The 144,179-nt window shown below is 39.2% G+C and overlaps 2 long non-coding RNA genes across 9 annotated transcripts in view; one reads left to right on the forward strand and one right to left on the reverse strand.

The window, feature by feature from the left end:
• The first annotated feature begins 51,416 nt into the window (after positions 1–51,416).
• LOC146439294 (uncharacterized) lies at positions 51,417–82,458 on the forward strand. Of its 2 annotated transcripts, XR_014850738.1 has the most exons (6): positions 51,417–51,538; positions 51,644–51,720; positions 56,261–56,388; positions 69,504–69,669; positions 70,647–70,806; positions 72,099–82,458. It is a non-coding gene; the product is annotated as an uncharacterized LOC146439294 (long non-coding RNA). The 2 variants fall into 2 exon arrangements; XR_014850737.1 differs by lacking the exons at positions 51,417–51,538; positions 51,644–51,720 and adding an exon at positions 53,281–53,406.
• A 13,768-nt stretch (positions 82,459–96,226) lies between these two features.
• LOC146439295 (uncharacterized) overlaps positions 96,227–144,179 on the reverse strand; it is a 55,375-nt gene continuing 7,422 nt past the window's right edge. For 2 of the 7 annotated variants that reach the window (XR_014850739.1, XR_014850745.1), the window contains exons 2-3: positions 132,345–132,444; positions 96,227–110,243 (exon numbers count right to left, since the gene is read on the reverse strand). This is a non-coding gene — a long non-coding RNA (uncharacterized LOC146439295). Of the gene's footprint in view, positions 110,244–122,839; positions 122,960–126,284; positions 126,580–132,344; positions 132,445–144,179 lie in introns of those variants that run through there. The other 5 variants (XR_014850743.1, XR_014850740.1, XR_014850742.1 and 2 more) reach the window with 5 other exon arrangements.

The raw sequence follows: 144,179 nt of genomic DNA on the forward strand, positions 1-144,179 counted from the left end.
CAGCAGTGGATGCTGAAAATCGGGGGTTGCATTAGTAGAGTCAGTGAGAATGCTAAGGGTTGGTTGGGAAGGAGGGCAATCAAGTTTATCTCTTAATTCCAAGAAGGTCCAAAGGCAGCCAGGAAGTGAGGGGACACTTCTGTGGGCCCACAGGAGCAGCTGACAACCATCAGAGGATAGCAGAGCCTCTTGGTACTATGGGCAAAGCCTCCATCTCCTTGAAAACAGAGTTGTTGCGTTTTGGGGGAAAGCAAGAATTACCCTGATTGCTTGCTGCAGGCAAGAAACAGAGAAAAGAAATAAGGTGAGCCCTGGGCAGGGTGGGAGCTGGTGAAATGCAGCCTTGCCCCAGGGGTTCAGGGAAGAGGTGTCACTGAGTGCTGCTGGGTACAGCTGGGAGAGCCACCAGTGCCAGGGAGGGATGGGCTGTCAGCAGGGTCATTAACTCCTGGATTCGCCATCTGATTAGGAAAATCCAGGGCTTAAATTGAAGGGAAATTGCATCCTTACAAACCTTAAAGGAGTGGATTGAATGGCTGGAAGACAAAAGGGATGGGGAGCTCTTTCTGCTATTCCCCAGAGGCCACTCTCCCTGTCTCATCTCACTCTTGTGAAGTGCCCACTTGTGAGGGTTCCACTCCTGTGGAAGGCAGAGAGTTGCCCAGGCCCTAAAAACTGCAGATATTTGAGCAGATCTCTCTTGTCTCCAGCCAGTAAATTATCCTGAGAAAGGGAAGTTTGTCTCCTGCCCTTTTGTAACTGTGGCTGAGACCCCTTGTGCTTCAGACACTTGAGTCTCTTCAAAAAGGAGAGGAATGCCCACGAACTGGCTACCTTGATTTAAATTCACCTCTGTCTAAAAGAACCACAGCACTTATAAGCATGATTGGTACTTAAATCTGCTGTCCCTTAGCCAGCAAAAAATGCATGAAAAAGCCATTTAATTCTTGGCAAAAATAAAGGTCGGTGTTGCTGGTTTGTTTGGATTTTCTTTTTAAGTTTAACCTTATTTAAAAGAAGAGTAGCATGTATGGTGGTGTACCGGAATTGTCTTGAAAATTTTGAGAATAAATTCCAGCTCTATTAAATTGTCTGTTTTAGAGAATGAGAGAAGCAAAAGAGAATGTAGATGAAGAACTTTCTGAGGGACAGAAAGACTGTATCTCTAAATTTAAAAATAAAATGGGAGCCACTAAACAGCAAATGTGCTGTAGTGATAAAGAGCCTTTTTTTTTCCCCATTTGTGTGAAATCACAAGAAGTCTGGTATTACTTTATATCTTTTGCCATTGCAAGCTTTTGCCAAAATGCTGGAGGTGTAATATAATCCCCCATAATTACATGTTTTGAGATAGAGCATTCCTTAGCTGTTTATATGGATTAAAACTGACTTAGAATGCTAGAAGGCATTCCAGTCATAATGGTAAACTAATTAGTAATTAATACTGCGCTATGGTTTAAGAGTCAATTTCTGTTATACTTTGCCACTAAAATACAAATATTTAAGTAAGCCATGAATGATTTAATGGAGTTTTATCTCATTAATGTGATAAATTCTTTGTTCCTTTACAAACAGAAGAAAGGTGTCAAGGACTAGCAATTAAAGGAAAGTAGAGTTGGGAGCAGCACTAATTTCACAAAAAGTCATTACTTATTTGTAGACTTGCATTTATCTGTGGCAATAATTGACAAAAGGGTGGGATCAGATCTTTAAGCTTTGCATTTATAAATAGACTAAAAGTTTGTTTTACCTCTCTGCTGAGGTGTTGGAATCCTGGAATGGCTAGACAGACCATAAAGCAATACTTCACAGATTTTTCCTTATATAGATCTATTCTGGCACTTTTTTTTCCTAATGATAGGTTAATGTGTTTAATTTACATCAGCTGCCAATTATGAGTACTTCTCTAAACTGTATCCAAATTGAATAGGTCTAAACTAAGATATAAGTCTATTCTTTTCCATTTACTTCAGTAGGCTTTGGATCAGATCCCTGTTGAATATTCAGAATTGAATTAGAAATCTCGTGTAATCATACACAAGGTTCTTGTATCCCTTGAGCTGATTCCAACCCTACAGCTGGTCTATGTAGAGATTTCTGACAGTGGAAAACGCTAAGTGTGCCTGGCCAGGTTTCTTTGAATTTGGTAATGTGTCTAGGCTGTTGATTTCTGAGAACCAGGAGAATGGAATCTAATGCTGTGTTTTCACGGGGTGATTTCTTTAGAGTTTCAGTTCTTTTCCTTAATGGAGTTACCATTCTTTGTTGTTATATTCAAATGACGGAAATATTCAGGTTTATGGGCACATGTGGTGACTCTGATTCTGACTGATAGTCACTGAGCATCCAGTCTGATTTAACAGTAAGGGTGATCAAGCAGGCAGGAGAAAGGCAAGAGCTTCAAAATAAAACTTCTAGAAATATGTTTTCTCCATGTTCTGTTTGCAGATATGACTTGGAAGTCTGGCAGAAACAGATGAAAGAGGAATTTCTTTTCAAACCCTGGCTGTCAGCTTTAGTTACAAGTGCCTTTTTGTAAAATATTTTGGTTAAAGTGCTCAGGTGTTTAAATAGAAAATTTGCATAGAAAGTATATTTTTCATAAGTGCTCTTCTGCTTAACAAAATGAGTTCTTATCAGAGAACAAGTCTGTCCTTGCAAGATTGGCTTGATGTTTTTTTAACACCTTGGCTGGAATTCCTGCATGCCAACCAACCCTCCATAGATCCTCAAAAGGGGGGTTCCCTCTTAAGGAGGTCACAGAAACCCTGCTGAAAACACCCAAAAGAAGAATTTGGAGTCTGAATACTTTTGGAGGATACTGAAGGAAAGGAGTGAGACGGGAGAATGCACAGGTGTTGTTTTCAAAGGTCTGTAGCAAACTAATTTTGGCTTTACAAGAAAAACGTACAGACCTGTGTTATTCCCAACTAAAGTAATTTATGATATTCTTAATGAAGGGCAAAATTCCTCACACTTCAATATTTTCCATATTTCATTATAAATTTGAAAATGGTCCAAGTTTTATGAGGAAGGGGAAGGAGAACTACTGATGCACATATATTCTTTTAGCTGGAAATTTTTAAGTTTGGGGTATCCCCTCAAATACACACTTCTGAAGTAAAAGTAATTTTTCTCCCCCCATCCCCACTTAGCAGAAAGAAAAATATGGAGAACTGGAAACCACATCATTGAACAGTAAAGGATTAGCCCATAAATGTGCAACTTTCTTACTGTGCAGCATCCAGCCCCTGAGCACTGAGGTTTTTGTGGGGTTTGCATCAATCCACGTTGCTGTACTTCAATCTGCCCCTCTCTCCTCCCTTGCTGAGGAACTGGCATCAGCCTCTGCCTCTGCAGGGCTTCAGCCACCTCCCTGCCTGCCCCTACCACACAGCAAATCCCAGAGCCATGGGAACTGCAGGACCTCCTATGGCTTGTGGGGGCAAACTGCTGGGGAAACCAGTGGTCCAGCTGCTGTGTTAATGCACTGCTGGCTGTGATGGCATTGCTGTGGTTCCAGAAGCGCTGTGAGTGGCTGCAGAGGGCCCCCAGTGTTGCCCCACAGGCTGAGGAGTTCTTGCTTATGGCTTCTCCCTGCTTCCAGCCTAGTGAGCATCTTTTGGGGTAGGGGCTGGATGGAATTGAGAGGAAATACCAGCAGAGCTTGATGGCCCCAGTGGACCATGCACTGGCTTGGAAGTCATGGAAATGTGGCTCCTTTGTTCTTCAGCCTCTTGGCTCCTGTGTGTGTGCTTGAATGTATTTTCACCCGGGGCTTTATCTGTCTTATTTGCTCACATTTGAAAAGCTGAGATCTCAGAGGTATTTTGGCATTGTGAGACAATTGCAAGTGCTTAAGGATGCTGGAATTCCCTGAGGCAAGGATCTCGCTTGTCTCTCACTGAAGGCTGTCTCCATGGCACAGTGCAGAGCTGTGTGGATAACCTGAGCCTGTTCCTGGGGAGCTGCTTCCTGCCAGGAGCTGCTTGTGTGTGTCAGGGGATCCAGCCGGCTCAGGCTTTTGCTCATCATGGCTGGCTAGGCTAAACTGTGTGCCAGAACCATGCCTGAGCCTCTCCCAGGCTGCTTGGGTGCCTCTTGCAGGTCTATCCCATGCCATACACCCCTCCAAGGAGAACACCTCATCCTGCAAGTCCCTCATCTGCTGTGAGGGGTGGTTCTGTTATACAAGTAATCAAAATGTTTTGGTGTGACACACTTGTGGTGACACATTAGAAAGTCTATTGTGGGACTGTAACAAGTAATAGCATACTTTCCATCCAAGATCTTAAACTTAATTAAGAACCACCGAAATTTAAATTGAATCAAACATGTATTCACCCTGCTTGTCAGTCTGAGGCAGTGTAGCATGGCTCCAATTTCTAACCTGGATTTAAAGTTTTGTCCTCAATTAGGTTATCTAATTTGCTTCATTTAAACACTGCAGGAAAATGAAAAGCAGGTGTTTCCTTCATTGAGCACCTATTGTTACGCTTTCTTTTCTATTTTAAGTTATAGTAACAGCATTTTTGAATAGTGAACCAGGACCTTGTCTTTGTTCTCAGGAAAATCAAACATACAATATAGGACTGGAGGAACGGAATGAAGCTGATTCTCCTGGCGGTTACTGTCACAGTAGATAAAGCTCTCCCATAAATGGGAATGGGAAAGGGAAAGGAAAGGCAGCTCCCAACCTTTATTTATCATCAGTGTGTCTTGGTGGTACTTGTAATTTCCTGTGGCTACTATGACTAATAAAACAAAAAATTCCTGGAATAAAGGAGCAGAAGCAGAGCTCTGGCCTGGGAGCACAGCAAGAGCATCCCAAATAAACATGAACTCTGTTCACAAAGTTATGGAGCTCTCCTAGCACAGAACTGTGCAAAATGAAAGAGCCATAGCATCACTTGGCTGAGTAGTGATTTGTTTACCAGTTCAGCCAGGGTGGCAGGACCTACTTTGTATTCTATTTAATTACTGTGCTGGTTTTTTAAGAAGGTCAGTGGTTGATCACAAGCTGCAAGAACAAAAACTTATTAATCTGAGACAATAAAAACCAGCCAACATAAATTGTTCCAAAACTATTCATAGTTTGAAATGACTGTGTTTGTATAGTAATATAGTTATCGTAATCAAAACTGTAGGTGCTTTATGATTAAAGAAAGAAGTGGACAAGTTCAGTGCATTCATTTGAAACACAACTCAGAGCTTGTGTTGGAGAGCCTTAACAAAGTGCTGAAGAGTCCCAAAACTGGGATCAGCATGAAGCATACTGTTACTGAGTGAAGACGGAGTTTTTGGAATAGTCTTTCTTGATTGCTCCAGAGGAAGAGTGAGAATTCATGCTATAGGAAGTGTTTTCTGAGAATTCCTGCAGGCTGAGGAGTTTTTAGTCATGCCAAATATTTAATTATTATGACTTTTTATGTTGATTTTCCACTAGCAATGGGTAAATTTAATAGAGGCCAGTGGTTTCATGCATTTTAGTAAAGGATTTTTATTAAAACCTTACCCAAAGTACTGTGAGATAGAAATCTTCTGAGATTAGATATTTGGAAAACTGTTGCTTAAGCTGCAGGAAATTGGGTGTGATCATTTCATTATGAACTGGGTTGATTGCTGGCTATCTCTTTGCAATTCAAGCTAAAACCTGCCAGAAGATTTACCAAATGCTGCTCTAGATGTTGATCTCAGTCCCATGATATAGTTCACTCCCCTGGTTGCAGCTGGGACCATCTCTTCTTTGTGGGAGGACTTACTGGGCTGTACAGCTCACACCATTGCAGAGGTCTTTAGGGAGAGGGAGCAGCACTTGTAGCTGATGAAATTCTACTTGCCTTACTAGCACGCAGTTGCGGTTATTGAAATGGTGGTTTTCTCAGCCTGCTGTGGTTTGAAACACTAGCTTTAATTTCACAGCAGTTGACCTTGATCGTGCAAGACAATAAGCAGCAACACCGTGGAAAAGTCCCAGAATACATTTCTCTTTAAAAGAAGCAAAACAAATCTGATCCACTGGTAATCTTAGAAGGTATTTAATCTAGCAGGAGAGATGACGGCTTTAACAGGAGTGTTTAAAAACTTCTACTCATATGCCAGTCCTAATGATTTTCAAGTACAAATAAGCCGTCAAATCATTAAATTCCCAACTAACTTCCCCCCACCTCCTTCTTGAAAAGCCTTAACTTTTAAGAAATGGCCTTTACCTGTAGATAAATACTGCGTGTGGTTGGGCTATGAGGCTTGCATTCTTCCAGGCTGGATTCATATATGCACACACTTTTTAGCACATGCATGAATAAGCAGCAGGAAGGTTATGTAAATACCACATTCCTATTCCACTTCTTTTTAAAGCACATTCCATGCTCGTGAAAGCTGATGGGCTGGGGAGCAAGAAAGGCAGCACAGTTCTGTGGCCTTATATTCTGCTTTATAATGGCAATGCAAACATTTTTCCCCCACCTGGACTCATTAGTACGGGTGAATGAAAGGGGGAACCTCTGTGGCTGATAGTCTCATTCTTACGCTGTGCCATTATTAGTATATAGTGCAGCATGTGGGCAATATTACTGGGGGGAAGGGGAAATGGGCTGGCTGGCTTGTTCCCTGTGTTTGTGTGTGCACAAACCACTGACAGGCAAGCACTCTGAGGGGCTCATTTAGCAAACCTTCCTCTGTGTATGCTCCAGCCTGCCCATGCTGGTGGGGCTGTTCAGAACGTGCTTAACTGTATTCAGATGTTTAAATTCAAAAGGATTTGAACATCTGCTTCTCATTAAGTACATGCTTAAGAGCTTTGCTGAATCAGGGCCTTAGCCATTAGGAAATAAACAGAGACCACCAACTTATTTTACATATACTCTTGAAGAGTGTTCGGATAGATAGTAATGACTTTCAGTCAGTACTGCCCAAAGTTGGCTTTGAACTGCTGACCTAGAGGTGAAAGGCTTGTATCCTATTACCAATCCCTGGGGCAAACCAGACTTACTTGTTTTCAAATATTAATGAATTAAGCCAAGTCAAAAATGTAGCCCCATTGATTGCCTTTTCCCCCGTATTTTTCCTGTGTCAGCATCAGTAACTGATGCTGCTGTAGAAAATCTTCAGGAATCTGCGCTGCCCACACTTCTCTGCTTTAAATCAGTTACTTTGTAAGCAGAGTCTTAATAACTGAAACACTTGGTTAGTTTTTAAAAATATTTAGAAATGGACCTTTCCACGAATGTTGATAGTAACTGTTCATCAAGGAAAAGATACTTTGGTGTAGGGTCTAATGAATTATTTAGCTATCTATTCTTCTTACAATATGCAGACATAACTCTCACTGACACTAATAGGAGATTCATATGCATGCCAGGAGCAGGGAAAACCCTTGGAGAGTATTTAGACAATATTTCTTGAGGGACTGGGGGAGAGGGGGCACAGTGGGAAGGAAAACCATCAATGCAAATATGAATTTGTCATTTTTCTGCAGAGGATATGTGTATTTATATTTTAAAAAGACAGTGGGGGCCTTTAACTAACAAATATTTAAAATTCTCTTTTTCATCCTTAAAGGCAGAATTTAGATGAAGGCCACACACAGACCTCCAGTTGAAAGTAGAGGCACAGTAATAAAGAAGAAAAGCAAATGTTCCTGGTAAGTGCTGTTTTGAAAGCTCTGGGTTTAGTCTTGGGTGTTGGACTTTTGGGACCCTTTTTTTCCTACAAAAGGAGGTTTATTGAACCACAAGTACTATATGAAATCAAGAGGGGGAAGGGTTTCTTTATCACAGGATATAGGATGTACATTTGATCCAATGATTCAGGTGTTGAGTGGCTCTAGTCAGATATTGCAAAGGCCCATTCCAAGCAGGATTTTCTCAGCTCCTGAGTGGTGTGTGCACAGTGCTGTCCCATGCACATGGGACCTGTGTGACCTAGAACAAGCCAACAGACCAGGGACATTGTAGCCTAGATCATGGCATGCCTACAAATGTAAAAAAGATTCTGGAGCTATGGCAAGAGATGCAGATAATTTCATTTTTGTTTTCAGTCCTTTTAAGCTGTACCAACTTATCAGAGAGCCATCACTCCAGTGGTGCTGTATCAGAGGAACTTCATTCCAGTTTACTACAAGTAGGTGTAAAAAATCACCTTAATATCAAAATGACATAGTTCATTCCCTGCCTCTGCTGCTTCTCCTCCCTGGAGCAATCCTGGCCTTTGTGGCTCCTTCAGTAGTTTCAAATTTGGGTCCAAAAATCCTCAATTTGGTGTCACCCCTATGCCTCATTCCTAAAACTGTTTATTTGGCAGCAGGGAAGAAAAGATCTCTGAATAAGGTTTTCTGGGGCATTTAGTATTTTGGTTTTACTTGTTTTCCCCCAAGTATGTGTTCTGCCACCAGCTGAGCCAGGGCTGAGAAGGGAGGAGGATGAAAGATCTTACTGTGGCTGAGATTTTTGGGGTCCATGTTTGTTGTGGTTTCTGCATTTTGAAACTGAAGTCCTCTGCTCCACTGTATATTTCTGGTGTTTGGTGTCTCCAAGCCCTTCCTGTATGCTGTGTTGTAGGTAGGTTAATTCAGTTTATGGGAGAAACTGTGATGCCATTAGTAAATGCTTCTGGCAAACAGCAGCAAGTAATCTGCAACCCTGAGAAAGTTATTATGGCCTTTTTCCCTGCTGCACACCTGGCAGGAGGACAATGTGCCAGAAATCATCACCCTGAGCTGCTCCTGGGTTTCCTGGCTCTTGCAAGGAGTCTGGCCCTTGCTAACCTTCGGGGTTGTGTGTGCAGTGCACAACATCCAGACAGAAAGAGCTACTTTAAGTGGGTAGTATTTCTTTACTGTAAACACTTCCCATCAGTTCTGGAAAACCGCAAAATAGTGATAATGTAAAGTTACTGGAAAGAAAAGATCGTTAGAAATTACGTCCTGATACAATAAAGATAAGTCACAGAAAACCAGTGACATATCTTAGGAGAAACAAAATGTAAAAAGAGCAAGCTGCATTTCCAGTGAAATATAAATTAAAGTGCTAAAGCACTTTAATTAATCAAAGATTGAATCAGCAATTCATAAAAGCTATACTGAAAATTTATTATCTTATCTTGACAGCATATCATTTGTGGTGGGAAAAATTACCAAACCCAGAGCAGAGGGTAAGGGCTTACCTCTAGGCAGGCAAATATTTCTAGGAATTCAAGTATTTTAGCCTGTAGAGACTGCAGTTTACTTTAGCCTAGCTCATTTTCCAAAAGAGGATAAATTCCTCTTCCATCTATTTTATCATATTTTATATAGTGCTTGTTTTATTTACTGCTTTCTACATGGTTTTGGTATTTTTGAGGCTGACATAAAAGGACTAAAAAAGAATTGTTATTGCTTAAAAATGATGATTATTAAAAAAACTTGAAAGCCCTTTTATGAAACGTTAGTTTGGTTGTGCTGGATCACTAGATCCAATTCTGGGTTGTGACTTATACTTACTTTAATTGATTACTTTAATCTTTCCGCTATAGTTCAAAGGAAAGTGAACAAGCCCACGTAGGAGGGAAAAAATCACAAATCCATGATAGTAAAACTGGGTTTGGATCATTTTATGGAAAACAAATATTTCTATGAGAAAAGTGATATTTCTGTTGAAATGTTTTAGGGTTTGGTTAAAAATAGCCAGAAATTCTCCACTTCTTCATTCACCCTAAACCTATTTGTTTTAATTTTTGTCAAACAGAGAAAACACTCCTCTTTTCCCAAGGCTAAACATAAGTTTATGTGGTCCCTTGTATGAGAAGGTGTCTATTTACATGCATTGTCCACTATTATTTTCAGTCTTTATGGTACTTAATTAAAAAAGAAACATTGCTGCCCTGCTCTTCCCTGGGGCTGATGGTTCCAAAAAAGAGGCAAATACAGAAGGAGCACATACTTTCCAAAGGTCTTAGGGAGCATTTTAACTACACCAGACTGTGTGGTGTCTCTAAAAATCCTTCTTCAGGCAGAGACACAACAGTGCCAGCCCATTAGCCCAGTATTTTCACTTCATGAATAGAAGACATACATTTAGCTGTCAGTGGAGGTAAGGGAGATCATTTGTAACCAAAATGGGGTTTTTTTCCAGGGCTTAGGGTCAACATCCACCTAGGGTGGCACCTACTTACATGCATAAATATTGGTGCCCTTTAAGCAAGTGAAAAGACATTATATTGCAAAGAAATAGGGAAGAGTGACAGGCTAATTAATTTCAGTCAGTCCTGATCAAAGATACCTGTTCATCTTTGCAAGTTTTCCTGTCAGAGAGCTGCCTGAGGGATGTGGGATGCTCTGCTGTCACACTCTGTGCTGCTCCCAAGATCCCATGGCCTCCACTGCAAGGCAGCATGCTGGCAGACTTTTGGGTGGCAGAGGGAAGATGGGGGGTCACCCAAGGCACCCACAAAGCTCTGCAAACCTGGGAGGGCACAGCATCCTCTTCTGTTATGCCAAGCTGCTGCCTGGGCACAAGAGCCACAGCCCCAGCTGGCAGGGACACTGTCCCTTTGGCCACCACCGAGGGTTTTGCAGAAGGAATCTGAATGTACATGGCTGAATTTTGTCTGAGATGGTGTTTTTTTTCTTTTTTCTAGGGTGAGGGATTTACTCAAACCTGTTTTCTGGCTGGGATTTTCAATGGTTTTGTCTATGTTTCCTTAACAAAGATATATGCTGGGATTAAAGGATCTTCAGTTAACCTCCCTGGCTTATTTAAAATGCACTCTTTGTAAAATACACATCAAAAGTGTCATGAACTCTCTTTCACTCTGGGTGGCATGGAGGGTGGAGAAATGTTGTAAACAAAGTAATACAGGGTAAATTGTAATCTAAGAGACAATCTTTTTTTCCTATAGAAGGCAGCTGAACCAAAAATGCACTCTCTAGCTGCAGAACTGTGTTAAGGAGGATAATATCCTATTATTATCACTGCTGTACCGTTAAGCTGCTTCAAATCAGTATTTTGTACCCTTCTGGGAAAACAGGTTGGGCATAAATACACTTTCTATGCAGCTTAGGTCTGCTGAGCACTGCTGTTTGCTTCAGGGAGAGGAAGTTGCAGGTGGCCTGCAGGTTGGCAAGTACCCTGTGTTTAACACTGCTCGGCTTCTGCAGTGTGGCCTTTGGGGCCAGGGACTCTCTAACATCTACTTACCTTATGGCAGTTCCCAAGACACTCCCTTGCATTCCAGCTGCTGGTTGCACTTTCCTACGCTTGTCAGATAGCAGATTTGGAAAAAATTGTGTAGAATTACAAGTGGCACAAGTGCAATGCATAATTTTCTACCTAGCTACCAGAAGACAATGATAATTATGTTTTTATTTTAAATCATATAGTTGAGGCGGCTACATTTCTTATAGTTCTAGTGTTGCTATGGCTGTGACCATAATAACACTTTAGATTTCTAGTTCAGAAATGTGGTTTAATCTTTTTCTTTCCCCCAGAGGAAATTATAGCCCAAGTAGCAGAAGGCAAGTAAACACCTTACTTTACACATTGGCACTTTCATTACAACAGGCCAGAGAGCAACGCTGCACATCCTGAAAATACATTTGTATAGTAGAATCAAAGTCTATGTAACATGGAGAAGGTTTCAATCCAACGGGTGGGGAATTAGTCCCATAACGATAAGAGAGTTTGCATTTAAATATCCTTTGGTAGTCCATGCACTAGAAAGTACTTCTTGCCATGAATCCAAATGGCAGTGTTTGCATATTGACTACTCAGCAACATTTTAGGGGAAGAATGAGTACAATATGGTAGCTGCAGCTGTGAGAGGCCAGGATATGAGCTGTCACTTGGCCCAGCTAGCCCTTATGGCAAAGATGTCAAACTGCGCTGCCTCTCGCCCTTTACACATGTCACTCTACCCACTGTTGCTGCTTATTTGCTGCACTTTTGGTCAGAGCTTTGGGACCTTCATCCCACCTGCTCCTTTTCTCAGCGCATCAGATGTGCTGCTGCATCTGTGTCCATATAATTTGTTCCTGTCTGTTAAGTGTCACTCTCCAGTCACAGGCACCGATCACTGGCCAAAAAGTTGCCAAGGAGAGCAGAAGCTGTATGGAATTGAACTCTTCTGGTTTCCTGCTTCTTAATAATATTTGCTTCATAACACTTTCTGCAGCCTGGTGTTAACAAGGGCCTGGCACTGGGACGTGCCTGGATTGTCAGAATAGAGTATGTTTTTGTTCCCCACCAAATGGCTGACAAAACCATTCCAACTGTGGCAAAAGAAATAAAATGAGGAATGGAAGTGACCTTCTATTTGAAGGACTGAAGGAGAATGATCATCTGGGCAGGGGGAGCCCCAACCCAAAGTATTGTAAATCCCTCCCATATAAGCACACACATTGTGCTCTGAAGCTAATATTGAGCAAGGAAGGGTGTGAAGTGCTGCTAATAATGATGCTGTTTGAGGGCTTAAGCAGCAAACTTACACATGGGGGTTATCGAGACTTATTTTCTCCCATAAGGTCACCACCCCTCTTGTGAAATGATGTTTTAAATTTAGAGACTGATGATTCCCAGCAGCTTTCTGAGTGACCATGTTGTCATTCGGAGCTATATATTTTTTTTTAATATTTTTTTACTTCCATCTCACCTTTTTGAGACATGAATCTTTCTTCTGTCTTGGAGATGGTTTCTGGTCTATATCTCCATCTTGGCAGGGATGTTACACAACCCCGTGTAACTCTTTGTAACTCTATAAGGTCACAATGTATTAAGTAAATGCACTGACTGCTTTGCCATCTGTGGGTGATGAACACCTGCATTAGGAGGGCACAGAATTCTTTCAAGATATTCTTGAATAGACTTGTGAATAGAAGTATCTCCTGCATCTCAAGGCATGTGAAAACAATAGTCCCACAGAGTCGAAGGCACCGTATTATGAAATTTAAACTTATTTTGCTTACATGGGTCTTAGGATAAATCCTTTCTTTCTTTCAGCTGTGAAATCCCTCTTTCAATCCTTCAAATAACCCATCTGAAAGAAATCATTCCAGCAGAGCCATTACAATTAATTCTATTATGCAAACCTGTAGTTTCAGATTTTCATTAAACTGACAAATGGTTCCTCAGAGTAATTTTCTAAATTACAAAATATATCTTGGCTGTTTTAAAAGGCCTGTTATCACACACTATCCTGTAACATAGGACTGCATTAATGGTGTGAAATTTAGTCCTCGGCCAGGATTTTTTAAGGAGCTATGTTAGTTGTTAATATCCAATATTAGTTTTAAGTTACTTAGGATCCAAGGGAGTTGATTGGTAGACAAGATTTTGGGGAAAAAACTTTCCATCCTTATCAAGGCACTGTGAAAACATCAGTGTTTGGAACAAAGAAAATGTGGCACAAATTGCTAGGTATGACATTAAAAAATAGGTTTTGTGCCAGTATTTTCTGGCAGTCCTAGGCACACCTTTCCCATCCAGTGAAGTTCCTGATTTGCCTGGACTGGCACTAAGCTAAACTGACCACTGTGAGCCTTAGAGGAGCCTCCCAAAAGCAGCAGAGATGCTGTTATGTGGGCAGGCATGGGAATTTAGCTGAATGGTCTCCTAAAGGAATCAATAATCAGATCATTTCAAAAGAACCATTCAACAAAAACTTGGATAAAATGACAGATTACTTACAACATTAGTTTAAAGCATTTACACTGATAATTAAGAATAACAGACAAAGAGTATTAAGTAAAGGAGAGCAAACATCTAGCCAGTCATTAAAAGAATGGAATTTTTCTAATCCTCTTACAAAGATGCTGTTTTGGGTTAAAGTCCCTTTCTGCATAAGCAGCCACACCACATTTTTTAAGTCAATGAAGAGCTGAGTGCTGTAGCCCAGACCCTCAAAACTACTTTAAACAGACAACTCCCACTGAGAGACAAGCATTTAAATTAATCTGCGGACTGGGTCCATGAGATGAATAAAGACAGTTTCTTTTACTTTGTATTGCATGGCAAATAATTATGTAGCCAAATGAATTTGATATAACAGAAATTTATTAATGTTTATTGGTTGGAAGTTTCCACATTCTGGATCACACATGTTTTATCTCAGGGTTAAGAAATTCCAAGAAATCCTTTTATTAGGTCAAACTGAGAGATTTTAACTCATAGAGAGCCATATTTATGGACAACATCTGGTCTTTACATTTACTCCCTTTTTTATTCAGTGATGATTGTTCCTGGGAAAAGAGGATATGTGATTGTTCCTATCTGCCTCAAAAGCAGCTTTGAATCTGCAAAATAGAGTCAAATTTACATTTTTATTTCTTAGGTACCTGAGAATCCCACTCAAGCATCATGATCTACTTGTGCTATTCCAATCATTAGTAAGTGCCCTTGATTGCAGTTGTCTTCCTTTGAGTCCTTTTGACCCCTTGTAGGACCTGTGAGGCAGTGAGGTCCAGCAGAAGATTCTTCAATACTAATCTCAAATCTTATTCAATTAGGCCTTCTTGGGAAGACATTGTTTAATGAGTTGGAAGGACCTCAAATTCTGCTTCTGGTCTATCAAACCCAATAACAGCTCCCTAAGATGCATAATTAACCTTCCCCTTGGCAATTTCTTCTACGCTTGCCTTCATGTCACCTCAGTTGAAGTCTCTGTCCAAAATGTCTTTATCACCCCATTTATTGCTCAAGCTGAAAGCAGTCCCTTCTTCTATCAGGCCCCTAAGCCTGACCATACCAGCTGGTGTAGTGAAATAACTGAGAAGATGGCACTTGGCACTCAGAAATTTGGAGAACAAGACTAATGCTCTCACAACTGTTATCTCATTATAGCAGTGTTTGGGTACAGCCTTAGCCCTTGGTCATCAGAGGTGGTGTGGACTGCTCAAAACCATCACTTATTCTCAGCCAAATTAGTAGACAGAGTAGAGGGTATAAGAAAGTTACATTTAAGTCATAAGGGATTTTTCTCTTTTTAGTAACATATAGTGCCCACAAACAAACTGATGGTGAACTTTGCTGGATTCCCTTATCAAGAGAAATGGAATTGAGTAAGTCCATGGAAAATCAGGCAAGGCTTAATTTACTGCATCTAGTACAAGTAGAATTGTAAAATACTCCCATCTGCCCATTTAATTCAATATCTTTGTAATAAAAAGATGATGGTTCAATTTATTTTGTTTTTCTCAGGAATTTTTTTCCTCCTTAAAGGTAATACCCAGTGGAGTAAACAAGGCTGACCTTTTAGTGTAAGGAATGGAGAGAAAGGAGCAAGTGATTCTTTCTGATTTTACTCACCTCATTTACTCATTATACCCTTATAAATTAAATCCTGTCCTGTAGCATATTACATCTCTAGGAAAAGAAAGGCATACAGAGTACTTGGTCTGAATAAAGCTAGTTTGTGCCACATAACAGCACTGTAGTGGGCTATGGCTTTAAATGCAAAACTTCCCTGACAAATGGACTATATTATACCCTATAGGTACATCATTCTTTTTCTGTAACTTGCTGCCTTTTGACCCTGAGTTCAGTACAATAACATTAATGTCCCTGCAACCTTGGCCTATTTCCTGAATTAGGTTTTGTATTAAAATAGGAGTTATTTCTAGTGATTTTATTTTTACCTTTTTCTCCTCTCTTTTATTCAGATACTAGCTGATGTTGGTAATGACTCAGGAGGTAATTTAGGACTGGTTTAGTGGTGCTAAGTTTCTCACTTCACCTCCATCTTTGGCCTCTGTAGGCAGAACATCATCAATTGCAAAACATAGCAGGATTGCAGATTTCAGGCTGTGAATAATAGTATGATTCAAAGTCTCTTGAACCCTCTGTAATTACTTCTATTAACAGATGACTTGGTGCTTAATTAGCAAGTCATTTGGAATCAGCTCATACAGTAAGTTATATTTCATATAACTCTTCTCAGAGAGCCCCTTTGAAAGATATTTTTCTGCCTTTAAAAAAAAAACCAATTTGTGCCGTCTGAAATAAGGTATTGATTGGCAATTAGCTCTAAGGAGGCTGTGGGGATAATTGTAACACACAAAATGCCACAGCCTTTGAAAAAGCAAAGTGTACTTTCTCATGGAGTGATAACTTTGATGTCATAATTATGATCATCTAGCTAGCAGCGGACAGCAGGGAGAGGCCAGGCTCCAGCTGTGCCTGCAAGCTGGTGCTGGTGCATACCTGCCAGCTGCACAGGAATGAAGTTTTACAAACACTCCATCACTGTTTAAAGACCTTTCTCTGAGGTCTTTCAGGTTCCTAAGTGACACGGCTCCTGCCACTGTCCAGAAAAGGTGCACGCATTAACAAAGCTGATGACCAAACTGATTGCCTAGGGCCCTTAAAAATGCTGCTGACTCCTGCAGCGTTTAGCAAAACTCAACATCTTAGGCATCTTCATTTTCTCGTCTCATGATTTTAACTCTCAGAGGTGTCAAGTTCAGTTTTAATTTTTTTCACTTTTGAGATGTATAACGAATAAGGTACAATTGGAGAGAGATTTATCTTAAAATGCTTGTAATTCTCACATTAAAATGGTTCTGTTTACAGTGGAGGGAAAAAAAATGCAGTCACTCTCTGAACTGCTTGCACTAAGCCTCAGAGCATTTGGTAGTCCTCTGGAAATGCTGCTCTGTGAAAGCGTCTGGAGTCTCTGGGGATTACTGCAGTGGTTTGAGTCTCATCAGTAGTGTCCCCCTGGTTCAAACAGTGTTTATGCTGCACTGGCCTTTAAACACAGTGCTGTCCAGTTACACATACAGTCGGCTGTTCTGGAAACCCCAGAGCAGACCCACTCCTGTCACCTGGTCCTGGCAGGAGGTAGGGAAAAGTCTTCACTTTTGTAAATTGGACCTCTGAACTCAGCCTGTGATTAGAAATATAAATTTTGCCAAATGCTGGAATTAAAATCACAAAGGGATAGAAGCCAAGTTTCTCTAAAATAAGCAGACTTGCCAGAAAGATATGACTTGGAAAACTAGACTGGAAGCACATGCTGTTCTTTGGTTCTAGCCCAGGGTTTTGGGGTTCATTTTTTTAAAAATTCTTTCTTTTTCAAGTGCAAACAATGCAGATTGTTTATATCATGCATATATAATGCAACTTAAGTTTAAAGACTCCTTTATAAAAGTTTAATGTGGTATCAAGGAAATATTCTTTTACAATTTTTATCTTTGCCAGTACACATCAAAAAATCGTTTTCCTTTTGGAGTAATATGTGCAATGTGTGTGCGACACCGGTCCTCAACCTAAACTCAACAAGTGTTAGGGATGCTGCTTTGTGACTAGACCCTCACGTAGGGCTGTGTCTTAAGCATCTCAGAGGACTGCACAGTACAGTCCAGCAAGTCTTTACTTGTTTGTGCAAATTCAAGTTAGACTTTTAAAATGGTTTTGTTCAGCTCCCGATGCTTTTAGATACTCTTGCATATCAGTAGATGTGGTTTAAGTTTAGAAAAGGCTCAAGTAACCTTACCTGTTTTGTCAGTTTCTATGACTGTGTCTTGATTTGGGCCCTGATTTCAGAGAGACATTTTTAGGCCGGCACTCAGAGTACTAATGTCATTCAAGCAGTCAAGGCTATGGTTAAAAAACCTAAAGAATTACATCAGTAGAGCTGCCATTATTCCAAGGCCAACAACTTCTTTCCTAATGTACAGGTGTTTGTACTTCGGGAGAAAAAGAAGGAATTCAGACTTGGGAGATCTTTGTACTCAGTCAGGAGTGAAAAAGAATTGAAAGTAAAACGAATTATATCTGTCGAAACCCTTGTCCCCACAGAAACTCACACACACATTGCCTGGTGTGTGTCAGGTGGGTCTCTGCTCAGCACCACCACTCTGCTCACCCAGGGCTTGTTTGTCTCCTTTTTCAGTTTGCTTCACTTTGTATTGTTCTTGCTGAGAGGCCACCATTATGGGCCTGATCTGAATACTGGAGTTATGAAGAAGAAAAAAGTCGCTCTGATGGAGAATAGATAGTGACAAAGACTTTATTCTCCTGTCCACACCGTCAGCTGAGAGGGCCCTGCTCTCAGCAGTAACTGAGCCCTGAATCGCACGTTTTCAGTGCTGCAGGCAGGAGATGGGCTTGGGTTACAAAGCTGAGGCTCACATCAATTAAAGTCTGTGTGCACAGCAGCTGCATTCAGAAAGGTGGAAGAGATTTAATCTTCACCTTTCACCTTGGGTCAAAATACAAGGTTACCAAGACAGACTTATTAAAAATGGATTGTTTCTGCAAACTTAATGGTAAAAGTTTGCAGTTATTACAAAAGCACTCTAATATCTGCTCCCTTTGTTAGAGAAACTTGCAGTTAAATAGCAAGGAAGTAATAAAACTGCTGAAAAAAAACAAATAAATGTTTACGCCAGACTTCGAAAGTCTGCAATAGTTTTAATCTTTCTTCCTTATAAAAATCAAAGAAATGTTCTCTATTATATCTTATTTGTGAGTAGGTGGATCATTCTGATCAAGATTAAATAGTCTCTCAGGACTGAGCACTGAAGGTGTTCTTAGCTTAAATATAGTGCAAGTGAGATTTTATTTTAGTACAAATAATTATTTAGGAAACAAACCCTATTTGAAGCCCTGACTTAGGTACATCTCAGAAACCATATGTCCAATTTCAACTCACCACTGAAGTCTTTGGCATCTTTCCTTGTTTTTCAAAGGAGGCTGAATGAAGCCCAAAGGAGAATATGTTGCTGATCTGTGTTCTCAGGATGCACTAAAGATAAACAAGATATGATTAATCACATTGCTATCTCACTGCCTTTTAGATTTGTGATTTGTTAGTGAATTGAATTTGAGGACAAACATCTCCATAAGCAAATAAGCAAATCTCCGCAGTCTTTGTGTTTCTCTGTGCATCTAAGGGATTTCCCCAGAGACATAAATGCAGATGTTTTTCTATGGTTTGATACAGCCTGATTTCTAAAGTTTTATGGAGAAACATGTAACTCTAAGAATATATATGCATTCTGAAGATGGGGTCAAAACCTGTGCTTCATATGGGTAGGGATTTGTCACTGCTAAAATCAATGGAATCTTTGTCATTGACTTGGAAAGGTATGAATGGAGGGCCTGTGAACAAGGGAAACTTACTGTCATTATTTTACAGAAATTTTGTCGTTCCAGTTTTGCGTCATTAACCTCAGGTTGAGTAAAGCTGTCATAACAGAATAAAAAAAGCAAGCTGTTCTGGTAGCAAACTTTACTTTTCAAGGAGAATATTTGGAGTGAGAACTCAGCCAAGAAAGTTGAATTTTGGAGAGGAATTCTCACCTAATGTAAGAGTCAAACATGCAATTTGGTGTGTCTGTGCTGGGTTCTGTGTCACTCACAGAGCAATCGTGTCCCTTTGAAAAAGTGATACTGAGTACACTCTAGTCCTCTGCACAAAGAGTGTGTATTTCATGCCATGTGTGCATTGCTTGAGTTACAGCTGAATATGACTCTTAATATATTCCAGATATGTTAAGCAACAACTGAAGAAATATGTGAAGCATGCTCTAGTCTTTGTTGAAAAACACATGTATTTTATTTATAATGTGGAAACTGTACAGTCATCACAATAGTTGTACTCTGACATTTAGCTTTTTTATTAAAAAACAATACCTTTATTAAAATTGTAGCAGTACTTTTAATGAATTTTGTATTTAAATTATTATGAATCCTATTTAGGGTTTGAATGATATAGAAGATATTTTGTTGGGGCTGCATGGATGGAGGGCAGAGGTGCTACTCCAGTCCTGACCTTCTGGGAAGTTAAGGTCAGAAAAACATAATTTTTGTTTGTTTGTACATAAAATATATTAAGTACCAAGCTTCGAAAGCCTTTAGCTAAGTTGGTAATGCTCTGAAATATTCCTGCCCAAAACCTGAAATTCTTTATACATAACATTTGAAAATGTAACCATTGCTACCTGTGAATTTATTAATCTAGGAATTCAAGGATATTGCAGATCAGAATGCCAGAAGTAGAGATAGAAATGGGTGTAGCTGCTGCCTTTCTGGGTTTGAGGGGGATTTCCTTTGTGGGTTGTTTTGTTTTTTGCTTTCAAGTGTCTCATCATCTGTGGTGAATTTTGCTTCTGGTGAGGGGAATGATGAAAACTGAAGCCATCTGATAGAATTTTTCCTTCATTTCAATTTTTATACAAATGTGACGATTTTGATTTTGATTCAATCAAAGTCTAGGACTGCCAAGACTTTTCTGTTTCAGGAGAGAATTTCTGCTGATAGAGATTTCAGGAGTCCTTTATTCACCAATGTTCCCTCAGCTGTGGAAATTTAGTCAAGTCTTTAGTTCAAATCAGACAAAGGAGAGCGCTGACCACCAGGTTTTTAACTGGGACTGCATCAGTCTCCCCTGAGTCTTTAGGTTTTTGCATAAAACTTTTAAAGGCCTTGTTTTTCATTTCAGCAGAGAACAGGAAATGGTTTTGATTGAAAGCTGAAAAAGTTTCATGCTACAGAAACACCATTTCATACCCATATGTAATTCAGAATTGAGTTTGTCAGTGCAGTCTGAATTCTGTCTTTGATCTCTAAAAGAGAAAGGCAGCCCATGAAAATACTCTTGAACTAAAAGAACATAAACAGGCTTAAAATACCACTTTCTGATGGAGTGTATCCCACAAAATCTAGGGCCCAGTGAGTTTAGCAGGGAGATTTATGGTGCAGTAAAGGGACAGTTTCAAAGCTCTGAAATTTGATTTTGTTTTTAATCTAACCCTTATCTGAATTTCTTTGCTGGATTTCCAGTCTCATTATCCAGTGTTTGGCATTTTGTTTCCCCAGAAGTATGGCAGAACAAATAATTTTGTTGGCAAAGAATGTACACATTCAGTGGGTTTCTCTGCAGAGATCTTTTACTTTGATGAACACCTTAGATTATTTCAGTTGATTCTTTCTTAGCAATAAGTGGGCAGAGAGATAAATAACTCTCTGCCTGTCTCCGACTCCTGGAGAGGTGTGTGCCAACCATACTCCTTGCCTCACCTGTGAGGCAGCTTTGAGGACTCCCATCTTTTGTAAAATTGATGAGAGCTCAATTGCCTGGCTGTGCTCGGCATGCAGGGCCCTGGAGCAGAAGATTGCAGTGCCACTGTGAATTGTGGTGTCACTGGGACATTTTCAGAGCAGGCTGAAACATTCTGAAAAGCCCAAATGCTTCTCTCTGCTGATTCTTGATGAACCCTATGGGAGAGGATCTACCAGTATGGAAAATAAGTTCTATGCTTCTTAGCATGGATATTTTGCCACCAGAATGTAAGAAAAATATGGCATAATTATTAAAAAAACCCCAACCATGAGAGCACACACTAATGTCCTACTAGCTCAGTAAGGAGCAATGGGGATTTGAATGACCTGAGATGGCTTAGTTGTTATCTGCCTTTTGCTCTGATTTTATTCATGGAAAACTTGTTTTCCCCTCAGTGCACTGCAAATAACCAGTCACCTAAAACATTAAATAATGAAATTCAAATGTACTGAGTTAATCACTGGAAAAGTGCTTCATCTGAAAACTCCACGGGGGATCACATTTCAGAACACAAGTGTCCTTGTACAGTGTGCATTTCCTCTTTGGTTCACAGGTTTGCTCATGCAGAGGTTTAGAGTTGTATTGAATTACTGCCTGAAGCCATGCCTGACTGTCTTTTTCATTAATTACCTTCCATGGCTTTGGGACAGATTAACAGATAAATGTATGAATCCCTAGTGCAGTAACCTTTACTGTGTACTTAGAATAACTGATAGGCATGTAGTCTCAGAATCTGTGAAAAACTTTTTTTCTTTCTTCCTATAGGTTACTACTGAGCTTTTGCTATCTGAGTTGCCCCTCCATGCTGCTGTATTGTCTTTGCCAAAAGATGCTGTTAACCAGCAACCAGGACCTCTACAACAGAAGGAAGACTGGTATGGTTTTTCAGAAAATATATTTGCTTCTCTTTTTTCCATATGTTAGCATGAAAGATGGGTAGAACCCCATAATGCCCTGTGTTATCTTTTCTGGGCAACAGATGCTTCAGAGTAGTCTAAGAAGTGCAAATGTAACCTCTGTTTTTCTGGGGGTTTTTTTGGGGGATTTTTTTTGTTTTGGTTTGGTTTTTTGGTTTGTTTTTTTTTTTCATTTTTATCTTTCCTTAGCAAAGTGTCTCAGGATCTGGTCATTCTGGAAAGCTAATCACGCTTTTTACAGAAAAAAATAAAAAAGCCTAGCCTCAGTTGCAGCTGAGTTTTATGTTTCTCTAAGTTGCCCTTCAGTAGACTATCTGCTGCAAGTTGTTTGACCAGTGTATCACCTCCACTGTGCAAAAATTACTCAGGCTGTTTAAACTTTTAAATTCACTGCAAAGCACTTCAGATACTCATTCTGGGCATGGAGAGCTGTTGTATTCTTTTCCTTTAATTATGTTTTGTGGGTATTCTTACTGTGTAATCTAGCCAGTGATCTTGTTAGACAATATTGCTGAACAGCAGCCTTGCTGGGATGGCTTGAAATTTCCCACATGTAATCCCAAAAGCTTTGCTTTAGGTGACTATTGCAAGTCAAAAGAATCACTTGATGACTGCCTGAAGAAATCAAATAAAACCAGTATTATAAAGCATATATACAAATTTAACTGAACTAATGTACTTGCATACTTGTTTCTAAGGCCTTTGCATTGGTACATATTACAAATTGTTAATTATATGTGGCAAGAACATTTATTTATAGGAAGTTATTGCAAGTGAACAAAATTTTCACTGATGTCATTATAGCAGGCCAGTTTAGATCTATTCACATTCATGGGATTGGATCTGTGCTAGGACTACACTTTTAAAGTTTGAAACATTAAGTAGAACTATACAGGGGGGTGTAGAGCAACCAGAGCCTTTTTGATTTGTTAATCTTTTTTGACATTAATATAGAATTCCCTTCAGCAAGAGATATTTAAAAAAATACCAATAAGGCCATGTATGCCCCAAAAATATGGGAGTTGCATTGTTAGTCTATAGTTCCTTAGGGTGGAGAAAGCCTTGGTTTGCATGCCCAAGTAAGCAAGTCAGTTTTACAGCAACCTCTATCCTCTTGAGCCTGAGCACTCTTATTGCTAAGCATCCATAAAATTTATGCCTAGAGTAATTTTTCTTCCATCTGTTCAGCTTGAATGGAGAACATTTGTTAAACTGTGTTTGCAGGGATGTTCCCAGTGAAATGCATGCCCACCCTGATGTTAGGCTGGTTAACTGGTCTTTTCAAACACAAAGCTGATATTGTTAGGTGACACAGAGCTTGAACAAGTATAAATATGAGAGACCACAGTTTTTTTCTTTTCTTATAAACTTGAGTATTCTTTCCCATTGTTGTTCTAAAAAGAGCTAAGAAGACTAACTAACTACCCACTTAGAATAATTAGTATTTGAAATCCAGCTGTCAATTGCTTAAAGTTAGATTAAGTCCAGTCTTTGCAGTCTGATGCTTTTTCAGATTGAAGAAGCCAGAGCCATGTAAACATTGAAAGTAATTATGTCTCTTTCTCCTCCTTTTCTTCCTTTTCCCCCCGTTTTCTTTCTGATGTTAGTTATTATAGAAAAGAGTTGACTTGAGTTTCAGAGAGTCTGCCAAAAAGCCTCTGGCATTCCCTGGGGGATTGAATTTTACATTCTTCAGCAAATAATGTCTGTCTCCAGAAATGCAGGGGAAAACACTGTTTTTCTTTTTAATCTAATATCAGTGTCTAAGCCTAACGGAGCTCTGATTTTTTTATTTTCAAGCCTGAGAAACATCATGTGTTGATATTAGTATGTGCCTTTTTAAGCTTCATTTGTTATCTTTAAGCAGCTGCTAAAGTGTAAACAAGTTGTTTTTCTCTTCTGTGTTAAAAAAAGGCTCTTTACTAATCCAAAAACTCCACTGCTATTGTGCTTATTGGTCTATGCTAGCAGCAGTGAAAAAACATTATTGAATGCAGCAAATGTTTGGTTTATTTCAAAGCCTTTCTAAAGCACAAATCATCTGTTTCTTTGCAGCCTTTTCCTTGCCAGTAGAAAACTAAAGAAAATCAGTTAGCCAGGAGATAGTAACATAAGGGGTTGTCTGTGATTTTTTTCAAGTATAATAAAGAAGGGATTTCATATTTCTGACAGTGATTTTACATATAAAACTCATGTACAATCTTGAATTTCAAAAGTGATCTTGGTTGAGCATGTTAAAGGAGATCTGATTTCTCAAAAGAGCAGAAAATACAAAACATCATTCCTTGCAAGGTAAGGCAAGCTGAAATCTGACCTTTTGGGATTATTTATATACAGCATATAGACAAATTTCCCTCTTTCTCTGCATTACCCCAGCTGAATGTTTCCCTGCCAGACCACAAAGACTTTCCAAAGATAAAATAAAAAAAGAAAAAGGGCTAGGGGAGAAGAGTGATTTTAAACATTTTGCATACAGACTGCAGCAGAAATGTCTGCTGCATGTGTGTTAGGGAGGGAGTGCAACAGGTGACTTTCAGGACTGAGGCTGTTTACCATCTCCATTGACCCCATCTCCAGCAAAATCACTGCCACCAGATAGGATTAGGTTGCTAAGACCACTCCTTGAAATTTACAGGATATATACATCTTGAAATCCTCTTCAGACTCTCATAGGAAAACTTCACAACTAGGAAAACAATCATGTTTCTAAATTATTCCTTATGACTATCCAGATTTTTTTTCATTTGCTTTGATTCCTTTTACCATTTTAGCTTGAGTTTCACGTGATATGCAACTATAAAGTAATGATATTTGCTCAGAAACCCATGATGCACACCCAAGGATATGTACAAAGGTATATTTTAGGACTGAACTGCAACTTCTGCATCTCCTTTAGTTAGATGCATATAAAATGTGCCTCAGGAGTCTTCTGGCAGTTGAAGCCCAACAAGTGGCTTGCTCAGCCTGGGACTATTTAAAACCACAAAAGGACTGTGCAGAGCTCTGTGCAAGCAATTTGTCCCCCATCTGGTGGGCAGAGGGTCCTGGAGCAGAAGGCACTTCTGGGTGTCTCCTCTCTTCCACAAGATTTGTTCAGAAAATTATTTTTGCTCTGTAAAGACTTTTATTCCACACTCTCCAATGTCCAGTTTGAACACTTTCAGTGGGATATTCAGCACTGGTGTTCTTCACCACTTCAAAGCTTCACCAAGCTTTGTCCTGTCCATGCTCATGTGGATGTCTGTTCTGGAATGAATGGATGTTCACATACATGTTTTATGATTATTTCGGAGAATAAAAGGCTTAAAGAGCTGTGCCTTATAATGAAGTTAAAGGCAGCTTTTTGATGAAGCAAACTCCCTGAAAAAGCTTCTTTTCCTTGCAGGTTGCTAGAAGGTGGTAGGGAAAAACATTACACCAGCTGCAGACGTCCTGGGATCTCCCAGCTCTTGAGGCAGAGAGTGTGTGTGTGTGTGTGTGTGTGTGTGTGTGTGTGTGTGTGTGTGTGTGTGTGTGTGTTTGGGGTGTAGGGGAAATAAAACCTCCTGGCAGGGTTTACCACAGCAGTGAGAGGAAAGAAACCACTGTAGGGCTCAAATGAGCCTCCTGAACAGAGGTGTGATTTGTCACAGGATCTGCCCTTTGCTACTGAACTAACTTTTCTTTCTTTCGGTCACCTGAGATGTTTCCCGTGCTTAAACCTTCCTGGGACTCTTCATGTGCCCTGATGGAAATCCTATGAGTTTAGCTTGCTATATATTCTACTCAGTAGAAGATATTTTTGATTCTTTAGAAGAGCAAAATAACATGTCCTAGTGCAGTACAAGCTATTTTAAATATCAGAAATACAGGTTAACTTCTAAAATTTTAGCATGAACGTGTTGCAGCATCAGGTATAAAATGTATTGAGTCATTTTTATTTTCTTTTTAAGTTTTTTTCCTAAAGTGATGTTTGTTTTTTCCCTCACGCAGCAAGATCTACCCAGCTGGGCATTGTTTGCCACTCAAAGGTGTAACAAAAAATACAGTTCTGTAATTTTGCTTGTATTACAAATTGTTTCTGAGATGGATAACACTAACTCAATATCAAAACTACTAGAGCTGCAGATGTTTAAAAGGTACTTAATCCTATAATTTCTTGTAGTCATCCCATTTGCCATTTTGGAAAGGGTTATTGAGAGCTGACTTAGCAGATGCCAAGCTATCCTGCACAGAGCTGACTGCTCCAGCTTGACACTGCATGCCCAGTTCAGTTCTTCTGAGATTATATAACCTCATATTAGTGCTGCAGAAACCAAGCAGGCCAATTGATTTAATACACAATTTTCTCCCCTCTGAGCCTCTATGGATTTCATTTCACAGTAGAGGGCACTGTGCAGTTGGAGTTCATCCTCTCAAGGAACTGTATAAACTCATGGTTTCCTGTAGGCATAGAGATTCCAGGGTGCTCTTCAAATTTATAATTTTAGCTCTGCATGCTGCTCATGCTTAATTGATATAGTTCTATTTTACTCCAGCTCTTGTTTTGGTTCCTAAAGGATTATTTTTTCTACTCCTTGTCTCCTCTGCTGCTGCCACACATTGCTGTTTAGCTGCACTGTTTCAACCCAGATACGGCTATATTTTAGTGGTCAGCCAGTGGATTGCTATATCAAGTATTTAGCTAAATGCTTTGTGGATGTTTCTGTATGAAAAGAGCTCCATTGAGACTAAGAGGATATTATTATTCACAATGTGGTGACTAGTTTCACACATGGCTGAAGCAAAATAAATCATCACTGTTTTTAACAAAACAGTGAGTAGACCTCTTGTTGACCACAGCATATTTGTGGTCAGCAAAGAAAGAGTCTTTTATAGCTATTAATATGCTGCCAAGGTGCTTTAGCTGAGATTTTTGCCCTAAGGGAGGTGGGCTTCCCACACCACATATTCATGTTTCTCTGCTAAGCCCCTTTCCAGAGCCCTACCCTTACAGATTGATTCGTTATAATCCAATCGTGAAGAGGGAAACAGATTACAGAAAGACCTGATGCAGATTAATATTGCTCAGATGCTGAATCTGATAGGAAAATAAGCAATGCCCTTGACTGTTCAAGTAGTAATTTTTAGTTCTGAGCAGTTGCACACAAAAAAACTCGTGATATTTCAGCATTTCTATTATGCACAGAATATTAAAACCTGAAGGTTTGAAGAATGCCCAAGTGGTAGATATCCAGCATCACACTGATGCTCCAGGTGTTTGTGCTTCCATTTCTCAGCAGTTAAACTGGTGTTCAAATGATTTTTAATGGGTCTGTTTATTACACCGTGAAGGGCATGGCATTGGTTGGGTGTGGGATCATCTGATTTAAAACCTCTACATTGGTACCTGACTTCTTGTAACAGCTTGGGGCAAAACATAGTGATTTCTTATGCTGAGAGTCCTGCTGATCAGACACTGATGGAGCCAGTGCTGCTTCTTCAGCGCTTCCTCACATCATTCTGCAGAAGTTAATGTGAGCTGTTCAGCCATCTGGCCATCTGAAAGTCCTACCAGAAATTCTGAATGCTTTTCCAGTCAAAAAGCAGGAAGTTTGGACACATTGATATGCTGTTTCAAGGGCACAAAAGCAATGTGGTTTCTACTAAGAACAGCAAGAAGGAAAGATCTAAAGCAGCACATAAAGAGAAGAGTCATGGGCGGTATGGGAAGAAGGGAAAGAATATAAAATAGGAAAGCTATTCTCCATAGCATATCATTATGTAAACCAAAAGCAGAACCTTTGCTTTAAAGGCTTACATTTGACTTAAACATGTTTCTTGACATAGCATTTACAAAAGGGCCTATTCTGATCTCAGTCCAGTGTAAAAAGGAACAGCTCCACTGAACACATTGAAAGCTCAGTGAATTTGTGGGAGGGAAAACTCCTGTGAAATAAGCAGGGTCATCCTTATAAATGTATCTAAACCTTCTTAAGCTCTCCAGATGAAGTTCTAAAGTTCCGTATCTGCAAACAAGAAAAATGAAAAATGCAAATAGTTTATTGAAGACATTTCTCAGCTTTTCATGCATTTATAAATAAACTTAGATTTTATTTGTAAGGCATACAGAGAGCATTCTCTGTGTTTACTTTGCTGTCCAGCTTTCAGTTTTCACATGAAACAAATGGTTTCTGCCATCTCTGAACTGCATTAAAAGCATCCATTGTCTGACATTTTTTTAAAGATATTAAATTCTTCATGACTGTTAGTCCTGAAGTATTCTGTGTTCTGCTTATGCTCTGAGCTGGCCAGATACAATCCAGTTGAGACATAATGCGACTGAATCATCATTACCACAAAGATTTACCCAGGTTAGTGTACATGATCTCTTTTTTAAGACAGTTATAACTTACAAAAAGTTATTAAATAGAAAAATTTCTTTCTGAATAAATGCATTTGTAGAAATGCATTAGGTATTTCTCTTAAAAACTTCATGGTGCATCTGTGTCCTCTACAGGTGGGTATGATCCTGCTGCCCAGCCATGGCATATGACGTGGATAATGGTGCTGATAATTCTCTGCAGAAATAGAAACAGGTCTTGATTATAATTTTAAAAAATGAGACTCAGCTGAAGTAATCAGATCAGATTTGATTTTCTATCACCTGTGGAAAACAGGTATGTTCCACAAACTGGAAAGTACAGTAAAGCCCGGAAGCTATTTTCCCTAAAACTTCCTGGGATTCTTTCTGTGCCTATGTCTATTGTAATGCCCACCATCATCTTCATCATCTTGGGGCTATTTCTTTTCAACATTTGTGATAAACACAGTGTTAAAATGGACTTGATTTGGTAACGGTTCATAACTGAGTTCCTGCTGAAGCAGTTGTATTGGTTGCTATGGATCAGAAATTATATATGATAATAAAAGGAGAGCAGATAGCATTTGATAATATTTTACTGTGGGGGAAATGTCATCCTTTTTGCTGTTTCAATACCAACTTCATGTAAATGTAGATAGCTCTGTTATAAAAAAATGTGAGAAAGTTTTATGGGTTATAGTTTTTGTGTATAATCAGACCCAAGTACCAGTTTGTGGCTTTATCTATCATGCTGCTTTCTCCTTCTTTCTATGCTAAAATGGAAACTTTTTGAGCTTTTGTAGAAGCTGCCACACTTTGCTGGACAACAAGGAGGGTGTCCTAGAGAGTGCCATGAAGTTGTTTCTGGGGACTTGGATGCCAATTTTGCTGCAGTATCTCTCTGGTGTAGGAAAAGCATTTTACACAACCCTATTCCTGGGTCACTGCCTTTGAGAGGAAGGTATTGCTTTTCAGTTTCAGGAATGTTTTCTCAGTAAAAGGCGTTTGTAAAGGCTAAGTGTTAAACGTTCTGTAATGATATGATGAATATTTAGCAGAGATTTCACTACTCCTGCCTTCTCCATGTTAAAATCTTAGAAATATGCATTAGTTGTTTCAGGGGAAAATTAGTACCGAAGGTCTCTGAGTTGTCATGACGGTTATGAAACTTGCTCACAATTACTAAAAGTGCCTCGTGAGGAACATTTAGCTGAGCTGGGAAACTTCTGAAATTTGCAGAACTCACTCCCACGTGCAGCAGTTTGGCTCTTCTTCAGAGAGCAGGGCTTTCTACAGTGGTGATGCTGAGCATCGCCTTCCTCCTCCTCCCCCTCCTCCTCCTCCTCGCCTGTGCAGGCTGAACATGCCACGTTGCCAGTGCCTTCCGCTTTAACACATGAAAAGCAGTGTTGGCCACCAAGGCAATCTCATTTTATCAATAAAAGCAGGGTGAGAGGCCATGTTAGGATATAACAAACCTGACCTTTCTGTTCATAGGTACCAGGCTGCTCAAGCCAGCCACAGATATTTTAGCTGGTATTTTTGTCTAGGCTAAGCTGTTCTTGAGAAGTAAAGATTGTTTATGAAACTTCCACTGAAAGCAGGTGTTGCAGACATCCCATTAGTAACCTTTGACTTACCTTCCCCTTTGAAACTTTTCATCCCAAAGGACTGACATTTCAAAGCCCCCCTTTTTTTTTTGTGTCCCTCCAAGTTTGCATATTGTAAACATTTTTCTTCTCTGCTCTGATGGAACAGAGCCAAAAATCTGCACAATGGGGGAACTAGATGTTAATGAGCAGAGATTGTGGGAAAATGTGTACCGGGCTGCCCTGCCTGACCTGCATGATAATGCTACATTTAGCACATTCTTTTCCATTAGTGTAGCAGGCCTTGAAATGGTAGCAAACAACATGTATTGTGAAGGTTTGTTTTAAAGAAAGCTGCCTTCCTAGGAGAGTGGAAATAAAAAAATTATTTATTGTGTGGAGTTGGCAGAAGTACAGCTGGCTCTGGAAATATTTATGCACAAACAGTGGTGTGAAATTATATATCTTTCTTCACATTTTTAGTAAAATTGCTCTGTGTGAAGGTTTACATTATGTAAAACCCACGGATTATGTACGAACTCATACTGAATCAAGAAAGTTTGTAGTCTATGGCATTTAGGGACTGATGAGAACAAAAATGGCTATTGGACCCATCAGGACAAAAAATATTCTCGCACTTTGGCATCTTCTAAATAGATTTTTTTTCACTCTGGCAGTGTTCACAACCCCTTTTTAATGTGTTTATGTCAGTGGAGTTTTGTTTGTACAAAATGCTCCTGAAAAATTAATTTTGGCTCCTCTGAGCCAAGTTTCATTTAATCACAAAACAAAATTTATGTCTCGACCATATGAAAATCATTAGGGGCAAAAGGATTCTGAGAACATAAACAACACCATGTGACTTAGACACCCAATTGCACAGCTTGAACCTATCAAGTGGTGAACATATTAAAATGCTAAAGAGAACACTTACAGTCAGCATTTGGTGTGCAATGAGTAGGGAGAAATTTGTTTGCACAAAACTTCTGACTAACAAAGACGAGTACCGAAGGAATTAATAACAAAAGACTGACTGTAGATAATTTCTGAGCAGAGAGAGGGATAAAATTCATTTTAAAAGCTACTTCTTGCAAACTTTTTGCCCAGCTAATTTTTTAATTATCCTTTTACATGTCAAACTTTGCTCTTTCAGTTAAGGAAAGAGTAATTTGTGTAGTAAAAATTTCATCCAAATGTGAACTGTTTACAAATGACATTCCAGATCCTCATCGGGAAATGCTTATTTCTTCACAGTCAAATATTCCTAAAGAGCTTTCTATGGGGAGAGAGACTTCCACTCATTACCTTAAAAACAACACTCTTATCTCCACTGTGGAGTGTATATGGGCTCTGAGCCATATTTTGCAAAGGACAAAGCAAATTCTTTAGCAAAACATCTGCTAGATAAGAGCAGCATTCCTTAGAATAGGTTTCCTGATGAAAGAGATGCCAAAGCCTTGATCCCAAAAGTACTTATATGCTAAAACAACTACTGTCTGTGCTAGTTCTGGTTCACGCTTTCAGGAACAATGTCAAACCCAGGCTTACACAGAAAATACAGAGTTGGTTAACAAGACACTTTGTGGCTACTCAATCAGCTTACCTTTTGCACAGTAAAATAGATGAATGAAGTATCAATCTCATTTTCAGGAATCTTTGAGATGGCCTGAGATGCACATGTGGTCAGCTGATAGGTAGTCTCTGTGCCAATTATGAATTGGGTTTCTTTTCTCCACAAACACAGTCTGTGCCATGAGCAGTGTGTGATTCCAGCAGCTGTGCCCTCAGAGGTGCTCAGGGCAGCTAAAGGGTGATGGTCTGAAGCCTGTGCTCTAAGGGAGATATTTTTGTACTCCTGCTCCAGCAGGAAGGGATTCACAGCGATACTCTCCTACTCTGTGCATGAGTAGGAGCATGGCACTGAGAAAGGAAACATGGTAAAGGGGACTGAGTGCAAATTTATTGTGTGTTCATAAAAGCCCCTTGGTAACATCAAGATAAACTCTGTGCAGAGAACTTCCAGGGCTGGAAGGCTCTGTCTGAGGCCCTGGGTTTTGTGGAGTCCTTGTTGTTTTTTCTGGAGAAATCTTCATGATCCAAGTGTATGTCTATTACCAAGCTGGGTGCTTCCAGTTCCCATTTTTCACTCTCTGTCTTCCACGCCTGTTGCTACAGTTCAGAGTTTCTGATGTCCCCTACTGCTTGGTGTGGTGACTGCAGAACATATCTGCCTTGTCAAATATTACTGCATAATGATTTGAACCAAATTTTGGCATGTGGTTATGGCACATGGTGACCATGTGACAAGCACCAACATGGTGACCTTGTCTATTGAAGCATCATGGTCATTCTCAGTTAAACTTTGGCTCATCTGCATTTCTAATGGATCTGTACCTTCACCACATGCCTTTTGTTTGCTTGTCTTCCTCTTCATTGCACTCGAGGGATGCTGTGGTCTGTGTTTTGGGAACTTCCCCAAGTGAAAGAGTCAGGGAGTTGCACCATAGCTGGAAACAGGAAAGGAGGAACACTGGGTCTGTAGTGAAAGAGGAGGGATTAGAAAAGTTGCTTATTCTTTTCATCCTACTTCAATTCCTGTCAGGTGCTGGCTATGTGTGGTTTTGATTTCAGTTTTTCAGACGGAATTCTGCAGTTTGTGGACCATCACATCACAGCTTATATATGATGATTATGCCCCCAGAACCAGTGAGTACACCCAGCCTACCTCCTTGCTGGTCCTGGACTTAAATTCTTGACATTTTCTCCAGAGTTGTTTTCAAAGCCCTGCAGAAAATATTTTTATCTTTGTTGTTTCTTCATGGATTGGTTGCTTAAGCTTCACTGTCTGGAATTCCCACAGTCTGTATGTGAGTGCCATAAGGGATTGCTTCTAGCTCGGCCAACGCACGTTAGGTTTGGATTCTTCCAGTCAATACTAACTTCTTCTTGAACAATTATCATCATTCATACTAAATATTATAGGGGAATCAGGTCGGATTTCAGACCTGGGTCTTTCTTGGACTGATTTTGTTGGTAATAAGAGGTATTCATTTCACCCTGCTTTCCCACAAGTATTTGAGTGCTCATTCTGTAGAAACCTGGAAGAGTTATGAAAGTTTTCAGCAGCAGTGCCCTGCCCACACCCATGCTTCTCTAAAAAGGTTGAATGGAGAACTATGTTATGTTAAAATTATTTCAGGTTGTTCTTGCTAAAACTTCAAGACTCGTTTGGTAAATGTGAGGTTCATTCAGAAAAACTATAGCTATTAAGAAAAGGATTTGAGCACAAGATAAAACATGATTCTGAATAGGAATCAACAACCACATATTTAGATGCTTTTCCATATAGGTCTTTAAACAATTGATCTCACCTCATCCTTTTGCTTCTTATTCTGCTGTAATGTTAAGGATATTTGCAATAGATAAATTTCAAATATTTGTTTGATCCCTTCTGATATCTTGCCATCTCTAGATTTTTTAATAGAGTTTCCAAAATCTCTCTATTGAAAACACCATTGGTGTTCCCATTTTACAAATTATGAGATGAGTTACAGAGAACAGCTTTCCAATCTCACAAAAGAAAAACTGGGCCTATGTAGTCCAGTGATCTTTACTTTCCACATGACAGGCTCTTCTTGAAAATGGAGGAGGTAATTTCTTTTGAGACAGTGATGTTTCACAGAGTGAATGCAGCTCTGCTCTCATGTTAAGAAATTTAAGCTTTTGAAAACCCATTTGCTGCCAAAAGACTTCTCTTTCAAGACTTTTAGCTATGGATGATCCTCTGTTTAAAGTCTTGTCCAGCTGTGCTTTATAAATATCTCTTAACTGATAAATGAATTATTTCCTTCGGTTAAGCTCTCCATATCGCTGAGAAGAGCTTGAAAATGGATAGTTTTGCAGTAGACTTAAAAGTTTTCCAAACTGGTTCTCTTATGTTTTTATTTTTGGTAGTTATGCCCTGCATATTTTTAACTTTCTGGCATAATTTTGGCCCAAATTGGTGAAGTGTTGTCAATCATTGTTACAAGATGTAGGAAAGAATACTAGAAAATAATATCTTGCCATTTTTAATCTAACAAAACAACTCTGTTGCTGATCTTGCTGGCTGTCTAACAGATGGGCCAGTATCCCATGAGAAGACAGCCACTTCCTTGCATAATAAACAAAGGAGGAGAAGTTGTCTGCAAGCCATTAGTGTATTGTAAAGTTAGATGCAATGTCTTGATATTGTCAGAATGGGTTCCTCAAGCACATTTCTTTGACATTCTGTCATAAGTCAGACACAAGGCAGCATTAAATCAAAATTAAAAGTTTAAAAGGCTTCCAGCTGTTTAATATTTTCCAACAAAAGAATCCCAGTAAAAATCTCGTCCATTTTCTAAATGTTGATAATCAACAAATAGACAAGGATTAAGTAGGGTATTTGATAGAAACAAGACCATATGACACATTACTAGGATGCAGTGGAGATTCCTGTATCCTTTTACTCTTTTACAAATAAAGATGTTAATTTTAACACTGTTCTTGCTTGAATTACAAACTGGTGAAATATAGTGATATATAGTGATATAATTTTCACTATATTTTCATATAGTGAAAGCTTATGAAAATCCTGGCTGGTCATTACATTAGAATTGGTTTCGAGTTGTTTTTTTTTTTTTTTTTTAAGTGACACCTAAAGAAAATTATAAGACCCACAAAAATTACTGTGTTTTTCTTAAAAGTATTTTCTCTCATATTCAGAAGACAATGTATTGTTCATATATAAAAGTCTATTTCTGGCCACTTTTCACAAGAATTTTCATTGAAGCAGAAATAAGTAACACGGGTTCTCATTTGCAGAAGGAATAGCTTTTGTGCTGAAATGGATTTCCCACCTTTTAAAAAATCATTACATATAGGTGCTCCAATATTGAACTGGAAATCATTCTTTCTTTATGGTTCTGCCAGAAAAAAAAAAATTGTACACCTCTCAAAAAAATTTTTACCCAATTACTCATGGCAGTTTTGGCACCCAAAAAAAAAAAGATAATCAGTTCCCAGATGTATAATTCTGCTTAAGCCTGTAGGACATGAAGCTGCTGAGCAATGTGCTACTTACTTAGTTGCCCTGACAGGTCTTAAGACCTTCCCACTAAAATTCCAATTTTAAGTTAGAGGCAGAAATAAATTCAGTGCTGAGAGAGAAAAAAAATATTCCCTATCTGAATAGACTGAGGTGATGATCCCTTTTTTATCCATCTTAAAACTAAAAAGAGCTTAAAGCTAGAAATAAAGCCTTTCATATAGCCACTGGAAAAGCCTTTTAAGGAATTACTGTAAATTGAAGAACTGACAAAATCCAATGAATATTACAAATAACACTGTGGACTGATTCTGTTTGACTTTTTATCATAGTTTGACAATTTGTATCCCTGTTTCTAGACCATATTATTGGTAGAGACAATTTCAAGGGAAGATGTACTGAAATTAATGTAAGCCCCATGTGGTATACTACATAACTCCTGAATATTCTGGCTTTTTATATCGGTAAGTGTGTACACAGTACTTTTTTCACCTTGCCTGTACTTTGTTTTTCACAGGAAAAAAATGTAAAATTTTATTAATTTGCTAGATGGTAAAAAATTCTGCACATTTATTAGAAGTATAAATGCTGAATATGTACCTTGAATTGCTCACTGTTTGTAACTCAGCTTGGTTTTATTTTACCCCATCTGCTGTTTTATTTCATTCTGAAGATGTAGGCAGCAAGTTACTAGATCATCATAAGACAGATGCAGTGTTTATGAGGTTTATGTTGACTAGTGAAATTAAATGACCCAGATGTGTCTTGGGAAACCCCTGTTTAACCTGAGGTCATATGATAATTATCGGAAAGCTAATTTTAAAATATCCTCCAAACAATCTCCCATTCTGTCTATTGCTTTCTATCTTTACTTTTCATTCTTAGGAAATTAAATGAAAACCACTTCCCTACAAAGGCTATTTAACCTGCAGAAGTAATAATGCCACACTTACAAATACCAAACAGCATCGCTGAGAACAAGTGTCTCATTTCATTGCTCATTCATTATCACAGAAAATCTAAGTATTTACAAAGGACCTCAGGACAGTTCTGTGGGATATAAAACAGAGCCAGGGGGCTTGAGGCAGGGGTTTGATGCTTTGAAGCAGCTTTCCAGTGTATTTGAAACAGTATAAAGAATAGTAACTTATTCTTAATCCTCTCTTTGAATAAAACAGTGACATTTCAAAGGCTGAGAGTTTTGAAAACATAACTAAGCTAAAGCCCTTTAGCTTTGCATCGTGCTAATTCTGTGGGATCATATGTAACCAATGGCTGAAGTGAATGACTGGATCAAGATTTGTGTCTCTAGTTTAGCAGGACCTTTGGTTCATACTTTGAATCAAGCCAACCCTGAACATTTTTTTCCCTCATTGATCCCTGCTAGGAAGTTCTATGAAAAGCACAGGCAGGACAATGCATCAGCTCTTTTCATCAGGGCTTTTTGGGTCCTGGAAAAAGTGAACAAAAATATTCAGGCTGCTCTGTTTTTAATGAAGGTCATGGCACTGCATTTTGTATCTGTTATTTTCTTCAATAAGTTTGTATCCTTTTTAGTGTAGACAGGGAAAAATAGAGCTAGAATTCATGGATTTGCTCCAAGTAGGCCATGAAACAACAGTTTAGTAAGACAAATACTTTTAAAATAATATAATTACAACATTTTTCTCCTCAATATGTAGAATAATTCCTAGTATTCCTTTATTATTTCTAATCTCTTCTGTCAGAGGAAAATTATCACTTCCATCATGAAATCAAAAGAAAGAAAAACTGGCACAACTGATACTGTGAATCAGTTATACTGTGAATAAAAAGTGGAATTAAAAGATCTGGCTAAGATGATACAGAAGGAAAGCAAGCAAAAAAAATATATCAAAATCATTGAAGGAAACAGTTTTGCACAAGTCTTGCTAATGCATCCAAAATCTGTGACAACTTATGTATTCAATTTAAATCAAGGAATATGGTTTGGGGCCTGGCATCATCTCTGTGGGCGATGAGCATTGAGTTACAGCAGAGATGTGCTGTGTCTGTGGCCTCGTGCAGCAGTGTCCCAGCCTGCTGGGTACCACGGGGATGCTCTGTGCCAGAGCCACTGATTGCACACCACAGCACTGTGGGTGGGGTGAGCGTCTGATATCAGAAAACTCTGACAAAAGCGAGAGTTTGGGCTCACTGACTCAACTCCCTTGCTGCGGCAGACAACTACATCACTGTAATTCTGTTTATAAATCTAATGTCCCTACTAGAAAGTTGTGCCAGAATCCTGCTGCTGTGATGGTTTCAAACATTCTCCTAAACTTCACTTGCACTGGCAGCTGTGCTGAACTTTTGCTGCTTATGCTACCAAGCACAGATAAAATAATTGAACACATGCACTCTTGGCCCCCATTTTATGAAGTTAGTTAGCCAAGTTGTCTTAATTTTCTCTCATAAGAGAGGCTACCTATTCCTCTTATCATCTGAATAGACCTTCTATTTATGTTTTCCACTCTTTTACTTCACTTGAATGTCAGTGATGGCAATTTATATGCATGGCCTCAGGTGCATTAGTACTAGGGCATGGTGCAAGAGTTTCAGTAATTCCCTTTTCTACTTTACCTGAAGCCTTGTGAGGTTGCATTTGCTTTTTTCCAGTGCTGAGTGTGATCAAATAAAATATCAAGCTTATTTTCCTCCTTTGTTGCGCAAATCAGAGTCTCTGAGCTTGGAAGGGAAATTCTGTTGTTCCCATGCGGATCTGTTGCTGTTCATGCAGCTGAATCCTGTTAAGATCATTCCTGTGCAATACTCCTGCCTTCCTCAGCATGGGCAGAGCTCCCTGGCTTGATGTGATCAGTAACTTTCAACTGAGCATTTCTATTGATTGTTTCCAAAGTCATTAATGAAAATATTAAATACATCCTGTTTCAGACTAATCTTTTTAGGTGAACGTCTGATAACCTTCCAGTCCTTCAGGTTTGTGCTTTGTTTTGGATTTGCTTTTTTCATTATGATCAGTTTTTATTTAGTTTGTTGTATCTATTGAAATGCTGGAACTAATATTCACCTTTTCAGTATTATTTTTTTCCCTTGAAAGCATAGCTAATGATTTTCTGAAAGCCAGATAATTTACTTTTTCATATAGCAGTGTGTAGCATACTTTTGGCATACCTTTGATAAATCTCAGGTGTGTTTTATTCCATTTTCCTTTTATCTTGAGGGGTCTTTATTTAACCTCACAGTTTTTTCCCAGGTTCTAGTGTGTTATTCAGCACCAGCCCATGATTGCACCTGTGATTGCTCAGACCACTCATTTTCCACTCTGAAATATAATTCTCTAGTTTTGTAGTACCAATACCGTGGTATGAGAAGTTCAGCTTTTTTGTATGGAAATTCCTTGGTGATTCTTGACTTGAGTACATTTAACTCTGAGCTTTTCATTGGTTCTGTACATATTAATTACCATTTCTTGTGTGCAATTGTTCAACAACATTAGAAAATGAGCTGCTCTCAACAGCAATAACAAGACCTTTGTGAGTAATTTCCCAAATATCATAATTAAAATCTATGTTTCATTAGGTTCTCAAGTGTTCTGTAAACTCGAGACAAAGGGGGGATTTTCATAGTCACAGATAGGATTTAGACATCAAATCTTACCCTTTCACCTTTAGAAAGTCTTCCCATGAAAGTCTATATGATTTCTGAACCATTGTTTCTCAGGAGGCAGAGAGTAACATAAGTAGCAGCTACCTCTGACTTTTTTAAATACCTGCCTGCTCTGTAGCACCTCTGGCCTTTTTCTTCAGGGCTTCAGTAATTAGAGCTGTGTGAAGTTTCACACGTAGAATGGAACTGGATGATTCCAGCATCTAATCAGGTCAAAGGCTAAATTCCTCTGGTGTGCAACATGTTACCCTAGGCTGAATTATAGCCCTGTAAACCGGAATGGTTAGATCCTTAACTTTGGAATATTAACTTGTTAATCTTTTTTTTTTTTTTTTTTCAATAGATAAGGAATCACCACATCACACAACTGTCAATTTTATATCACTGCTGACATCTCTTGCCCACACCTGCATTGCAGGACATGTTTCTGTGCTGTGTTGCAATAGCTCTTTGCTTTCCTAATTGCAGGAGGGTATGTGGATGACACAAAGCATCACACAGCCTTGGCCCAACAGGCTGATCCACTGCTGACATAAAGCAGTGTAGCTGCCTGATTGTGAGCTCTGTGGGTTTGGCCCCAAGTGTGGCAATCTCACTGCAAGTGGTAACCACCAGTCTAAACTGGAATGTGTAAGCTGGCATGCTTGATTTAAACAGTATAAACTGGTTATGGCCCTGACACTGCCGTGAGAATTGCAAGCTCTGATCATGCAAATCAGGGTTCTTAGAAGAATCAGAAGGTAAGGAGGCTTTGCAGATAAGTAAGCACTTGGGCACAAGTTTTAAACAACCTCTGTGTAGAATTCCACTTTGTGCCAAGTGCTTGAAGAGTTAGATACCCGTTTTTTGCATGCTTTCTAAAGTTGAACTGCTGATACTATTTTGTTTGTGATGTATTTAAAGTACTGAAACCTTTCCTTAAGATTTATATGGCCTTCCAAAGGGCACACAGTGAATAGGCTAAATGCTTGGCATGCTCTCATCCTGGCTCTGGCAAAGGCTATGGATAACTGGGTCCACAGTTTGAAAATGCAACTCTCCCCCTGTTCCCAGATGAGAGTCTTAACAGTTCTCTTTAGTTTGGCAGTCGATCACTTCTATCACAATGAATTTGCCTTTGGCCAAGCCTCTGGGATCTCTGCAAAGCTTTTCTCAGCCACAAATCATTTCTTCATTCAGTATGTCACTTGACATCTTTGGTGTTATAAATTAGTTCAAGAGGGTGGACACCCATTTCACCTCCTCACCAAGGGCTCAGTTCTCATGTTTTCTGAAGTTATTTATTTTTGCTTTGGGGGACACTGCCGTTTTACTCTCTTACTGTGCTATCAAGAGAATAAGTCCCTTTGAGCCAAACACCTGCTTTCCTTTACAAAGAATGATGGGGAAATGCCTTTTGAAAAGCCTCTCTTTATCTACTTTCTTAATTTACAAAAAGTCTCTTATTACTCAGATCCCCAGAGGTTTAGTCAAGAAGTATAGTGGACCAAAGTAAAAAAGAAAAGGAAAAACAAAGTACTGCCTTTCTCTTGCCACAACAGGGACAAAACCATGGCAATGTGCCCTCAAGGTTACCAGACCATTATTCTTTCATGGAGTCAAAATCCAGAAGCAATTGGTCTTCACTAAGAAAACAATAGGTCACTTGGGAGGCTTTGCTGGCCAATGCCTGCAAGCTGGAAACCATTTGAGACATTCTGAATGTTACTTCACCTTGCAGGTTCCAGTCTCCCCATCCAGATGCTCCCCCTCAAGTTGAACACAGGGGTCGTTGCACTTGCTAGAAAGTGCCCAGGGTATTCATGGAGGCTTTCGCTTGTCATGATTTCATGCTTCTGCATCACTTTCTCCTCTTCTCTTCTCTTCTCTTCTCTTCTCTTCTCTTCTCCTCTCTTCTCCGACAGATCTAGAGAAAGGTAGCACAAAGCCTAGTTCTTATTCTTAGCTAAGAGACACCTAAATCTTAAAAATTCCTCATATTATTTTTTGGGAATCACATCCTCAATTCTTTTTTGCCCACAGGTTTTAAGGTGGCAATTTGCAGAGATAACATGACTGTTCTGCATAGCTTTGCCATGATTTCTGGGTAAGCCACATCCTTCTGTCCATCATGAGCAGTGGCTTGCAGTGCCACAGGGAAGAGCTGGTTTTGTTGAAGCATCTAAGGCCTTACATAGTGCCAGAAATTATAAGTAACAGATCATATTTTGTGGATCAAAGAGCACAAACACTCTAAGCATATGTGCAATGGATTTGACCATAATTTAAGTTGTGACCTCAATTACTCTTTCATTGTGACAGTGCCTGAAGAGCTCAGTCACACACTGCAGCTGCATTGTACTGCACAAACACAAAGAGGAAAAGATATTTCTTGCTACCAATCGTTTATACCCTTGACTCATTCTTCTTCCAGTTTATTATCTTGGTCTGATATGTACAGAAGGGTGTGGTGTGATTTGTTTCTAGTCTAACATTCTAGGACCAGCTTAGGAAAGAGACATGACTCTAACATCACTCCTATGCCTGCAGCTGATGCTGAGTGCTTCATGCAGTGCTGCCTTCACATAGCCTTCTGCATCTTCCTAAAACAAGTCCTCTCTGAGGCCAGGTTGCTGCATCTCTCTTTGCTTTGCCCTCTGGGCTGCTGTGCATCCAGCTGTTGGCTGAAATAAGGAAGGCAGCATCACCTTCAGATTGGATCTTTTCCCTCCAACTTAATCCAGACTTGGGAAAGTATCTAGAAGGCCCAGGAATAAGGATATCTATAAAGAAATTGCCTTAACTAAAGGTGGGTTTACCTTGTGTGTTGGGGTTTTTCCTTGTTTGTTTTTGTTTTGTTTTTTCTTCCCACGGTAATGACTAAATTCTAGTCAGTCCCAGAATGTGCAAGATTCGGATGCAGGTCTCAGGTCAGTGTGATCTGGGAAAAGAACTAAGGTTTGGTTCTTCCTATCATAGACAACTCAGTTATCCTAATCTGGGAACTACTGAAAATTGTGTGGGGAATTTTTCATGTTATTCTCTGTTGAAGAGAGTTAAAAACAAAAAAAATATCAGCTGTCTAAATAAAATCTACAGAGATTTTAAGAAAATAATAATATTTTACTGCATGAGAAGAAGATGCAGATTGACCCTAACAGATATATTTTGCAGTTTAGTGGTGAGAACAGAACAGATTTCTCAGGGGTAAGGAGGGGAAGGGACCCGTGCTTTTCAGTGCCCTAAACACTAAATTTCCTCATTTCCAGCAGCTGGGTGAGGGCAGAGAATGAAATAAAATTTTAAAAATCTTAGATTTTAATCTAGAATTCTTTACAAATGCAGTGGAGAGCCAGAAAGTATTTTATGAGTAACAGCGTATGGGCATTGAAATGAAAAGCTGAGGAAAGGACAAATATTTATGATTTATATATTTTCAAGCTCAGTGGAAATGAATTTTCAACTTGGTCTCAGATATCACACTGTAGTCTGGATTATGTATACAGTAAATATCATGTATCAAGTATAATGTCTCTCTTAACTGTGTATTTAGGTGCTATTTCCTTGGCAGTAGAGCATACTTAGAAATATTTTCCATAGTGGCGACTGTGAGATTATATGCAACTTAAAATGTGAAATAGTTCAAGACACAATTGCACACCTAAATGGAAAAGCAACTGCAGAAGCATAATATAATATTCATGATAAATTGTACACAATTTTACAGGCATAACATTTCATTTCCATTAACCAAGCATTATTTCCTCCCATTTACACACCCATTGTTTTACTAGGACAGTGTCTTGGAGTTAGGGTATCTCTTTCCTGTGAACAAGTAAACAAAGCTTTATAGAAAACTGCAAAATCAGTTGTGTCTGGTGAAACTGGTTTAAAAAGAACAAGAGTCAGATACGTTTATTCTGAATAATACACACTTGACAGGTAACCTGATGGACTCCGTTCCCATAGTGAGTAGTAAACAATCTGAAAGTCTGATGAAATGTGAAAGAAAGTCTTTACTTTTTCTTTCTAGTTTTTCTTTTTAATGCCTGCTGTGGCTAGCACAGGTCTTTCCCATGAGAATTCCTTTTGTGTTTTATAAATAAAGAAAGTTTGGATGTTATTAAAAACAGTGTCCCAAGAATTGGACGGTGCAGGCCTGGCCAATCTGGCCTAGGGGGAGGTTTCTGACTGACCAATCTGGGTGACCTTTGAAAACTCTATATATATGATGAAATCAAAACAATAAAGCTCTTTTCCTTCTTGCCACTGAGAACTGGGTTCCTTTCTCTGCTAGCAGCTCGACAGCAACAGCCTTGAAAATGCTAATTGAAGCTTGGCTAAAAGTTTTTGGTGAGTGTGTGAGGCTAGTCCAGAGGCTGGATCTCCAAAATAAAAGGGAAATCCTTTGTATGTGCTTCTATTGGCAGAGGGAAGCTTGTGCACTAGGCAGGCTTCTTGAGTTTTGAATCCATTTTTGTTCAGGTAACTCTCACTAGATTTGATAAGGACTTGCCTCAGAATGTCCCAGTAGAGTTTAATTTTCAAAAATTACTACATTGAGAAAAGCAGTCATTCTCAAGAGCAAACACATAATCTCATGCACAAAACACACCTTGGATTTTACTCATTTCTCACTGACATAAGGTGTAATTTAGTTGTCTGAAATGGAGTCATTCATGATGTATGTCAGAAACAGGCCCAGAAAAGCTATTTTTAAAACACACACACACACACACACACACAGGGCCAAATGACATTTAATTTTTTCACATTCACTCCCCAGTGTTGTTGTATACATCCTCGGTGGCATTATTAAGTGGAGCTTTTCAAACAGATGAAGTATGTTACTTTCTGTGGCTAAATTGTAATGAAAGAAGAGATGGCTGTTTGCCAGTGAATGGTGTGTAGCTTGTAGAAGCATGTAATTAAATAAATCACAAACATATGCAGAAGATGTTTTCTCTTTACATTTAACTGGTGTTGCCTGGAGCTATAGCTGCTTGCAACTCTATTTAATTACCATAATTATTTTAAATGTGTATATCTGGGCAATCTTTGAGCTTTATGAGAATGTTATTCATACCTTATCTGCAAAAATCTAGAGGGTCCCATTTTCCCCCAAGGGGCTGCAGTAACCAGGTTTCTCCAGATTTCAGACGTAGGGTGGCTGTAATGTTTATACCTTTACTTTGAATTACAGGTTTTTAAAAAGCCTGAGCCTCTGAAACTAATCAGATCTTGAAATCTCAGTAGACGCTATAATTTCCTGGTAGGAAATTAAGCATTGTACATTGTTTGTGGAAAGAAAGTACCTGGAGAGGTCCTGATTAGCTTCTTTTACCTCTTAATTTGCTGAGTGTGTAAATGTTGTTTGGCCAAACAGATTGACAAGTGTCTAGGAAAGGTATTGATTGTGTTAAAATGGATACTTCCTATGGGAAACGTGAAAAAAACCTGACAGACGAGTTGGGATTTTCCAGTTCATTTTGTCAAGCAATGAAATGAGTTAGAGTAAAGCATTTTTCTAAATTCTCTTTTGCACTAGTGTTAACCCAACTCAAATAGTGGATGTTATTCGAGTTGCCCCAGGAACACCACAGCATAACACAGGCTTTTGGTTCTTCTCTCATTTTTGTCAGTTTTGTGTTGACTTCATGCCATTTGATATTGGTTGAGTTACTCATGGCTCAGACCAACAAAAATGGGAGATGTGAGTCCTGATATATAGGATGACTGGCCAATGTAGGCACACCTCAGTTTGCCCTCACTAATGCAAAGTGGTGAGTATAGAATTCCTGCAGTTGAAAACATTGGAAGTGGTAAAACACTTGGGAATAAGAAATCTGATAGCTAAATAACCTCAAAAGGCCAAGCAGTAGGAACCATAAGCAATTGTCACACAGAACTGATGAAGAATTCCTGTTACAGAATCCTTGCACACTGAAAGAGCAAGAAAGGCAGGTTTTGGGAGGAAAAAAATCAATTCAGCTCTGCTTTTATAAAAAACACATGTTTATGGACAAATGAGCTCTCCCTATGTTACAAAAAACCAGCTGGTCAAACACCTGAATGTAAAGATAGTGAAGTTGCACAGGGTTCATGTTACAGTAAAACAAGAAATAGCAATTATTAGAAAATTTGGGAGTCTAGTCCTACAAATCAGGTAAATATACATACCCAATGGAGAATGAGGCTGAGCCAACACAGTACTTTTACTTAACTCTCTGTCAGGGAAATACAGTAATAGTTTTCACCTTGTCTCTTTCGTCAAACACTGTAGTTAACCTTGCAAGTGATGCCTCCTTAAAGAGCTTTTGTAAGCCATGAGATTGTTTTTGTTTGGTTATAATGTGACATGCCAGCTGTAGATCATATGTGCTGTTTTGTGACATGGCTTGTTCTTTTCTTCCGCCACCCAAGAGGCAACATACACAAAGCATGATTGTCAGAGAGCAGTTGCTACAATCTCTTGTGGGGGAAAAAAAAAAGAAAAAGAAAAAGGGGAAAAAAAACCCCACAAAACACCACCACCAAAAAGGGAAGCCTTTGGAATGCCAGGGAACAATGCACTTTCCACATCAGAGACTGGTTTATTTAATAACCACAAATTATTTCAGGTAATTTGGCATCAATTTAATTGCACCCACAAGAATGTCCTCAACAACAACAACAAAAAGAAGTAACAAAAGAACCACCCCTACTACCAACCCCATCAGGATGAACTGAAGGCAGAGTTTCCATTCATTAAATTATGATTAGCCTTGCTAATACCTTGTCTATCAAATCCTCATTCCGTGCTGCAGAGACATGAAAGGGAAACATATATGTGATGTTTTGAAAAGGAAGTTGATGGAAAGTGATGTTTTTCCCATGCATTAGAATGACAATAAAATCCTTCAGATGATGGTGCACACTAAAACAGTCATTAAAACACAGGTTATGAGTGGCTGAAATTAAAATCCAGCCAAGTCATTGTCAGTTAATGTCTTTCATTAATCCAAAGAGCAAAATTTACTAACCTTGAGGAACAATTAATCTGGATTTGTTGATTTCATTCTGTTCTATTTAATTTTACGTATTTCCAAATCTGTGTGTGATTGAAAGGCTCTGATGGTTGCATTCACCTACTGGCTCTGTAGTATCAGCATCTATACAGATAGTGATATATGCCCTGTCAGTAGGTTACAAAGCTCATTATTGAATAGCAGAAGAATGTGGGAATGGGAAATCCCCCTAGTTTTGCCTCTAGGAAGAATAAATCTTGGTAATTTCAAATAGTGAAATTGAACATAGACATTTGGAAGATTTGTTTTAAACGCTGATGCCAGAGAGTTGGTGTGAAATTCCATTGAATTCAAGTGGTTTGGGTTCTCTCCAGCGCAGTGGAGATATCTCCTTCTGGCCTCCCTGAAATGCTTTTACCTGCAGTTGATCAAAGGTTGTGCCACAAAAAGGAAAGATTTCTTTATGAGAAAGCCTTTGTATTTCTTCTCATGAAAGCCATGTTCATTATGGCTTTTTTCACAGGGAGATTTTACCTTTCTGTGGACCAAAAGAGAGACTACAAGCCAAGTTTTGATACAAAGTCCCTGTCTAAATATAAGAAAGTAATTTCATGCAAATTGAGTCAATATGATTTTTCCATAAAATCTGATAATCATTTTGTTTGCAGCTGATCAAGGATTCCTTAAGATAAAACAAAAATATCTGATTTCAAGACAGAAGGAGACAACGGTCATTGTTCATTGTTCTCAGACTTCTTACTGTCCGTGTTTTCATCTTTTTGACAATTGACTATTTTGGCTCTGATTGTTGCATTCTCAAAGTGTATCTCAATATGTGTTTCCTTTATCTTTCAGTGTGCTGCAGGCAATTGGACCTGTTTTGGGGCTTTTTTAAATCCTACTCTTTAAAAATTCTTTTTAAATTTCTTTAAGTCTTTAATTATTTTCAAAATCCTATTCTTTAAAATCCTATTTTTAGAAATCCTATTAAAATTCCTGTATCTCTTCAGTCAGGCCTTTCAGTGGCCAGCTGCATAAATACTGCTACAAATAAGCAGAAATTCTTAAATCTCTAAGTGTTAAGAATTTGGTACTATGAACAGTTTCAGCCTGAATTTTATTTGGTTTGTAAAGGATTTCTTTTTATCATAACTTAAATTGTTGCATGATTGAGGAGGAGAGGAGAAAAAATAGATTCTGCATGTTAGCAATAATAATTAGATTACAGCTCTGTGATGAAACATTACATCAGGAAGTACCTAATTTCATTCAAGCCCACCAGTTTGCCATAAAGTTTGCAAAACATTTGATCTTCTGTTAGGAATACCTGGTAAATTCCCCATTTAAAAGTTATACCCATACAATGAGGGGCCTTAGTACTTGAGACTTAACATGAAAGGGGCTGGATGTGATTACAAATTGAACTGTAATGCAATCTGTGCTTTTCCAGTCAAGTTTTCCAGTGATGGCTGAAGCTGGCTAACAATTTCTTTCCTGTGCACTGCCCTAAGGATCTGTTCAGTTTCTCCAGGGCACCTTGGCAAGAGACTTGAAGATATTTAAAATCCCTAATTAATGCCAGGTATTTCACTTCACTTTTATTTTTAAAACATGAAAAAAAATTACTAAGCCAAAGTAAAAAACAAATATTTTCCATTTGCCATTCATTACAGATGTCAGACAGCCGTAAATATAGAAACGGTCAGCTGCAGGTGTAACCTAGTTCTGTCATGTAATGCACACTGTGTTCCTATAACACTACTAAAAATGGTCTGTCTGGCCAATAAATAGCACTACCGTTGCACAGTAAAAGGTGAAAATTAATGTGAATGCTGCTGGTGAGTTAGCTATATTAACAAGCCAATCATGTAGTATTAGCAGTTATAATGGGGAACAACATAAACTTTTAAGAGCTTCTGCAAAAGCTTTCAGTTCTTTCAGTGTTTGGAATTTAAAATGAATGTTGTCCAGTCACTTTCTTTCTTTAAATTTAGAGGGAAAATTATGTAGGAAGTTTAAAAGGAAAGTCACTGGTATTTGCATCTAAAAATAAATTTTAAAAACAAAATTGAGTCCAACCCACATATATCACTATTGTTTCAGATCCTCTACTGGTAAAGATCTCTTGCCTTCATCAAAGGTTCTGGCCCATGTATGATAACCTTTGATAACTAACTGATAAAGAACTGATAACCCCTTACTGATAGCAGAATCTTTTCCACATCAAAACAAGAAGGGAATGCAATCTGAAATGCAGTGAGTAAAGGGAGACAATAAACAAACAAAAGACTAATTGATTTCCTCTACTCTGGCACACAGATATGTCTGACCAAAAGCCCATCTGGCCCCAGGTTCTCTTGATGCTGTTGAATGGTACTTTGGGAAAAATTTAAGACCAGATCATATAACCTCTGCTTCCTCCCTGGAGTTTCTTTCCAGATTCTGTCAACAGTTGAGGGAGTTTCTGAAACAGATTTATCTTGGCCATTATGGGTAATGCCCAGTAACAGATCTATCATTGCCAAATTGTCTAATCCTTCCCTGCATCCAATTTGATCTCTGTAGCATCCAGTATCAGTGAGTACAATTTAATTTTGTGCTGTGTGTGTTGCAGCACACTGAGAGTTACAGCCTTTGCCAGGGTGGTTCGTAGGTCCCACTTGTATGTCCTCAAAGACTTGCTGTTGTGTTTAGTCCTAGATTGTCTTCCTTTATATCCTGCACATCTGGGGAGAAGCCACATGCAGTCTGGCCCAAGATGATAAGTAGGATGATGGGAATCTCCCTGTTTAGTAACATATTTTGTGGGTTGCTTATATTTGAGTCAAATGTGCTAATTCCCCCTATCTGTCTTTCTCCCATGCTTTTAATTTTATCCTTGGCTGCAGAAAAGTCACTAAAGAAAAATGTACCTTTAAAGGAAGCTTGTTATGCTTGGCAATGCTTTATTATGTTGCTGTGCCTCTGCACCATATTTGATCTGAACTTATTTCACAGTAGTAAAGAGATAAGTAGGAGATAAGTAGATTAAAAAGAAAATTAATTGGAAATATTTCTATTTCGTTTACTGGCTGCTAACACACATCAGAGGGTAAAAATTGAAAGACAAATATCTATCAACTTAAAAAAGCAAGACTGCTCTCAAATTTAGTACTAGGAGTTCCTGTGGAAAACTCCACAATGACATTCCTAACCTGCCTGAACAAGACCATATGGAAGAAAGGATAGTCATTTATTCTGTTCTATACTTCTGAAATTATTTCACTGAAAATTTTGTATTTCCTAAAGTCAAGTGCCTATGAATTTGTATCGCAACTGCATTTTTAATTGCAGTTTATCAGTACTGTGATTTGATGCATGTAGTAGTGAAGAGGAGAAGGAGGAGGGAACTGAATTATTACTTATTTATAAAGTGATGTTAAATTGTGATCTCAGTCAGGTTAACGTCAAAGCTGGGAGTTCAGTGGAAGCTGAATAAATCTCAAGAACATATTATTGCTTGTGGCCAACAAGCAAGCAGGTAGCTTCAGAAACTCCATGTCTCCAGTCTCTCTGTTTGGGAGCGCTGCTGCCCACAAACTACCCACTGTTTTCAGGGCTGGGGCCAGAAGACATGAGTGCACGTCAGGAACAGCAACCCAGCAAGGCAGTTCCACTCCTTCCCCCAAGCACATGTTCACATGGACTTTGACCTCACAGCCTTTAGACAAGTGGAGGAGGCAGCAGTGCCATATTTCATGGCAGGCACAGCACTCGCTAAGGAGGGCACTGTAAGGCAGATCAGAATTTGCCGTCTGTAGGTTTAACAGCTGATTTGGGGAATGGCTGTGATTATCCAAGCCAGCTCCACTAAACCAGACAAAACTGCCCTTGGAGGTCTCTGCTTTGAGTCGCAGTTTAAAGCTATTGGTTTTATAATGGTTATATATCGTAGGCTCCCCCAGTGAAATCCAGGTGAAATGCTGCTGCCAGAAGGTATCACCTGGGGAAAAAAATGGACAGATTACACAAGCAGACAGGCTTAGAAGTACCCCAGAGGGGTGAGATCCCATATGAACTACTGCTTCTTGAATTATCTTCTCTGATGCCTCAGGTGAAGTGGAGGTCTTTCAAGAAAACAGACAGTAGGAAAATGCCTTGTTGGTTTTGCAGTGCTAATGCTACCCTGAGTTAAAACATTTCATGACTACCCATCCTTGCTCAAAACACAAGTGTCTGTGAATTTTCATGGAAGAGAACTACAAACAGCTTTTGGCATTGCAAACGATGAAGAGAGTATATCAAGGATGATGGAGTAGTGGTTCTATGCCTCCTGTTGTATTCTGGAGTTTGTAGTAGTCACAGAAACCATTCACTGTTCTATTTAGGAAGGAAATAACTATAAATCATAGCTAAGGTAGTTCATAACTCCTATAAAGTGTACTTAAGTGTTATCAGCATCCTAAACAAACTTCCAGCATAGATAACTGTATGCCACAAATGGTGCTTCTAATTTCAGTTTTCAGTTATAACTGAATTGGCAAGAAACACCCCAGAGAAAACATCATTGTTCTACCTGCATGAATTATAAGGTGTTTTCAGGAGACTTTAAGAAATAGCTGCTGACTGGCTCAAAAATAAATACAAGAATTGTTGTTATGTTGGAAAGATGACTTTTGCAAAAAGCCTGTGTTAGACAATATCTACATGAGTAGTAAGCTAAACTAGTATTTTTCATTGACATGTCATCTCCACATTTTTCGTCTTTCCACTAACTTTTCACTGTTCGTTTGGGGTTTTTTTTTCCCCTCCAAGAAGAGAGCAGGAATTTAACCTCATTTGCTACAGAGGAAAAATGAAGTTGAGCAAAATATTATTTTCTAAAATACATTACCAAGAAAAGAAATGAAAAATAGGAAAGTGGAAAAGTGATAATGCTGTTTTGAAAGTCAGAAAGAAAAGAGTAATAGGGAAAATGAAAGGAGAAAACATTGTGAAAGAGCTGACGGGCAGGTAAAATAAAGTAGCAATGAAGAGAAGATTATGAGAAAAGGCAGTAACAAAGAGAAAGAGATGGGAAAATAATCACAGATGAAAATAAGAGAATATAAAACCAAACAAAAACAGGAGATAGAAGGAGAACTAGACAGGAAGTGAGAAAATGTGGGAAAGAAAGAGAGTTCTATGCAGGTATAGAGGGGCAATGCCTTTCTTCCTCTCATTTTTAAAACAATTTTCAAGCTTTTTTAGCCAAGGATGAGCATAATGAGGGCCAGAAGAAAATGTTTAAAACATGTAATGTGTGTTTGAAAGTGAAATGCATATGCCAGCAGCCTCCCCTACTGAGGAGGTCCCTGTCAAGCACAGCAGGCACACTGTGGGCACTGACATCCCTAAATTGTTCTGAATTCTAACCTCCGCTTCCAAAACCTGCAGCGTTTACCCTTATTGTGGTATATTTTGCAGAACAAATGGTCAGCTGGGGTTGTTAGGCTGCTTTGTGGGGCTGCAGAGAGTTACAAAATCCTAATATTTTATACTCTGGCTTTGCTGGGGAGACCCACCTCTGCAGTGACAAGGTGTGTCAATGTGAACCAGACAGCAAGCTACCAGATGTGGGAAGCCAGCGTAACATGGATTCTTTTCCCTCCATTTTTAAGCTCATATTTTTATGTCAGAAGCCTAGCATTGGTGTGGTCACTGCTTCAAAGTGTTTTCTTGAGGCAGTTTTAATAAGTAATATTTTAAAATGTAAATTGCAAGCTCTTCAGTGAGCATGAGCTGGTAAGCAAATTTTGTACTGAAATGTGCTACAGTGAGACTCTTGCCCTGGAGTGGGGCCACGAGTGACAGATTTTCCTGTGTGGGTGGAGCAGAGTCCATCACAGAACTGTGAGGGTCACACCTGCAAGCCTAAGGGAGAGCCAAATCCTGGACAGGTCTTGCTGAGCTTTAGTTACCTTTGACTTCCAAGTGGCAGTGGCCAGGAGAAAGTGAGTTTTTATGGGTTTAAATGAAAAGATCTGTTTTTATCATCCATCAAGTTTGAGAGTCTTACACTTTTTTTTTCCCGCTTTTTTTTTTTTTAATTTTGAAAGTTCACAAGGCTTAGGCTCACAGGTCCCTGCTCCAGGCTACAGCAGCCAGTGGAAGCACCAACACCAGCATCACAAAGGTAAGCCATTGGAATGATAGGTGAAGTCTCCTGATCAGCACAGGGGAAAAACTATCTTCTCCTTCCTTGGGCCAAGAGGAAGTCTCCATCCACAGCATCTGAAATATTTCTGACATGCAACCCAAACATCATAGAGGTGTGAAGACTAGAAATGGGAAATACCTACCACAGCTCCAACAGCCAAAGCAAACAGAAAAGATCTGAGTAGTTATGGCTTCAAAACAGCCTCTCCTTCAGTCCTTTCCATATTCCACTGGCATCCTCACAGACACTGGCCCACGTATATAGCTAACACCAAATGGATTTGAAAATTAAGAAAAGAGAAACCCAGAAATTCTGTGGGTCTGAGATGACTTCCTGGCCCTAGATTCTGTACTACCTTAATATGTTTTGTTTTTCTCATTGTTTTTCTCTGTGTGTGCTTGATTTGGGAGGAGGAGTCCTTTTTTGTTTCCCATTCTTTTGTTTCAGCTTTTCCAAAGTACCAAACAAAAGGTCGGATAATCAGTTTTGTTCTACTCTTATTTTATAGACCACTGAGAGAAGCCGTAAATTAATTTTTTGGTTTTGCTTCTTAATTTAATTCTGAAAGAGAAAATACCCAGAATTAATGTGAGCAATGATGTGATTTTTCCAGCAGTGTCAGAATTATAAGGGAGACTATTACTGATGCTTGATTAAATAGCTCAAATTTACAGTGATTCATTATTTTCTGAGAAAATCTTAACAAATGGATTCTGTCTTTACTACTCCCTCAACATTTCTATCAACAACCTCCTTGCTACATTTACATCTTGAAAAAAGAAGTTGAAGTTAAGCTTTTTACATTAATCTGGACCAGTAGAAAGGTGATGCTTGTGGATTTGTGTACCCTCTTGAATAAGAAATGGAAGTGTGGTCTGTTTGGCAACCATGAACACACCACCTAAAATCTACATATGTGCTCTTTGTTGCCAAGAATTGAATGCATTCAGCAGAAAAAAAGAGGTCTCTCACAGAAGGGCTGGCAGTGCAAACACCCCAGACCTCAGCCCTCATCTCCCTACTTGCTCCCATGTTTTGTTAGAGCCCCTGATACAGGGTAGCCAGTTGGCTAAAAATGACTTTTCAAATAATTCAGGTACCTCATTTTTTGCCTTATCTATTTAACTCCAGGTTCGAAGGTTACTGAGCACAGCAGCCACTAAAAAGAAGTAATCATGTTTATCTCATTGCATTTATTTAACCAACAAAAAAGGCATCCAGATTGCATTTAGGTGAAGATTTGGAAATAGGAAGCTTTCTTCAAATTGATTTTGCTTGGCTAAACTTAATAGAACCATGCAGATTTCCCTCACTTTGAACTCCATTTGGAACTGTAAAAATCATGTTTTGCTTTAAAAGTTCCCTAGTCTCTCAGCCACAACCTTTTTCTGGTGAATACTCGCATCTCAAACCAACAACTACTGAATACTATGGGGCTGATCCAGAAAAGCATTCCTGTAGATGTTTAATTTCAGGTCTTGCTGAGGGCCAGCTCTTGAAAACATAAAGCTAATCACACATTTGACTGCTTTATTAGCTGCGAACTAGGGCACAAGGGCTCTGGGATGGACATGTCTGTGCTGTGCTGACACACATCCACACCTGGCGATGAAGGTAGCTTCCCTCACAGGCTCCAGGCTCCACTTGGCTATTTTAGGGCAGGTAAGGTACCAGGGCTGGGCAGAGGGGGGTGGTTTATTATGTGAAAAAAAGGTCAGAAGTTTGCCTGCTTGCTCCAACCAGCCAAATCTGGTTTTAATCTATGAAAACACACCAAAACGCCCTCTTGGCGAAAAAGGTATGTTGTGTTTTCCTGACCGCTGTTTTCCCTGGTGGCAAGTTTCTCATTCAAAATTATATCCATAGCTTTGTTTATGGGACTTTGCAGAAGGATTTGTATGGGTTAGAGAGGGGAGGGAATACTCCCATACGCAGAAACACAGAACCCATTAAAGCACACGAGGCTCTGTTGGTTCCCCTCCCCAACTGCTACTAAGTTTATTTGCAGGCTGCAGCCTGGAAAAGGCCCATCTGCAGCACATATGTGGGAATTAATTTCCAGCACAGCCACAGGAGTGTGGGTCCAGCAGACCCTCCCCATGGCCCCCTCAGATCCCCTCCACGCTGACTTAATTGGAGCCAGAGCAGGCAGCGAGCGCTGCAGTGTCACGGGGCAGGAGGGTCAGCAGCTCGGCCCTGCTGCTGGTTCTCCAAGGAGCGCCGGCATTCCCTGCCTCCCTCCCTCCCTGCCTCCTGCCAGGACCGTGGGGTTAAACAGCACAGAGAGCCTCGTGTGGGCCCCAAATGGGACCAGTGTCACCCCAGGAGCAAACCTGGCGGCACGCCGGGCAGGAAATCGCGGAGGGCAAGGCTGTGCTGCTGCACCACATCTCCTGGCTCTGAGCCTTTCCCTGTCCAGCTGCAGTGCTGCTCAGTGGCAGCGCATCAGGGGCATGTTGGGAGCAAGAATCTCAGGAGGAAATATCAAAGCATCGTGTTGAAATTGAGGCAGGGAAAGGAGATGGGATTCCTGAAATTAGCTCTCTCCTATATTGTCTTCTGCTCAGGAGGAAAAGGCTCAGGGCTTTTTTATACTTTAGGCCTGCCTGGTAGATGTTGGGAAGCGTTGTCTTGGAGTAGGAAGTGTAAAGACACAAACTCTTCATCTCTTTTAAGCTTTTGTTAAACGGGAAGGGACAAGTGTAAGAGAGAAGGGGAAAGGGAGAGATGAATGTCACTGCAATCAAAAGCATTTGTGAAGGGGTTCATCCTGAAAATGAAAGAGCTAAGATTTTGCAGGCTCTTTTCTCATTTGCAGATATAAGAATAAGCATTAAGAAAAGCAGCAACTCTGTGGCTTAAGTGAATAACTAAACTAATGAAAGACACCATTTTAAAACAAATGATTGTATAGGAAGTATGTGCAGGGCAAATGTCAGCAGGCAACCTAACTCTGCCCTCAAATGGTTTTAGACATTTTAGCTGTTTTATAAATATCTACTTCCATGGTGCATCTATCTGTGGTTCAGCTGAGTATCTGGCCCCCAGGGCCATCTCTGCTCAAAAGGTGAAGTCACATTTAAAGTAAGCAGTGACCTCTGAATAAAAAATAACAAAGTCACATGCTGAAGAAGAGGTGTGACGGTCACACTTTATGACTTTAAGCTTCAGGTTTGTTTTGTTAACACTAACTTCCTTAAGGTCTCCTATTTTATTTTTCTTTCTTTTTTTTTTTTTTTTAATAAATGAGTTTTCTTTTTTGTTTTCATATCAATTAATTTTCTCTCAAGGATTTTGACCAATAATCTCTTTTGGTAAAATTAGCAATATCCAGAAGCAGTAACTTGGGCAAAAGTGTTTTTCTTTCCTTAAATGCATGCAGAGATACTGAGGTCCAGCTCATGGATGTGGGAGCTGCTGCTGTGCACCCCCATACCACAGCATTTTCCTGGGAGGGGTAAGCCCCTCTCCCACTGCTGTCTCAGTGTATTGGTGTTCTAAAGAGAACTCCACAGACACCCACTGAATGCTCCCAGATGTGGCCAATGGGATGTGAAAGCTGCTGGGGACATGAGTTGCTGCTTCAGGCTGCTGCAGAGAGGAATTAGGCTTTCCAAGGTGCCAGTAGGGCTTGCTAGGAGCTCCCTCCCTCCTTCAGTCCTGCCTCCAGCTCAGTGGCTTCCTTACCTCCCTCAGCTCCTCCCCAGTCCTGTCTCACCAGTTTTCCTCACCACCTTAAAAGTAATAAGTATTAATTTAGGACTTGTGTTTCTCCAGAGCAGATGAAAAGGGAATGGTTTACCTTGGAGTCTGGGAGTTTTGCCTGTAAATAACCATCTGTAATACCTGTCCCCTTTGCTGTAACAAACCAAAGTCTAGTCCTCTGGTCTTCAGAGAGAAAACCCTTATTCACTCTTCTGTTAACCACCACCTAATTTATTTCTTTTCCGTGGTTATTAGTGTTGAATCAAAGTTTGTTTCTGAGGCTGAGAGGAAAGATGGTTTTAGTATTGGCTTTAATCATGTATTTTTCCTCAAGCCACTGACACAAACATTTATTTGCTCAAGGATCAACAGAGAAGTGGTTGAAAAGCACCTAAAGATTTTAATTGGAATTTGATTCACATTCACATTTAAGAATTCAGATTATCCTTTTATCAGAAGAATTAATGCCTTAGAATGCTGAATTGAAAATAGCATAGGCCAAAGCTTTCTTGTGGTATTTACAAAAAATTTTGGTTAGGGCAAAAACTCCAGGGAAGCTGACTTCCCCTTGTAATTTTACCACTTCTATGCTAAATTTGGGAACTAAAAGCAAAAGAAACGAATTTTTTTTTTTAAGTTTTTAATTCAAAATGGTCCAAAGCTAAGTAATTTGACTTTCCATTCACTACAGAGGAAATTGCTACCAAAGTCTAGCATTCACCCCAACCTTAACTTGTGTGACAACTACAAGTTTGTGTTTCTAGGATTCTACCTCAAGTAAATACTTTCTATTTGTATGCATTTTCTGTAGGGATGATGGAGTCAAAACGACTGCTTTGCTTCTGCTGTATGTATCTTGGAGCTGTATTTTTCTATGAAGTCTGTGGAAGCTTGTTATGATGTTAAATGCCCAGCTTTCATTAAATCCCCACCTGAAGGGTAAGTAAATTAATCCTGAATTTTGCTTTTGAAGGTATGTGTACTTTTCATGGATTTATGCCAGCTAGATTTTAGATTTAAAGAAACATTGTCATAACCTTAACCACACTGTGGCTAGGCCAAACCTCAAAGATCTTGTTCCTAGGGCCACTGCCCTTTGAAGTGGCACCACTGACAGTTCTAGCTACTGTAGGTATTTATGAGGTACAAAATTATAATGTAAACAGGCATAAAATGTTATTTTAACAGAATACAAGCATCACCAAACTGGATTATATTCTTGTGTTCCAAGCACTGGTTTACTCAATTTGAGTTTTGTTTTTTCTCATCTCCTTTTTTCCTTTTTTCTTATTTTTTCTCCCTATGAACCTGCCCTGAAGAAACACAGAAGCAGTATTTGCCAACTGCAATAGGAAATCTCTAACAGCTTAGATGTATATGTTTACTATTAATTGAATTTGCCGCTCTTCAGTAGTACTGTGTGTTTAGCCTGTTTACTCCCCAAAGTAGCTGGAGAATTATCTGTGCATTTTCCACATTGTTTTCAGTGTGCTGCTTTGTTTGATGGTGGTTTATTAATGATACTTGTGATTTATTACTGTCGCTTTATTAGATTATTTGCAAATCGGTGACAAAGCACTATGTGGATCATGCCTTGTTAGTCATAAAAGCATTCAAGAAGCCATGAAAATCAGTTAAGCTTGAATCTATTGAATGAAAGAGCATAGTGCTCTCTATTGATCAGTAGCCTTTAGATATGTAATGAATAGTAGTACTTTTGGCACTGTCAGATAGTATTTTCCTATGCATCTGATAAATTACATTCTTTTGTGCTAGTGGTTTGAGATTTGGCATAGAACATTCTCGTACTAGGATTTTGTTCAGCTCCAGTACTGGGGTGATCTTACTTGACCAAGGCATATAAATTTTATAAGAAAAACTGATATTTGCTCTTCCAACACAGTTTTGACCATTAACCCTGATCTAACTTTCATATATGGCAGGAGATTGCAGGCTGGGCTATGAATAGTTTGTAGAATATTTTTATAGCCTACGTGCATGATATATACAAGCTCTCTCATATGAACACACATATGCAGATTTAGATTGTAGCTAATGTCTTTATCAATACAGATTTAATTCAGAATTTCTTATTGAACAGGCAATTATTTAAGATTAAGTCCGCATTTGCTGTTGGTTTCAAGGGTACTGTGCTTCTATTTACGATATCAGGATTTGATTTCTTCCTTTCTTCCTTTACATAAAACCAGAGCTGAGTTGTAGGTAAATAGTTACTATTTAATTAGTTGAAGTCAAAGGCAGAGCTTGTGGTGCAGCAGGCTCCAAGTCTTACATCAGTGTCATTCTCTGAAGGATATCCCCATTAATACTAATAGCCAGATGCTTTGGAGGTGTTCTCTAGGATGTTCCTCTGGATTACAGTCACTTTCTCCTTCCATCCATTCCTCTCCCTTGTAAGAGAAATAATCAGAAGAATGAGCCCAGTAGCCTATTTTATTAACAGAATCAGGGGCAAAAAACTTTCAGCACCATTTTTCTTTTTTTTTCCTGCATGTTTTCTAATGCTCCTTTCAGTGTTTGCTCAGGTTATCAGTGTTTGAATTAGTTCCTCTCAAATGAGCCTGATTTAGGCAATAATAGCCATAACCTCTAGGGACTGCTTGGCAGCACAAAAGAACAGTGGCAGTACTTTGAACATCAGCAGTGCCCTAGTGTGTATAATAAGAAAAGGTTCCATTGAGTTCAGTATAAGATTTCTTAGCTGTGTTTGCAGCTACAGGCAAAATGCAGTCACACTTCCATCTAACATTCAAAGAAGAAGCAGTGTTTGGTAAAATCGTAGTCCCTGTGTTTTTTGCCTTTCATGCACAACAGGATTCAGTTCCCTGCTCCTCCTTAAGACAACAGCTATGAAGGCTGAAAGCTGAATTAAAAAACCATAATTATCAGTAGAAATACAGTCAGCACAGAGTTTTCTCTGACTGGAAAGGCTTGGGGACAAGAAAGAGGAAGCTTTTATGAGTCTTTACTTGAAGATACTACTTTTCAGTCTCTCTGGAACATCTGTTTTGTGACTGACTCTGGAGACCCCAGTTGTAGCAGTTCTTCTCTTCCAGCCGAACACATCAGTGGGTTAACCAGCAGTGACAATTTTGGCATACAAATAAAAACTGTTTGCTGAGGTGGATGAACTGTGTCCTGTCTGTTGATTTATAGAATTCAGGATAGAATGCCTTCAGCTGATATTTTGACTCTTTAAGTCTTTTCAGTTACTTCTGTATGAATTAATATAAATAATTCTTATATTAAGCTGATTCAAAAGCTCTCTTGACAACCCTATAATGCAGTGACCACCTAAACAGTAAATGAAAACATAGCTAAAAAGCCTCAAAGCTTAGTAACATCTGCAGTACATTAAGAAAGGTTTCAGAACTCTAACACATGACCCAAGTGCCAGCATCCTTGCAGAATATCTTTTACTGCAGCCTGGTTTTGCTCTGGTCTTTCTCAGAGCTGGCTTAAAGGGCACATAGTCTCTAATGACCACATTAATTGACCCAACAGAATAGATTAAGGAGGGGGAAGTGATTACCATCTCAAATCACTAATTTCTATGTAAATTTTTACATTAGATGAATCTAGATCAATGTCTAGCTCATTTAATAAATTTTTCTTATTCTATCAAGACAACCATAATTAAGTCATAAAATTACAGAAGTCTGGCTGAAAATTTCTAGCTACAAAATATTTTGAGATTAAAGCAAGTAACTTCTTGTGACTGTAGCAATTCTGATGAAAAGCTCTCTCTGCCTGCTGTCATAAAAAAAGCAGAGCCACTACACTTAAAATTTCATCCCATCATTTAAACTTTTAATAATAGTTTAAAAACACTTAGCTAGTGGTGTGTCTGTCTTTACCTGGTCTGTGTGACGTAGAAATTTTAGTAAAATTGAAACTCAGAAGCCTTCTGTAATATGGGACAGGGCTGCCACTGTTAGCAGTGTGATAAGACCTAGTGCATTGCTGGGACTTTAATAACAATAAATAGTAGCAAGATTGACAAGAGAGAAGCCTGGCTTGAGCACAGCTCTGTGTCCTGTGCAGCATGGACAGTAAAAGCTTCTAATGTAGCAGTTTGTGTAGATGTTAGGAGATCAGTAACAGTCCAGTAAATTTACTTTACAGTTTCTCTCCATGAAAAAGTACATATACAGACACGTGGTTTTAAAAGAAGATTTATTACTCAGCATAACCTGGTCTGGCACAAAAGTAGTGTTTTCTACTAATGCACTAAATTACAGAGATAGCAAACAGTGTGTTTGATGTGTACTGAATTGCTATTCTTCAAGTAAAATACAACCAAAAATTGCAATAGTACCTCCTGAAAACCAGAAAGGTGCTCTTCATATTTTATATCTCATATATTTTCTTAGTTCTTGATTTGGGGATAGATGAAGGGTCTGACAGTCTTATCCTGTTCTTAGTCAAAGCAAGACTGTGCTAAACTGCTCTGTCCTTCTGTCTCTCTTACTCTTTGTGCCTCATGCAGGCTGCTTTTTATTCAGGGGTCTTTCTCATAGACCAGCTATGGAGAACCACCAACACCAGCACGACCACCAATTTGCTATTTTTTTTCTTATTTTGCTATTATTATAACTTGCTTGCAGCAATATTGTAAAGTGAAAGTAGATTCTTGATCCTAGCCTCCACTTGCCCAGGACTAGGCTAAAGAGAAGACTTTTATTGTTGTAGTGATAATCTCTCAGCACCAACTCAATTTGGTTAAGAAAAGAGGGCAAAAACATGAATGGGGTTGATTTCCTTAAGCAGTTTAGCACAATGCTGATCACAGAGTTTCAAAACCAAAAAAAGCTCACCAATATTCAAGTAGATAACAAACCTGCCTTTGTGAAATGGTATTTTCTTTGTATAGCATGGAGAAATAATTCCATCCATAAAACATTTACAAGACATATGAGGCTGTAAAAGATCTCTCGACTCTTTGAATCCAGACCTCACTATTATGTGATTTTGTGAGTCAAAAATATGTCAATAATGCAATTTCAATATATTGCATTATTGAAGTTTAATCTTAAAATTAGCATTACTCTTCTTGTGCTCTGTTCCAGTGTCCCACTTGACAGAAGATAAGATACAATCCTGTCCCTAAATGTTTGGCACACTGAACATTTTTTATCATATTTTTATGTTTTTGAAAAGAGAAAAAGAACCCCACAAAACACAATGCAGCCATGACACAAAGTTACAATTATGTCCATTAGAAAAGACATTTGTGTTGTTGACATTGGAAAGGAGAGTGCAGTCTTCAGGCATCCACATCAGTATTTTGGGTAAAAACATTTTTATTAAAAGGAAGACTAGGGTTGAGCTTGCTTTGATTGTTTTTGATTTTCTTTCCCAAATAGAAAGTTCCAAAAAGGAGGCCAAATGAGTGCTATAAATTATTTTATAAGATGACTGTAGGTTCTATATTGCAAAACAACTAAACCAAACAAACCAGAAAGCTCTGGTATTAAGCAGATGAAAAACCCATTCCAGATGGAAAAGAGCTCAAGAGTCAGAGCTGCCCAGAGTCCAGAATGCTCTGTCAAAATTAGGTTATATTAGTGTAGTCTTGAAAAGGAGGTTTGGGAAAGAGGCAGAATTAAAACAGAAATTAAACTGTGTTTGACAGGCTAAATGGAATACATTTCCTAGCTCCAAATGGCTGCACAGTACTCCTGCAATGGGTGTTTTGCTCAAAGCCTAATGAGAAGAGGTAAAATTATTTCATTTATCCAGTCTATAATCAATCACTTCCAGGAAAAGCAGTCTTTCATTATTTTCCAGCAGCAATAGGAGTTGTTAAGTATATTATTTAGATGTACAAATTGCTTTATGAAAGAAAAAATGAGACATTATTATGGAAACAAGATGCACAGAATTAATCTGTAAATTTTATAACTATTTGTAGTCATTCTACTGTCTTTGTGCCTTGATACATGACTTTTTCTTTATTATCTACAAAGTGCCAGTAGTCATAAATGCATGAAAGCAATAGAAAGGATGGACAAGTCTCAGAAGAAAAGGAATTTTTTCACCTGGCAACATGTCCAGCTCCAAAGTCATAAAGACCTTTCCTGAAACTTTTAGGACTGCAAAAGTATACTGAGTTTTGCCAGATTACTTCCTTCTGATGGAAATTCCCTAGTGGTACTGGTGGTTTCTGGACAATGATAGAAATGATTACATAAAGTGATGGTAGGGAAATTATTATAAACTATTCTGCACAGCGAAAATAGCCAAGAATTTCTCAGTGCCTAAATTTGTATTGTCTTATCTAGTCATGAGAATAATATCACTCCCAAATTTAAAGAGCAGGAAAGCTGAATCACAGGCAAGTCAGTCTTGTCCTCATTGAAGTCAACACTATAATGCCTGGAGACCATCTTGGTATATAGGATGCAAGACCAAAGCCAGAATAGTAATGATTTGATTTTGCTTGCCAATGTGCGCTTCGTTAAAAAAAAGGGGGGGAAAAAGTTAGTGAAATTATCCTTTATTTTCTATGTGTGTTTCATGCTCTGAAAGCCACTTTATTCAGATTCAGAAGAACAGATTCACTGTTTCTATTTTTCCAAGAACCTTCAGGGTCTTGGACAGAGGAAAAGCCAGATGAGCCCAAACCAATCTCAGCAAAAAAAAAAAAAAAAGCAAAGCCAGGAAGTTAGTGGCTGCACTAATTATTAGCTTCCAGGAGTCATTTGACATCCAGGAATTTCCTACAGGCAGTATTGTGTCTTAAGGCAAAGCTCTGATATTTTGCAGGCTCTCCCCTTGCACAGGTTGCTCTTAGGTACATTTGTTATTGAAGCAGCAGTGGATGGATGGAGTCTCAGCTGTGCTCCTGAACATGCCTGTACAGTGCTCTCCTGCTTTGCAGATGTCAGGAAAGTCGTCTCTGGCGATACTGCTCTACTTTCAGTGCCACCTGAATCAATCTGTTATCTAGGAAAAGCCTGGGTTCTTTAAAATAGTAAGTCAGTTCAGAAGCAGAGGGCTCTAAAGTGTAGGTTTAGGTATTATGTAACTGCGTGTCAGTTTTATGGACAAAATCCCTCAGTTTTAACTGAGCTTTTTAATTTCACCTAAGAAAGAAGCCAGCTGAATTCTTTCAACCCCTTTTAATTCCCATCTCTGTGTGTAGCTTCACTTTATGTTTCTTATAACAAAAAGGCTTTTAAAGTTGATAAATGGCTGCAGAGATTTTGCTTTACTTTGTTGCTTTTCTATTTATTTAACCGAGAGCAGTTCTTTTAGTCCTGACCCCAGCCTTGTCAAATAGACTGTGTTTGTCAAACTGCTCATGCTCCCATTAACTCCTAGCTGTTTCAGTTGTCAAATTTGATGAATGGCTCAAATGCTGCAAGCATCATTAAAAGCAGGGATACTGAGGGAAGTATTATGCTATACTGAGTCCAAATACACACCATAAATAGGAAAATTCCAAGCAAAGAAAATCTTTTATTGCATAAAGGAAATTGCAAGTGGTTTACACTAATCTCTTTTAATGCCATCTTTCATATGTGCAGGAGACAAGAAAAAGCCGCTCAGGTTTCATGGTCGGTATTATCTCTTCATAGTTAAAGAACATTAGTAGCTCTATAACCTTGTTTATACAGGGTTCACGTAAGTGTTTGGGTCTGCTCGGGGGAACAGCCTGCTCAGTGGGAATAAAAGCTAAATAAAGAGCTGTTCCCACAGTGCTCTGTAGGTCCAGAGGGTCTGTCCCTTCCCAAACCACAGTCTGCCCTTCCTGTAAGTCTGGGCTTCCCCTACATGAAATCCCACAGCACAGCCACTCCTGGAGTTTCCCCCGCAGGACTGGCAGGGTCCAGCGCTGCCCTTGGCTCTGTCCAGGGACAGAAAGCACAGCTGAGCTCTCTCCAAGGAGCTGCCCCTGGAAGCAGCGCAGTTCCAGCCGGCCAGCGCCTGGCACAGCTCTGCTCTCCGGTTATGCTCCAGCGAGCCTGGAGCTGATCTTGTCTGGGGCTGCCGGCTGCCCTTTGCCGTACTTACAGCTCAGCGAGGAGCACAGCTCGGGAGCAGGGCTGGGAAGTTGGGCAATGTCTCCAGCAGAAACAATAACTGCTGGTTTTGTTGGGGCTGTGCTGTTGTTCTGGATTCTGGGCTATTTTTAGCTGTTGAAGTCTACCTAAAGGCCAAAGGACTGCTGTTTGAATATTTTGGTTTAAATTCTCAAGGCAGATAAAAGTCTTCAGATGAGTATTTATACAGAGATACATATATATTTAGATATGAAAGTTATATATACACTTCCAGACTGGTAACACTCCTATGGTTATTAAGGTCAAGACAGAGTTACAGGGGTATTTTTTTATTTTTGCTTTTAAAATTTGTAATTCTAAGTGCATATGCGTACAGGCTGGTTCTAATATTCCTGAGTGTTAGTCATGTGGAATTTTCATCATGAATAAGTACACTGCTGCAGTAGATTTTTCCTGGGCAGTGGTACAAACCATGACAATGAGGACAGCAGGCAAACCATTAAAGCAATGCTGAAACAGAATCAGAAGTAGGTCATCAAAATTTATATTTTCCCAAACTACAGCAGCACGTCAATTTTTTTTAATTATTATTAGATGATAGGAATTATTTATTGATCTCAGGTTTTTTTGGAAACACAGAAGAAGCAAATGGACTTCCAGGTGTGTCAGAAGCTGCATCAGCTAGAGTTTGCCTTCAGTGACTGTAACTGCCTGGCTGCTTGAGCCCAAGCAATGGCAGAAATCTTCTCTCTTCTATTGCAGCTGACTAAAACTTCAGTTTTGAGGTCATCTTTCCAAAACTTTAGTTTTGAAAATATGCAGCAGGGTGTCAGTTACTGAACATGAGGCACTATTACTCTAAATCAAGGATTTGCATCACAGCCACAGCATAGATTTAAAGATGTTGTGAGAATCATTGACAGTTAATTCATTTAAGTAATTTTTCCCTTACCTGGATGTCATGTGGCAGAGTGCAGAGGTGGGCTCTGTGCTTCCACCACTGCCAGGGAGGGTGCAAGGTGGGCAGTGAGAAGCTTTATTCGTGCCTGCTGTCTGCACCAGGGGTATTCAAACTACCCCACATTATTGGCTGAGTGATAAGAGAATTTATTATTTCCTCCCGGGTGGAAAGGTACTTCTTTTTGTCTGGACTATATTGCCCAGGTTTGCATGTATTTAGATTACAGAGACTGGATGTCAACCATACAAATTTTTAATTAATACATTTCATCCAGACAAGCCATGAAATGGTATCACTGTACATAATCATGAATGTGTGTTACTGTCCTAGGGTGCATCTGATGTTGCCTAGGGCCCTAAATATATATTTGGTTTTCTGAATAGTTCTGGGGCTTCTTTAAATCAATGGAGTTCACAGTTCTTTTGTTATTCACTGGGTGGTATTACTATTAGCAAGCAAAATACTTTCACTAGAACAAATGCTTTCTTTAAGCCTCAACTTATTCTTGTTTCTGCCTGTTGCAGAAATTAAATATTTATTAAGCAAAACAAAGTAGAAAAGCTGCAATCATTCCCTAATGAGGCTTCCTGCACTTTTAATCATGATTTGTTGGCGTCTCTGGATTTCTGTTACTCTCAGGAGTACTGACTGACTTCATTTGATTAGCCACATTCAAAATGAATCTGTGGGAACAGGGTCTGTGTTTAATATTGCTTTATATTGGACAGAATTATAACCATCAGGGTAGTTGCATCTCTGAATAAAATAAAAATATGTACTTACACAGATAGGTACCAAGCCCCCAACCCACACATGCTCTCCTACTAAGATCAGTGAGATCAGCATTTATGAGAAAATAGACTCAGAGTTCTGCAGGCTCAGTTGGTCTCTAATGAAATATGATCTTGACCTGGAAAAGTGGGATTGGACATGTCAATATCTACACTCTTGTTAAAGCAGTGAAATGAGGAATTTGGCTCACAGTGCACTGAAAAGGCATCAGCAAGGTTAAAGCAAAACATAAGAAAAAGCTTGTTTGCTGTGCCCCCTTGTTCAGCAAATAAATGATTCTGTCAGGAGTTTTGAAGCAAGCACTTCAGTCTGTTCCTGGAAAGCATCACTGGCGAGAAAAATAATTTTCAGTAGAACTCAAGAACTGAGAGGAAAAATATTGTATAAATCAGTTTAAAAGTTGGCCCACAGGCAGCCAAGCTAAAGAGGACTCATTTCCTATGGATTTCTGTCTCTTCTGCCTCACTGCCTGCTTCCCAGCTCTCCTCCAGGGTCAGCCCTGCCGGTCCTTCGTGCCTGCAGTGCCTGGCAGGGAGCACTGTGTGCGTGGCCAGGGCAGCACTGCTGTGTGTGCAGACATCAGCTGGCCCCAATTTGCACGGGACTTGTCAGAACTTGACTCACTGAGACCTCTGCCCTTCTGTAAAATGGAGTTAAAACTGGGGGGAAAGAGCAAACAGATGACAGGCAAACATTCATATGACACAATTGTGTTGAAACCTTGTTTCCCTAAGGAACTGCGTACTTTTGAGTAGTCAGTCTGTTTAGAGATTGGATATTTTGCTTATTTTGGAAAGCAAGTAGAAAGATGCACAGAAACAATCACCGAGGTGGCACCATATTTTTTGTCTGTAAATATCCACAGAAATGTTCCAGATTGCCATATTCCACAACATACATATTCTAACCCTGCCGCTTATACCCCTTGGATTAGGCTGCACCCCACATACTGAGAGCCTGAAGTGCAGAAGCCCCGTATCAAACCAGCCTGCCCCCCTTGCATGGTAGTCTCCAGGATTGCTGCATTTGTGCCATCTATCCCTGTTAACATTTGGAAGAAAATTTGAAACTGACTCCTACTCAACAAAACGAAAGAACACCACCAATTTCCCCTCAAGGGTGATGCTGGTGGTGTCAGCAGGGTTGCAACATGTTAATTTGTCGCAGCATTTGTGAGTTGGGTGGTTCTCTTTAATAATTATCAGATTTTTCTATAATGACCAATTAATTGTAGGACTAACTCAATGCAGCTATGATACCCTTAGTACCCTGCTGCAGAGCTGTCAGAGCAAGTACACACTTTTCATTTTCTTCCCTCTGTTTTGCTTGTTTGCTTGTCACTTCAGTTTGCCCATGAGTGTTTGCCTTGTGCTGTTGCCACCCAGAAAGAATGCTGGGGCTGGGCAGTAAATAAGCACAAAGACAGTATCAACATAGATAACAATGAGGGTTTGTGTGTGTGGCTTTTAAGAAAGAAACTTTGAAGAAATTTTGCATCATTTGAAATTTTCTAGCTCTTATTAAACAAGAAAAATTATATATTTTCGTTTTTATAGTAATCAATTAAGCTAAAAGTAGGGGGGATTTTTTTGCTCAGTTTCGAAATTCATAAAGCTGTGACTGAAAAGAATGATTTTCCCTGACATCAAAATATTAAATCATCATCTGAATTTGCCTCTGAACTCACAGACAATAATTTATGTGTCTCCTGTTCTCTATTTTACTTTTGTCTTACAGGCATAATGTAAGAGCCCTACTTTTTTCACAGAATGTGCATTTCTCTAGTACTGTGTATGCCGGACAAATTTAGATAATAAATTGCATGTGCAGCAAGCCCTTCCTGGTTTAGAGAGTTCTTGGAATTTCTCCTTTCATTTTTCCCTTTCCAATATTTACATCCTACAAAGCTTGAAAGCTTTGGAAAGGAATAGATGCAACTTAATCACTTACTAATAATTTAGAAATATTTACTTGGACCTAAATTTTGGTCCTCCCTTTCTTTTTGTCATTTCTGGACTAAGAAAAGTATTTCTAGCAGTGGCAAAAATACACAAGGCCCAGAAACCATGTCAGTGCAAATGGTAAATGAAGTTTTTAGTCATATGGTGCGATCTCTGACTCCCTGAGTCACTCACCAAAGTGAGTGAGGCTGAAATTCCCTCATGTTCTATCTCTCTGCTGTAAGTTGTGGTGTTGTCTCTTTGCTACAGAAGTTTTGATTGTATTATCTAACACTACTTCCTCCTTGTCCTTATGTTTGTTGTCCTTCTGGTCAAGTGAATTTTCAGCCCTCCCAACTCTTTTCAGAGGTAACTGGTACTGGCTGGTTTCGCTTCAGCATCCAAGATGTTCAAGGGTCCTGAATTCTGCATTATGGGAGTCACTGCACTCAGATTAACTGTAGTTCTAGAGAATAATCAGCTGCTTGCAAGGATATTTCAGCTGACTTCCCTGCAATTCTGTGTTGTTATTTTCTTTTAGTATTTCTGAATACTCTATTAAGGTTCAGATCTTAAAAACTGTTTAGAGGCATTGTCCAGACTAGACTTTTGTACATATTTAAAAAAGAGTTTCCATGGGCTGCATGAGGTCATGGGATCACTGCTTTTTGGGAGTCTCTCACTGAAGGCTTAAGTGATGCGAAGACCCTGACTAACTCACAAAGGCTGAAGGTATCCAAACTGTCATGGTTTGGCCCATAACTGTCCTAAGAAGGAGTTAAACATGACAAAGAGGTGAGAATTTCCATGTCTGGGTTCTGCACCAAAGTTCTTAGATTCCAAATCATCACAAATGCTTTTTTCCCAAAACACAACCACCCTTCTGACCTCTCTGATTTTCTGACATAAACTAAGAATCTTGTCATGATAATCAGAGTCAAGTATTAGTTCCAAAAAGCCATTGCTCTGCATTATAGGCACTTATGCACATTAGAAAACAAAACAAAACAAGCAGTTTACCACTTTCCAGGATTAATGCTATGAAGGATTTTATGGGTGGTCCATAAGTGGACAGAATGTTGCACTAATGTGTGACTGCATGGCAATTAAGCTTAATTAGGGAAGGTTTTGAAAAAGACGGATGAAAGTAAATTATGGGAATGAAGGCAACTGCGCTTTTGGGGACCACACTCTGCCACTCTGGTTCAGCAGAGTGTTGCTGAAAGCGTCTCCCTTCTGTCACATTCTGATGCACATCTAGCAGTTTGTCAAACCAAGTTTTTTTCTCGGGAAGGGGGAATCTCTTAGGAGCACATTCTTCACCCGGTCTCTGCTGAGCTCACTGGTTCCATGAGGAGACAGCTGTGCTTCCAGAGCAAGAGCAGCAGCGGATGACCCTGGATACATGGCCACCCGGTCTAGTTCAGCATTGCCTCTTTCCTACATGGAGTAACAGAGGTCATGGTCAGTGGGGATTTTCATGTGTGCTCTGGGGACTCTTTTTTTAAAAATTTCATATTCTTAGTGCTTTCTCAGATTTACAGCTGATCACCCCATATGGAACATCTGATTCTAGCAGCAATCTGATTCTGATTTTCTCTGGTGAGGAGACCACAGTAAGCCGACCAGTTGGAAACAGGAGCAGTTTCCAAGCTTCCACACTGCATGGTTTGAGGGCATTCCATAAAACAAGCTCTTTCAGAGCAGAGGGCTTCAGGGTTTCTGTGCTCAGACTGTACCAGAGCTAGGTGCCCTTCTTAAAGAAAGTTTTAAAGGAGACAAAACTCAAAATACTGAAATCCTCAATGGAACAGAATTGCTTTTTTTCTGCTCTGGACTGAGTGGCTGTTACTGCAGGCACCGTTATAGTATGCTATGCTATATTGGATTTTATTAAATTATGGAAAATAATTAAGTAGAAAAGCAGAGGGAAAATGCTACACAATCTGCAGGCAGATCTTTTTTTAGCTTGAATGGTGTCTGGCATTGCTTTCCACCAGGACACTGAGATGCTTTTTTTCCATAATGAGCTTTTTACATCTGAGACGAAGTACTGATTCTGTGGGCAATTTATTTAGAAAAGCACCAGTTTCATGTGAGGAGTTTTCAGTCCAACAGGGAATTTATATGTGGAAATCATATATGTGTATAGAGAAACACTTCATAAAAACAATGACTACATGGTCAGCAGCTGTAATTTATGTTCATTCTCTTTCAATAAAAAATATGTGTTCAGGCCAATCTTTTATTTTATTATTGCAGCTCAGCAAGGTACCCTCAATTGTACTTGCTTAACCTCCTGACTTTCTTTGCTTTGTTTTTGAAAAAAAGGTCACAAGGATGCCTTTTTCCACTGAAGGATACTGACGTAAGTGTTGATAAAAACATCACGCATAATAAGAGAGTGTTAAAATGAAAACAGAGACAAGAGAATGCTAGATAGAAAAAAGAAGCTGGATCTGGGATTTGACAGCTGACCATGAAGGGCTGTGCACAGGTAATCCCAGTACATGTCCTAATGCCTAAACTCTCCGTGTTAGGTATTTGTTTATATGCGCTACACACATAAAAATTTGCAAATGAGGTATGTATCCATAAATTGCAATCTTCTGTAGGTCAAATGTTGAGGAAATCTGTAAAATTAAAAATTATATTCCTAGAAAGGATGCTCTAACAAAACCTCTAGATGGGATCTTATATTGGGCACAAAGTGCTATTTCTAAAGACAGATCCCCTTAGCTGGGGAACCTTATTCAGATCCCCTACTTGCTTCCATCTCTGTAACTGGAAAGTGGAGGCTCATCTAAAGGGCTGGTGGTATGGGAGGTAATGAGAAATTCCAGGGTACTGTGGATCTGTGGTAACAACACCTGTGAGAGGAGCTGGCACAATGTCCTTGGCAGAGTTGTTAACAAGCTCTCCACAGACTCATTTTTCATGCTGCTGATAGATATTGGTAGAAGGCTGATGCAGCTCTGAAGCAGCAGTTGAACAAGCCATGTCTTCTCTAAAAGCCTAAACCCAGCATTTATTACTTCCTGTTAGGTCACAGAAACATCATTCGTCTGTCAGTTTGACAAGAACCACTCTCTTTTCATCTTCATTTGCGTATAACACTCTGTTGTACATCACTTTTGCACATGCTATAAATGTACCCCTGCCTCCAGCAGGTTTCCCAGGATCTGCAATATTCCTGCTGGCACCTTCTGCAGCAGCCAGACCTCTGGGAATTCCTGGGACAGACTCAGAGGGGAATTTTCTGAATCAAATAAATTAGGAAGGGCAAAAGCCAGTATTGCATTATTCCCAGTTTTCTAGGAGATATATTTCAGTATGGGTGTACTGTATTTCTGCAAGAAATGTTTAATATTTACACGTGAAGGAACTCAGGCTTGCTGGTATTTTTTAATTCCTTTCTAACCTGCTCTCTTTCTTTTTTCTTCCCACCTCCTTTCCTCGTTTGTGGTTTTTCAGTGTAAGTGGCCACAGCAAAGCCCTGTTCAGGATCCAGGAGGAATCCTTCACCGCCAGCCTAAGGAGAGTGTCGGTGACAGCCGCCGAAATGCCTTGATCACACACTCCCAGCAGCCTGCCCTGCCAGCAGCAGGAGGAAAGTCCAGTTTATGTTAATAAGGTACAGAGAGTGGCCAAAATATTTTGTGAGTTCTCTGGCCCAAAAGGGTAATGAAGCTACCTCTGTCTCAGTGCACTGGCACAGGAGCAAACTAAACAACTGGGAAACATGTTTCAAAGGAGAAATACAGAGCACAAACTCCCTGGATTTCACACTTCCACTGGGGGCTGAGCTTTGCCTCTTTCTACCTCTTTTCCAGGCTGGCTGAATCCTTTTGCACAAAAAATGGGAGGGATGGGGGAGGGCAAGCAGGCTTTTCTACAGATTAGCTTCAGGCAGCCCTTGCCAGACCAAAAGTTACATTGGAAAGCAGTTCTTAGTTTATACCAAAACAATTAATTGTTTAATATGTAAAGTAAACCCAGAAAGTTATTCCCATATATTTGGTTTAAAATCTACCTTTTTATTAGCTTTGAGCAAAAGAAACCTCCACACTGCTGGGAGCACAGTTAGATTCTTTGGGCTCTGTTCAAAAAGCTCGCTCTTTTTGTCATTCCTCTCTGACCTCCTCCCTGGTAGTCCCGGGATGAAAAGCAAGCCAAAGATCTGCTGAGAAATGGGCCGAGCCACTGCTGACCTTTGCAAATCCAATTTCTTCAAAGCGAGAGCTAATCGACGTGTTCCCACGCTGTGTATTGCTGAAACTTACGATGCAATTCAAGGAATGAATTCACCATGGTGCAATCTCATTTTGAATCCAGTTTTCTTGCTATGTGTCAGAGGGTGAAGGAGGCAGAGTGTGGTATAAGTTATAGAGAGGAGTCACACACAAGTTTCACAAACTGTGTAAGTCTGTCTTTGAAAGATTTTGCACTTTGGAGGGGCTCTTTCCCTTAAAATCTAAAATACATTGGCCTCCCCCCTGCGTCTTCTACTTTACTCCCCCTCAAAAACAGAGAGCCATTTTGCAGTGATCTAAAACAAAAATAAGCTGATGAGAGTTTGTACTGAGCAATCTCCAAATAGAAAAAAAAATCTCTGTGGGTATTATCTGACGTGTTACAAGGTGCCTTTTGGGGAGATTTGTGTGCACAGGAGCCATAGGTAAATGGGATTGTGCTAGAGGGAGAGCTTTAAAATTCATATCCAGAATTCATATTCTCTCTCTCACTGTGTATATCTGACCTGGTATGAGTGCTATTCTGATTTTACATCAGCCAGAATGGGAAGAACACAGCGCTCTGTGCGAAGGTTTGCAATCTCTGCTAGGTACCACAGCTGTGCCGGCAGGATCCGTGCAGGAAAGGCGCGCTGGCATTCCCAACCTAAATCTTATGATCTTGTTTCAACAGGTGCCTGGAGACTGGCCCCCTCCCTGTTTCCCAGAAGGTGCTGCCGTTTGTTTCCCGCTCCGCTGGCCGAGCCCTGGCTGAGCACAACCCCGGGCAGCCCCTGGACCCGGCGGGAGCAGCAGCAGCATCCTGCAGCCACGCCCCGAGCCGGGCAGGTTTGCGCAACACTGCGACTCCTTGTCTGGGGCAAAAGGGACACAAGAGGACTCTCATTCCTCATTTAACTGCTGTGGGGCATATGTCATGGGTAGCACATCCCAAGGAGATGATTTCAGCAGCCAAAGAGAGCAGTTATGTCATCCCCAGTGGGAGCTGGGCTTGGTGTGTCTCCCTGGGGATGCCACATCTCCAGCTGGGAAGTACTGGCAGGGCAGGTAGCAGCCAAGCTGCTCCATATTTGGTGTTTCTGACCACAGACCTCCCAGAGTGTGTTGTTTCTGGCCAGTTTCACCATATGGTAGAACCAGAGATATCGTAAGTTACTTTTTTAGTTCATTACCATCTTCATTGCACAAGTGTCATTCCACTATGGCTGATGTAATGGAGAATCAAGTCCTTGGGCGAATGGGCTGAACTGTGCCTTGGCTGTAAACTGCAGGCTTCCAGAGGAAGTCTCAATGCTCTCATTTTCTAGTTGTCCTTAGGAAAGCAAATGAAAATATATCATTGTTCTCAAGATTGCTGAAAGAAGAAAGTCCTGTTTTTAAATTTTATTTCCGTAGCCATGAATACTAAATTTGCTTCGTTCATGACTGGTTATAAAAGAGTTTGCTAACTAACCAGATCTGAAGAACTTTCTTTCTCAGCAAGTATTGCAGTAAGAGAATTGTTTGTGTTTTTATTACTTTCTCAATATTTTTGTTATCCTCTTTCCCAAGACACGATTAGATTTTCCAGTCCTCTGCACATCAAAGATTTTGGAGAAGAGATTGTATAAACTGGATAGGTAACAGCTGTTACCAGATGGATTTACTGGTGGAAAGGGGAGAGGGCTAATTTGGTTTATGTGTTTCCTTCCACTGCTGGCACCATTCACTGTGGCACACTGTTCCTGTCCTGTGGCAGGGAGTGTCCTTGCACAGAGGGAGCCCTTGTCCACAGGATTACACCTAACTTTGGATTTTGCTGTTGGTTATAAGTGACTTTTCCAAGTGGCTTAATCATAGCTCTTTTACCTCGTTCTCCAGTAGTTTATTAGAGAGAAGAAAAAAGAGAGAGCAGCCCTAATATTGTTAGATAATAGCACTGATTGACAGATTTTAATTTCTGACCTTTTCAAGTCAGAAGCCTGGTTTTCTTCAATTCTGGATATCTCAGGACACAGTTGGATTTATTTTTGTAAAATAAATAGTTGAATTCCTCAAGAAAGGTCACAGTACTAAAGGAGAGCTTAGCTCCATCACAGCTGTTGTGCCCTTCTCTTTAACATGGGAATGAACATTTGCATGTTAATTCTTCATCTAGTGTAACATTCCTTGTGTTCCTCTTTTAGATTACTGACTGTTTACGAAAGGTCATGGAGGGGAAGTGGTGATTTGTAGTATTGCAAAGTACTAACTGGTAAAGCAGATCGCGTGAGTGCATAACAGCCTGATTTTTGTATATTGCTGTACCAATATCTGATCCCATTTAGATAACAGTAAAGCAGCCTACAGCTTTGACCAAATTCAAAGAAACTCACACTGCTTGTTCTTTTCTTTCTTATTTTAGGTTTGATCTACTTGTTTTGATATTTGCATGTTATGTTTTTAAGTACCTACCCTCATATTCTTCAAGCTTCAGCAAGAGAGAACACTTGCAATATATGTTGTCTGCAAAAGTGTCCCATGTCCTATGAATATGCTGACATCCAATCTGATCTAAAAATTTAAGAGGGACTGGCATCTTCTTGATCTAGACACTTTCTTCTTGGGGTATCCTGGATTAACGCTTTTGATCCTTTCCTTCTCTGAGCAGAATCCATTCTTCAGAATCCATTGCCATTGCAGGAAAGGAGACTGGTCTGTGAGGATCCTTGGACCTTTGCAAAAATGCTCAGATTCTCACGGAGTTTAACTCTTTTGTGCAGCTGCCTGGGGGCACTGGGCACCTCATCTGGGGAATACCACTGGAGCAGATAGTCCATGTCAGTGGCTGCTGGACCACTGTCAGGAGAATGAATCCTGGCTGGACAGGAACAGAACAGAAGCCAAATACAGAAAATCATCTCTAATGTGATTTTAGGCTGTAAGCCTTAATTAGTTTCAAACTGTTTTCCTCCATCTCCTTCATTCACTTGCTGAGTACTGCTCCATATAGTTAAAGCAAATGACCAAGAAAAGAGTGGAGGTTCATCTAAAAGAGCAACTGAGTTTTCTGCAACACCTAGAGTATTTTTTGCTGCACAACCAGTGGAGAAATGAGATCAGCTCTGCCAGTTTCAAGACAAAGTTTTCCATCTTTAGTGAACATTTAGACTCCAGTAGGGTCAAACAAAGGCAAAGACAAAAATGTGGAGGAGGCTCAAGACTAGCTGGGCAGTTTTCTGCATGAACAGGGAAGTGATCGCCTTGATTTTTCTTTGAAGAAAACAAGTTTGTTGTGTACAATTCATACAAATAGGAAGAGAAAGAGGTGTCTGACTAATAGTGAAAGGTACAGTGAAATCTAGACTGTAGTCCCTGTTTTACACACAGCCCTTTCTGTATGCCAAGTTAGGAGCCATGCAGGTGAATGAATGTTACCCTGTTACCTCAGGGTCCCCAGGCTGGCTGCAAGCACATATGGAATTAAGCACAGTTAATGCTTTTACAGGGGCAAAAACTGGCGTAAATCACAACCTGTCAAAGGTGTGCTAAACAGGACAGTCTCTCGCATCCAGAAGAGGGGATGTTGTTGACACAGCTAAGAGTCAGCTGGAGCTTGTACAAGTGGTTGTACCAATTGGTTGCCAAGCTGTGAAGGCAACAGGTAATTCAGGTGTGTTATCTCACAGGCTGTTGTAATCTTTCAAGTGAGGCTTGTGAGCTTGTGTGCAGGCTTGTGCAGGTAGTGTGTGCCAAGTTAAAGCTGTATTTCATCAAGTCCCAGAATCACAGAACGGTTCATATTGGAAGGACCCTTAAAGATCATCTTGTTCCAATCCCCTGGCCACAGGTAGGGACACCCTCAACTAGACCAGGTTTCTCAAAGTTCCTTGCAGGGATGTGGCACAAAGTATTATTTTTTATTCACTCCACAGGCTGTTTGCACAGGAGCTAAAGGGCTGCTTTCAGCACACTATTGATAGACACTGCTGTCATTGTTTTTACTACTTCCTTATAATGTATTTCAGGCTCTGCAGTGACGGTGATAATTAAATTTTAAAAAAATCATTAGCTTGACTAACTATTTTCTGTGAAGGAAGATTTATTTGTGGTGACTTTGAAATACCATAGTAATGCTCTGAAATGGTACAGAAACTGTGAATTGTAATGTATATAGCCAACTGGAGATTGAAGGTCTTTGGCTCAAGAACTTTACTATGAAGACATAACAATATTTTTCTTTTAATGTAGGTGCATCTTCATAAAAACCCATTAAACTGCAGCTTGCAGAGGAAGTGTAAAGCACAATAACCCTGAAAGAACAAATTGATCTAACCAGCAATGTAGTACTTACAGGAAAAAGAACTGAGATTACAGATGGCTCAGTGCACAGAGGCAGCTTTTAGTATGATGGAAATGTGTATACCATGAATTAATTCTGTCAGTTTTTTGTTGGCCTGTTTCTCATTTTACATGGCAAATACTTTGATCCATGTTATGATGTAGGTGCTTTTACAACCCTGGGAAATTTGCTGCCCCAATCTACAGATGAAATAATTTAATCATAAGTATTTCACCAGGCATTTTTCAAACCAACTTAATTAGGTTTCATTGTTTACAGCCTGTGAGCATTGCATCCAGAGATAATTTAAGAGCACAACCTGCTCGTTGACTGTAGTTTGAAAGAAAATGAAAAATTGGTTAGTTGTTATTTAAATCTCCAAAGCATTCAAGCTTGAATATCTGTGGGGTTCTTTTCTTTGAAAGAATTTTTTCTTTCTATGAATTTCACTCTGTAATCTTGCCATTCTTGTGCCTATAAATACATATATTCTCATGTAGGTTAGGAAGGAATTATGGCATTACAGTGATTTTGGATGGATTTTGAGCTCTGCTACACATTCCTTTAACATCCTAGAATTTCCAGGGGCCTCAGAAGGGTTGTTCCAGATTTTTTGGTTGTATAACACCAGCAGAATTCTATCCCTTTATATTTGCTTTAGGAGCTAATGCATTAGTCATCCAGGTCCCTAAACAGGTAAATTATCCAGTCCAGTTCTTCAGTGCTGTTTTAACTGTTGCACTCATAACTTTTATGTATTTCATGTAATATTAGATGATGGTAAATAGGTCTGAAGATAAGCTGAACTTTTAAAGATGGAAACTGCTGATATTTTTTACTAATTTCTAGACCTGTTGTATTACCAGTACTCTTTGGGAAAGTTCTGATTTACAAAATATGATCTCACAGCGTGTTTTATCTTATTGGCTTCTTGCCATGAAGCCAGAATGCAGCATATTCAGGCAGAGGCACCCAAAATGCATGCTTCAACATGCAGAGAAAGAGTGCAAAGCTGGTTTTTATTTTCTAGAAACAGATCCTAGTTATGGTGTTCCTCCAGCTGAATGGCTTTTTATTGCTGGTTTTGTGCTTTTGATCGAGATCTTTGGTTTTGTGTTTTTGAGACGTAGCATACGTTCATAGGAAAAGTCAAGGCTTCAGAAGTTTTCTTAAAGTGAATTTAGTGCCTTTGAAAGCTTTACTGGAAACTATCATTCTCTGCATGCTCACAAATACAGCACTTATTTATAGCTCTATTTGCACAACTCAGGAAAGATCCCTTAACAAATTTTATGTGTTTTACCCCCCTTTCCCAGAAGGTGCTACTCTAGAAAAGAAAAGATAATCTGTTTGGTACTATGCTGAGTTGAAAAAATTGCCAAAACATCTGTTTAAGAAAGCTTGTCTTAAGAAATACTATCTTGAAGATACTAGCTTAAGAAATAATATCTTCTCACTAACCACTTTTGGTTTTCAAGCATCTACATAGTATTTTTCTATATAGTATAATATCTATATTTTCCATAGAGCAGCTCAGCAGTGTGCCAAATGTTATTAGCAGAAGGGCAAAGAAAAAAATATTCTGATCAGAAATCAGAACAGCCTCAGTAAAAGTCTGGCTCAAATATGCACTGGATGGAGGTGAAGCTGGCAGTTTCATTTGCAGGCAGTTCATGTGAGATCATTTAAAATGATCTGGGAAATGCACTGGAGATCAGCTCCTCAGTGATGTCTATTCTTATCTTGTACAATAAAATATTTTTCTCCTCACCTTCTTTTCATTTCTATTCATCTAGCTGTACCTATAGATATAATTAGTAATAGGTGAATACAGATACAATAATTTCACTTTCTTTTCCCCTTCTGTCCTTTATCTTTTGGTTCTCTTTCTCTCCCATAGCTTATTTGATTAATATTTTACCTCTGTTGAAGGAATGCCAATACTGTTGCATTCACTTCTTAAATGATTTTTCAAACCAACAACATTTGAATTACTCTAAATTAAAAAGCTGTATTTGCTGAACCTCTGGTGATGCACACTCTTCTTATGTGCATTTAGGGCCCCATGGTAATATTCTGGTGAGATCTGAGATAGAAGTTTCATTTCCAAGAACTAGACAGTGAAATGCTCAGTGCAACTTGGGTGATGAGGTAGCCCTCAGTGAAATAGTAAGAGGCATTTTACAGCTTTGCAGAAAAGATTGTATTTCTGAAAGTGTTTGACCCAGATAGAACCAGGGAGTTTAGAAATTGTGCAGAAAGTCATGCCCTTGCAAGATTTGGTCACTGTCTAGGTCAAGAGTTAGATGAGGTTTAGACAAGGTTCATGTCCTGATGCTTTGCCATCCATAGTGAAAACCTTGATATGAATTTGAGCATCTGATTATGCAGATGGTTCCAAATTAATTTGTTGATAGCCTTTTTAAGTACTGCATTTCAAAAATCTTCATATTTTTTGGCCTGAATGGTGTTTCTCTGGCAACACTTTTTATGGGATTTTGGAGCTGTGACCAACAGCTAGTTTTGTTCTTGTTCCTGTAACAATTTCTACAATTTCTTGCAAGGTATTGACATATATGAAGAATTGTGCATCTGTTGAACTCTATGGTTATTTCCCATTTTGTAGGCTTTAGACAATAACCATCAAGTATTGAGATAAAGTATGAGAAGTGACATTCCCTGGAAGAAGCACAGTATATTCAAAGTGCATGGGAAGATGAAAAGATGATATACAGAAATACTATATACTCTTGGTAATTCTAGTAATGTCAGTTTTGGAGTTCTTTCACAGGTTTGCATAGGAGGTGGATTGCTTTATGTAACAGAGTCAGTGCTCAGTCTCACCTCAGGTGTGATTCTGTGAGCACAGCTGACTCCAGTCTGCCTCTCTTAATTTGGGCACAGTGATGGAGGTGTTATGCATGCTAGACCACACCAGCAAAGAAGTGTCTGTACCTACATGAAGCTTAGCAGAAAGAGGCTGAATTTGGCAACTTGTGTCCATCCCTCTCACTTTCATTTATAAAACCATTTGATAAAAGCATATCATGTCAGGTCCCTTCAGTTTTGATAGTGATGGTTAACCTCCTGAACAGCTTGCCTTTAAAGATAATTTCCTATTTAGAGTGTAATTCATGTTCGGTACTCAGGCAATGAAAGTTTCATTAACTGCCCTGCTGACTGAGGGTGACTGAGGAAGCTTCAGCTATTTTTTCTTTCAAACAGATACCTGCCCTTGCCTCCCCAGCTGGACAAAGCCAGTGATGAATAATCACCCTTATAATTTTTCTGAAATATCAAAGTCGTCTCTCCTCATGGCAGAGAATTCCAAACTGTCCTGGAGAAAGCAGGCCGTGTGAATATCCTTGCTGAATTCCTAATTGTTTGCTCTGGCAGTTCCCAGTGAAGCAGCTGGTTGTCTTTGGAAGGCTATGCTTGTTGTTTCGGGTTTGAACATCATGTGTCTTTAATTTTCAGCACCAGCCACAGGGATAAGTATCACAAATATCTGCTTGAAGGCCTTTTGCCCTTGGGAACCCAATATATACTTGGCAGCCTTTCTGACAGTGGGGCTGAGGGGAGAATCAAAGTTGACTCATTGCCTTATATCCCCTCAGGGAAAAGAAAGAATAAAAATGGCAATTGCTGCTTCCTTCAGTTGCCTGAGGCAAGTCTTTCCTGTTTTGTAGAGAATAAACTAATGTCATTTCTAAAACAGTCTTCCTTCCCTCTGTATGGAAAAATTATTCCATCCACTATCATGCAGCTAATTCTGAGGCTTGCCTTCCTCACATCCCAGTGCAGGCCTGGGTGAATTCCAGAATTCCATAAACCCACACATAACCAGAAACTGACATTCACATCTTCCATTCAATGCCTACCTCAAACAGACTCTACTGTCATGTTCTTTTACTCAGCATACAGTAGACTGTAATGGAAATGGTTTGTACAGTGCTGTTTAAGCCTGCAGGTGGAGAGAACATGGATTGTGCTTTATTTATTGTGCCCAAGCTGTGAACAGATTCTGATTTCGTACTGCACAATTAGGACCAGCCTAAATGAGCATCTTCCTATGATTTCCAGCGAAGATATGTTCATTACTCTGCCTGTGGGTATAACTTCCCAAATATTCCCCACTTTCTATGTCGCACTGAAGTGAAACTGTCATTAGCGTTGGTAACATCATAAAACAAAGGTGAAGTCTGAGCCCCAATGTGTGCATTAGCTAAAGATTAAAGAGGGTGCCAGATGAGCTTTGATTCTTTTAGATATCTGGCCAGGCAGAGCTCCAAGCTCACCACAAGTGATGCCAAGACATTTGCTCATGTCTCCATCGCCCCTTATCTCAAGTGGTGCAACTGCCAGAAATAATTTTCCTCAATAGAAAAACTTCATGCATTTTGCATGTTGCTCTTTCTTATGTAAATCTGATTAGTTTATTATTTCAATTTGAAAATAGAATTCAACTTTTGTATTTTAGATCTGAAAAACATCTTTCTTTAAGACAGCTTTTTCATTTTTCTAGGAAACCCCTTCCTTTTATTTTATAATCAGCTCAACTCAGCACAAAAATCTTATGGAGAGTGGTGGCAATTATCAACTGCATACGTCAATCATTTTATTTTCAAGTCTCCAAGTTTTGCTGTTAGTCCTGAAATTCAGTTCTGTGCTAGGGAATTTGCTTTTCAATTGATGAGGGATTTGTTATACTACTTAAATACAAAAGAGAATTTTAGCTGGGGAAGAAGATCTCCAAGATGAATGGATGTATTAGCTTAGCATGGATCTGAACTTTGTCTTGCAAAACACTGCGCAGACTTTCAATGATACAGAGCCCATTGGAATCAGCTGTTGTCAGCTGAAAATAATAGGGCTCAAAATGGTTTTAATTACTCCTGACTTGAAAGGTAAGTTGGTATGACCTTTTTGATGTTTCATTGGAAATATGCTTGTCTATTGCTGAATGATAATAATATATGTATTTAATCACTGTGTGCAACACAGAGAATATGAGCTTGTTCTGTAAGGAAGACCCACTCTTTACATTTGCAGGAGAGTATGCCTGGACCTGATTGTACAATTAGCATTGGGTTTGCTTTGTAACAATTTCCTGAAGTTATAAACACTTCAGTTTTCATTTAAGTATGATTCCATTTGCATTTTTTATATCTGCTTCCAGTAATTTATTAGTGTGCAAGAAGCAAAGCTCCTAAATCAGTGCTGTGTATTTTACACCAACAGAGATACCAGACAGAGGTGCAGCACAAGGTAAAGTTCTTTTATTTCTCCCTCCTTCACTTTAGCTCTGCTCCACACTAAGAGTTGGGACACCATCTTGCACAACATGAAAAGGCACCCTGTACTTCAGCAAGGACTGAAGTGAGAAAAACAAATGTGATGTTAAGAGCAAAGCACAGCAGAAAATACTTTAGCAGGATCTATAAAAAGTTTAAATTGGTAAAGCATGTATGTGGGTGGGTTAGAAAGAGAATAAAGCATAATTAAGTTACTGAAGCCTCAGCAGGACTCTGAATATTGTTCAGCGTGCACTGCAGTTTGCTTTAAAGAAATGTCAAGGATACCCACATCCTTAGAAAGGGGACTTTTTTGTAGTTTAGCATTAATTTCACCAAATGCATGAAGGCTGCCCTTTCTTGGACTTTGCGTCATTGTGCTGCAGGGTACTGAGTGTTTTACAGGAACACGTGAAGGCAAAAGTCCCACCTTCTGCAAGCCACTGGCAGAGCAGGGTTGTCCATATTAGGCACAGCTGAAAGTCAGAGGAAACTTTGCCATCCTGCATGAAAAAGGGTGCTGGGCTACATCTTCTTCTTCCCCCATGAGGGGGTCCCTGCCTGCATGCTAATACCAGGAGAAGAGTGGATGGATGGGAGGAGATAACTTTGCCCTCTCTCCCTCTGAAGTATCAGGGAGCAGAGAAAAGAGTGACAATCACAGAAAAGTCTCCTTGCAGCTACTGAATAGCATTTCTGATTGCTCTATATTGTGGACAGTTTAGGTCCAATGCCCCCATGCCATGAGTGACCCAGGCACTGCCCTCTTCTCCTCTACACCAATCCCTGCTTGCCCTGCTCTTTCCCTGGAGCTTCCTGAGGTGACCCTGAGTGACCACCACAGCTTCTCCTTTACAAAACCCTGTGTTGTGCCTGAGGCTGACAGAAGAAAGCATCACCCTGAGTTTCATAAAGCCTTTTGTTGGATGGAAGCACTTCTGCAGTGCTTGGAGCAGATCAAATCTGAGCTCAGCCACGTCAGTGCCGTGGCGCACACAGTGCAGGGCAGGAAGGTCCCAAAACTGAAGCCAGACAGGGGATTTGGCCCCTAATTCAATATGTAGCCTTTCGGTTAACTTTTCTTCTCACAGCCCCCAAAGCCCAAGGCCTCTGGGAGTTGGGTCAGCCCCTTGTCCAAGCCTATGTCCTCCCCAAAATGCCCTCACAGGAAAGGTCAGTAGGCTCTGTCATGGTGGAAGACTCCTGCACTGGCAGATTAGTACAGTGCTGTGGCTGGGAAGGTCATGTACAGCAGCTATAATTGTGAAATCATGAAGACTAATGAGGATTTGAGCTGTTATTTCTCTCATAAATACACATTCTAATGTGCAGAAAAACCACAGTGTTGAATGAAAATATTGTGATCTTCAGGGGAAAAAAAAAGATGTTAGCCAGAAGTGTCGTGCCTTTCCATATGATCCACCTAAAAAAATCCAAACCCCCCCCAAAAAGAAAGAAAAAAACTTTTTTAAGATGGCTGCCAGCCAACATTTCAGAAATATTTCCTTTGTGTTACTGCTCAAAGTGATTTATGTCCAAGTAGTCTCTAGCTGGTTCTCAAATTGCAATAATGATTTTGATTGTTTGTTTATAGTTTTATCTGAACATTTCTGCCTGCCATGTCATATATTCTGAACCAGCATAAGTGTCATTTATAGGCAACTGCTGTGCCCACATAGAGTTCATTGTTCTGTCTTGTTTCTGACTGTTCACATGTACTAGATATAAATTTTAGGAAAGAAAGAGAGAGAAAGGACCATGTTCTCACCTTGCTGGCCAAGAAAATGAGTTTTCAAGGAAATTATTCTAACAGATGTGTAGGGAAGTCAGGATACTTGGGCCAAGTGGCAACTTTTTCCATGGGAAAAATTAACACACTCTCCCATGAAAGAGGTGAGTCCAGAGCTGCGTGTCATCAACCCAGAAGTTGTGAGGCAACTGGGCTGCAAGGGAAGTGCAGTTGGGCCCAGCTGTGGTGAACAAGGTCATTGTGCAGGGCATTGCATGGGGAACGTGCTGCAGGGCTGGCCTACACAATGTTACAGAGGAGATTTAGCTGAGATATTTGAGCTGAAGAGTCTGTCTGCACACCACGCAGCTTGTTTTGCTCAGTTGAGACCCACGTGCGTGGTAATGGCTTGGATGCCCTTTAGGCAATTTTGCATGACAACAAAGGGGGAGCAGATTTAAAACAGGGGGAAAAAAAAAGGAGAGGGGGAGGTAGACAAATTGACAGTAAAACGAGGCAGTATATTTCTTGAATCAAAATTCAAGAACATAATGTACTTCATATCAATACAAATATCCATATAACAAATTCAGCTGTCTGTTTCAGTGAAACCACACTGGGTTTTTTTAAATAAGCTCCAACAAATACTTCAGTGTTTTGGGAGAAACTGAAAAGTCCACCATCATTATGATAAATTAATGATGTATATGGGCTGTCTTTTGCTTTTCTTTTTACGTTGTGGAAACAAGACAAAGCAGTTAAGGGACAATGAAAAAACTTTATTGTTCAAAGACAAAAACACACAGTATGCAAAGAGCTTGTTTGTTTGTTAGTTTGGGGTTTATTTCTGCAGAAATTACCTTTTCTTTAAGTGTAGGTATTTTTCTTTTCAAAAGACATCAGAGAAATTGGAACTAAAAAATATCTTATTCTCTTATTTAGCTGGGACTCCTACAGATTCATACACATTGGCCAACAGTCTGTTGTGATCACTGTCTCATCTGACTCAAATAAATCAGCTTGTACCATTTCACTCAGTAATTCCTTTACCAAGCTTATAACAACATAGTGCAAATTAAAAGGTTGTGATCTGATAGTGTTTTCACTTATGCTGAGTTCCAATGACTTTAAAAGAATTAATCACACCCACATTAGAGCTTAAAATACCACATTAATCTTCAAGTGTATTGATACCAAAAGCATGAGGAACCCACTGCTGTCACACATTCTGGGTAAGGAATCCACAAGGATTTTGTGCTGGAGGGAGGGTCTTGGAGGTGAAAACATGGTTCTTTCCTTCATCCCCTTCTGCAGCCCTCGGTCTGCCTATAGCCAACCCTCAGAGGATCCTCTGGGGCTGTTATCCAGAGAACTGTTCATGGTGGAGCATGGGGCTTGTGCCACAGATGCCATTAAAGCAGTTGGCTCTGTCACCCGGGTCTGCACAGAGACTACACAGATCCTCATGGAATAGCAGTAACATCCATCACAAATCCATGTACACTGAGACAGTGAATCTGAATCTTGTTCTGCAAAACTTTATTCCAGATAGACCTTGGTCTTGTAGTTCTTTATAAAAGACACCATGTTTATGCTTCAATGTGCCTCACGCCATATTTTGTGTTTTATACTTCCAGGGTGGTTTACACACAGATTTGCCAGCAGTGGCTGTGATTGCACAGACATATCAAGGAGTGTTAAGGACATGCTTTGCTGGGAAAGTCTGTTAAAGTCCTGGGAGGAGAACATGGTAGCTACTGGATTCTCTGACTGATGGTAATTCAGTGACATTTTATTTGGCATTCCCCAAAATGGACTGGAATAATAAATTATTTACAAAGGATGCCCCAGGAACAGTCCAAAATTTCAGGCCAGAGCATTTGTTCCAGATGACTGTTGCCTGAGCCCATCTATTTTTGGGTCTGCTGCAGCTTTTCTTTTGTCCTGTCAACTTAGCATCTTTGGTTTTCTTGCAAATACTTTACCAGACATTGGATATGTATCATGGTGAGAGAAAGAACATGGGGTTTAACAACTATCATCCTTCATTTTCCAGACAGCTGTAAATATTGTCTCTTTTCCAACATTTCTCTGTTCAGTGAAAGCCCCAAAAGCAGTATTGTTACTGAAGGCAGGTGTGCTCACTGGTAAAGCAAGGCCCCCAGCTCCAGCCCAGTTTGTTTCACAAACAGAGTTCAGGAACGAGCAGCAGCAAGGAGAACCACAGCTATCAGCAGTCAAACACTGTATCCCACATGCTAATGCTAATTTTAATAACACAGCCCTAAAATGAAAATTTTAGAAGGCACAGAGAGTACAGGGTGTGGAAAGAACAGAAGTTTTTGATGGAGGGAAATAGCATTCGCACTTTGATAAGCTCCAAAAATGCCTTTTCCAAACAGAGGTGCTTTGTATTACACCATTCCTGTTGGCTGTTTGGGAGTTTTCCATTAGATGTATGAACTTCTTGCCACAGTAATAAAGGTCAGGCACTATTGTGCCTCTTTTATGATACTGACTAGCACAAATCATGTATACAAACTCAGGAAGTATTTATTTATGTGGAATACATACTTAAAGAGGGGACTACAAATCATTTAAAGATGCCTGTGATATGAATCATACCTCAATTTCATGGATAAGTGGAAACATTATGCAACTTATTGAGTTTTTAAAGCACTAACGAATGTGAACTATACAGCAGACTTGAGCTGGACCTTTTCACCCCTTCTAATATAAGCTGTGGCTATTTAATATTCCTCACTAGGGAGTAATGCTGACCTACAAGTCAGCAATATATTAGGCACCAGAGCCATGAACCTAGTGAGAACGTAAACTAAACTGATTTTCAATTTTGGTACATTACAAAAAGGACCATTATTGTGAGGTTAGAGATGTCAAAGTTGGTGACCTGGTATAATGAAGTATTCCCTGCCACATAGTCATGCATGAAAAGTAATTGGAGGCAGTATAAACTTTTAGAGGCTTAGGGCTTTTTCCCTCTCAAATTAAGTATTCCTTTTCACACAAATTTTTTAAAATTTAAAATAGAAATTTTTGTGCAGCATAATAAAAGAAGAAATTATGCTCCTGTAAAGTTTGCAGTTGATGGAGAAAAATGTGTTTAGAAATGAGGTCACATCTTAACGCTTGGGTTGCTTCCATAAGGCACTGATGAAAAGCAAGTTGCTACCTGCCAGCTAGGAATGACATTAAAATATTATGGCAGCATGTGACCAGCTTTAGAGCTTAAAATCCTGAAAGGACAGAGACAATGTCTCCTTTGAAGAACATTCCTGAAGATCACTTTACAGTTTCTGCTAAGCTTTAAAACAAAGACTAAACTGCTCCATGTCTAGGCAGCGATGATTAAAGTTGTGACTCCTTGGCTGCAAAGTTCAGGTCCGAAAACCCAGCCCTAAAGCATGCTCAGGTCTTTCAGCTTGTCTGTCAGACGTGTCCTAGCACTTTGCCTAGGGAATGGTCTTTTAATACTGTGGACCCCATGCTTCAGGTGTTCATTATGGCTCCACATCCTGACTTTCTGCCCTGGGCTTGACCAACTTATTTCTGATTTCCTCTGGCACAGCAGCATCATGTGACTGGGCACAGCATTTCTCCCCAGGAACTAGACTGCAGAGGGCACTCCTATATAAGAAGGAACTGCAGTTTCCAGGCTCATATACTTTTTGCCTTGATGATTCCTTGTTATTTTTTCTTTTTTAATAATTAATGACACTATTATTGCACTAAAAGGAAAACCTTATTATTCTTGACAATTGGCTTTGTTGTGATTATTTAATTTCCCCCCCTCCCCAAGTTTATACAATTACAATGGCTGTCAGTGCTCATATCATGTTCAGGTCATCAGCCTCAGAAATTAAACATACACAGAAGGACAACCTATTAATATGCCATCCCTAGGCATAAGTTGAGCACAGCAGCACAGGGACTGCATGGATGAGGATGGAGATGGATTTTGCCATGTGTCTGGGAAGAAAGAGAAATGCTGTCTAAGGCAGATCATCCATGGAGCAATATGAAAACCCCTTTCCTCTTGACCTGTCTCGAGAAAGGTTTGTTGGAAGCGTTTCTTTGGTCTGGACTTCAGCTGTGACAGTGAGAACAGAGGCACTCTGTCAAACAGCAGTTCCTGAACTTCATGGGGTGGATTTATGCCCCCTAAACTTTTCCAGGGATGGGGCTGGACAAACAGGCTACAGCTCAGTGTGGCCAGAGCTCTGCAGTGTGCTGGCATAGTGGAGGCAGTATGTTGGACTGGGGAGTCTCTGAGTAACAAACAGCTGGGTTTTGGCTGCTATAATGCAAACTACTCCCTGGAGCTGTGATGTTGGGCCACTGAAACCATGAGATGCCTCAAGATTAGGAAGAAGTGTAGCTCATGACAGCCTCACACACACACATACACACACTCCCCCCATTTTTATGAACTGGAGGTAAAATATGCAGTAGCATCATCCAGAATATCAGTCTTGAGGCCGAATATGTTAAACCTAACCGAAGTAAATCTAGAAGTTCAGATGGAGCCTGTGGAGCTCCTACATTGCAGTTTAAATGTGCTCCCAATGTTTAGCTGTGTTTCATGACAAGTCCCTACTAGCCTTGGCTTCTGCAGGGGATGCAGCTCTCGTGTCACCCAACTGACAACAGCAGGGTCATCTCATTTCCTGGGGGCAGTGGAAAGGGATCTGCCTTTTCACACTTACTTCTGGAAGCTTGTCACAGGAGAAGTGTAAGATTAGGCTAATGCTGTGCAAAAGAGCTGGCTGAGCAAGGAGAGGACCTGGCTGTCGGAGCAGCACACACACTTCTTGAATCATGTTTATTTTCAAACCAAAGATGTCACATTTTAAGTGAGAGATTTGCTCAGTAAAATGCATGCATTTCATATTTCTTTACCACATGCTGTATATCTCACACAGTGGTTAAGAAATGAAGGAGTGTGGAAAGGACAGTTATTCAGGGGAGCTGTAACCATAAAGATTCCATTGAGTAGGATTTTCCCTTGTTCCAAACTGTTATCTCACTAGATAAAAACATTGTGCTTTATGATTAAGCTGATTGTGTTGGACAAGCCAGTCTGCAGCCCTAGAAGCCTGGATTTTCAAATGTGCTGAGCACTGGCAGCTGCAACCAAAGTCAGTGGGGACATTTAAAGTGCAAATGATGCAGAGTTCTTTAAAAATTCAGGCCAGAGGCTGTCTGTGAAATGGGAGTAGAGATGCTACCTTGCCTCACAGCAGTGCTGTGAACATTTGTGGCACAGCTACTTACACTAGTGAGAAGTTACACTGAAAAGTCAGTGAAAAAAAAAATTTCAGATCAGGATTTGATTATAAGTGTTAAAAAAGGGTCTCAAGCCACAGACTGAAGAGTGAAGAGGAAACAAATATGTAGACTGAATGGATAATAGATCATACCACTCCCTCCCAAAATAGGTTAAAAATTGTATTAAGTACACCCCATAACTGAATTAATGTTGAGCAGGCCTATCTAATTCTAGCATTCCGTACAGAATTCCCCTAAGGAGGTGTGTGGAACTTTTCAAAATATGTGCCATATATTTATAAGTATAATTAATATGCATAAACAATGTGTATTTGAGTAAAAAATCTTCATAGATAGTCCAGTAAAGGGAAAGGAAGATGGTTGAGGGCCTGATGCATCTGACAGGCAAGGAGAGGCTGGGAGAGGTGGAACTGCTGAGCCTGGAAAAGAGGAGGCTCATGGTGGGAATCCATCAGTGTGTGCAAGGGAGGGTGAAGAGGAGACAGAGCCAAACTCTTCTCAGTGCTGTCCACTGAAAGGAAAAGAGGCAATGGGCACAAATGGAAACACAGGAAATTCTTGTTAAGAAAATTTAAGTAAAAAACATTTTTACTGCAAGGGTGATTCAACACTGGACAAAGTTGCCTGGTGAGGTGTGGAGTCTCTCTACCCAGAGATATCCAGAATTCAACCGGACAAGTTCTTAAGCATCCTGCTTTCATTGACTGTTCTTCTAGCAGGAGGTTGGCCTAGACAATCTCCAGAGATGCTGCCCAAACTCATCTGTTTTGTGATGTGAGGAAATTTTTTTTTCAATTTCTTTTTTATTTACTTTCTTTGCAGAATTGATAGAATAGATCAATTACATCCTGTTTGGGGCTGGAGTTTCTTCTTTTTTTCCTCATTTACTGACTCTATTTTTTTCCTTTTGAGGATGCTTCTGTCTAATATTACAGGTTATTGTAGTGTTCTGCCAGGTCTCCTGGGGTTAAAACCTGTTTCTTCTTTTGTGGATGAAGTTTCAGAATGTGACTGAGTGCCCCACTGAAAAATGAAAACAAATAAAAAATGTAGCATGGATTGTAGCAGACACTGAAATGAAAATATTCACCCTAATGTCACTACAGAAACTGAATTTATTTCAATGTACTTTTCAATTGAATAGGGAAAACACTTGTAATAGGTAAGGACTAATTTGCCCATAACAACCTATAAACTGAAAAACGGACCAAGAATGAGAGCTGACATTCTAATAGTAGTGGTAGGGTGAAATTATTATATAAGAACAGAAATTTGTAATTTAAATCTTTTGTGGGAGCAGTTCTAAGGAAACAGAAATACCAAAGTTGAATACCCATAAAAACAATAATTGGAATTATCAGTAAATATTGCCCTGCAACCTGCTGTTATAGCTGAGACAGTTTTGTAATGTCTTAGATGCCATGAAAGTGATTTATTTGTTTCTCTTCCTAAATGTTAGGGTAAACTCTATTCTGTTACCTTAACATATTTCCTGCCTTTCCATGAATTACTGTGACTGACATATTCACTTTATAGTCATTTTTGCTAGGTTTTCAAATTAGTCTTTAACCATATAGTGACTGGCATGACATAAACTCAGCAGTGTACCTTGCCAGAGTGATGGGAACACTTTTAAGTACTGCTGCATAAAGGATGGAAACACTGCAAACCATTTAAATTATTAACATAGTTACTATTACACAGGGTGGAAGATAATTACACAATGATTCACAATGTTTTGTTATTGTAATAGTTATTCATATTTGGATGGTGGCAATATTCAAACATTGTGCAGCACAGCTGCAAAAAAACCCTATCAAAATCTGTAAATACTTCACAGGCAAGCAGAGGCAATTCTGTGTCACATGTCACATGGTTATTATGGAAGATCTTCAAATCAGATATCAATCTTTTTTCTTTCACATTTTCTCTTCTTTTTTCCTTTTTATCATTAAGTTTTTAACTATTTGTTCCAGTTGGCCTGCACTAATATTTCTTGCTGCTTTTTTTTTATTGTTTGTAGTACTCTGAAAAATATGACTGACTGGTATATTTATATCATGTGAGTATGCAATGAGTGCTATTAGATCATATTTTTGCTCATGCAAAATTCTAAGTAGAATGGCTCTTCTGTGCCTTATCTGCCCAGTTTCAACCATGCCTCAAGCAGTGAATTTTTTATAGTGGTATCCAGACCAAGTCATGTAAGGTTAACGGTTGGACTTGATGATATTAGATACCTTTTCCAGCCATAATGATTCCATGGCTCTCTGCTGACTGGAATCCCTCACAACATTATTATGCCTGTTGACTGGATTGTTATCTGTTGAATAAAATGAGAATGAGTAAGAGCAAGGATTTCCTTAAGTGCCGTGGAAATGAAAGACAAAATGGGGCACTGGCAGTGGGAAGGAAAGATGAAGAGATCCCTTAAGCTGCAATGGAAAGACCAAGAAGCTGGAACAAGGATTTTCTTCCTTTGAAGAAATCCATTGACAGGTGTTCTAAACCTCACTTTTTCTAATATCTTGAGGTATAGCAAGGATTATTGGTTTTGGTTAAAGACTGTTTCACAAATGAAGACTTGTAGGAGTAACTAAGGTGTTTTTGCTGACTCCTTTTTGTGGCAACTCAAAACAGGATGAAAACGGCCAGTTTAGAAACAGCACTTAAAGGACCCAAAAGACAGTTCCCATCAAACATTAGTTATTTTTATGCTCAGTTGGTGGTGTTTGACCTATTTATGAAGTCCAGATAGAGAAAGTAGCATTTCTGAATAATTTTAGAACAAATTATGAGTGGGACCATGCTGAGTTGTATAACATTTTCTTCCATAAAAATATTTTCCATAATATTTTGTGGGACATTTCTAACCCAAAGGATTCATGCAAAAATCCAGAACACTATTGCAGCAATATAGAGGGAAATGACATATAGCAGAATGATAATTGCTTACCATAAAGTATGGATTAAAATATAGTCAATGCCTTTGCTTGCTTCTAGCTTTCGAATGAAGGCATGCTAATACCACGGGGCTTATATAGTGCAAGAAAAACTGTGTCTAATATTTCTCTTTTTTCTAATGTCTCTTTTCCTCCTGCTTTTTAAATTCACAAGAGTTATAGCCAGAATGCTAAACCCAAGAGATAGAATATGAAGAATATATCTCTGTCAAAAATATTTGTTCATCTAGGTCACATTGGGGGACACACAGATAAAAATACTTTCATCAACATCATTTGTACTGCAAGCACATTGGACACAATGGCTGGAAGAGGGACTTCAGGCTCTGTGTAATCACATAATGAAGAGTAGTTCTTGTTCTAAAGTTTGTGTTTGAGGTATGTATGTCAGAGAGCAAGGAGAGGGAGCAGGAACACTAGGGTGTGAGTGGAAAGTGAGGCATGAGAGGCTGAGTACCTCTCAGGATCGCTCAGAAAGCTGTAGCAGCAGCAGCAGGAACTGCTCTCCTCTAAATCTTTGCTAGCCCTTCAATAGCAGTCGCTTAAGTAAAAAGGAGAACTGGAAGACAAATAAATTGACTAACTTTTAATCTTCCTTCCATGACAGCTTTAACTGCTTCAATGTGAAGTTCAGATGAAGGTTGAGTCTTGTCTTATTTTATCTAAATGAGTTCATCTGTCTCATATCATGGCTTTACTTTGTTACGCATTTTAGCCTTCTGCTCTTTTTCATGTGAGGTAGTAAATACTGGCTCTTTTCAACAGCTGAAATGTCAGGACACGATCATTTTGTATGTGCTAGATAAAATCTGTGAAATGCTGCATTTCTTTCCCAATGACCCCTGGAATGAAATCACAGTTTGTAGGGCTAGAGGACTGGAAGTGATGTCCAGGGTCACCAAACCCAGTGCAGAGAGTTCAGTCCAGCACAGGCACCACATTTATGATCTCTTTCACATGCCCACAGACTGTTGAGGGTCTTTTAGGTTGTTTTTTTGGTTTCTTTTAAGTTTGAACACTTCCCTGCCAGAAGAAACTTGATGAGGAAAGAAGTTATTGCTCTTTGGTGGAGAATGGTATGGGGATAATGTTGCTGGATTTTGCCTCACATCAGCGGGTGTGGTGAGATCCTGATTCCACTACCAGTCCCCATCTCAGGGATGCTGCCCACTTTATCTTTCTGTATTTCAGTTTCCCTGCTCATGCCTAGGAACAGCAAATGTGGAATGCCTACAAATCTGCTGGTGAACAGCTTTGCGTAAGAGCTGCATTCAGTCTGAGGCAGGCCAGAGCAATCCAGGCATTTTCCACTTCTGTTATTTGTGAGTACTTTACCCTAAATTAAAAATAATCTTGATCCTGTCTTACTTTTTTTATGATCAGCAGTTTAAGTTGAAAGGTCACTCCTTTCTCTGGTAGGTCAAGTTCTGTGGGTTTAAATATTTTTAGGATTTATCATGTCATAGGATGTCAGATACTACATTCCTCTGCACTTTTTAAATCATTGTTTCTTTCTCTAAGAAAGTAAAATTTTGTTAGAAACCCATTCATGTTTACTTTCCTTTGAAAAATATGAGGCTTTTATCTCTCAAAACACTTCTTCATCCAGAGCTTACTGATATCTACCAGATCAAGTTTTAGACAAAAAGGGAATTTTTAATAGGGATTTATCACTCATTAAACCTCATATACAGTTTCTCTTTTTTTGTAAGAATTATTATATATTTTTCAACCTGAGGCCCTCTTTGAATCCAATCAGGCTTTTTGGAGTGTAATAGAATAATATATAACCTTCACTTTAACTTCTCAAATGCTACAATATAATACATTTGCTTAAGTCTGGGAGAAGGAAACAAAACCAGTTTATTATAGCCTGTTGATTCACACTCACATGCTGTGCAGTTCATGTGAAGGTCCCATTTACTTTTTCACATGAACTGCCACAGCATGGTTTAAATAGAGATTTCTCTAGCAGTAGTGTTAGGGTTTCTCATTAACATCATTTCTGGAGTCACTGGGCCAAGTATATCCCTAGTGCAATTCCACTGATCTCAGTGGGGTTATTCTTGAGATATATTTGGTGCATTGTTTCTACAGAATCTCTTTGTTCTTTTCTGATCTCTCAAAGAATTTTGTTACTTTGAACATTTCTCACAGACCAAGTCATCGTGCTGAAAAGTTTGCAACATTTATAAGTAATTTCTCATATTTTCTACCTATTTGTACACAGAATTAAGGCATTATATCCAATAACATATTTATTTTTTTTGTTGTTTTTTTAACATACACATATATCCTGTTTTTCAGGAATATCAATAAATTTACTGAAAGTTTTTGTTCTTGTTTAATTTTTTTTAGATTCCAAAATTTGATGTGACTCCCAAAAATAACCTGAGACTATAACCAGACTACAGGGACAGCTGGCATTATTTTCTGATCAGCTGTATCACTTGCAATTTTGTATGCACCAATGAGTGAGTAGTGATACTCTCATGCCAATATATTTTCGCACTGAAAACTGAGTTATTCTGATGTTCTATCTGAATACTGAATGTACCTAACTTCATTGGGGTTTTTTGGGGGGTGTTATTTCTATTAGGAAGAAAATGTATGCGACATTAAAAATTGTTAAATTCCATCTTTACACAAAATTTTGTACCAGTTAGATTTTCAGTTAATGTCTGTTCTGTACATTATACATGTGATTTACATGACTTGTTTACATTTTTGCTCAGGAGAATGAAAGGCCTGGTTAGGAAAGACAGCATAATAAAACTAATTCATCCCTGTGATATATGGTTAGATAAATGGAAAACACACCTTTTTTCTCAAAACACAACCTCTTATTCCTTGCTGTACATCACTGCAGTTTTGCACAGACATTTGGTGGCCTTAATAATGTATATTTGCTCAACAAATTATGAACTCAGCGCAGGAACTTTTTCATTTGCCTTTGCATTCACAGATTCTGTCCCATATTACAAAGATAATGCACATAATACATAAAAACTAAATCAACTAAATCTGATTTTCGATAAATCCATAATCAGCAGAGGAAAGTGACTTGGACAGGGACCCCTGGTTCCCTGAGCTCATACTTAACTTGCTGTGAAGGTCTTTTACTTCTCCAGACTCTTAAAATAATTAGGTTCAAATGTGAGATTGCATTCTGCAGAGAGCAGCCTACAGGCCCCAGAAAAACTGAACCACTGCTATTTAACTGCTGCTTACAGAAATATCTTTGGGGTCTGATGATAGCAAATAGAAGCGGAAATGCTGGCATGGGGAGCTCTGCTGCTAACATGGCCTTTGCTTTACACACAGACACACTCCTTCAGGAAAGTGCTTCAAGAGCAGTGCACCTGTGGTGAAGCTGCTGATTTTTTGCAAAATTTTCAGTCCCTTTGAGGATGTTATTGACATCTGAGGCAGAAATGATACTGCTTCTAAGGATGGATGTGAAAAACTCTCATTTAAAGCAAATGAGTAGCAAAGCTTGTGCCCAGACTGCACACACAGGATGGGTTTGTATTTATGGAGATTTATACGTGAGACAAAGTGGAAAAATGTAATTTAGTTTTATTTAATATCTTTCTCAAAATCCCAAAGACCATTTTCAGATGAATTAGGTGCTGGTGAGTACAGTGATGGTGTAGGCAAACATTAACAGCGAAGCTTCAGTCAGTAACAGCCCTGTGTGTTATATGATGTGTTAAGAAAGTGAAAGTTAGAAACCTGGGCTTGTCCCTGTGCTCTTCTCAAAAGTGTAGTGTGATCATTTATCTACAAAACTCTAGAGCTCAGATAAAAGCTGAGGGTCTCATCTGAAAGCTGATGCCTTCAGGCAGCACCTGGTACATCACTGAAGTGTTCGTATTATTAAACAACTCCAATCTCAGTGTGTTACTCATGTCTTCCTGGTTTGCGGGTCACTGAGACCAAATGGCAGCCTGTTGAACCATATTTCAACTCTGATCTTTGCACAGAATGGTCCAGCAACAGAATAGTCATAAAATGAGGCAATAACCTGTAATCTCCATTTCCTGAGCAATTCCTTGAATTTCCCTGTATCAGTATCAATTGATTTCACAGGGAACACGTGAAATCATGACTTTGTGTCACCTAACAGCTCATCTTGTGCAGCACAGCAGAGCCTCCTGAGGCACAAATGCAGGAAACAGGACACTCAGTGTGTGCTCTGTGGGTAGAAAGGCTCTGCTGAGAGTACTGTACCATCCTTGGGATGTGCAGCCTGCAAAATGTAGCAGAGACTCAGAGAGTGAGGCTGCCCTTCTGACATTCTCAAAGTGATCTGGGGACCTGACAACACCTTTTGTCCCACTGAGCCTCAGGGCCACCATGTACTGATTGGAAATTAGGAGTACATAGTACTTTTCAGAGGTAAAACCTTGCTTGCATGTCCTGGAGGGGCCTTTTCAACTGGCAGCCGTCCTTGGGCCAGTATGGCTGGGTCTGCATCCCAAGATCTTTGTTGCAAGGGCAAAACCTAAATTTTAGCCAGGGAAGAGCTTCAAACACAAATGACTTTCTCATAATAGTAGTGTAAGAGATCCCTATAGCATTTTTTCCCACCCTTTCTTAGCTCAAGGGCCTGCCTTCAGAGCACAAATCCTTGGTCAGGTCAGTTTTGTGAAGAGAAAGAAAAAGCCAGGATTTAGGACCTCAAACTGCACAAATCCATACTGTGTTGGAACAAACCCATTCAGGAGAGTGATAAAATCTGCTTTCAGGATAAATCAAATGAAATTAAAAATACTTCATCAGTTTTTGTCTTTAATTTAATTTAATTTAAAAAAACCCTTGATGTGCAGCATTATGCATGACCATTTTAATAGCACTGGACCCACTGTAAATTGAAAGACTCAGTTTCTTGGATTATTTTAGTATTTTCAGTAAGAATCACTAGCAGTGATGAGTAATTTCCTGGATAATAAGTGCATCAGGCAATGTATGCTGTTCCTCAACCCGTTAAAATCTTAACAGGGAAGTTCCCTTCTCTGGGGTTGCTGCTCTGCCCTGGGTTTTCATCTCCTCATAACAAGCAGATCTGTATAATCTAGAGTCAAACATTAAGCAATCAGTACCACCAAGGCAGTGTTTTTAATGAGAAAAGCAGTTAAATAAATGGAATGTCATTAAGACATATGAGTGTTTTGGAGAGAATGCCAAGAGTATAACAGAAAGTTATTTTAAAATATTGCTTGCTATACATTTATTTTTAATGCATATGAAATTATAGAAACAAAGCACTTTAGCTAACTGAAGAAATAGAAACTCTTTGCACACACAGTTTCAAACCCCAGTAGTATTTTAGCCTCTTGGAGTTGTCTCTTGGACTGTAAAAGAGGGATCTGGACAGTCTCTCAATGTCTCTGGCTATTAAATCCTCAAATGACATGTATATATGCTTTAGGAATGGGTCAGCTTGCAGACAGAAATGTCCCAAACTTAGAGGGAAGGAAAAAAAAAAAAGAGAGAGAAACAGATTGGTGGTTAGAACAGATCTGTGAAAGCCTTTGCCCTCAGTTGGCTGGGTTTGCGCCAAGATTCAGTGTTCACTTACACACGATATGAAAAAAAGGTGATGTGGAAAAATATTCTTGTCACATGCTTCAGCTTCTTTTTCTTTTTTTGGACAATGCTTTGTTCTGTGACTGTTTAGTTCAATGCGTTGAACATGCACTTCCAAACCTGCCATGCCATTTCTTCTGCAGCAGTTGGAAATTTAAAGATACTTGAACCTAATTAGAGACTGTGTTTTTCTTCTTCTATGTCTACAGTGAACTTTTCCCATTCAGAAAGGATAATATTTTAATACAATTGAACATAGGTTAAGGCATAATTGGCTTTAGCTTGAACAACATACAGAGTAACCCTCTTCTGCTTGCACCCATCCTCCTCATCTACCTTTCTTATTTGTTGTCAATTTCCCCTACAATTAGCAGCTCACAGCAGAGTCACAAAGTTATTATTGAACCCGAAGAGTTTTTAAAATTCTAGGTGTTGTGTCATTCTTTCCCAGATGAAAAGAAGATCAGCCCTTTAGAAATCAGCCTTTAAGTGCTGACGTGCAATGCACAGTTCTAAGACCACTGCTCTGCAAAGCACAGATTTAGCAGTACCAGACAATGGGGACTGGGAAAATCACTGGAGAAACAGGAAAGAAATAAAAAGAGGGTTTCAATATTAGAGTCCTTAGACCTGCTGCTTTGGATTTTCATTTGTTTATCTGTTCTCAAGGTGGGAAGTAATTGGGCTAATTTGTATGAACACCACTTAAACATTATTTAGTTTACTTTTGGAAATTTTGACAAATGTTTTGTAAGCAGGGTAATGCAGACAACAGGATAGAATCTCTCATGAGTAATCACTTTCATTCTCAGTCAAAGTTCTTTATTTTTCAGTTTTGTGGCATCCTAGATGTAACCCCCATGGGAACCACACTGATGATATAATAACTGTTGTTTTCACCAAAAAAATTTATCGTCCTTCTTTGAGGGGGAACCAAAACTCTTGGTTAGCAGAAACTTTCCAAATATCCAAGGGCAAGAGTCAAACTGCTCAAACTGTTTTGCTCTAGGCAGCTGCAAGGAAGACCAGCTTCAGGGAAAGACAATTAAAATTATTGTATGACAGGTAATTTCTTATTGCATTGTAATTAAATGAAACATTCTCAACTTGGAAGCAGCTATATAAACTAGGTAATACTGAATGAAAAAGATTAAATTATTTTTTTCAGCCTAGATAACTAATTTTCCCCAAGTATCAGATTCCCATGAGATGCTAAATGAAGTAACATGTTAATTCATACTAATAAGCTCTCTGTTTTTTGCAGTAAGTTTAAAACAATGCTACAGAGACATTTCAGAGTCAGAGGGTACAACTTTAACATTTTGCAAACACCTATGGTCCTTTTGCCTTGTCCACAACAATAATTGTTAAAGGAAGAAGGTTGTAGAGATTTCTTACAGCCAACTTAGCTTTTGGATATTTAAGATATCTAGTGCTGAATGATTTTACATATCATGACACCTTCATCTAAAACTACAGTGTAAATATTAGCAGTGCCATGCACTGCAATATCATATAATATATATGTATATATTAAATATCAAAGATTAATCCATTATTTTACAGACATTTGGGGATAAAAAAACATTAAAATAATATTCAGTGGCCATTTACCATGAGCCCATTGAGAGTGTAAATGGTTCCCTGCCTTTGGGGGAAAAAAAGATGAAAAACTCAATTATAGTTTTACTAGAAGTCCACCTAAATTCTTCGCCACTGAAAATATTATTGTAGAAGATGATAGTATGGAGGTTATTTCAGTAATCAGGAAACCCCAGGGAAAAATGTAAATGCATTTTCTACACCGTGAATTTGAATCACCTCACAAAGTGTGACTGGCATGCATTGACAGGGGAAAGAATTATATGCAGCTAGGGGTAGAAGCATTATATACAGTAGGTATCTCCCAGATCCCAATCCATAGATATACATCGCTACAGCAAAATGCTTTCCATAGCCTGCTACAATTAGCAGAAGGACATATTTCTAGTTGAAAAGGAGTTTGATAAAGAATAAGAAAATTATTAGAGGTGAAATCCTCAGAAGGATCTTTCAAATACCCCAATTCACCAGACCCTAATTAGGTGCCAAGGCTGTGTGGGGAGAATTGGCCACATAAGAATAAACTTTGCAAAATCTGACATAGTGCCTGGAGAGGCACCAAAGCCATGAAACAGGAAATGCTGAGCACAAAATTTCAGGCTTCTCTAGAGTTATGTTGCATTCATATCCCTCACCTAAGTTTGGATGGCACATGAAAAATCAAGCAAACAAATGTGTGACTAAGACTTTAAAGCAAGGCTTAGTTGGAAGGAAAATGCTAGAGGTCTTTTCCCTGCTTGGTTTAACATAAAATACTGAACTATTAATCAGAGCAGTCTGAAATATTCATTTCTCCCCTTCCAGGCAAGTTCTCTAACCTCAAGGCCAACAGCTTAGCAAGTATTTAATTATTTCATTCAAAATGGAACAGTTTCCACAGAAATATTCACAGGCTCCTCTGATCCCAGATTTCCCCAAGGCACCCTCCAGAAACTTTTGGAGAGAGATTTTTGAGCCAGAATTCTGTTGGACAAAGGGAGTAAAAAAAAAAAACCAGGTTTTTCAAATCTCAAAGGGATGATCCAACTGCTGAGGTGCTGGGCCAAAGCATGAAAGCAAGAACAAAAGCCAGTGTGTGCTAAAAACACTCAAGAACTCCATGAATCTTCAGATCTAAATTTTTCATGAAACACATAGCTAACTGAAATATGGGGACCACAGTCCCAAAGGCTCCACTGAGACTTGTTGTGGAACAGAATTTTGAATAGAAATTGTTTTAGCTCTGTTTCCTTTTTTTTTTTTTTTTAGTGGGGGGGAAGGGTTTGGGGTTTTTTGGTTGATTGTTGCTGTTAAACCATTTTTGTTTGTATCGGTTGTTAGACTCTCTCTCTGCCATCATTTTGTTTTCTTCTCAGAACTTCATTTGTTATTGCACATGGCTAGCATCAGAATCATGAGTGATGTCATAATTTCCAGAATTTCTTTTAGCCTCTTTTAATTATGTTGTATAGTTGTTGACTTGTTATTTACAAAATTCTTACATTTTGGAGACATTCTGCAAAATGCAAAAAAATAGTAAAGAAATTGAGGATAGGATTTGCGAAGGAGTTCTTGCAATATTCTTACATAAAAAGACAGAAGCCTTGCTGCAGAAACTGCCAGTGGAACTGTTTATAACCAGAACATTCTGAGAGTCTTTGCTTCAACTGTGTTTTAAAGATTACTCCTGAAAGACAGTCCACAACCTGTCCAGAAGCTTGCCCAAGTGACAGGGAGACTAAAAAATATGGATCTTTAGAGTCTGATTTCCAGAAGATACATATTCAGGATTCCATAAAAATGGCAGGCTTTGTTTTAGGTCTCCCTCAGCTAGCAAGTAGTTTTACAGAATCACTGGTTTTCAAATCACATCTGTAAATGACGTTCCTGCACCAAAGAACCTGCAGATGGAAAAACCCACTTATACAAGCAACAAGGGGCAGCAGGTGAACTGAGGGTTTGGAGCTGGCAGTCAGAGCCTTTGGATTCCTCTGATTTCTCTCTGCAGTTTCTGGCTTTTGTCAGGGCCTCATAGCAGGGCTGGGGAAGGTTCCTTCTTTCTGGCCCTTCTTGGTTGTTCTTTTGTGGTTTAATGGGAGTGTCACAAAAAGTGTATTTTGAGGAAGAGGCTATGGAAGAATTCTCAGCAAAATGAGAATGGATGAAAATAATGGTGTCTGAGTGACAGTAGGAACAGGGAATTTTTCTTTTTTTTTAAAGTGAGCACTGAAGAAGCACAATGAAGACAAATGGACCTTAGCTGCAATCTCAATATGGCCTGTAACATCCCAATAATTGTGCCCCATTGCCAACCCCTGTTTAACCTTATACCAGCTATCCTGTGGCAGTAGAGCAGGCACCCAATGCACCAGGAGAGGGGAAGGCTGCAAGGAGAAGTACACAGTAAGTTCCCCTTAGTGCAGTGGGGAAGTATGCCCTGGCCTCACCACCCTGGGCAGAGGAAAAAAGGGAAGTTCTCAAAGAATCAGTGAAAAAGAGCTTCTCGGAGCAGGATGCTTTCCTGAGACCGGTAAGGAGCAGCAGCTCTGGGTTTATGAAAAAAGGGACTGAGAACTGGCAGCTTTGCAAATGTAAGGAATATAGGATTAGTAGCTTACACAAAGTAAATGGCACAAAGAAAGTGAATGGAAAAGAAGGAAAAGGCTTAGGGGGTCTCACAGATCACAGGAGACTGAAGAGAGATAAAGCAGTATTGTAGGCTTCAGCATGTTGTACCAAGCCTATATAAAAAAAAACTCAAGCATCTAATGCAGTAGTTGAAAGGAAAGGCATTTCTAGAATGGATGATTTGCATAATGGAGAAGGTAAAGATCACTGGATTTCAGTTTAGGTGGTCTGGTGGTGCCTTTATTTTTACACACAGGATGATCAGCAAAGATGCTGCTGTGTGACAGCACAGACGTTTAGTATTTTTGCATGAACCATTTTCATCCCAGGCAATTTCTTACTCAGATCTCAAAAATATCAGGGGAATTACCTCGTGTATTCTTGTTTCAGTCCACAGAGTACTACAGCCAACAAAAGCATCCACTGTAATTTGTGGGTACCAAGACAAAGTTTCAGTAGCTTCTTTTTTTCTTTTTTTTTTTTTTTAACATTGTTGCATGACATCTTCCCGTATATGTAAAGGGCTGTTGTCCAGCTGGAAAATTGCTCTTCTCAGCCAAAATAAAACAGTTACTTTGTGACAGCATGTCCCTGAATTTCATGGGGCGTCTTGCCAGGTGCAAACAGCCTGAAAGGAAAAAACATTGTCTGTAGAAAGCATAATGTAAAATCTTTATTGTTTCTCATGGGGTCATGTTTTGAGGGAAAAAAGTTGTTAATGTTAAATTTGGTAAATACTCTGCAGTTCAGAGCAGCACCTATTGCCTCTTTCACAGTATTGGTAGAGAGGTAGAACACATAAAACATAATGCTTTTGTGCAATGTTTATTTCAGTGAGAAGGTGAGTCTACAGAAGTTTATTTGTAAGAGTGAAAAGCTTTGCTTTCTCAAGGTTTGAATTACCTGAAAAAGATCCAAGAATTTAAATTATTAACACTGTTAAATAGCATCACGGTCCCAATATTCAAATGCAGCCTTTCCAGATACAGAGGAATGTTGGACAAAGGAAAACAACAAATTTCCTGACTGCTCTGTAAAATTGAAGCATGAAAGCCATTTTGGGTTTCCTAAACAATTGTAGGAATCAAACAGTCTGGAAAAATTCATTTCATGTCTGACAAAGTTAGACAAAAAGTTCCTGTGGTCCAAAGTGCTAAATTGTCAAGTACTGCATTTTTGTATATGAGAATTACAGATGAAGATTCCTAAATGAAAAACTGTTTCCTCATCCTCCTCACTCAAAGAAAAAAAAAAAAAAGACAACAAAAAAACCCCAGCAACAAAAAAAAGCCCAAGCCTTTTTATTTGGTTAATATCTGGGGATTTTGCATTAACAATAAGATAAAACATAAATAGATCTGTGAAATGCTTCACTTCACTATGTTTTACATTTATTCTCAGGGAAAAAAAAGTTAAAAATGCTTTTCTGTGTCTAATGAAGAGTGCAGCCTGTCAGATCCAGCAGAACACTTGATATAAATATATTTAATTTGAAACATGTGAGGAGGGCTACTTATTTTATTAGTCCTTGCAGTTAATAAGAAATAATTCTTAAAGTGGATCTGCATTTCAAACACATTCATACCTTTTTCCTCCATTCAAAAAATATAATTTCTTTGCAATACTTATAAGGAATTATTCTCTTCAGTAAACAAATCTGTGATTTAAAAATGGAGCTTCATTTTAAAAAAAGAAGCCTTTTGCAATAGAAATATCTCAAACTTTAAATTCAAGAATCTGGCATTTTAAATAACATTAAAGTGATTTTTCATGGGTGAACTCAAACAAACAGTTCCCAGTGGGTTCTCTGAGGATGACTTGTTTTATTAGAAGGCTTTTTAATAGTACAATTTCTTGTTCTTAGTAAACTGTGTAAATGACTCTTTCTTGAAATGTGTTTTTCGAAATAGCATGGTTAAACACAGACCAGCAAGTTCCCTTCTCAGCCCTTCATGTTCTTCCTGATAGCTACAAGCAGTCGTTTCTTGGGTGTCCAAAACACAAAGTCTGTTGCAATCTCTCTTGAGCAATATGAGCCATACTAAAATGGGCACTGAATATACTGACAGTACAAAAATTAAAAAAAGAAATAGAAAGAATAAGAAGAAACTAATCATTCAGCAGGAACTTAATCTAGCTGTCCAGAGGGTAGAAAAATAATTGGTTTTACTGTAAAATTAGTAGCATTGAATATTCTAGTGCTCAAAATGGAATAAGAAGAAATGTATGTTTAAAGGCACTCTTTTCTGTCATTGTTTAGTTTCGTCTGTTTCTGACCCCCATGGCATAACATTATATTCCAGGAAAACAGTTGTTTTCACTCTTCCCACTTGCTCCAATATTCCCATACTTCTGGTATTTTGTTTCCACTGATGCAAGAAAGAAAAAAAAAATAAAAGAGGGGGGAAAAAACAATTAGTCACATCTAAAATTATACCAGCAAGGAACTAACAATTAAACAAGAAATGTCTTGGTTGCCCAGCACGGAACCCTTAACCTTCAGGCTGCAGGACCACTTATAAAAGGAAAGCCTTCTGCACCCATCTCAGAATACTGGGAGTCAAACAGCTGGTTTGACACATACACTGTAAATTCCTCTGGTCCCCTGAATGCTTCCCAAGCTGTCAGTCAGGCTGTGTGTCCTCTTAGGGTCTTATCCCAGCCTTTTCTTTAGGACTGCCATAAGCACTGCAGCAAAAGAGTTCCTTTGGACCTGTTTTTGGTTCTGGTAGATCACGGCACACTGATCTTAAATTGCTTTTGGGAAGAAGTAGGTAGCTGGTGTTGGTTGGAGATTCATTGCCAATTCAGTTATAATGAGAGCAGAAAAATCCTTATAGTCAGAAGGTGAGCAAAAGCTCGATGTCAGCCTGAAAGAACAAAAAATAAATTAATGAAAGCGTTAGTTGACTCCTGTACCTCCACCTTTTCTGCAGAAAAAAAAAACCAAAAACAATATCAAAGGAAGAAACTGGCCAAATAAGGTAAGAACCTGGAACATCAAGAGGAGGAAAGTATTTTATTTGACTTCTGGATTTTGCATTTCAGAGGAGCATTGCACATTTTCAAATTTCTCTGCAATCACAGAATCTAGAAATTTGCTTTCCCATTTTAAGGAAAATTTAGATCTTGATCATTACAGCCTAAAAACACTGTCATGAGACTCAGGTGAAGTAGAACCAGAGTCACATGCACGATAAATAACCCTTCCTCAGACAAATGGAAACTCCCAAGATCCCCACTAGAGGAGACAGGAGAAGTCTGTGTGAGTTGTGGTCTGGCTGGGGAATTTGGACACAAATAGAGTGTCCTATACTTACACAAGAGGTTAATCAGAAGCCTATTTGGAAGCCTGTACTTAAAAAATTCAATCATATAACATTCAGGTTTACAATAAAGGAGTAAAATTATGAGAGAAGGATAGAAAAAGAAAACTATCATCTGCTCTCAGGGAACATCACATTCCCGAGCAGACTAAAACATGTCAAACTAGGATGTTTGCTTTTAGTTTTGCTTGGTGTTGCACTTGAGGAGCAGAAGGATCAAAGTGCTCTCTCTGAAGATTTTTGGCTTTCTAAAGCCTGTGCTGACATGTGGCACATCTGGAACAGAGTTGTAGTTACATGTTCAAGTAGCCTCCTTGGAGCTAGAGGTATTTCAGTGTGCAATCCAGTGCTCAGAGAATTTTCATCCGTGGACAAGGGGATTGGGGTGTGAGCCCTTGTGCACCCACAAGTTGACACACAAACATTTATTCTGCCCAAATTGGACTGATTGTTCTCAAAATAAAGCAACACCATACATCCATGGCTGTACAAATGTAATTATTTCATCTGAAAAACAAAATTAAATAAATCCCTTTTGTTAGAGCTACACAGACAAAGCCATTTTTAATAGATCAGCCTTACTCAAAAAGAAGCAGAGCTGACAACATTTGAGCATTTTACAAACCAGAAATCTTCTATTTGGAATTTTTTTCTTGGATTGATTTTTGTTTTGGAACTTCTCTAAATACTATTTAACTTCAAAAATATCCTGACTAAGCTGTACCATATGACATGTTGCAAACACAGAATCTACAAGAGCTGCTTTCATTCTCTTCTAAAAGTCAGGCGCTTTTATTTAACAGGGCAGACTTACAGATGTTTCAGTAGATCTAATGTTAGAGGAAAAAAAGATTAGACAATGTGAGCTGTGGTAAATTCTAAATAGGCTTTCTGTTTGCACCACTAATGCATAAAGCCTTGAGTTCTCACACGGCATTGAGGTACTGCTGTGCTAACAGAAAATAAACTCTGGTTTATAAAATGCACAGAATTGTGAGTGGGTGTCCCCTGAGGATGTTTAAAAAAAAAAAAAAGAAAAGAAAAAAAAAACTATGAAGCAGTAACTAATCATAGAACAGAATAAAAACAAGGATCTATTTTCCATAAAGGCCCCAAAGAATTTTTAAAGTATCATCGCTTTGTGTGGTGTCAAACAGGGCAGTTCTGTTGCAGTTAGCAAACATTGACATGTCCTCTTCACAATCCCATCCATGCTTCAAGTAAAAGGGGCCCCGTGTCAAAATCTTCCAGATAATGCCTCTGGCTGACTGCAGATGTGAGTTTGCTCACTTTTGAGGTGCTGGCATCCTCTTAATCTGCCAGTAGTGCAGCACCACCAAAACCCAAACTGTCCAGACTGTGTTCCAGTCTAGCTCCAGAGGCTGAGCTGTGAGTGGGGAACTCAGCAAGCTCCCCTTCCCCTTGGAAGCCTTTTCTCACCTGAGGATTCTGCTCCTGAGGCACTGTGCACCTTGAGTCTTTTTTTAGGTGTGGCATAAAGGGAGCACTGTCAGCCCAGCCAGCAGCCTTCCAGGTTGGGAGAAATAGCTGCAGAGCATCCCCTGCATTTCCTTTAACCAGAGCTATTTACAGAGCCAATACACTTTGTGAAAACAATAAGCCCCATGGAAAACCTTACTTTTCTGCCCCTTGGGAAATATTTCCATAGTTAGTGTCTATCAAGCATGCATCAGTTCTATCCAGAGGTTAAAATGGGTGGCCAGGTAGGCGGTCTTGGTTTTGTGGTATTATGAAGTTTTCACCATGAATCCGCAGTGACTATGCTTATATTTTTAGAGGTGTAAAAACTGTGTTAGATTACTGGTTTATTCAGCTCTTTATTCTTGTCACCTAAGAAGCTTCCAAAGTAAAGCCATTTCTATTTTAACCCTAATCCTTCTTGCAGACCATTTGGGCTCCTGCTGCCATTACCTTACTGTTTACTCATTTTACACTCTTCCCTTTCGGGCAGGGGGGGAAAGTAGGATTATAACACATGACTAATTCCAGTGGCCATTTCCTTAGGAAACCCTATAGTCTCAACTCTGTAATTAAAAGCAGAATGAAGTATCAGGAGTATTCTTGGGTGCTGTTGAATTCTCAAAAGTCAGTCACATATTGGTATGTTTCACTGAACATTTGGACATAAATCTCTTTTCAAATTTTGAACAAACATAGCTGCTCATGCAGTTTTAGTGCAGTCGCTTGAAAAAAAAACTCCTACCCACTTTATCACATCATATAAGCAACAATATTAACTTTCATGTTTTTGAAGTCCTGGGATACTTTAGCCAGCAGGAATTTGCCTATTTCTCCTGCAGCTGATGCAGTATCAAATTTAACATCAAAACATTCTATCTAAAGGTTTTCTTTTTTCATAGCAGCTGTATAAGGAATCAGTAACAAATTTTCACTATTTCTCATTTCACTCTTCCATATAAATTAATATATTTCCCACTCAGTGACAGATTATTCAGTTGCCAAAGCCTTAAGCATAAATCAAATCTTTCTGAAACTCGGACATCTCAGGAATAAAGTAACCTCACTTACCTGACTGATAAGGAATTCTTCTTTTTAATATGGTGACATGGGATTTGTTAATAGAAAAAACTCTGTTCACTAGTGTTCAGAGAAATTATTAAAAAACCCATGTTTTTTTATCCACAGCTAGTCAGATGAATACAATGAGATAAACTGCATACTTACAGAATATCTGGATCATATGGAGTGGGTTTTCTAAAGAGCCCTATTAAAAAACTTCAGTTAGAAAAGGACTTGATGTGGAATAAATTATATCACCAATTTTTCTCTAAGCAGAAAGATTGTTTCCTGGGAAGTCTTGAAGGATTTTTTGTTTGCTTTAGTGGAAAGTTCATAAAAAGAAAAGAAAAAAGAGATGAGATAGTATCTTGTAGGCATAAAAATACATGATAAAATTAATTAAACTGTCCTATTTATGCTAAAGCTTAATACAATCCCAGTCAAAGTAGTATAAAATATTTGGGGACTTGATATAAAATATGTTTTGCATAGTTTCTTTTTAAAGGTTCCTGCATGCCATGCACCAAATACAGCCTTATCTGTTCAATTCTGTAAGATTGTTCTGTATTTTCCATTGAGTGCTACAGGGCCTTTATCTGCAATGGTATTGATTTGCATCATAAATGGCCAGTTCTATATAATTCCCTTTTTTAAGAAATTTCTTCCAAAGGAGAAATTCCTCACTTCCAAAGGCTTCCAAATTCTTTCCTCACTTCCAAAGGCTGTAGGCTTATGCTCTTATTAAACAGGCTCAGTACTGCTCTGTACTTGCAGATTCTTCTGAACTAATTGGAGAACTAGGTAGAATTGGCTCCAACAAGAGTTCCATGTAGGATGCGTTGTGAGGCACCAAAATCCACCATTTAAAGTGGTGGATTTAAAGACATTTAAAGACACCTGATTAAGTTCATGGTAGTTAATAGGCTATTGCTGTCTTTCCCTTTATAACCAGCTGTATTTCTAGTGTTAAATAAAAATATCACTGGTATTCACTGGGAACACATTATGATTCAAGTAACAGAAAAATAAAAATAAAACCACACTTCCAACTATCACTTAGTTGCTAGCACAATGTTCATCAGGAATGCAGAGAAAATAATTTTAATACCTTTTATCACATCTTAAACACTTTCTCAGTAGTACTACTTTGTCTCTCTGTAACTTGTTAACAAGTTTACCTCAAGTTGAAAATGCCAGACAATCTGCTTAGTAAAAAAAAAAATCTAATTTTTATTTTTGCTATTGGGTCTCTATTGGAGTTTAATCTCCTCTGTTGGATGTACATATATTTATCCTCTGTAACTGCATGTTGTAGGCAGATATAAATAGATAGGATGTCCACCATTGCTGAGGACAGGTGAGGCACTGAGCTGCACAGAGGACCATGACACAGAAGGATTTGAACTCACTGCTTCCACACAGAGAGGCAGTTTGGCACTGACAGCAGAGTGCTGTACTAAAGCTAATTATAACATTTTAAAAGCTGCAAGAGCTCTCTCCCACTTGAAGGCAGATGTACTGGAGGAACTCAACCAGATGGAAGCAGTCTTTTATACATATAAATCTGCTCTGTGAAGGAATTCCACCTTCACACAAGCTCCTTTCACACAATACCTGTGGATTACCTTGGTTTACTAAAAGGTGAATCCCAAAGATTGCTGGCTCTATTAAAAATTAGGGAAGTTTTGTGGGTGGGAATTTAAAGCAAATGGGACCAATGTAGTGTCTTGTCTCTTCCTCACTCAAACAGTCCCCTGTCATCACTTCCCCTCACATATAAAGTTAATTTGAATTCCACTGACTGCAGTGTTATAATAAAGATAGAATGTCATTCCACAGAATTTTTATAAACATGAAAACAGAAATTTCCAGTAAAAAAAGCCCCAAGTAGATTTTATGTACCCTCTTTGCCCTTTTTAGTGTAATGTTTCACTCTATTTTTTTCAGCCAGAAATGAAGCCCATATTTCTTTAGACTCATGAGTCCCAGAGCATGAGTGTGAATAATCTTTTATCATTTTGGGTCTAAGATGTTTTATCAGCTACTGGATCTGCCACTTCTTCAGTCACCTTTTCAAGGACCAGTTACTGATCCCCCATCACATCAGTGAAATTTATGAGAGGAAGAGCAAAGAGAAGAATAATGCCACATCTTGAGGGAAAGATGACATTTGTCTGAAAGGCTGGCTTTATTTTCGAAATGGCAGCTGTTTGGAACTGTTGACAGATTGGGAGTGTTAGAAATTGTCCCAGGCCAGATGGATTACTGATCTGGGTCCAGGTGAATAGGTCAAAGGCACTTTATAAATGATGGGATCTATTCCCACATAGCTATCACCACCACAGAGCAGTATAGGTAACAGTTATTTTTATAACATGTAATTGAGTTATTTTGGATAAGTCCCCCACAGGTCAGAGGCGTGTACTTTTTTATCATCTTCCTCCCCTTTTGCTGCAGCAATTGCAGTAATTTGAGACATTCCCAATACTATTTCTAATTGAGTTAGGATGGGCTGAGGGCAAGATATCTGGGGCAGGGTGGTAGAGAAATAGCTCTTTTAGTCAGGAAATCACATTCAATCTTTTTCTTTCTGTTATTTCCTGTGACCTGAATACATTGATTTGCTTCATGGTCATGTTGTAAGAAATTGTTTTAAGGAACAGGAATGAATCAACCAAACAAGACCTTGAAAGGGAGGCAAACAAGGAGTTTCATCTGCTCATGAGAACTTGATAGTTTCAATTCTTGCACTCTATTCTGATGCATTTTACTTATATTATCATGCATATTTTCAGAGAACAGGTATATTTTAATTTAATTTTAAATGGAAATAAAGGAAAATGGAAAAAGCCTTCTCACTTTGATTTAGTCAACTGAATATATCGCAGGAATAAAAACAGTTGAAAATGTGGGGTTTTGCTTGGTTTAAACCAACACCCCTCAGCTGTGTGAAAACTGCAAAGTTATGTTTTGTCCTACAGGGTCCCTCAACTCCATGGTGGCCTTAGAACATCTCAGAAGTACAAGTTAGAGCCTCATCTCACTCATTAGCCTCCACTTGTGCCAAAATCCTTGGAAATGCTTGACAGAAGGCTCTGTCAAGGATTGTCTGTCCCCACACAGGCAGCAGCATTTCTTTTGTGAATAGTTGCCTGTGTAAATTAATGTTGTTAATGCCAGGTTTCTACCAATAAAACTTAGATTTAAGATCCATGGGAAAAGTGAATATAAAAAGAGCAAAAGCTTCTGACAGGAGTACAGCACTGTATTTTATGTTAGGGTCCAGATCCCTCTCTAGTCTGGTATAGCAGCTAGTTAGTTTATTCCTGTGTTAGTGAAGATTCCAGTCCTGATCTATCTGTTGGCAAAACGAGGTCATTTTTCCTGTAAATTCTACCTAAACTTAGTGGTCTAGACAAAAAACAACACCAGTCAAAAGTGCAGAACAAAATAAAGATCACATCAAAAGGTTGCAGTACCTTTGTTTGCATTCAGTCGCTTCAAAGTTGTGCATCTATCATGTAGCAATCTTCTAGGAAGAGCTCATGCATGTACTGTGGAATTGAGAAGAACTGTATTTTCACATAGCTGTAATGAACAGCTTAGAAAAGTTAATTATATGCCTAAAATGCTTTTGAATCTTTATGTCTTGTTTTTTTTTTCTCAGTGCAGTTTGAAACCAGTACAGAAAATCTTCTGTCATTCCAGAATTCAGTTCCAAACCATGTGTCAGCAGGAAGGCTCTAGTTTTCAACTTTTCAGGAATATGTCCTGCCCTGCTCTTACTACCCAGGTGACAAAATTGCTTAAAACCTCATCCATTATTGTTCTGAATCAGAGTATGTCAGAGGAGCTGTAATGTAACAACTGCTATAGCAACTATTCATTTTGGTTCAAAACCTGAAATAAACTGTTGACACATCATATTTCACATGCTAGAGAAGACAGTTTTGGCATAATGTAATAATATTAATATATTCTACAGAAACTGCAGTAATATTAATATATCCTATGGAAACTGAGAATACTCAACTATGCATATGGCATAGAATACTTTAGGCTGAGAATAATTTTGAGAATATGGTATTTAAAGTATATTAGTTAGCCTCTGCTCAACTGTTATTAAGTACTATACATAATTCAGCCCAATTAATCTAATTAAACTTCCAACTGACAAGGGTTTCCAGTTGGCTGAAGTTTTGCAGAGCTCTTTTGTACATGACAGCAAACATTAACCTTTCCTTTGAGCAGCTGACCCTTAAAAAGATGTCCCACTAAGAGATCATATCATATACAATATAGACTAACCACAATCCTGACCGCTGAAAGGTCAATAATTTCCATCATCTTTCAGTGTTAGGAATACTTTAGGGAGATTTTTCCTCTGTGTTTCTCAAGAAAAGCCATGTTTGGTGAGCTTCCTCTTCTTTGTTTCTCTTTTCTGAATCATGAATTATTACTTGCTTATACAGTAAAGCTGAAGGAGGTCCAAGAAGATATTCTGCTCTTCAGACAGGATTTAACTTCTTCCATACAGAATCTTATTCTCAAACAGAGCTAAATTCTGTGCTATTCAGTGGGAATATTGTTCAGTTATGAAGTACAGAATGTGTCAATATGTAAATATACATCCATATAATATATACACACATCCGCATATGTATGTATGTGTATAGTTTATATTCTAAATATATGTATATAACCCCTGTGAAAGTCCATTCTAAAGATGCTTCAAAATTGAAACCACCAGTTATTTTGTTTACCACCAGCCACTCAAAATTCTCCCATGAACAGAAAGTTTCATTAATTTTTTATGCTTAAACTCTCAAAGTTATTTTTAGATTAAATAGTGCTTGTGTTTCTCATTGGAAAAGGTACATCAGTGGGACCAGGATTGGTATGAAACATTGTTCTCAAGGCACGACATTAATAGCTTGCCTAACTGCATGAAAGGGTAGACTTTGTCTAAGCAGAGGTTTCAGGAATTTAAGTATCACAAACAGAAGACATATCCAGGTGCAGAAACATGATCTGCATGTCATGCTGGGCACTGAGCTGGGTGCCAGAAGCAAGGGAGTGTCTTGCTGACTCTGTTTCTGTTGTTTTGGGGGGGTTTTATCTGAGGCAGGTTGTCCTCTGTATCTTGATTTCATAATAAACTTCTAATATTTCCTGTTTATTTAGGATGTCTTTCTTTCAGCTTAAAGATTATATTTAATGTCTTGTTTGAACAGTATGCAGCACTTATATCCCAGTGAATACCTGAGAGCACTCTGATAACTATAAAATTCTTACACAATTGTTTCTTCTGCCTCTCATTTTAATGTTTGACATTCCATCATATTTGGTGTTGGCAGAATAAAACATGAGTGTTCTTGCATTGCTTTAACAAAAAGCCCAAGAGAACTGCCTCAGAAATATGCAACAGCTACAAGGTGATGATCTGTCTGGCAATGAGGTGCATGAGAACATGTTCAAAAGCCCTTAAACAGGAATCAAGTGCTAATTAAAAGAGGAAAGCAATGAATGCTGCCATGATTTTACCCATAGACCTGAGAAAACACAGATGAAGATTCATTAAATCTACATTTCTCAGGGCTACTACAAGCAGGAAAAGAAAATACATATTTAGCCATCTTCTCAGGGGTTGTTTAATAATAACATACATTATGTCTCTTTACTCTGCTCCCAAGACTCTTTTAAAAGTTATATAATATGCATACATATTAGTGATGAGTGTCTGGCATTCCTGGTTCTCTTCCTTTTCTAACCAAATGTCTGAACCTGAAGCAAAAGTCAGGTTTCTTCTTGGCTATACTCCTTCTGGCCCATGAAGGTAGCATTTTTGGACACATTTCAAGAGAAAGGGTGGAGAACAAGTTAACCAGAACACCTCATGGCCTTAGCACCTCTCTAATGTGAAAGATATGGGTTTAAGCATTCTTTGTTTGAAGAAAGCAAAAAACTCCTAATTGCTGGATGAATTAGTGGCGAATTATGCAAAAGGATGGATACTAAAACATCTGAGTGCTTGTATGTTATCACATATTATTTCATAGAAGATAAAGGTGGAATTTTTATGGCACTCTGCCTAACCTTGAACTACGAGAGAGTACTGTGCAGGATATAGTACAGGGCTGAAGCTCCTGCCAAAAGAGCAGCTCTTTCAACCATGCAGGCAGCTTCCAGGCAAAGCACAGATAATATATATATCACACTAGGTTTATTTAGTCCATATATAAAAGAATATTCATCCCTGAAGATACTAAAATAATGATAGCCTATCATTGGTTATGGTTATTTCAGAGGACTGAATAACCTGGAATGTGTTGTTGTTATTCCATTTTTGAAGTAAAGGAACAATACTTCAGAAAGTGAAGATCTTTGAAAAAATAAAATGTTAAAAGAACATGACTTTCTGATTGTTTGTTTTCTTTACATCTCACCTTCAATTATTTCAAAAATATTTTATCTCTACAAAATCTACCAAGTGTTTCACTGTATGACTGACACAGTTCTACTCCTTCTGCAGCCAAACAAAACAAAGAAAAGTATTTGTACAAATGCAGTCAATTTCCATAGAATAATTTCCAATATTTTTTCATTATCAGTACAGGATTAAAGTTGTCTCATGACCAGATAGATAAAATACGAAGGACAAAGTTCTGCTACCTTTATACAGAGCAGTGGTTTGGTCTGGGAGGAGCATACCAGAGTGTCATGGAATTATCATTATATTTAAGTAAAGCACATGTTCAAATTAATCACTCCTCTTAGATGTAAAGGTGAGAGGTGCCACAGATACTTCTGCATTTTCAGCATCTAATTTAGCTACATTCTTGTGGTCTTAACATCCTGAAACCATAACAGAAATAAAAGACTGCTGGCAGGCGCTACTGGAAATATAAGAAGGGTGTCCAAAGGCTTGCTATTTATTTACACACCTAAACATAAATAATCCCCTCATGTACCACTTTCACCCATAGGCTAAAACACATAGTTTTACATGAAGGTCATACTTGTCCTCGTGTTTTGGAAACATAATCTGTCTTTTAAGGTTTGCAATTCTTGTTCCAACCGTGGATTTATAAATCCCTCCACTTTCAAAGAATTGAAGAATTCTTAAGGCTTAAGATTGTTTTCATTTGGATGGAGAAAGTATTAAAAGAAAGTCCACTATAGGGTCAATATATATACAGATAGACATGCACATATTTGAGAAGGTATAATTTGGCATCTGAAAGGCCAAGATAATAAAAAAAAGGCCAACATAAACTTTTTTTTCCTCAACACAACTGAGAGGTGTCTCACCTTGACATGTGCCACCAGGAAGAGTTTTGAATTAATAGTAATAACTATGTTGAAATTCAGTATCCAAAACTCATTAAAATTTGAAATTGATTAAAACAGTTGTTCATTTGAGGTTAAGTTTCTTCCTTTTTCATATTCCTCTTCCAGTCCAACACCAGAGTGTTGCAGAAAGTCCAAGTTGCCTGAGTGATTTTTAAGCAGAAGCTGATGTACAGTGGACAGTATCTGGGTAAGCATTCAGGCTGCTGGACATTTAATCTATATAGGGATCTGAGCCTAGGTAGAATTTTTTTTTTGTATTTTTCAGGCTTTGAGAGTCATAAGGCTGATTTCAAGAAAAGGTTTTGAGGATTTTCTTGGGGTGCAGTGAAGACTAAAGGGGTGTCCCTGTTTCCCCCTCTCTGCAACTTACCACATCTCTCTGGTACTACAGAAGGGGAAATTTCTTCTGGTACTACAGAAGGGGAAACATTTTCACAAGGAGCTCCTCCTCAGTGTGAGGGCTGCAATAAAGCTTGGCATGCAACATGGTCTGTGGAAGGCTATGCAAGTCCTTATTCATTCTTGTAAAAAAATCTTACTGGACAATTCTAAAAAGGTAAAAAATACCACTTAATTTGAAGGGCTATTCTGACAAAAATATTTTCTAGATAGACTTCAACCTGAAAAGAAACTACTGTATAGAGAGAAGATAACACTCAGGGCAAAAATCTTTGGATTACCAAAGTTATTTTACTAAATTGATTGCTATAATCTAGAATAATCTGCTCTAAAGCTAAGCATTTATAAACTTCAGATGATCCTGACATTTGAGGAGTCTAGCCCAATGCCTTAGTTTCTGTTGTTTATGACCCAAGTAAAGAACTGAATTTTCCAAATTAATTCTGTGTGAAAGCAGAATTGAGCCCAGAACTTGTTTGTTCCCTATTCTTCCACAGTCTTCCCAAATAAATTTGGTAAATTGTTTACAGTCTACTCCCATGTCAGAGGCTGGATCAAATGTCTGTTTTCCTTTGCCCTGTCTGCTTTAGACTGTAGACTCTCTGGGCTGTGGACTGCCTTTTCTGATAAATCTCTACACAGTATAGAGTACAATGGAATACGATTGCTTGTCTGGAGATCTTAATATAAAAGGATCTAATATAACGCAAACATTAGGAGACATAATACCATGTCATATCATATCAGTGACAGCAGATAAACAGAGTTGGCCTACAGCACACTGTGTGGAGAGCCTGCAGAGACCCTGCAATGAAGAGGGAATATAGAAATGGAAAGTAGTTTTAGGTTTTCCAGAGCTACAGGTTAATTCCTTCTCCTTAAAAAGCCAGCAACCAGGATGAATGGGATGAAGGCCATAAAACATGAATGCCCTTTTTAATTGGAAAACAGGCAGTAAATGAGCTGCCCTTTAAGGATCAAAGACACTATTAAAAATGAAAGATATTATTACTGTTATTGTAAGGTTTTAATCGTAGCATTTATCAATAGCCCTTCTCACTAGGGAAATTGCTATAAATACCCAGCTGACTTACAAGCAACTATATTGTTCATAATATCACATGGCTGGCTAAGCATTACCTTCTGATACTCCATTTCATTTTATGCCCTTGAACCTGGGCTCTAGAAAATACATTTTTAAACAAGGAGTAGTACATCCTCTGGTATCTGGCTGAGGTAACAGCAGAGCTGCTAATCTTAGGCAAAATTCACCCCTGTAAAAATTTGAGATGTCGCTTACTAATTCCTCTCACTGTTTATTTTCAAGGGCTAAATAAACCTGAAAATTTGTGTCCTGAATGTCTAATAACATGCTGCATCTCCTTCGCCCACCCCATCAGCAGGCTATATTTGGTAGAATTATGCCAGATGCCTTTGGATTCATGTTAGTTATCCAGCAAAATTGAAAGAGACAAATTCAGAGAAAACTGTTACACAGTATAATCCCAGGGATAGCCTTAAGATCAAAATAAAATAGTATGTTAAAAATAAATTGCGTTTTGGAATCTTTCAAATTTCCTTTATAGCAAAGACAGCTTTAGTGTCATCAAGGTGTTAATATGCAAATGTCCGAGGAAAAATACTTTCCAAATGACGGTTCATGCTTTCCTTGGGTGGAAAGCTATAGTTGGCTGCTACTTCTACCTGTTTCCTTTCTGGTAGTGTGGGGACTGTGGCAGAACTGCCCTGTGCTCCTGGGATCTCACCATACTGAGGTGTTTCATGTTGGCAGCTGTTTTCCAAGGAGATTGTCTTGTGTCCTCACCTAGGTGGGTAAGTCCTTCTGCACCTTTCCTTTTGGGATGCAGAGGTTAGGAGATAGAATCATGAAATGAGGGCATATTTCTTCTGATCTAAACCCACTCCTTTGTCTTTCCAAGTCTTGTCTTTCTGTCCCTCTTAATCATAGAACTAGAGGATAATTAAGCTGCAAGGGAGCTCAAGAGGTCTCTAGTTCAACCTTTGACTCAAAGTAGGCTCAGCTTTAAGGTCAATTCAGATTATTTGTGCTTTACTCAGACAGGCATTCAAAACCTCCAAGGACAGAGGTATGCATCTTTTCCATACTGCAGTCAGTATTTAGATGAAGTCTCACAGTGTCAAGTCAAGGACTTCTTTCCCTTTCCTTAATCTACTGTGTTCCTGGTGATGCAGCCCAGAACATCGTCTCCTTTGCTGCCTGAGCACACCACCAGCTCATGTCCACCACGTCCCTCAAGTCCTGTCCTGCAGAGATGCTCCTCAGTGAGTCCGTAAATGGCCTGTGCTGCTGCAGGAGTTCATTTGTTTCCAGATGTAGGACTTGGCATTTGTCCTGTCTGAGTTTCAGAAGGTTCCTGTTGGCTTACTCCTCCATTTGTCTAGTTCTTTTTGGATGGCTGCTCTGCCCTAGATTTCATTGACTGGCCAGCCCTGTCTGGTATCATTTGCAACCTGGTGACAATGCACTCCACCCCCTCTGGCAAGTCCTTGGTAAAGCTGCTAAACAGGTCGGGTCCAGGGCAAACTCGAGGTACTCATCATCAACTTAAAGGCAGCTTGGTCCACTTCCTACAAAACCTGAATAATTAACCATTTTTTCACCCATCTAGTAACCCATTTATGAACATTTTCCTTGTTCAGCCTTTTATTGTGAATGTAGCAGTAAAGATTACACTTGTTTCCATTTGAGTTTTGTCTTTTTGCACAGTAGCTCCTTCATGAGTTTTCTGCTTGGGCAAGCTGATGTCCTGCTACATCTCCTTGTTTTTCTGTGTGTGGGGATGGACCATTCCTGTACGTTGAGGATACTGTCATTAAGTATCTTGCAACTCTTATTCTGAGTCCCTTCCCTCTTTGAAGCTCCCTCTCATGGTTTCCCATCTAACATTTGCCAGAACAACCTTAAATCTGCTCTCATTCCTCGGGATCTTGAACTCCTATTTCATGGTGCCTATAACCAAGGGCATCACTGATTATTACAAACCAAATAGTCCTGTCAAGTGAAAAGCAGATGCAGCTATATGTCATCCTTTTTTGGTATAGTACCCATACCTGACCACATACATTGTTGCCCTTCCAGCAGATATCAGAGAAAGGAAAAGACTCCAAAGGAACTAGGGTCTGGATACAGAGACTTCCTGAGTTGTTTAAACAAGGCTTCATCCACTTCCTCACCCTAAGGAGATGGTCTGTAACACAATTCTCTTTGTTCTGAATATTGTGTATCCCTCCATAAGAACCTTGCAGCTATGTGAGCTCTACCACCACAATAATCCCAGTGATGATGCAGTTTGGTGACCACGAGAAGAGCTCTGGCTCCTCCTGCCTTTTTGTCTGGTTGTGGGTATTTTTGTACACACCCTGGAGCTGGGCCTTCTTTTGCCCTTTTTCCTCACTCCTAAGGCCTGCCTTGTACACATCACCCTGTTATCGCCCTGTTGTGTCATCTTATCTGTAACACTGGGTTTGGTGGATAAGGAAAGCTAAAAAAGATACATTAGATAGAGATGTATATATACAGGTAGTTAGATATGGATGTTAGACCTTAGAATGGTGAATTAACACATTCTGAAGACAAATGACAGAAGTTGATGCAGCTGAATGCCCTCTGAAATGTGCTGAGGAAAGAAACTGGAAAAGTGAAATGCAAAACACACAAGAGGAGGCTGATACCTTCCTATACAATTCCCCAATTAGCTGATGGTTTTTGAATAATCCTAATTACTACACTGCCTAAAATAAATTCCCTTGTTAGATAGCATGAGTGACACAGAGTAATCTCTTTTAAATCGTAAATGCAAACCAGACCTCCTCAAGATATTTTACTTTTCTGCTGCAGATGTTTTTTCATTATTTCCTCCTTCCTACCATACCAGCTCTACAAAGGCCATTGACAGCTTCTTCTTTCTTAATTAAATAGCTACAAAATACAATGTCATTAGCTATGACAATTTTTCCACGTTTTAAAGTATTACTAAGACCAGTATTGTTAAAAATATATTGATGCATTGTAATTATTTCAACTTTCTAAAAATAATCTACTAAAATAGATTTCTAAAATATCATTATCACATCATAATTGTACCTGGTTGCTCTATATCCTGAGCTTTACATTTAACTGTGCATTTAAAGTTTATGGATTTATTTCTTTCTCAGGCACCTGTATTTAGGCTTCTGCTGACTAATGGTAGGTTTGAGTGCAAGACTTGGCATAGTGAGTACAGTTTGCTCTATTGACAGTTTTACCTTAAAATATTTCAAAGGTAGTGCTTATGTTATCTGGAAAGAAGAGAAGAGAGCTCCTGGCAGTTAGATCTAAAGTGTCATTAACAAAAGTTAGTGGTCAGCTAAATTTAGTTATTTTGCACTTGGGACAGAGATTTGGGATTAAATGACAGAAAACAGGGTATTAATAGATCTATTGAGATCATACCCTCCTTTGGGTGTTATGAAGTGCAAATACTGAGCACTCATTAAAATTAAAATTATTTAGTGGCAGCTCTTTTTCATTTTAATAGTATAACCTGTCTTTTCTGCACTAAAATCACAAGGTGATCAAACATGAAAACTTTGCAGGCAGTGATAAAGCTTGCAATCTTCTACTTGCAGCACTGAATTTGCTAAGTTTCCTTGCTTTATATTTTACAATGCTCTTCAAAGTCCAAACTAACTGAAAGCATTCTGTCTTTTTTCCATCTGTCCTTACAATGAAGTCACTAACCATGAAATTAAGTCGGCAAGTAAAGTTCCCAAGCAGAGGGTGTTAGCAATACGAATAATGTATTGCTCATAACTTAAATTGAGTCAAAAGCACTGTCTGTAGATATGACTGCAGAAAAAGAAGTAAGAATAAGAAATTCTCACAGTGGCCAAGATCACTATTAATGGAATTAAAACTGTCATCAGACACAGTAGATTCATAATTGTATTTCTGAGTTATTCCCATTCCAGAATAATGATTGTAAACTGAACATTAGGCATTATTGAAGCATTTATCCTCTTCATGAGAATGAATAGTATTATTATTCAGTATTATAGCAGACTGGTATGAATGCCAAATGCTTTTAAAGTTTCCTACATAATTTGTAACTAAACCTCCACCAAAGTGATGGTTTTCTCTGTTCAGCCTCATCATCCCAGTGACTGAAGAAAGAGCAAAATAATTCCTCAGCCTACCCATGAAATAGGTGCCACTGTCAAGGGGTCATAGAATCACAGAACCAGGTGTTCCAGACCTCTGGACATCTTCTTGACCCTCTTCTGGACTCAGTACCACAGGACAGGAAACTGTTTAGACAATGCTCAGGTGAAGCAAGCTAATTAACACACAAATTAAAACTAGATCCTCATATATACATATGAATATTAAGGTTCTTTACTATCATGTAAAACTCAACAGAGTTTATTGAGGATCAAAAATCTTTCACAAAATTAAAAAGATATTGAAACTTTGTAGTGCCTGTTCCAACCACGGGACAGCAGGGTTCTTGGAACAAAAAGTGTGTCATCTCATATATCATAAAACTGTCAGCACAGTCAGGTATCACTCCTGACCACCATGCATGATTAAAGTATAAATAGATAAGGATAAAAATGGTAACAGCAATTGTTAGAAGCCAATTCTGAAATTCTTTCCACTTCTACTTTGTAAACTGGGACCTATGGACATGCAATGCAGAGGGGGTGAAAGCAAGAAATATTGGTATCTTGCCATCATTATCTTCTCTATTTATCATAAGCAAATTATACAGAAATAATTCCTGATTGTAGACCACACATGGTATATTCTGATCTTGCTATGACTCACTATTTTATTACAAATAAGGAGTATTTCTTTGGATATTTAGTTGCTGGAAACAATTAGAAAATGTCCATATCTGATATTTATGCAGAGTAGCTGAGTTTCTTTTCTTACTAGTAGAACCCTAGCTGTCATATCTTTAACTATGGTATCTTAAATGACCTCTACCCTGTCCAGAAATGCCAGCAAAAGATAAATAAAAGTGGAGTCAGACCTGTGTTTTTACATGGAGCTGACACTCCTGCTATCCCCCCAGTGCTTTTTCATCTCCTGTGTCTTTTCTACTAGAAAGGTCTCTTAGCATTATACCATTAATACGATTTTCCTTCTCCATTTGCTACACCTCTTTGATATTACGCTGTTGTCCATAAGATCTTTGTTGTAGGCACCATCCTGAGAATATTTCCAAGTGGCAATAGCGATCCACAAGGCTGCAAGCACATGCTCTGACTTAAGGCCACAGATTTAAGACAGAAAATAACATATTGCTGTTTGTCTACCAGTAGCCCCAGTAATATTTTTTCCTTAATTTTTTGATTTTCATTTACTTTAACAATAAGTTTTATGCCAGAAGGTAGAAGACACCACCACAAAACTGGAGCAAAAGACCAGATTTCCTAATGAAATACTAAAAAACATAGGGAAATGGAAAATATTGAGAAGGATAAAACAAGCTTCTTCCTCAAATAGTGTCCATCTGTATTTCCAATTACAGTGCTTCACCCTGTTCTAACCCTTTTTGCAACACGAAATTAAACATTTTTCATGCTGCCTCTGCCTGACCCTAGGATGGATGCTTTTTAGCTCAGATGTAGTACCTTTTCCATATGTAGCTTGAAAAGCTTTTAACAAACATTGCAATTACAAAGCTAAGTAAATGTGAGCTGGGATTACAAGCAATAATACAGTAAGATCTTAATTCATCTTTTTTGTTATAGCCATTTCATGGAAAAAGGAACTCAATAGGCTGTTTTATACAAAAACAAATGGGAAGCAACGAAGAGAGTGACTGCTGTTTCTTATCTGATGATTGAGTTTCAAGTGCTAAATAGATTGAAGCTTAGAGGAAACGCTTGAGAATAATCAGAATTTAAATTTTCTTTCTATCTTCCAATTTGATCCAAAATTTCTGGTCTTTTAGATGATTTGAAATAAGAAAATCAAAATCTAATGCCATGGTAGTTTCTTGGATAACAAAATAATCCAACTATAATAGGGTAAAGAAAAGCAAGACATCTGGGGAAATGTAGCTTATGTTAGCAAATATTGTAGAAGTTTTTGTCTCCTGCTGGAAAGGGGTGCATAAAAATGAGGAGTCCTGAGTACTATGATGGTTCCTTTCTTTAAAAAACAAAAAAAATGCAGTAGTAAAGAAGCAATACGTACTAGACTGAAAGAACATAAACTTTCATGCTGCAGTTCTAGTATTAAACGCTCTAATGAGTAGGAGAAAAAATAAATAGATCATAATAACCTAATAAAAGATCGATTTTAATATTTTTATACATTTTGAGCTTATTTTATAATGCCTTCATGTCCTTCAAAATACCCCTGTACCACAAAAATCTGTATGTGTGCATGACCATGTAGATGTAAAATCAGTAGCCAGTCTCTGCAGAATATAATATTACAGGGACACTTGAAAGATACACAGTGTTCCCAGCCCATATTATGAATTTTGTGGAAAACAACCTAGAAAAACTGCTTCACCCATTTTTACCTCCTGTGAATTTTGCCTTTAGCAGCTTTATGAATCTTTGACTATGGAAAGCTGGTCCCTTAGTGATCTAGTTTAAGTAATACTTAAAAAAAACAGGGGAAAAAAAAAGAAGATAAAGAAACATTAGACAGGAATTTGTGTGAATTATTTGGAATAGATGCAGTGAGTTGAAAGGGAAACATAAAATGAAAGTGCATGTCCAGTGCACAGAAAAGTGGGCCCTTCACTGCTCTGTGTGTGTAGAAATCAAATTGCCAGTAAGCATCCAGCCTGAAAAAAACTATCATTCACAGACTGACTGCTTAAATGGGGCTTAGCTTTCTTAATATTTCTCATTGCCCACCAGTGATTCAGTAAGTGCCTTTCTACTATTAAAAATCAGTCCAAGATTTTAATGAGACAAAAAAGTTGGTTCAGTGAATTCCAGCTGTGTTTTTCTAGAGTCTGGGCAGCATTGCTGAATATGAGAGAAAGTATAGTTTCTCTGCAGGTGAGCTGCCTATTTTTTTTTTCTTTCCCAACTAATTTCTCCCCCTCTTCCTTTTCTCTCCCCTATGACTGAAGACAGCATGTCTATCAATGCCTGCCAAAGCAGTGGAGAAAATGTTGCTGGCAAAGGCTGATGCATAGAGAACCACAAATCCCCAGCACTCTCAAAATGCACACCCAGCAGTGGTGTTGGTATCACGACTCCCATCAACCATTCCTTCCTATCACACCCCCCTCCACCTTCCTTTTTTTATTCCCTGTGTTGTTCTCAGGCCAGCAGCTATGTGTAAACAGGATGTGGGAGCTGTACTGAAATGTATTCAAGCCCTGCACACCTCCCTCCTCACCTCTGGCTGCAGTGTGCATCCTGCCTGGAACATCTGCTACAGATAAATACAGGGAGACTGCAAGCTGTGCAGAGAAGGGCACAGCCTGGAGTTCTTCAGCCTTCTCTTGTCATCCTCATTCTTTAACATTTAAAAAATAAAGAAAAAGCATTTTACTTCTAACTGGAGGGCAGGTCTCCTAAAAATGTAGCTTTGAGAAAGTGTAAATGGCCTTTTCCCTTATATCTCATAATTGAAAGACATTCTAACTTACTGATTGTTTACATATTAGTTCTAGTAATGTTAACTGAAAGGTACACATTCATACGCTGTTGATGTCCTTGACGGATTTATCTTCAAGATGGATTTTCATGGTTGGCAGACCAGTTTTTTAAAAATTGCCTCTGGTAATATGACTGAAAGAGATCATAGGACTTTATAGCACAGTCACACAGAAAAGATTTCATTACAGCTTGAAAACTGAAAGCCAGAATAATGTGAATGGTTGCTACTTTGCAGTAGAATCCACTGCAGGCAGTCTGGGAGATCCTGGGAATTCTGCAGTAAAAAATGGCAACTTAGGAGTCCCTAATGACCAAGTAACCCTGAGTAATATACAGCCAGTACAGCTCTCCTTGTCAGAATTTAGATATCTGTGTTTATGTCATCATCACAGGCATCTCAGTGGACAACCTGATTTTTAATATTAAAAATTCTGACACAAATATCCTTACTTATCCCAAGGTAACAGAGGCCATAAATACCTGTGCGGCCACACTGCAGAGCCGCACATGGACATGCACATGCAGTAGGTTGTCCCAGACCCAGAGAGAGGTCGAGGGGCTGCTGCTGGCACCGAGGAGGCAGTGAGGCTGCACCTTTGCTTACATCTGAGAACAGAAAGGGAACTCCTTTCCTCTCCTACTTGCCACTAGATCCCCCCCTGTTCTGGCCTGACCTCTAACCCTTCTTGCTGCCCTATCCATGCAGCATAAGAAATCAATTCTGTCCACAATCCTGAGGAGGTTTTGAGGCAGTACTGCCCCTACACACATGTACACCTATTTGTGCCCATGCTCACAGCGGAGCAGGAACAGAGCGCCACGCATAAAGGAGACAAAAGCCCACAATCAGAAATCAGGTAGAAAATAGCATTAACAAATCTATTTTCTACTTTGACGGACTTAAGGAGGAAAGACATTTTCAGAGATAATAGAAGGTGATTAGAGACTAACAGGCTTTTGAACCAAACCTCCATTTAACTTTGCACTCATCCCTTGGCACTTATTTTCTGAAGCTCCTGTACAAGTATTTTGATCAATACTTCTGACTAAACACAGCCATCTGCAATGTTATTGTTTACAGCTAGATAAATCACATACTCTACCTTTACAGTGAGTTGACAGAAATAGCAGTTCTGGGGTACCACTCATCTTTCGTTAAAGATCCCTAATAAGAACAGTGAACATCCTATTAAATAAGTTTTGCCTCAAGGAGCCTGTTTTCTCTAAGGTCAAAAGCCAGACCCAGGTAACCTTGCCTGCAGAGGAAAACAGTTCAATTTTACACTTTATGACATTCATTTAAGCAAAATTTTGAGGAAAACATTCTTAAATGAATGAAGTAAAATTGCAGTACTGTAAATTAAATTAAAAGTACCTCTCTTTTATATACCCTGGACTCACAAGAAATCTTGCAGATGCTTTTGATTTTTTTCTATCATTTTATATATATATAAAATATATATATATTATATTATCATTTTATATGATTGGGGGCGGGAAGCTCTGTGGTGTTTTGGGGTTTTTTTTCCCCCTTCTCTAGAAGAGAGATCAGGACTCATATCACATGGTATTATAGAAAGGCTTAAACAGATAAAAAAATCAAAAGGAAAACAGAGCTGCAGCAATGGGTAGTTTCTCAAGGTCACCTGACAGGCTAGTAGTAGGACTGGAAGTTGAGCTCCTGAGGCCCCACAGAACCCTCTATCTGCAAACTATCCTCAATTCCTACTATCACTAAGCCTTTTAAATCAGGGCTTCATGCTCATCATCCCCAAAGTGATACAGTGATAAGACTTCTTTTAAAGGCAAGAAGCACTTCATCCCTGCCGGGGGAGTAGCAAGGCTCTTGAGAGTGTGATATTTCAATGCAAATGGGCTGTGGCTCTGGGACATAAACAACACACTCCTCACAGTGAGCAACAACAGGTCAGCACACTGTGCAATGGGAGTCATCATTATAACTTCCTGCATACACATGGTAAAAGTAGTGCAGAATGATTCATTTTAATGTGATCAGGCCTGGGTCTAGGCTGTAACAGGTCCTGTTTGTCAGTTCTTGCTTAGGCTCAGTACAAGAAGAAACTTTATTGCAGGGTCTAGGATGCTCTAGAATTTCTTACTCGTCTGATTTTTGAGGGTAATTTCAGCCTTTTCTATCTATTTTAAATCCCTTTTGGAAAATGCTTATTTAAGAGGATTTGAAATTAAATAGGACAAAATAAAATCTATAGACATTACAAAACAGCACATTATATTATACCTGATCACGTTTTGCTCTCAAGTCATAGGAATTGTGAATACTGGCTTTGCTTGCCAGCTTCTCTGCAACCACCTAGCAGCACTAACTCAGAGTTCACTTGCTGTTAAACTCACACACTATTCTCCAAAAAGTATGTACAACTTCATAAACATGTTTTCTCCTACTTCCAATACAGAATCCTTGTTAGCCTTTTAAACTACATCCATCTTTCAGGCAGAAGGTAAAGGCAACCTGCAGCAGCCGCTGCTGCCCAAACTAATAGGAAAAGGACAATGTTGTTTTCTTTACATTTCTGACATGACACATCACAAAGAAATGCCAGATCAGGGTCAAGTTACACTAAGCTGCACTGTGCTTTTTGGTCTTGTGATGTGACGTAAGCTCTTACAAAGCAATGAAAGAATTGTAATGTAAAGAAAGGCTTTTGAAAGATCTGCTAGAAGGAATTAATTGTTGAGCATGGGAAGAAACTAAGTGCATGGTGTTCCCCAAGAGCTAAGTGCTGGCTCCAAGCAGTGCTCCAGGGTTGTGCCCTGCTGGAATGAACAGACCAACCCACATATCCCATGTCAGCACCAGAGGCCACTCAATGCCACCGGAGAGTGCCAAGTGGCTGCAGGGGACTCTGTTGCCCTGCTGTTTGGGGGTAGTTGCAGTACAGAGACCATGCAGCTCACACTGTCCTCTGCCTCCCCGACTGTGGGATCTCCATTTTGCTCCCCCTTTGGATGACTCAACACTGCCTTTTTTTGCCAGCAGATGATATCTAGTCACTCAGGTCGGATTAGCCAAAGCATTCATCAGACACAGACAAATAGAAGAGAGGCAGCAAAATTGTGATGCTCCTGGCAGAGCACTAAAATAAGGAATGATATGGAGATCTGCATCCTTTCCCACCCTTATATAGTTTTCCCCTCTTTACCTTTAAAGCCAAATATCTCAGATGCTGTATATTCTAAACACTATTACAGCTGGAGTCTCTCAGGAGGCTTATGAGGCAAGGAAACTTAAAGGAGTCAGAGAAAAGCCAGGTGAAAGATGAGATCAGGCAGGAAAAAAAAAGTGAAGGTAAGAAATGAAATCGCAGGACATATCATCCCTAGTAAATGTTTTAAAAGTAAGAATTTTATGCTAATTCCATGCAAACTAGAGGGTAGGGTGAGAACCAAATGCAAATGACACTTGTAACTTCAAGCAGACATCACTGTTATTGTGCAGTCCTGAGTTTAGAAGGGTCACTACCATCCACAGCAATATATGTTTTTTCCTTTATTTTTTAAAGCACTCTATAAACTTCACCAGTTATGGGAGGCACTTTGTACAGCATTGCTCGACATATGGAGGATGGGAGCCCTGTCCTACAAGAGAACTGGGTGCACAGTTCTGAAGATGGTGATGTTTATAGCAGCATTAATGGGGCTTTAGGTGGTGAGGCAGAAGTTGAGAGAGAGAGGGGCTTGGAGAAGAATCAGTTAGCCTGGGCAGAAACAGATGGAAATTATAATGGCAAGATATGTTAATACAGAACCAGTCAAGAACAACACTTATTAAACCTGTTCCTTGTAATACTCTGCATGCACTAAAGTACACTTACTCTTCTGGGAAGAATAAGTAACTTCAAGAAGAAAGTAATCCCAACACTCCTCATGCACACTGGGACAGTGACAATGATTATGGCTGGCAGTATATGGAAGAGAAAGTTTCCTTCTTCTATTTGCACCTTCCATAAGCCCTACAGAGGCAAATCCATATTTGGAAGCCTGTGGAGTAAGATTTTTATTGAGCTGTTTTATCTTCTGCAAACACTGCTCCCTTTCACAGAATAAAAACAAAAATACCACAGGTCCTTATTGTGTGTTTAGATTTAGTTTGTTTTGTTCTTTGTATTTTAAAACAGAAGTGTTTCTTTGCATCTGAGCATTCAAGAGGCCATTAGAAATACATAATGTAGCAGCACACCAAAACTGCACAGTACTGCAACTCCGCAGCACACAGATTGACTAACACCAAACACTTCTCTTCTCCAAAGTTCCCATTTTATAAAATCCTTCAATTTTTCTAAGTGAAGCGTGTCTTATAAGCTTGCTGATATGAAATGCTGCATTACCATCATTCTCACATATTCATATTGCTTCTTAAGAATAACTAAAATTTTCATTTTAATTATTATGAAAATGAGAATACAATTTGAAGCTAGCCAGCAAAATACTATGTGTTATTGCACACAGTGGGTTTTAGTGCTCAAACTTCTTCTCTAACTAGTTAAGAGATCTGATATATGTGCTGAGAAAAAAGAAAAAAAAGAGAAAAAAGAAAAAAGGATTTTAGAAAAGTTAGCTGACTATATTGCAATAAAGCTTTGATGCACATTCACAAGATGTGACTCACAGGGTTTGGGATGCCATTAGGTGGTAGACACTAGAAAATTGCCTTTTTTTTTTTCAGTAGTACTTGTAGGAGTTTTACTGTTTCTATTTCCTAGAACCAAATATTGACATAACAATTACAGGTTATAACCTGCAACAGGATGTATTATTCCACTGCACTTGAGGAATAGCTCACAAATCATAGACCAAATGAAACATGGAACAGAAAGAGAGCATTGCCTTTTTTAAGCCATACAGCTCTTATGCATTCTGGTTTATCCATAAACCAAACCTTTACATCTTCTATGGCCTGCCTTCTGGATTTTTTCGGAATAATCCACAGCCACTTTCTGAAAGGTTCCTTTTCTTATTAAGAAAAGTTTACACTTTTCCTCTCAAATTCTCAGAGGGAAACTGCTGAAGGAAGCATCACACACAGTAATTGTGAGGCTAGAGGGCTGCCCTCTCTGCTACCCTTCACTGCCAGGTCCTTTTCTGCCTGCTGCCTTGGATGGCAAGTTCTGCTGAGCCAGTAGGGTCCTGGGTGCGTGGAGCAGGATGAGCTCCCTGGCAGTACTTGGGATTTGGGATTTTCATGTTGGCTACATGCAGGACCTGCCAGGTGCCCTACAAAGGTTCTGGGGACCATGGTGGCCAATGGGGCTTCCCAGCTGCTCTGTGTTGTGCCCTTTCCCTGCCTCAGCCGTGTTTCTGGAATGCCCCACTCCCCACAGCTCAGGCAGAGAAGAGTCCTGGTGCTGCCTTGCCCAGAGTCAGTGCTGAGGGCCGTGGCCAGCTCTCCATGGTGTCCCTGCATGCCTGGCCTGCTCTCAGGGAAGCTGGGCAAACGCAGCGCGCCGGCGCTCCGGTACATCCTGCATCCTGACAAACGAGTTCATTCCTGCCCACACAGCCAGATCAAACAGTGCTCAGGAAACAATCTGGGATCCATATTAGCACTGGGTACCACTGCCGCCAGAGCAGCACAGAGGGGTGGGGGAGCTCTGCTTCCAGCACATTCCAATTGACAACAGCTGGTCCTGCTCTGCTCCCAGCAGCTGCCTCACCACTGCCCCGCTGCATTGCCTTGCTCTGTGGAAAGCTTTGTTTTGGCTAGGGACGAGCTTGTTGAGCTTTCTTGGGCTCAAGTCTCACACAGAGACTTTCCCTTTGCCCATGGCATGTGACCCTGCCAACTTACAGGCTCACATTCCCAATAAGAAAAACAACAACTTAAAAAAAAAAAAAGAGAGAGGAAAAAAAGAAAAAAAAGTAAGGTTAATTAACCTCAGGTCTGTTCTCAGCAAAGCAAGGCTGCCATGGCTAAGTAATAAAAATAGCTTCTCAATGGTCCTTGTGTCTGTCAGAGTCTCACTCTGTGATCTTTCAGTCAAAACCATGAAAGCAGGAGGGGGAGGAGAGGCTGATTCGCTACTGTCCTTTTCTTGTGCGTGTGTTCCCAAGGCTGCCTGGCTCTGTCCTTCAAATCATCTCCACCAGTAAATCATTTAGCTCAACCTGTCACTCTCGGCCATTGTGAGGAGACAAAAGCTACCCATTTAACCCCAACCATGGCTGATTCACGCGGTGGGGAAGGCAGGCTCACAAAGGAGGCTAGCAGGGAAGGTGGCAGTTGGGTTGGATTTCATGTAGACTGGTGCTGGTTTTCCCTCTACATTTTTTTTCTTTTCACTTTTTTTCCTCCCTTCCCCTCTGTTCTTTTAAATTAGCAGCACCTCTCATACTGGGACTGTTTTTTGAAGACCACATGTTTGTCAACAGAGCTGTTCTGCTTGAGTAATTTGACCTCAGCCTGGCTTCAAAGGTTTGAAAGGGCAAGAAACACACATATCAGCATACATCTCTTACCCCTTTCACCTGGACAGCGTTTTGGACCATTTTTGTTTCTTATAGAAAAAAAAATGTCGTAACAAAACATCTAATTAGTCACACGGAGCCAGAGCTATTTCAGTCAACCTTCTATTTGAGGAAATCTGCACTGCAATTATCAGGTTCATTTCACCTGAAGTATTGCTCTAAACTGTCAGCTAAAACCCTGCTACCTTGACTCATAACCTCTGCCCAAAGTCTGCACCTCAAATGGGTATCTCTTGTGTTGCAACAGGTGGTTGTCTCTGCCAAGCAATCAGTCTGCTCAGATATTTAAAATTAAAAATTAGTCATTTGACATAGAAATCAACTTTTGTTTCTTTCCCATAATGGGCCTGGGCAAAGTTTAATCTTCACATAGCGCCTCCCACCAGCGAGCAACCAAAACCCTGAAAAAATATACAGGCCATCAGAGAGTAACAAATTAACATTGCTGATAGTGAAATAAAATGCATAGAGAAACCAAGCAATACTGAAGATAGATCCAAGATTTATTCCTTTCCCCCACCAAATTCCAGAATATCCCTGGTGAACACAAATCTGCCATGAAGAAAACTGTAATTTATATGTAAAATACACTTGCAAATATCCAGACTTTTGATTTCTAATGATACTGACGTTAATCCAGTAATTCAGTAACTACCAAGCAAGTGCAGCACTTTTTTAGGAACCAAGCACTGAAGTTGACCAAGACTCAGAAACACAAAATATACAATATCTGTGCTTCTCCAGGGATATTTCTGATTTTTGTTGTGCATGTGAGATCCAAGAAATGACTATGTACTGTACATTTTTGTAATCTTTTTTATGTGCCTTTTAACAACAAGCAGTCCAGGATGTGGTTATTGCTTAGTGTGTTAGACATGTTTACTCTCATGTTCGGCATTTAAAATGCCTTAAATCCTCTTTTCACTATGAATTGTGTGTCAAAATGTTGGTTTGGATATCAAATTCTCTCATAACCCTGTCATTAGGAAAAGTCTTTGTCTGCTTGAATCTCTCTTTTGATTCCTTTGTTTTGTTTTTTGTGTTCCCCTGACAGGTCTGTCCTACACCTTTCTATAGCTAACAGGACAGAGCAGAGTTGGGGAAACATGTTTTGCATTACTTAGTTTGCTGTCTCACTGTAAGCTTTCTCACAGATTCCTCTTCAGTGGAGGGTGGAGGGGTGGGAGAGAAAACATGCTTTTCCCTGAGACTGCAGAGTATGTGAATTGTCTTCTCTTTCAACCTATGGGGCAGTCTTCACAGATTTCAACACAAATGGAAGAAATATCTGATTTCCCATTCCATCTGGATTCGGTTTCTTTCTTCCTCTTTGTATAGTTTCTTAGAGACATTATGGAGCTCACTGGAGGGGCTGCTTACATACGACTATGGCAGCTCTGGGCATACTGCCAGAATTTCACTCCAGGAGGCTGCAACAGGAATCTTTAATTAACTTGAACCAAAACACTGAATGGCAAAGAACAAAGGAGTGAGGCTGGAGAAGGAGAGGAGGAAGGGACAGAGCAGAAAATAATGTTTCCCATACTAAAAATCTCCATTTTTGGTCATGGCACGACATGATACATGCCTTATATGTATTTACAATAGCATAGGTAACAATTTCCAACTCCTCTCTTATTCATTACATTTTGCCTTTCTTTCTGCTCATGGAATTAAGATCTCTGATTGACCTTTGTTGAACTGACAGAATTCTCTTGACCCTTATATGAACATATAGCTTGATTACGTGTATCCTCTATAATGTACAACATTCTAAACGTGAGATGGCCAAATCTCTCACATCTTGGGCATTGCAAAACTGCACAGCAATATTGTGAGAGTGCACAGGGGTTACAGATGCTGAACAAGATCCCACTCTGCACGGCATGGTACCACTATGGTATGTCCCTGTTCTCAAAAGTTTACATTCTAAGCATATGCAAGAATTAGATACAGACAGATGAATAACATAACTACTTACTGAAAGAGCATTGTGCATTGTTGTGAAATGTTTTCAAAACAGAAAGGATAACGTTTCACACTCATTTTGCAGAAACATAGAGGATGCAAAGCAGCAGAAAATCAGGCCTGCAATACCTTTCTCACTTGAGCTCAAGGAAATGAGATGAGTGGTTTCTTTGCTGTCCATTTTCTGGTTAGATATGTGTGCAGAGTAATTAGTCTAAATGCAAAACTAATGGTGATTTCATGCAGACTCATTCAAGTGAGTTTGTGATGGAGGCTCCGGTACTGTTCTAGCTAATGAGGTACAGTTGCTCAAATATTTGTAAAAACAAACATAGAAAGGATTTGTACATGCTCAACATGAACCTATTTACGCATTCAAAGGAATATTCAAGTGTGAATTGAGTTGCCAGTTGGTGGCTTGGAGTGTATTATATTTGCATCTTCTGGCTTAATGACATCCTAAAAGAATCCAGTTTGTGGTATCTCTGATGTGAACCAGCACATGGTAGCTGGCAACAAGCAAGAGAGTCTTTAAAAGCACAGTACTGACCCACACAGAAATGCTAATGTCAACATACCCAAATGCCAAGGAATTATTTCCTCCTCAGAAGCATATATACTTTTTCCTATCCTAAATTTCCAAAGAAAATTAAACACAAAAAAACCCAATCTTTAATTTCCTATTTAAAACTGATGTTTGGTATTGCTGCCTAAACATTTATGGGAAAGAAATCACAATTCACTGATCTGTAAAGCAATCATGTACTTACTAGGTACAGTTTGAAAGCTTGATATGGAGATGACTTCCAGAATCCCGTCAAAACAGAAAAGTTTCCACAAATGCCCAAGGTTGTGTCATGGTAGGAGTATCTGCAAAAGAGTTTAAGAATCTTTAAAGTGAATATAACATCTTTGATAAGACCCTGCTCAATTTTACAGAGATCAGGGGGCCTGGGATAAAAGAATTATTGAATATGCCTTAGAGAACTGTCTCCAATTCTTTTGCAGCTACCTTCTTTAGAAGCTGTAATGCACAGAGAGCAGTCTTGAGAAGCTATTTGTAATATATTTTAAATTTCTATTCTTTTCTTCATCTATCAATTTAGTTATTTATTCCTGTATCTATATTTATAACCTTTTTATGTTAGTCTGATTCACATAACATAAAAAGAGCATTCCATGAGCTGTACAAGGACTGCATGTAGACTGAGAATCCAGTTTATATAACAAAATTTCTATCTGCCAAAATACAAATTCTGCTCTGAGGTAGTGTAGCTTAATTACAGAATAGTTAATTCCAAAACATCCAATTAAATTTAATGGCATAAGCGGAAGAATTTCTCTGCCAAGTTTTGTCTCACTATATATATTTTTACATATATTTGTGTGCATAGATAGATACCTATGTGGATGGATAGATACACTATGATGATGATGATGATGACAGATAGATAGATAGATAGATGATAGATAGATAGATGATAGATGATAGATAGATAGATAGATTAGATAGATAGATAGATAGATAGATGATGATACATAATCTGATAGGTAACCAAAACACATCCAGTGAGAAACTGAACATAATTATTGAAACCTGCAAAGAATAAGCATGATACAAGTGTTGTTCTACACCTAATCATTAGTATTCTGGCTCATTCTGGATTACATATGTACTAGAATCTGTTTTAAACATTTAAAGATGCTATATATGCACAATAAAGGCATCATTAGTAATTTCTGGCCTTGCTCTAGCAGATGGATTAATTTTATCAATATAAACCAATCTCTCAAGCAATATAGTCCAACTTCGAAGTGTCTGTGAAATCTTGTGTTGTTATTTACATTCCTAAGAATACCAAAATGAAAAATGGTTTCAAATTCAAAGTGACAGCAGAATAAAACCTTCTGAAATCCTTAATCAGGATTCATTCCTCATGTGATAGTTTCCACTGACAGTAGAGATAGAGCTGAGGCAAAGTTAACTCACAGTATTTTCATCTGACAAATATCCCTGATCGTTTTGTACTGACTGATTTTTAATCGTGCTGAGTGTTCACAATTAAAAGCAAAATTATTGATGTGTACATTAGCAACCTTTCACTTACAAAAGTGACTGTGGGCTATCCTGCTCCATTTTCTTTCACATCAACTTGTGTTGGAATTTAGCAATTCCCTTTTCTAATGAAAATTAGGCCATTTTGAGTGACAAATGGCTGTTAGAAATACTGAATACATGCAGACACAATAAAAATAAAGTTACCATCATTAGAAATGTAAAAGTAATGAAATTACTTGGCTCCAAGAGATCACTTAATGGGAAGACTTTTTTTTACTAGCTGACATATCCCCTTGCTCAGCAAGATTTCATTCCATGGGAGCTGCTCACTGGTGTGCCAATACTGCTTTCCAGTTTGCTCTATGATTACAATTCCCACTAGTTTCCAGCCGTTTCTAAATGAGGCCCAACACTTCTCTACATTAAGGTTCTGCCTTACATCAGACTCCAGCAATTTTCACTAAAAAAAAAAATGAGGGGAATATCTGAGAATTCTTAGAGCAGAATTTAAATTAAATCTCCTTATTAATGATGTATGGATTTCTTTCATTGTTTAGGGGGCCTGTGAGCAGTTGAAAGAAACAAGAAGGCTTTTAGTAATGGGCACTAACAGCACCATTGTCCTTGCATGGAAGCTCTTGGCCATTCAGTGTCACAGGGTCAAAAACAATCCAAGCTCCCACACCAAAGCAGTCTGTAGAAGGCCACACAGACCTCACAACACTGATTCTTTAGAGCTTGGGTGGGTTTCTGTGAGTGATGTGTTAAGTTCAGTATTGAAAAGCAGAGAAATTAATTTTTGCTAACTTTTGCCATCATTCAGACTTCCCAAGCCCATTTTTGATTTTCTGAGTTAGGTTGGAACTAGCTAAAGTGTGAATTCGAATAATTATAAGACAGCCTTCTCTTCTAACACTTTTACTTCTGCCACATTCTCTGTCAAGCACTGGGCATAGTGTTGCTGCCTTGCAAATAATAGTGATAGAAATCATGGAGGTATACAAAGCAGGGGAGGGGGGAGAGAAAACGGTACTAGGAAAGGAATTTGTTTGACTTCATGAACCTTATGAACTGTTGCATTTAATTGCTAAGAAAATATTTTAGTCTCTTTTGATCTGGTTCTCTTCTCCTTTCCCTAGCTTTTGCAATGTGTGACCTGGATGGATGTTTTAAGTTGCAGATGGCAAAGAAGTCTCATGTACTTCAGAGGGAAGCTAACTGCATATCTCTGCATAACTGTTAAATAAACTAAATTCAGCGTTTTGCTGCATTTTCTCAGCCACAATTAATATTAAGTCATACAACTCCACAATATGTATAAGTGCTAAAACATGGAATTTTGCTGTCATGAAGCACAGAATTTATAGTGTTTTGTTGTGTCAGTGAGAAGAATGTGAAAACCTGAGAGCCCAAGTGCTGCTAATATACCAATATTTCATAAAAACTTTTTTCCAAAAAAGCATGCTGTCCTATTCTCATTGTCAGAGAAATGTAATAGGATGGGAGAAATAAAAAGCTTGTCATGCACAAAATACACATCAATATTCCTATTCCAAATGCATGTAGAACAATGTGCTATTTTTCTGAATTTTACCTTCTCATTCATGAAGCTTTACGTCTCGCCTGGCTTCACAACCCCAGCAAGACTTTCTTTTCAGTCTTTATGGTTACCCTATCATGATCTTTACCACATGATTTTGAGAGAGAAGTTTTGTTTCCTGGGAGTTCAGAGATATTACTCTAAACCCAATTTGTTTTCAGCCTCACACAGGAACCGCACAGGAGGCATTCAGAAGCAGTGAGAGCAAAGCTGGTAACAGAGGACTTCTATTTTTGACTGATGTTTTAAAGTAAAGAATGTTTTCCTCGTGTTTTGAGTGAAACTAATGGTAAACCACAGCAGTTCTGCTAGTGTTTTGTACAGTGATGTTCCTAGATGAAGCAAAATTTCTTTGTGAGGGGGCTAACAATACTGCAGGGGGCCATCTTGCTTCACTGAACTGGAACATCCAGTCTTTTGAGAGCACTCACACATTAGGTCGTAAGATTACTCTCACTATAGCAACCACCTCCACTACAATCCTTTTTTTTTTCCTCTCCCGATTTTGTTTTTTTCTTTTTAAAAAGATGACGTTTTATAAATTAACTCTACCACTACCTATTATCCTCCTCAACACCTTCTATCCTTTCTCTTCCAAAACCTCCTTCCTGTTGTACAGTTTCAGCTGTTTTTTTCAATGTTTGGCTGCTGCACTTCAGTTTTTAGAGAGACTTGATTTTTTACAGAAAATTATGTTCTTTATCCTGCAATATCAGTAAAACGACAAATTAAAAAAATCAGCGCACTTATTGATCACTTTGATTCTCACTTTCCCTGATAATTAAGCTTTGTCTCTATGACCCTCTAGTCGAGTGATGGAGCAGTTGTGAATGAATGGTTTCAATCTCATCTATCAGACAAAGTTGCTGCACTATTGAAGGTATCAGAGTAAAAGTTATCAGCTAGTTGGTATAAGAAAAGAGAAAACCTAAATGTCAATGAACAGCTGTCTGTCCAAGTAAGAAAACCTGAAACTGAAGTCTAGGGAAGAAAAAAAAGTAGATCTTCAAGAAGTCTTTAAAAGTCCAAAGAAAGCCGTTTGAGCCTGACCAGATGCATGGAAACTTCTAGGCTTATAGATCCAGTACTCATATCCAAATTCAGCTGCCTATTGAGTGGGGGAAAAGAGCCTCATCTTGCATGAAGACTTACTTGCAGTTAGTCAGATCCATAGGGGCAATGATGGTTACCCTGTCCTGAATATAACTGTTCCTGAATATTAGTGATCCTACAGTCCACAGAGATTCTGCAAGGCAGGAAATGGGACAGAGAACACAATTTATATCCCTGTTTCTATTTGTGGCACAGACATGCAAAAAGCCTATAAGGACATATTTATAGCAAAACACATTAGATAAAGTCCGAGAAAAACATAAACCAGTTATTAAAAAAGGTGAACTACACTGTAAGTATTTAACACAGTGCAGTTTATCCAAATAAAGATTTATCTTTTTGCTGACCTTTCTAGCTGACAAGTGAAATCCTGTTAAGAAACTGTGTCAAAAGAACAAGCTAGACATGTTGGGAGCAGTGTTTGTTTTAACTGAAATATATGGTACATGTCTGACCCAAGTACAGAAAGCAAAAGTCTAGGTTCTGCAAAGCACAGGAGAAGAGGGTTTCTAGACCTGTCACTGCAAGAAGGGAGGGGGCCATTATCTTAGTGGTGAAGTCTGTTTTTATCTCTAGAGAAATAAAAAAATGGGCTAGCCAACTACATATGAGCTGGATTTAGGTTGCCGACCCTTGATTGGATGTTGACAGAAGCTGGGAAAAGGAGGAGGAGGCTTTCTTGGCCTGAATTGTATGTCCTGCCAAAGCTATTTTGAAACTAAGTTGGAAATTTCCTTATGGCACCATATGTGATAACAAAAGTGACCTTATAGGAAAAATATTTGACTTACTGCTTCAGGAATACATACAGCTGTTCTTAAAGCTCAGTATAAAGAGCAAAAGAAAGAAGGCAGTGTATCATACTCTGCAGAACTGCACAGTGCTATGAAGACTTAAAAATATTTTGTCATATATCATTAATATGCAGTATCAAGGCACCTTGGATAAAATACCTAGTGTATTCTTCATTTCATTCTTCCTTTATATGAAATTCTTATGTGATTTTCCATCAAAGGATGAAGCAACAGAAATGGCCCTTTTAGCAAGAGCAATACAGCCTAATTTGGAGCCAGTAATATTAAACTGGAAAGTGTCCTTTGCAGCAATAATCTTTGAAGTTGCTCTATAAATTCAGGGAGTACTTTCTTCACTAAAGCTAATTCTGGCTTCACATATTAATATGCCTGATCAGGATATCACTGTTCCTTTTCCATAAGAGCAGTGCACTGAAATGAGGTGGTTGGCACAGCTGGCTCAGGATCTGGGCTGCCCTCAGCCAGCACAGCCCAGCACAGCAGGAGTGGGGGAAGAGGGAACATTTGCCACCTGACAGAGGAGCTGCCACTGCATGAGTCCAAGCCATCCCCACTCCATCCATAACATAGCTCCATCAGTCCCTGGTACAGGCCACAGATTTTAAATTACATTTAGATCTGGCACTGGCAAATGCTGGTTGCTTCCATATGAAGAACAGTTTGGTGACCTCAAACCATTTTCTAAAATAGAAGCCGCACAGCACAGAGTGATAGCTAATTGGGCAGCCTTAGGGCAGAATCTAGGATGTTTATGACTGTACAGGGTGGTTTATCTATTAACCCTGGAGACTGCCCATGGCAGACAACACTTCAACAGTTGGAAGGGCAGTGTGAGAAAGCTTGTTGCCCTGCACTGGGGCCTGCTGGGTGCTGGTTCTGTGGCTGGACAGAGGTTCCAGTGTCAATGTTACGTTCAGAGAAAGAAATGTCAAAGCTCCAGTCAATAAAGGCTGCTGATCAGAGCAGATCAGAGTCAGGCAGCTTTGGTCAAGCACTAAACTTGGAAGACTTTTCCCCCAAGGGCTTCCCCTTTTGTCTCTAAAACAAAGGAAAGTGAAATGAAAACAAGAAATCCAGACTATATAGCAGTGCATTATGTGACTTAGCCAGCTGTTGCTCTGATACTGTTATTTTTGTAGCCCAGCCTATTTGGACTGAAGGAAAAGCCTAATTCTTCCTACCAAACCTGTTGCTTCTGATAGCTAGACAGGGAAATATATGCTAGCATGATTTTCTTTAGCCTGTGAACCTACACACGTATGATAGGAAGTCTGAGCTGCCAACAATATATAACGGCTGAAAAAACATTTACTATTTATTTACCCCTACTAGCAAAAAAGACTAGTGGGAGTTATTTAGGTACTCATTCATTAGGTGCTTAGTTACTTTTAACACTTCCAAAAGTGCAGAAAGTTATTTACCAAAGATTCAGCTTCAGCAAAGATGCCCTCCAGCCCTGAACTTCCAGCTATTCATCCACTGCTGTTTTAATGAAAGCCAGGCAAATATCTAACAGGGCTGGGGTGAGGCACTTGTGGGGGGAGGTTTGTATTAAAATGCAATACAGCACCAAAGACAGCGATAGACACTAAACAAGAGGAAAGTCTTCTCTCCCTGCACTCATTTAGCAAGCACATGGAAATAATTGTTGGCCCAGAGACACATATCCATAATTCCCATTGTGCTTCGAGAGCCAGCACACCAGCCCTGCACACCCTTACAGAGCACAGAGAGTATTGGAATGCAAATCCGCACACCAAGCATCGGGATTTGCGTAGCCACTGTTCCCACAATGAGCAACATTATCAATTAGAACGAGGCTCCCAGACCAGGTCAGCAGCCATGGAGCTTGTAGGAGTTCATCAGCATGGGAAAGACTTGGAAGCGAAGCAGCTCTCCTGTCTTTAAAATAATTGATTTATTATTCATGTTTGATGAAGCCTGAGTTTAATCCAGTGTGCTAAAATAAGGAGATGTTTGTTGAAACAAGTAAGGGCTACTCGTAAAATTCAATAATGTGCTGTTGATATTTTGATAGACATTAGTTTTTAAAAGGTCATGGACAGTTCAAAGAAATTGTGTATTGCTTCTGACTAGGTCATAAAATGACCAAAGCCAAGAACCGAAGGCTCAAAGCTGTGTGCCACGTCACAAGTTTCTTCTCTGCCCATGAGCCAGACCACTTGAGGTGACAAAAGCAAGTGGGTAGGTGACAGGGCTGGGGAGAGAGGCAGTGATGCTCAGCTCCTGCCAGGAAACATACTGTCCAAGCTTTCCTCTTTTGCCATCACATATGGATAACAGCCAGCAGCAGCTCTCCATCTCCATCCCCAACGGCATTGCCTCCCTACTGCTTTCTGACCCCACATGCTCTGTGTCATGACTGCTTTGGTAACTCACAGATCAGTTTGCCACACTGCCAGCCAATGTGGGCTGTGGAGAAAGATAGAAAGTTATAAGAAAATTATGTGCCGTGGACACAGCTACATGAATCTAAACATAAAATTCCAGAGGTCTTGATCCTAGTCTCTTTTGCTCAAGGCAAGACTGTTTTATCTTTAGAGTCAAAATCAAACGTTTAATAGACTGTGGTTAAATTTTGGTTGGGGGCAGGGAATATTACTGCTTTGACTTGAATCAAGGCTGTGAAAATACTCTAATTTATATCCTCAGCACCAATACACACACATTGTTGCAGACCACACTCAGTTAAGGGGTGTGTCAAAGTCAGCACTTTCATATTCAATGGGGTCCCTCAAACTGGGACCCTTTACTCTCACTGGAAAAACAGGTGACACTTTGGAGAGCACTGTAACAATAACTAATGGAAATAGAAGATTCATACTCTGACCCAGGCTTTGCTAAATTCAGATTAATGACCTCGAGGCATTGCCTAAACTTGATAGACTCCCAGTAGGTGTATTGGAAAGGTGTCAGTGGAAGACTGAAAAACTGTTTTTCACAGAAATACTGAAATAATTCCTAGACTGATAGGGAAATATTGATTTTTTAACTAGAATTCTACTTTCACTGTTCTTTTTAATATCACACCATTTCAAAACAAAAATTAAAAACTGGAAGAAATCAGTTGACACCATGAATATATTTATATATAACACAAGAGAATTTTGAAATTACTATACTGAACTAGGTGTATGTGGAAATATAAAAATAAAAATACTGATGCTTTTTATCAGAAAACAAAACAGGAAATTAATAATGTCAGGTTTTATCATCCTTTCTGACAATAGGAGAAACAGATGTCACAATGAACTCTTCTGGTAACTTTCTAACATGGAGACCATTTTCAACAACTAACAAGAAGCAAAAGCTGTTTGATTTCTCCCACATATTTCTCCCTGCTTCACTAGTACTGCTGTTGCCTCTCTAGATCATAAATTGGAGTTGTTTATAACTTAGAGCTGGGAGGCATCATCAGAGTTGTAAGTTTTCTTGACATAAGGTTCCAAGGGATAGTTTTGCCACCTCCTTCCCAGCCCTCTCTTATTGGTGTGGCACTATGAGTTGAAAACAATGAAATAAAAAATTACCATAGGAGAAATATATTTGTATTTCAACAGGATCTACAAAGTCAGTCACCACTAGGATTTAGCTGTCAAAAATGACCACAGAACCAAAAAGAAGGGCTCTGAACTTAAAGTTAGAGCTTTCTTAGAAGAGTATGATCACACGCATTTCAGAGCACACTGTGGGGCTGTTTGCTCAGAAGCAGTGAAACTCCAGCCTCTGGTAACACGTTAGAGCCCTTACAATTGGTCTATTGTCCTTTTTGCTGTTTACAAACAGCACATGCAACCAGCCAGGTTTAAGCTTGTGTGGAGAAACAGAGTGGTAAACAATATCGCTGATTGTGCTCCAGTATTTGTGGAAGAAGTTGAACAAAGAACTAGCAATTAAAGTTCTACTAATGATAATGCAGTTTGGATACCTGCAATCAAGGTCAAAAAAAACAAACAAACAAACAAAAAAAAAAAAAACCAACAGCAAACCAACCCAAACCCAAAAAACAGTCACAGTTCGGTCTGTGATTTCTTCATTTCCAAGACAAAATATTCTGCACTAGACCCTTGAGTGGTGATTGAGGGTCTACTCTCCCAGCCCACATTTATTCCAAAGGGAACATCCATCCTGGAAAAGCACTTTTGCCTTGGGTTTGTCCCCTCTGTGTCCCACATGCAGGCAGCACAGCTAATCTGCAGCAGTGGACAAGCTCCAACTGAGCACAGTAATGCTACACCTGGCACAAGGATGTGGAACACCTCCCCTAGAAAGCACTGAGGTGTGAGGAATTGCTGCATTCCTTCCTCACCACAGTTTCCTTCCAGAATTTTTTTTTTTTTTTATGCCAGAGGTGTGAATGCTAACCAGCAATTTCAGCTGTATGTTTTTGTAACTTTCTAGGCCTCCTTCACCACAAGTTCATTCAGAGATGGCTGCTGGAATCTCTGCTGTCACTACACTTCCAAGGCCTTATTGTCTTCTCTAAGCTCAGTCTTAATGCCTGTGTAGACTGCAAGTCATACCAAAGGTATTTCAAGTCACTGTTTGTTTTACCAGCTCTCAAAATATTTTAAGGAGCAAGATGGGTTAAAAAAATAATGTAACGAGCCATTAGCAAGTTCTTTCCTCTCCCCCACCCCTAACCTGCAGAATAGAGACCACTGAGCCACGCTGCAAATTAACTGCCATAAAAAAGGAGGGCAAGGGGGAGACAGAGAAGGAAAACATTTTAAAAAATCCACTTTGAGCTTCAGAAAGTTCATTTCTCAAAGGACTATTGACATTGGTGAGGAAAGAAAACACATCAGTGTTTTTAAGGGGTTAAATAAATATCTTCTAGATGAATATTAGGTACCCATTAATGTCTCTCTGTGTAGTCCACCTATCCTTTCATTATCCTATTACCAAAATCGGGGGAGGGGAGAGAGAGAGAGAGAGACTTTCCTTTTAATTTGCTTTGCACTCTGATGGTTGAAAACAAGGAAAAAAAAACTTTTCTGGCTCTTTTGAATGAATGGTCAAAGGTACCTTTGCGGCTCCTTCACAGGGTGAACTAATCTGTGACAAGTGTAGCTAATCTGATAAGGCTGCTGCATGTGCGCTAATGTGCTAATATGGGGGATTCAGAGCAGCCAGCGGTCGGGAAAAACCTCCTCTTCCTAAATGGGCCCTCGCCTGCAATAGCCCTGGCAACATATGCGCATTTTAACACCCGCTTAACAGGGACACAATGCGCTGGCCTTTGTTGCGCGACACAGAGGCGCGATTCCCATGGTGGGAATTTCTGCCTCACAGGCGACATTCTTTCAGATGGGATGCAGAGGCTGGTGGCCTGGGACGGCCCGGAAAGGTTGCGGGGACGTGTGTGAAAGGAAAGCCCCTCCGCCTATTCCTGTGCTGAAAAACCTGGGTATTTCCATCGTGTGTCTTGGGTATGGAGAGGAAGAGGCAGAGAAAGGTAGGAAGTAGGGAGGAATTGGTTTTAAAATGTTGGATCAGGTCCTTAGCTGGCATAAAATCAGCTCCTGGATTATGGTGCTTTATCTAAAAGAGAAGTTGACACCAGTTTGTAATGGTGTGATATGCTCTATTTTGTATATTTCCCTTGGAAGAAAATCCCTGAGTTTTCCACTGGAAAGACTAAATGACATTTTCTTGTGCCCGTGTTTGCTTTACTGCACCCTTAGGAAAATCTGTGTGAGGATCAGCAACTTACTTTTAGCCTAGACCATGCAATAGGGAAGGACTTCACGGACACTGAAAGCCAAGGAGACTTCAATACTGGTCATGGTTGTGGTGCTCTCTGGTCAAATGCGTGCCCTGCAGACTGCTCTGGATCCTGGTGGGTTCCCAATGTTCCTTTGTTTTCAGATATCCCTTAGGCTAGTGCCAAATGGATATGAGAGTGTGAACCAAGGTCTGTCTGGTGACAGTCTACTCAACTTCTTGTGCGTGGGGAACAGACCAGGACTTGCCAACCACACTTTCTTGTGTGCCTTCTCTGCTTTCTGCTATGGCTGGTGTCAAAACAGCACAGTTACCATGAGCTTGACAAAAGCACACAAACAATGAAAAAGCACAAAACAAAATACAAAAAAATCCATTTAAACATAAGAGCAAAACTTTTTTTTTTTTTTTTTACCATGAAGGAGACCAAACACTGGAGCAGGTTGCTCAGAGAGGTTGTAGAGTTTCCCCTATTGGGAGACAAAACCTAAGCAGACAATGTCTTGGCCAAGCTGCTCTAGTTGACCCTGCCTGACCCAGGCTGGCTGAGTTGATCTACAGAGAGCTCTTCCAACCTCTTATTCTGTCACTGTCACTCCATGAGCTCAGCATATTCCCCATCCACAAATCTCTTTCCAGAGTTATTTTGTTTGACTGATGACACAACAACAAAGGGAAAGCCACACCAATATTAGCGCCTTCTATTTCAAACAATATTCCTGCTTTATCGCAATAAAAAAGTAGAACTCTAGTGACACCCCAGCTGCAAATATATCCTCACAAAAGTGCTCAGACAGAGCAACTCAGATTCAGAGCAGTATGGTCCAAGACACGGAACAAACTTGACTATTCCCATAAGACCACAACTTTTAAAAGTTTTTAAAAAGTTGTAAAAGGTTTTAAAGCTGCAGTCTTTTTAGCCTTCCTCCATTTAAATCATATTGCCACATCAGCCATAGACAGACAGAGCTGGAAAAAGTGAGATTTGTCAAATACTGAGTGGTGTGTTTGGGATACATGTAAAACAGTATTATCCCAGCTACTAGACTTGTATTTTTGTATTGCAGATTTTTGTAGATTTTTGTAGAAAATTGTAGATTTTTCTCAGCTCTCTGAAACTATTAGTGAGCAAGAATAACTGTGGCACGTTTCTAAATATGTAAATGGAGAAATCTTATTTATTCTTTTCCACTTTGTTGAATACAGCGATACAATTTTATGTTTGAGTTTTGAATGCATAACAATTGACCCCTACTGAACAGTGACGACA

The sequence above is a fragment of the Lichenostomus cassidix genome, chromosome 3, assembly GCF_008360975.1.
Source record: "Lichenostomus cassidix isolate B80296 chromosome 3, HeHo_3.0, whole genome shotgun sequence".
NCBI lineage: Eukaryota > Metazoa > Chordata > Aves > Passeriformes > Meliphagidae > Lichenostomus > Lichenostomus cassidix.